At 39.5% G+C, this 144,179-nt stretch overlaps 2 protein-coding genes across 6 annotated transcripts; both read left to right on the forward strand.

Annotated features, from left to right (window-relative positions):
* The first annotated feature begins 20,425 nt into the window (after positions 1-20,425).
* ANO5 (anoctamin 5) lies at positions 20,426-78,843 on the forward strand. Of its 5 annotated transcripts, XM_051622058.1 has the most exons (23): positions 20,426-20,577; positions 33,621-33,665; positions 36,307-36,377; positions 42,946-42,993; positions 47,424-47,465; positions 48,611-48,724; positions 54,074-54,142; positions 55,298-55,582; positions 55,927-56,040; positions 58,552-58,667; positions 59,559-59,693; positions 60,788-60,893; positions 60,983-61,043; positions 62,162-62,313; positions 64,962-65,036; positions 65,696-65,918; positions 68,396-68,565; positions 69,536-69,633; positions 69,894-70,024; positions 71,635-71,840; positions 72,912-73,093; positions 74,169-74,274; positions 75,123-78,843. In XM_051622058.1, exons 1-23 carry the CDS (start codon positions 20,517-20,519, stop codon positions 75,342-75,344), a joined length of 2,832 nt encoding a protein of 943 aa, XP_051478018.1. In that variant the 5' UTR covers positions 20,426-20,516; the 3' UTR covers positions 75,345-78,843. The 5 variants fall into 5 exon arrangements, with proteins under 5 accessions (XP_051478018.1, XP_051478020.1, XP_051478021.1 ...); XM_051622060.1 differs by lacking the exon at positions 47,424-47,465; XM_051622061.1 differs by lacking the exon at positions 33,621-33,665.
* An 18,644-nt stretch (positions 78,844-97,487) lies between these two features.
* SLC17A6 (solute carrier family 17 member 6) lies at positions 97,488-131,165 on the forward strand. The gene is made up of 12 exons (XM_051622064.1): positions 97,488-98,027; positions 100,946-101,198; positions 102,333-102,451; positions 118,601-118,715; positions 120,788-120,875; positions 120,971-121,057; positions 121,964-122,106; positions 124,252-124,401; positions 126,204-126,336; positions 127,036-127,146; positions 128,554-128,681; positions 129,034-131,165. The coding sequence occupies exons 1-12, from the start codon at positions 97,942-97,944 to the stop codon at positions 129,364-129,366; spliced, it is 1,746 nt and encodes a 581-aa protein (XP_051478024.1). The 5' UTR covers positions 97,488-97,941; the 3' UTR covers positions 129,367-131,165.
* Positions 131,166-144,179: the final 13,014 nt, after the last annotated feature.

The raw sequence follows: 144,179 nt of genomic DNA on the forward strand, positions 1-144,179 counted from the left end.
TGCTTTGCACAATAGGGGCCTAATTATATTAATGGTCCTTTGTCTTTAAAGTCTGCAACTTAAAAGGGTCGTTTCAGAGACTTAGGTATTTCCATCTGTGTCAAGACTGTCATTCTGAAAAAAAAAAATCCCCTACTGCATGACAACATCTAAGGATCTAGTTGAGACAATAATATAAATGTATCAACTCACAGAAACAACTCTGGATCTATGAATTCATATTTTGTTTCCAGACAATATTAGATTCCTTGTCTAAAAGAACTGCACTCATCTAACCTGCTGGTGATAAGCTTTTCCCATTCATATAACACATAGATTGTGATAAACCAGTACCAGCATTCATAACTGAATTGGGAAGATAGAAACTTAGGACACAATGCAAACTCAACAGGATCCCTCAAAGCACTAAGTTCCTCATGCTCAAAAATACACAAAAAAGGGATACTAAATAAATGTAAATAAATGTTCCTGAAAATAATATTCCTGAAAGCAAGTGTGAGAAAAATGCTTGTCAATAGTACATTTTAAATCAATGAGCTGCAGTAGCATTGCAAGTTAGTGATGCCTGTGCCCTTTCTGACATTACAGTGCCTGCCATGCCCGCTTTGTCTGATCACAGCCTGTAATCTTTGCTGTACTTCAAGCTGCTGATGAAACAGCCCTAGGAAGACTGCAAATACCTCTTTGAAATACACAGCAGGATTTCTCAAAAATGAACCAGCAAAACTCTGAGAAAACTCTGCTGCAGAACCAAAAGAGAAAACTATGAACATTACAAGTCTCAATCTGAGACATCTGAGAAATGCTCACATACAATTAAAATGGAGGGCAAATAATTGCCTAAAAAATCACACAGTATGAATGAGAGTCTGTACACAGATGTAAGATTCTTCCAACTAAACTTAAATATTTGTCCTTTATTATTTTTCCCCTTCATGTGTATCCAGCTTCTACAATGGCAGAAAAACTAACCCTGATTCATTGCTGTGCTCTGTGTTGGGACGTACAGGGGTCATTCTAAATTTCAGTTGCAGAAAATCACTTGGTTGAATGTACACACCAACATTTTTCTGTCTCTGATGAAAGGCTGGAGGCTGAGGGAACAGAAATTGATTATGATCTCCAACTGATGACTTCACAAGAAGGTGACAAATAAAAAGCCTTCTGTAGCATCATGCTACCAGAAAATTAGGACATTTTTTCTCACAAAGTTTTGCTGATATTTTATTATTGGTGGCATTTCTGTGAGTACCCCATGTGCAAAAGATGGAGCATGGCACTACAAAGCCTGTCAGGAAAAGCAATCCCAACCAATGTTGATTTCATTTAAAGGTAACAACATAGGAACAAAAAATGAGCAGAAACTCACCACTCTCCTTTGTTATATTCAGAGTTTTCACCATGAAACTTTCTTGCTAAGAACGGTGCCCTAGAAATTTTTTCCCCTCTTTCTGTTTTTGCCACACCTGTACAAGAAGATGACTGGCAGCAGGCAGCAATCAGTACCACTTTGTAAAAAAGATGATCAAACAAACCTTCTTGCAACAGCAGACAGATGGAACCAATGATGGGGACTTTGCTCCAACGCTGCATTCCTACAGATGGTCCTAAAGTATTTTAAAAGGAAGCCTTAGTCAGTTTTACCTATTTTTATATATACTTCACACAGAAGAAGTTTGAAGTTTCAAGCAATGGTAATGGCTTCAAGCTAGAGAAGGGTAGACTTAGGGTGGACATTAGGAAAAAGTTCTTGAATATGAGGGTGGTGGATCACTGGAAGAGGTTGCCTGGAGAGCTGGTGGGGGCCCCATCCCTGGAGACATTGAAGGTCAGGCTTGATGGGGCTCTGAGCAACCTGATCTAGTGTGAGATGTCCCTGCTTATTGTACGGGGGTTGGACTAGATGACCTTTAGAGGTCCCTTCCAACCCAAGACGTTCTATGATTCTAAGTGTTTTGACCCTCATCAAGAAAAACTTCAATAAACCAGGAAAAGAACTTGCACATCCCGAATGACATGCGTTGCTGGCAGATTAAATTACAATTCAGCACCTCAGAATAGTATGCTGCAAAGGCAATAGTCACTGCCACCTACAGATGAACTGAACTACAGAGCACTCAGGACAGTACCTGCAAGACCCTCCTCGTGAGCAGCTGGTCACTACCCCAGGACACAGCCTGCTTGGCACGCTGACACTTGTGAGCTCTGCAACAGACAGAATTCTGGACTTCTGTGCATTTTTATTATGCAGCCCTGAGCAGAAAGGCAGCCTCACTTCGCCCCTTGAGGCTCTGGGATCCTCCGGTGCAAATGCAAACAAACCAGCCCAGCGAGCAGCGCTGCACACAGCTCCGAGCGCGCTTTTCATGGCCTCTTCTGGAAACGGAGCCTGCTCGGGATGTGACGGGCAGTGCTCGCTCTTCCTCACCCTTTCCCTTCTCGCTCTGAGAAGCGGGGCAGGATTAGAGGGTTTCTCTTGCTATCAGAATCATTCATCCTCCTTGAGCCCCCTCAGGCCCGTGAAAGCGTTAAAACAAAGGGGGGTGTTTCGTTTTACCCCGCGAAGCGGGTGGGGGGGGGTGGGCGCGGAGGGCAGCGCGCAGCGTGCGCGGCCAGCACCCCCTGCCGGCGCGAGCCGCGCAGCCGCCGCGGGGGCCGAACCTGCGCGCTCCGCGGGGCAGCGCGGGGACGCGCGGCGGGGCAGGGGGGAGCAAAATAAAGTAAAGCAAAAAACAACCCCAAACCAACAAAAGAAAAGCTGCAGCCCCCCCCCGCCCCCCCCCCCCCCCCCTCCACGCACACCTCCGTGCTCAGGGTCACCTGCCGCAAAGCCCGTTACAACTTCACCCGTGCGCGTTTGCGCTGCGCTCGTGCCCGGCCCCGTGTGCCTGTGCCTAACTGGGAGTCGCTCACCCAGACAGCTTGCCTGGCACCGGGTGCTGCCAGCAGATGCCCGTGCTAACCATGACAGATGATCTGTGGCAACAGTGACCTTCATCCCTACCCCGGAGACCCGTGTCGGCATCCGGCTCTGCCGGGGCTCATGCAGATGGACGGCGTTGTCTTGCTCCAGCTTTCTGCCTGCGAGGAGAGGATTTCAAGTCGTGCAGGCTTTGTCCACACGGCTACACAAGGGGAACGTGATGGAGGCCCCAGAGGACCTGCAGGGTCCACCTCCAGCTGGCCCGATGCCACCGCCCCAGCCAGGAGCAGGGCAGCCGGGGGGCACTGGAGCAGCCCCAGCCCAGGGCATCGGGCACCGTCCTGGGGATGGGATGAGGCCAGGTTGGGGCATCTGCCAGGCTCATCTTGGTAGGGCCCATGGCCAAGGATTGTGCCCTCAGGTCCCTCACAAGGTTTGTCTTTTGTCTTCCAGGTCCTCCTGCTTCAACGTTCCTCTGAACTCCCCACGTTTCTCTTCTTTTCTGCATTTATAAGGGAAAGGGAAGGAAGTGCACTGATCTGGCAAGGCAGGGGAGGTGGGCTCCTGTGCAACATGGAGGGCAGGTCTGTGTCTGCGGTGAGGGCAGGGTTTGTTCTTGAGTATTAAAGCTGATGAATAAAGACTATTAGGTCTCCTTGCCTGCCCAGTACGCAAATTGAAAACTTTCCTATCCCACCCACAAAGAGCTTAAGCAAACCCTGAGGTGAATTAAGCAGCTAAGAAAAGGAAAGTTAAGTAAATTTAGCAGGATGGAATAAATAAAATAGTTTTAAAAATATATTAATAAGAATCTCAAAGCAGCTACATAGGTCCTTAGCTGTACCATCTCTAGACTGCTCTGGTGCCCAACCAAAGCCCAGAATTAACATCTGATAATCAGAAGTTTTTAGCACTTGTTATCTCCTGTCACAATATTTTACTAGTCATTCTTAAAGCTGCTGTTTTGTTTCCACTGCAGACACAAAATTTTAAAAAATATTAAAAAATAAAAGAGTAAGGAGTAAGGATACAATTGGGACTTTGAAAATAGCCCCTTAATTAGTTCCCTCAAGAGGACATCAAGTAGCTAAGAAATAACCTGACAAAATAGAAATGTAAGTCACTGAAGGTTTACATTCTGGCAGGGCTGCTTTCACTTGTTATAAAAAGAATAGAACAAATTTCTCAAAATGTTTAATGTCAGTACTTGCAGTTCTCCTTTCACAACAGCAGGAGAAAAAAAAAAAAAAAAAAAATTGTCTAATGCCCAAAAATGACATCTGTGAGAAAAATCTGTGCTGAAAAGGATGAAAAGAACATCTAGCACAATTTATTCACAGAAATGCCCTTAGTAGACTAAATTTACACCACAAACCCCTTTTCTTAGCCAGTTTGTATAATAAAGAATATTATGTTATTGATGGTTAACCCAGCTTTGTGTGGTACAGTAAATCAGACTCAAGCTATACTAAGTAGATGGACACATTTCTACAGCACACTAGGGACTGTAGCAGTTGGCCACCCGAGCAGGTTTTATCAGCACATTTACCCATCATCTTACTTTCATTTAAGGGCATCACTAAACCAGAAGCTGAGATTTAAAAGGTTGAGAAGGCAGCCAGATCACCAGAACACTTTTGTTACACAGCCCATCTCAGTTAGCACTTTGCCACAGATTTGAAACTGGTGCTGCAAGCAGAGAGCAACAGAGTGAATCCAAGTCACAGCCATCTTCCCAGAACAGCATTTGACATTTCACTTGAGGAGACACATAGTAGAGTGAACCAAATGAACATTTTCACCATTATTGACACTGCAAGATTTATTACTCCCTGTTCAATTTGAAAAGATTCCTCGGGGAAATTTTTAAGGGGTGCTTGCTTTATTGGTTGATATTGAGTTGGACCATTTGACAGCTTGTAGGGAATGTCTGAATAACAAAATCCTTGCTAGAAAGAGATCAAGAGACTCCTGGTGACTGATACGGATGACATTGATTTGATTTAAGCATGATGCATTTAGTTTCCATTGTTAAAAAGAATACAGTAGATTAATTTCTAGAATGAATAGTACCTATATGAACTGTACACACAAAGGAGTCTGACTAGGGCTGTGATAGAACCTGGGGCCAGCTCTCACTCCCCCAGTAAGCACCAAAATTCAACAAGATCAGTGAATAAAGCTGGATTGCTGGAGGGAGGAGGCACTAGGGCTGAACCCTACAACTTCTACACTTGATACTCACAGAATCGCTCCATGAATGCATTATAGTAGCTGTAAGGTGGAGAGAGAAGGAAAGATAAGAGAGGAAAACTTCTATATTCCTAAAGCTCAGGAATAATTTTCTTCCAGCATAAATATAAAGAAACCATGAAACACTCATTGTAAGGCAGGATGTCGAAACAATAGAACAGCTCCAACAAACACAAATGCAGAGTGAATTAGAGTCAGGCAGTCATGCAGTTTAAGAGGTATTCTTGGCATCAAAATACAAAACACAAGGCTAGCTAGCAAGTAACAAAACACAAAGTTAAGCACTGATAAGACTGGAACTATTTTTTTCTGAGGAATTATGTAAAAAACAGAGTCTAGGAAAGTGGAGACAGGAAAGACCATAAGTTTAAAGAATTCACCCAGACACTAGAGCATTTATAGAACTATGCACAAAGACACCAGCTTCCTCTAAGCTGATAAGAACTTTTAGAAAAGCAGGAGTGCATCGAGTTTACATGCTTACATCACCAGCATCATTTGCTAATTGCCATGACCCTTCAGTACCTCATTTTAGATTTAGTCAGTAGTCAAAAGTTGTATTTCTGCTGGCAAAATGGCTTTCACTTTCCAAAGAAAGGCTTGGTGAATATTCCTGTTACACCAAAACCAGTAGGTAGTGGAAGGACATAATGCACTCAGACATTGTTTAAATCAACTTATCTGAGGCTTAAAATAAAAGCCAAAGTTTTTTAAAAGGAATTAAAATATGTCCTTAAAAAATACCTCCAAAAGTATGAGGTGTTTCAGTTTTATGTAGGTCTCTGCTGGGTGGGCAGCAGCTAAACATATTCTAGACTGAGAACTGCACTAATATATCTTTCTGCCATGGTTCCATAAATTCCTTAGCCTCATGTATTTATTTTTCACCCCCTAGTTCCCCAGCAAATGTATACTTGTGGTTGATCATCTCTACAGTTCAAACCTGAAACCACAGACAGCCTGAAAAATGACCATGTGAAGGAAGCAAAGGGGTTTTCTTCAGTCTGCAAGCACCTGGGGGCATATCAGATCTGAATTGTCTAATCCTAGAGTTTATCTGAGGCTGAATATGAATTGATCATTTACCCTCATCTGTGCTATATACTGGGCTTTGACAAAAAAAGCATGCCAGTGAAATATCCAAATTATAGAAAGCAAAGGAAGCCTGGTAGCTGTTTCTCCAGGCACACAAAGGTTACTCCAAAAGAACAGCATTTGTCCTAGTGTTTTCCTGCTCATCTCTACATTGCTGTGTACAGTTACTGTAATTACACTTAACCCTCTCTGTGTTACATATGCTAATGTAATTTTCTGTACTGTGTTTTTGTCATGCATAATTCACTCCTGCCTTTCTAACAGAAAGCTTTATGCCTATGGGGCTGGAACACACGAGTTGGTTTTCCAGTACACCAGATGGGTGCCCAAACCAGTGGGTTACAATCAGTTTCCTTAACCTTCACTCTGTCGTCAACAAATCTATAGGACAAAAGAGTTTTAATAGCAAAAGATTCCATGGTGTAGGAGATAGAAACCAACAAGAGAGAGCTCGAAACTCACCATATCTGGTGATATGGCATTTCTCCTTTGCCAGCTTAATATCCTTGTAATTGACCTACACAATTATCTTGTGCTGTTTTTCTCTTGTTTTGTCCAGAATGAGAGAAATCCTTTCCAGGGAACAAAAAGAGTCTCAGGAATAGTAAACTTCTTATTAAAAGCACCAACTTCAATGATTAACATTAGCTCTTGCAAAACAACATTGGACTCTCAGTTTGAATGATAAATCTGTTGTTCTAGGTCTCAGACCAAAAAAGCCAATGACTAAATGGTGGCTAAAATAGATAGAAAAAAATATTGCCAGATGTTCCCCAAATGAGAGCTTTGCACATCTTTCTAACTAGTCTGCTTACAGGAGGAGCAATTCAGGGGAGCTCCGTGAGGTACCACAGTGTAATTCTACTCCTTACACTGTGAAAGCCAGAGGCAAGGCACAAACACTTCTTAAAAAGCATTTAACAATGAAGGAAAGGAAGAACACACTTCTCCACACTAAACCAAATCAAAATACCATGTTCAAGAACCTAGCCACAGATGACTAAACCTAGCAAATTGGATGATCATATTATGGTGAGCTACAGCCATGGGTATCATACAGCAAGAAGTAACCTGCAACCAGGAAGCAGCACATAAGATCAGCCTCACTGAAAGAATGATTGATTGCAAGCAGAGAAGAAAGCAATTACACAGGATAGCTTTTTCTGGGGACAGTATTCTTCTTTCTGCTCTTTAAACTCAAGAGAAAGCCTCTGGGAATGTAAGATGCTAATTCAAAAGAAATGAAAATTATTTCTAATATGTCATATCAAACCCTTATAGAAAAGCATTTCCATTCTCTGTGTAATGCCTGTAATGCCTAAAGATCTTCTCAATTATATTTGTTTTCTGGTTGAGTCTCCTCATCTGAGAGATACATTGCTATCTAAAAATTAATGCCTCTGACAAGCTTTTTCTCTTTTTCAATGACATTATAACAGTAAAAAACCATCTTGAGCCATTAAGTTTAGTGCAAATTTGGTATGAAAATGGACCAACTAAACATTTCAAGTTGAGGTTCATAGATTTCCAGCACCATTAGATTCAAATAGATAAATATTTATTCACCGCGAATGGTATCATAACACTTCCAAAGGGATCACCACACTGGGATCAGAGGATGGCAGTATCAGCAACAGCCCACATCAGTCTGGTGCCAAAACATTTTGTATAGTCAAACGTTAAATGTCAATACTTGCAGCCGAAGAGGCAGGGATGCATTCAGAGGTGATATAAAATACTTGCTGCTCACCAAGGGTAACTGCTGGACACCAGGAGACTACTGTGACAGCACCTGTTCCTCTCAGCAGCAACCTCTGTTTCAGACAGCAGGAAATCTAGCTTTGCTAGGAAGGAAAAGGGAGAATGTTTGGCTCTGCAGGAGAAGCAGGAGGCCAGCCATGGGAGCAGCAAAAAAAATCCTGGGCTGTTGCCATACCCTACATTCCATCTTAAGGCAAAAGCACTGAAACTCCAAGAAAGGAAAAAATACTCAGAGCTGGCTGGGAAAAGAATGATAAACAAACCTGAGGGTAGGAGGAGGGAAGGCTGATTAGGGGAGGAATGGAAAGGTTATAAGAATCAAGTGGAAAGGGAAGGGATCTGGAGGTGGGTAAGAAGAGCTGGTAGCACCAGCAGGATGAGAAGAGAGAACAGAGGTGAAGAATGCAAAGGCTCTGGGAATCTTAGTTACATGCCAGAGGAATCCTTGTTATTTGGGAATCACTGATATAAACCACCGTACATGATACAGCAGTAAACCTACATGAATTGTTATTCAGATTACACATAATTTTCACTCTGTGTAGAAGTGTGAGACTGTAACAAGAAAAGAGGAAATAAGAGATGCAAAGCAGGAAAAAAAGTAGAAATGGGAGAACTTATTTTTCTTGAGTTACATTTTTAACATACAGAAAGGAAAACATTTTCATTCTGAAACATGAAGAAAAACAATTTTACAAAATAGAAAGTCTCCATTAAAAATGGTATCTTCTGGATTATTATCTTGTTCTGTGGTTTATTCCAGCTGTTAACTTCTCCCAGTTACACTTTAAACATCTGAATCTGTATTTAGGTGTATATGCCTAATGATCCCTAGCTATTGGGTATACCTGTCTCTTATAAGAATCACCACTCTGCCAGCTCTGGTATCTCACTCAGGCTCTGTACTAGGAAATATCTACATAAGCCTCTTGCCATCAGAAAAAGGCCTTACTTCTAATGATGTCCAAAACACAGCAGAACAACTAGAAGGTGGTCTGGAAGCTCCTAAAGGATGAGGCTGACCAAGCCACATCAAAGCAGTGGCTTTTGAGTTTGCAAGAGTGAAATATCAGAAAAGAATTAGCAGGGGAATAGGTTAGGTTTTTATACCTGGGAACCATTGAATTTTACTTCAGGTAGTTTCAGGTTTTAGGGTAACCTCAATAGGTACAAGGTGGATGAGATCAAGGTACAAAGTGAGGTGGGAGAGAAAAACTAAGCTAAGGTCAGGATACTTTGGCAGAAGTTAAAAAAAATGCTATTATGAACTGCAACACTTAAGGCAATTGTGAATTCCCTACCTCTTTGTGACTCCTATTGGCTACTTTGCATTTCAAAACAGGAAAATGGAGCTCCAGCCAAGCTGTTTGCTTGGGTTTGGCTCAGATAGGTCTACATCCTACTGAACCAACCAATTTCACTAGCAAATTTATAGTCGCTTGAAACTTATCACCAGAAATGATTTGTTGCACAAAGCCAAACTCATTTGGCCAAGTTCACAACAGGTATAATAAAACTAAGGAAAGCATCTGGCACATTTTTCATACAACATACCCAGGACTCTGTTTCCTGACATAACCCTTATCTGCCAGCTAAGCAACTCCTGAGATGTGTAATGTAGAAACATGGAGCAATATTCCTGCTGTTCATAATTTTATCATTGACACTTGAGTTGATAGATTGTCACTGGAGTGTTTAGATCAAAAACAATGATGAGTAGTGACAAGGGGAGGTGTTCTGGAACAGCAGTTGATGACAATGTTTATCCCATCACTGTCTGGGCCTATTTTTTATCTGAATTCAAATCAGTGGTGAAAGGGTCAGTGTTAGGAAACCACACAGGGCAAGTTTCAAATCTAGCTCCTCATACAGTGTGCAGATGTGTCCGTTGCACTCAGAGCACCACATTATCATGATGGGGAACATAACTGTGTTTCAGAGTTCCTTGTGAGAGAAAAGCAACAGAAAGAATCACATCATTCCTTGTCCCAGCTCTAAAAACAGCCCATGACACCAACAAGGAAAATTTTCTGAAAGCTTGTAAGAGACATGTGAAAAGGGTTTCTCAAAACATAAAAGCAGGTCTCACAAAGTGTCTGATAACACTGCTAAAAAGATTAGTGTTAAGAAAGAATTATTAAAGCAAGTGCTGACAACATATGCAATTGTGCTGAATTGTGCATAGGAGTCCCAGTCTAGCAGCAAAGCATGATCTTGAAAATGAATTAAGAATAAAGGTTATCAGATGTCTGTTTAAAAGGCATTGTAGCAGAAGAAATTTTAATCATGAGTTCTGGAGCATGCAGATAGAAAAATAATGATGGACTCTTAGACAATTAGCATTTCTTAAGGGCTGTGTATGGAGATACTAAAAAATAAGCAGTCAGAAATAGTATTTTAAAATAGCATGGATGCTCATAAGTGCAAGGTAAAGAGAAATGCTCTGCCTGTTTCAGCTTTTGTGTGAGCATGATAGAAAACACATGGGAAGAATATCAATATTACAAACAGAAACAGAGGAATGAAGCTTAATAACTTCATTACTTTGTGAAAGTACAAAGGAAATGAAGAAAAAAGCTGCAGCAGGCCGAGGCAAAGTTAGCTGACACAGATGGTGCCTCATTGTCTAATGATTGATAAGAGCAGTGATTACTGACAGTTTTAAAAAACACCATTCTATTTTAATTCTCAATGTGTCAGAGCCAGGTAAATTAAATGACATCAGAAGCCACAGACCTATTACTGAAAGGCCAATTTTTATGAAACTTTTCCTCAGTAATTTTAACAGAGATATTAACTAAAGCTTACTCCCTTAAATTGAGTCAGACAAGTTTTAGGAGAACAGCAGGCAAAAATGGACTAAAAGTGTTGTATTTGCAGCTATTGCACAAGGCTTTGCTTCTGTTTCCAAAGATCACTTGGAAATCAAAGAGCAAATGACCTTCATATTCACAGTAGCAGTGTAATTCAAGACTTCTATCAAAACATGCAGATGTGCTTTGAACTGAAAAATGAAGTAGTAGCACTTGTCTTAATTAATGTAGGGATGGATCAGGAAAGCCAGTGTTACCTCTCCTATGTCAAGTCACATTTACTCATGCAATGCACCCATGAGAAGTGATGGGGCAGGGTATGAGGTGATACAGTCAGAGCACTACACCAGCACATTCTGATGCTGCAGCTTCTTCAGGAAAAACCATGGAATGGCATGAAGGAAAGTATCATGTTCACTGAGTCCTTGTGCAATTGACTGGTTTTAGAAGCCAAGCCAAGAAGTGCTGTGCGTTCTATATCAGCTCAGTTCTTCATTCATGCACAATTTAAAAAGCATGGACTATGTTTCTGAGAAGATGAGTATGACTGTGCTAGAAAACTGTGAGAAAACTGAGGACCAAATTTGACCCAAGAAAGGTTATTTTAGACTTAAAGGTCTAGCTTGAAAAAAAAACCATAAAAGGGAGTTCTTGAAAAACAGACTAACTAATACATTTGCAGTACCAGAGTTTAGGTACCAGATCACACAAATATCACCTCTCTCCTTTACAATACAGAGGGCTATCAATGAATGTCTCTGTGTTCATCTTTTTATGAGAAGGGTAAGCCCAGTAATTTCAGACATTAGATGAGTATGTTGTTACCAGCTTACCTGAAAATTTAACTTAAAGAGAATCACCCAAAACTATATCTCATTAATAGGAGAAGTAATGGATTAAACCATTAGGAAAAATGTTCGCAATTAATACAGTGAGAATTGAGAGTTTCAGAAATCATGCAATTAGTAATTACTGGATAAGTAACTACCGTGCTATCTTCTTGCCTCTTTTCACAGGAGAACTGAAGTGAAACAGTAAACTTTTAAAATTAGGGAAACAAGAAATGACAAATGAGACTCTTCCTCCTACATGATGCACTTGAATGGGTATCCAAGAGGGCACAGTTAGAAGGCACAATTAGTTTGTCTTCTGATAAACAATCCAATTTAAAATTCATAAGGACTATATTATAGACAATAGCAATGGTCTGAAGAAAAGATACTTGACTTCTATCACAGATGGTGTAGCTCCTCTTAGGAATTTAGAAGTTTGACAGGAAAGGAGAATTAACATTCTGAGAGGAAGCCACTGGAAAAGTATTTAAATGGCAGATTTGCTCTAGAGAAATTATAGAATTATGTGCGAGCCTATTTGTGTTACACTTTGGCTTTCCTACATGAAGCCAAAAGTAAAGAGCAAAAAAGGAAATTGTGTTGTTGACACTGGCAGGCCTCTTTGAAACCAGATGAAACAAAGTAGGACCTTGTATTCGGAGGGCTTTTTTCTATTCTTAAATTTTAAATATACTTCCCAGCCAATTAACTTTTTCATTTGACATTACATTTTTTTTTACTTATTGCTTCTATTATTTGGCACTCAGTTTCTCACAGGGTCTGTTTGTTTCTGGTTAGAAGGTGTACATAAATTATTAGATTATATTGATTTTATCCTACTACTCAAATTTCTTGTCTTACTTTTAAAGTACTTTTAGATATATCTTTTCTGCTTAAGTTTGTTGCTTTTATTTTTCACCTGATCCTGTTTGATCCTTGTTCTGCTTGATGTGGCTGAAGGTGCTCATGCGTTTCACAGCTCCTGCTGCTCCTGAATGCTTGTGGTGTTCACAGAGCTCACACAACTCATCTGTATGCCCGGCTGAAGCTTCAGCTGGGATGAACAGGCCAGCTAGGGCAGCCTTGACAACTGTGCACAAGGTTTCCCTTGGGTGGGGAGATAAGTGCTACATTATTCAGACAGGATCTGGGATAGGGATCAACCAGGGCTGGGGACTGGAGAAAGGCTGGAAACCGTACGGTCACTGTATCTCACACAGTTTGTGGAAAAGCTATGAACATGAGGAGGAAACAGAAGGGCTGCAACAACTAAGTGCTGCCAGCTCATGTATCAGTTTTATTAGAATTAAAAGCAAGATTGTATCAAGTAGCACTGCGTCAAGGCTGATGTCACCCCCTATTTAATTTATCTCTTCGGACAAAGGCTGCCTCCTAGCATACGTTCGTGTTACTACAGCCATCAGGGTACAGGCCAGCACAGACATGAGGGTATCAGCCAGTGAACAGCCCCAGGAATCTGGGAAAACCTGTGCCTGCTTGGGTAGGGTTGGTTATTACAGAAACTCCTCAGTTACCTTTCTCTCTGCCTCTGACCATCACACAGCCCTCCCTAAGGCAGGCAGCCCTACACACACCCCCTCATCTTGCTTGCTCCAACAAATGCTAATTTCTAACTTTTTCTCCTTCTGTCTGAGCTTTTCTGTCTCCATAAAAAACTTCACGTTGTTTCCTTTCCTGGCCCATCTATCCACACTCATTCCTGCTTAGAGGTGCTACCTGAAGCCCTTCACCTAGACCATTCTGTAAGAAAAGAGGCCTTTGCAGCTTCTCTCTGCTTTTGCAGGGAAGAAGAAGAATGGGAATGCTGGCAAAGAAGGGCAAAATAGGAAACTGCACGAGCTTGTGAAAGATGGACACCTTCAGCCAAGACACTGGAGATAGCCTGCAGAGCCTCACCAAGGAGCTGAGCTGAAAAGAGATCATGTAGTTTGATCATTTGGTGTCAGAGATGCCAACAGGGCAAGATGGTTCCTCTGTTTAAGTCATTTATAGGGCTGCTGTCCATGTGTCCTGAAATGAGTGGAAGCTTTGAAGACTAAGTGTAGTGCTACCAAATATGTAGAAGTTAAGAATAATTTTTAACAGTGAATATGAAACATTTCCTTAAGGCTGTAACTACTGTTACTCTTCATGGGGAATGTTATAAACAGCAGAGTCATTTGATATTGCCCATAGGATTAGACAATCATTTGTAGTATTATTTCTGTTATTCTCACCAGCCTGCCAGCTAAGTTGTACTTTAATATCTCACACAAAATAACTTGTGCTTGAACACCATGAAGAGCTTATATTTTTTTCTGGAATTTTTGAGAAAGCTGCTGATGTCTTGATATAGTTTTTATACACTTTCTTATAAAATACGTAATCAAGGGTGTTTTAAAATGTGCATATGTGAGAAATGCACAAGTAATGAAAAGGTGCATACAAAGACTTGTGGTTATTGAATTTATTTGTGATGACACACAATTTTGTGTGTAACTCATATGTAACTGCATTATTTTGTTCTCTTGTACTTTTATGGTGCCTTTATAATTCAGTTCTGGTTTACTGTCTAAGCTGATTCCTGCACACTGAGCTGAAACAATTTTTTTTTAATATTTCTGCTAGAGCTACTGAGCTCCCTGCATCCTTTCAGTGCTCCGGCTTTCACACATAAGCCCCATTTACTCGCTCCACAATCCTCTGAGTTAGAAAAAAAAAGGTATGTAATTGTATTTTAGTTTTTAATTTTTCATCCCTTAATAATCAACAGATGAATGTAAAACAAACAAACAAAACAACAAAAGGAAGCATGAGGTGTCAGCCTATCTAGTTTCACAGATAGACTATTACCACCAGAGGGCACTAAGCCTTGAGAAACTCAATTGTCTATAAAAGGACGAGAGAAAATGGATGGTTTCACCAGACGCACACAGGAATTCGCTAAGATGATGCAACTTCTTATCTTAGCATTATCATTTAAGTGCCAGAACTGATGAAGTGGCTTTATCCCAACCCTACCGCATTCAACAATCTTTTATGTGAGCGAACCTATCAGAGCAGAGCCCATCAGAATTAAATACTACACTTCATTCTGTTTAGGAGCAGTTCAGCAAAATCAATGGAACTGTATCCACGGAGACATAAGAGGGAAGAATCATGCTTTAGACCTTGTTAGCAAATAGACTGGGTACATATTCAAGTGTCTTTAAGAATGTCTCTACCAGCTGGAAAGAGATTAATTCTCTCAAGTCCTCAAAATGCACCAAAACTTATCTTTTTTTTTCTTTTTTTTTTTTTTTTTGGGGGGGTGTTTCTTTCTATTGTTTGGGGTTTTTTTGTTTGTTTGTTTTTTAGAATGCCTTGATGTCAGCTGTAAAGCAGTTATGGGAGTGTAACTGCAAGATTACAGAACTAAGAGGCCTGTTTGTGCTTGCAATGAGATACAGGCTTCTGCTAAGCTGACCCGTGTCTCTAGCAGCTCTCAGAGCCGCAGTTGCTGGGACGCAGCTGGCACAGCTGGGATCGCGCCCACCCTCTTCCCTTGCCCTGGGGAGGCTGCAAACCGGGCCGCTGGTTTCAGTTCTACTCTTGCAAACGTGTAGTAACCCTGGCCAATAAAAAGGTAGATAACAGTCTGTGAAGTCATTTGTTTAGACATCAGAGGTGTTATTACCCACGCTGCTTGCTGCGAACAGTAGGCGAAGTGAATAGTGATGGAGTGGGAATAACCGCAGTGAGTAATGATGAACTTTTACATACTATGTAAAACTTTTGACAGAAGCGTTTGCATTCTGCTGCCTCACACTCGGTTTCCACTTCCTGACGGCCTTAGGGCTCTGCGGCAGCACGAACAGGGAATCAGCTGCCTGAATATACAAATCCATGTGCCCATCCCATCAGCAAGTGTGGCTGTATTCCTTAGTGCCTGGCCCTGGAGTGTAATTCAAGCAGCCTTAGGAACCGCACACAGGGGGAGGGGAGAGGTGGATGCCAAATATAAGGAGAGGCTGAAAATCCTTCACTCACAGTAACTTGCCTATTATCTCCCACACTCCAGGCAAGTGTTGAAATTTCAACTGATTGTATTGCCTGAGATACACAAACTGTGCTCCCTTTCTGGTGCATTAAAAATATAAATATATATATATATAAAAAATATTTTTTTAAAAAAGCCTGTGATAACTGAATGACCATTTTGGGTATCATACTGCTGGGTTTGAGCATTTTACATTTCTAGCTCTTTTTGGTATTTGGCCCTACTGGTCTCTAAAACACTAATTTATTTCCAAATGACACTATTATTTTTATTCTAAAGGGCTAATTTAAAGTCAGGCAAAGATACAGGTTAGCTCTTCAACTAGAAAGCCTCAGTGGCCTTTAACTGGTCAACAAAAGCACACTCCTAAAGATGAGAGGCAGCATTTGTTTCTGGGATGCAACCTGCATGTGCTGAAACCTCACAGCAAAGCAACCATCCCTGGGGTTGTTCAGCCATTAGAGGGAAAGAGCAGGCTGAAGAGGTTGGGAAGGAGCTGCATCCCTTCCCTTTTGCTCCTTCATCTGCTTCAAAGTCTTGTTATTTCTAACTTGTGCACAGGGTCTGATTTGAAAACTTCCTAAACTCAGAATACGTATATATACATATATAAGGTTTTTTAAACAAACCTAGTGTACCCAATATACTTACCTTCAACAACAGAAAGTTGCTGTACCTTCTGATACTATGACATGGATACATGACATACATCTGGAATCCTGACAGCATACAACTTACAGGTTGGTCCCCAAGTGGTGCATGTAAAAGCTGTATATATTAGATTCCTTCCAGAGGACAGATCATAGAGAATTATTATTTTCAGAGCATCTAACTGATAGACACAAAAGCTCGATTTTCCATATGGTTTAGGACTCACAGTTATATTTTCAAATATGCTTTAGTGTCAAAAGATTTAGACAGTCCTCTAACAGGACTTTCAAAAATTGGCATCTCAGGTTGTAAGTTGTGAGTTGTTTTGAACCGGCCTTGGGGTACCTACCTGAGACAATGTAAATATTTTTTTTTTAAGAAAAATCTGTAAAGAATTAAATGTTTAAAAGTAAAAAATGCCTAAATATATTTTTTTAGAAATATGAAAGTCTGTTAATCAGTTCCATGCTTCTGAAAAAGCTATCACTGGAAAGCAAGGCTTTTTAAGGGCTACAAACTATCTGCTCTCCTTTAGCTCAACCAGAGGATTACACTTTGTTTCTGGACATCCTAAGTGTAATCACTGCTAGCAATTTTTGTGATGCTTGCAACCTACACCCACAGCTTTCTAGGTGCTTTTATTATTTTTTTGTTTATGTATATGCTGTATTAGAAGCAGTGTTTGAAGTCCAGACCAACAAAAGCAAAACGGCTATTGCATACCTGGTGACTGTACTGATATTTCAGGAATAAAACGGTCCTGCTGTTGTGTGGTTCCCCATTTCCTCCTTTGTTTTGGCTGTACTTGTTGCTTGCAGTGATTGAGGGAACTGAAAGCCCAGGGGAACAAACAAAAAAAAGATCAGTCAGTTTAATGACTCAGGTTGACTTGAGTCATCATGTCACCTTATGATTGATCAGTGGTGACAATGCAAGGTGGGAGGGAGGAAGGTCTGTGCCTTTTGAAGGAAGCATGGCCCTGGATTTCTTAGGCATACTGTGAAACCATGCAGTCAAGACAATGGCTGCTTAAATTCTGAATATACAAGAAACCTCAAAGCTGGGTATAGCATGGACGTCCTGTGTGCCTGCCATGGGCACAAGGCCTTCCATAGAGAGCTCCTTCTGGGAGAGCAGACTTCTGCTCCCTCCCAAACACAGACCACTATGTAATTTACACAAATACAGTGTCTCAACAAACCATGAGCCTGTCCAACTACAGACAGACAGAGCTGTCCAAAATCTTCTTTGGCATCCTGGACGTGGTACTTACACAGCTTTAGGTATGGTTGGCTTTGCCACCACACATGCTGGGTGGAGCTGGGCAGAACGAGTGTGTAATTAGAAGACCACTGCAATTCTTGCTGCTCCTGGCTCCTACTGAATGCTGGCTCTAATTGTATCTCTTATGGGCATAAAAGCATTTATCTGAGATGTATAATGCTGTGAGGAAATTAAAGGCTCAGAAAATACAGCTTTTAAAACAAACCTTACGACCTGGTGTGGTGTGTGCAGTTACAAGCTGTTTAAAGGTGTCCTCTGGTGCGCCATGCCTGTGCTCTTTGTTCCCACCATCCTCCATCATGAGATTAAAACCCAAACTAAACATTTCAGACTTTGGAAAGGAACCAGACACATTTTTAGGTCTTGCTCCTGACTAAAAATACACTTCTCAAAGCAGTAATGCCACACAGTACAAATAAAGTCCTACTACTCTATGTAGCCTGGAAAACAAGCCCAGCACCTTAACTGACTCACTTTACTTGATTAACTTTATGATTAAGAAATCCTGTCATGAAACCAGTGTGGTGCTACAGTTGCCCAAGTAACAAAACTCCCTACCAGTTTTGTGCATAAAAAGGTTATTAGGCAGTAAAAGCTGAATATGCAAATAGTTAACCAGAGTGAAGGCCTCAAGGTCTGCCCTGAGATGATATTAACAAAAACTATGTGAAATACATTAACTAAACAAACAGTGGATTGGAAAATACCTCATATTATTGAAGACAGCAACCAGGAGACGGGGCTGTTTGAGACACAGAAATGGCACCTGCTCCTGGAGAAGGCACTGCCGCTGTGCCTGTACTTTGGCACTGGTGAAACTGCACCTTTAATCCTGTGTTCAGTTTTGGGTCCCTCACTATAAGAAGGACATTGAGGTGCTAGAGCATGTCCAGTGAAGAGCAACAAAGCTGGTGAAGGGTCTAGAGTGCAAGCCCTATGAGGAGCATCTGAGGGAACTGTGGTTGTTTAGTCTGGAAAATAGAAGGCTGAGGGGAGACCTTCTTGCCCTCTGCAGTTACCTGAAAGGAGGCTGGCGGGAGGTGGAGTTAGATCTCTGCTGCCAACTAACAAGCGATAAGACAAGAGGAAATAGCCTCAAGTTGCATCAGGGGAGGTTTAGACTGGACATTGGGAAAAATTTCTTCACTAAAAGGCTTGTCAGGCACTGGAACAGGCTGCCCAGGGAAGTGGTTGTGCCACCATCCCTGGAGGTATTTAAAGGATGCACAGATGTGGTTTAGCGGTGGACTTGGCAGTGGTAGAGTTACAGTTGGACTTGATGATCTCAAAGGTCATTCCCAACCAAAACAATCCTGAGATTCTGTGGAGCCTCCGGTCTTCCATGGCACCATCAAGCTCTGATCCTACAAGATACCCTCTAGTTCAGAGATCATGTGGGATCCTAGACTAGAATCTGCCAACCTGAGGGACAAATCATGTCTTGATCCAACACCTGGGATGAAAGACCTACATTTCTTCTGTCACCTTTTCATGCCACATTTCCCCTTCCTTAGCCTTTATTCTTCCTTCTTTTTCTCTCCCAACTACCACTTAAAAATAAACCAGGATTATTAGCCAAAACATTTTTGCTAGCTCTGAATCTGTCACCATGACAGTGAAAAGCATTATCTGTTACTGTCTGACACCAGCATAAATGTGCCCTGTAGGTAGGAGAACTGCGTGCTCTTCTTGACATCCCTGCAGGATCGATAGAAAGAGTCAATTTATCCTTAGTAAGGAAGAATGACTGTACTGATTTCGGCTGGGATAGAGTTAAATTTCTTCACTGCAGCTTGCATGGTGCTGTGTTTTGAGTTTGTGATGGTAACAGTGCAGGTAACACAGGTTTGCTTTAATCACTCCCAAGCAGTGATCACAGTGTCCAGGCCTTTTCTGCTCCTCACACTGCCATGCCTGCAGTGAGCAGGCTGTGGGTGCACAAGAAGCTGGGACGTGACACAGAGGGGACAGCTGACCTCAACTGACTGAAGGGATATATACTGTGCAACATCACATCATGCTCAGAAATAAAACTGGTGGGGGGGTGGAGGTTTACAAGGGGCTGCCCTTGCCCAGGGCCTTGCTGGGCATTGATCAGTTGGAGGTGAGCAACTGTTTTCTTTCGTATCACTTGCTTTTCTTGATTTTTTTCCTCTGTTGCTGTTTTTTTAATATATATTTTTTTGTTATTATTAAACTGTGCTAATATCAGCACATGCATTTTCTTAGTTTTACTCTTCAGAATCTCCCCACCCCAATCCCACTGAGGGGGGAGTGAGCTGGGGACTCTGTGGGCCTGTTAAGCCAGTTAAACCAGACCACCGACCCACAAAGGGAGTATTACTTTACCCCACTTCTTTCCCCCCCCTCTTCTCTCCTCGAAGACCAACTACTATAAACATACAGCCAGGCCAAACAAATAAAAACCTCTTGCTGTCACCGAAAAGGGTTTGCTCTTCCAGAGCGCCCCTCAAGGAGAAACCCTCGAGACTTCATCCGTATTCACGTTTTGGATGTTTAACCAGTTTCGTCTGCGGTCATTTCTATTTACGTAGCGGAAAAGCAAAGGGTTTAATGGAGATCTGACAGAGGCAAAGACCTTCCCCGGGGCTAAAGTGACCGTCCCCGACCAGGCGCGGTTCCCGCCGGGGCGGCCGACGGGCGGATTCCCCGGTCGGGCACGGCCCCCCGGTTATCCCTCCCTCCTCGGGTGCCCCCCTCTCCGCGCTCCGCCTCTGCAGGCAGTGCGCATGCATGGGGCGGCCCCCCGGGAACTGACTCACCCCCTCTTCTCCCATCCGCTCCCGGGAGGCATCCCCCGAGCCGCGGGCGTGAAAGGAGAAGAAGAGAAAAAAGCGGCTACCATGAATCGTTTGGGGAAGAAAGGCAATGAGACCCTTATCGAGATGGCTCTGTCTGCGGATGGTAGGAGATGACGGGGAGGGAATGGGGGACGGGGACGGGAGATCGCTGCTTTGTTCCGCCTACCCGTCCGTCCCCCCCCCCCATCCCCGGCCCTGGGAGGAGGGTGCTCCGGGGACGGGCGCGGCCGGGGCTTCCTGCCCGGTGGTGACTCGGAGACCGGGTGGGAGGCAGGGCACACTCCAGGGGACACTCCCGGTAGCGAAGGGAGGGGGAGGCTACCCGGTGTTGGCCCGGGGGTCTGGGAGATGGGGTTGATACCGGCTAACTCCTGGTGTCCGGCTTCCGCTGGAAACACCGAGCACGTTTGCATGGCCGTGAGCATAGTTCGATTAGGTCTCTCTAAACCCCAAATAAACCTTGAAAAAAAAAGTTAAAATGGCTCCTACATCAGCACGCAGCTCAGAACAAAAACTGGAGATAACCCTTGGTTTTTGAGATGCAAAGGCTGCCTTTGCCCAAGAGCAAACTTGTAGCCTTTTTCAAAGCACCAGCTGGGTTCAGCCTGAGTTGAGCCTCGTCTACCCGTAGCCGAGACTGTCATTACGAGAAGGCTCAGAGCAGAGCAGGTCACCTCGCTTCGGAAGGTGGGAGCAGCCTCTCTCTCCTGCCTTGCTCCATCCCAGAGGCACGGCTACCTGGTCAGCTTTGGGCAAGGCCCCCCCACCAGTTGCATTGCAGCGGGTGGATGTTAGGGCCTTGCTTTCTTGCAGTTAACCAGCCTCCAGTTTCCAGTTTGAGTCAGTATGTGCTGTAATTACTTATAATAAATGTGGTAATAGTATGATTTTGCAAAATAACATGACGTAAGTGCTAAGTGTGTTATGTATCCATTCCTCACCTGGCAACATAAATCAACAGTCAGATGTAAGCTAGTACAATTATATTTTCAGAAAGATTCTAAGTTATTTAGTCCTAGAAGATCTTAAAAGTAGGGAAAAACCACTGAGAGCTTCTGGGTTGGCTGCTTGAGCTGTATGTTTTCCCTCACAGCTTGACTACACGATCTCATTTAGGAAAACAGAATGTCAGTTTAAAACACCTCAAGCACTAGAGCAAAATTATTTTCAAAATATTTGCCAGTCTTGTTTCAGAGAAGTGTGGCAGGAGCTAATGACTGTGAAAGTTATCCCAAAGAAGCTGTTTACAGGACAGCAAGGAGCGGTGTCCAGCTGTGGGGAGGCAGGCGGCCGCAGCAAGTGTCAGACCAACGTTTTCCCTCTCCCTGGAAGCCCGCTGGAGCTGGCAGGCTGGCTCAGGAACTGAAGCAGATGGGAGTTACAGCCTCTCAGCCAGCAATGCCTTTCCAAACTCTTGTGGGGAGACCTGAGTCATTGCCCGTCCCATCCCACTGCCTTTGAGCAGTGAAAAGTGCTTGAGACTGAGCTGATGTTATAACCAGTGGTTGTTCTTCTCAAGTAGCTTGAGACAAAAAAATATTTACAAAATATGCAATAATCATTTAGAGAATGATCTTAGAAGTCAGGTTTGGAAACTTAGTTCCACCGCGTTAAGTTTTCCTGGGAGCATCTTGTGGTTTTTTTTATAGTCATAAACATTTTTTAAATCAAACACTTTTCTAAACCAGAAACAAACTGAATAGGGGTAAAGTGAGTCTATGTTTTAAAGCGTATGTCAGCTTGTTGTCCAAAATTGTCTAAAAGATGAAAAAAATTAAAATTTTCTTTAAATTGTAGTTAAGAAAAATGAACAGTATGCATATATTGTCTGCCTCAGGGACTTCTTGTAGATCACAACATCTGCTTTGTGCTTTTAAGCAACAGATAGCCTATTTAGGAGGCTCCAAGCTATTGATCTCTGACATGTGCAAGCAGGGTCTGTGTGAGTTAGCAGGAACAAGGCAGGAGAAAAAAAACATCTGCTCCTTATTTTCCTTAAAGAGGAGTTTATATTTGGATAGTATGTGTGTATTTCATTCTGGTTTACTATTGCTTTTCATTAAACTTGAATGCTGAGAAACAGGTTGTGGGAGTGAAAAGCTACTAACCAGCAGCTGAAAGTTTAGCTTGCAGTCTGTGTAGAGACCATGTGCCAAAACTTCTACCTTGAAGGAAGTGTTCTGGCTTCCCGTGAAATTACACCCACATGAGGTAATAACTTCCAGATTTGTGTGTGTGATTTAGCTCTCTGTTGGAAGCTGTGTGCCTTTTACTTTCAATATTGAAAACTAAGGAAAGGGAACCTGGAAAATGGGGATGTAAATATTAGGGGAAGACCACAGTATGTTGTTAGGAAATCTTTTTTCTATGCTATCTTCCATATTTTTTTATGCTACAGTAGCTGTGTGTATATATATCCTGGAATATATCCTCAAGACTGCGGATCTTCTGGAAACTCAGAATTTGCTGTGTGCTGTGATTTGAAAAACACTGCCTTTATACGCATGGCTCCTTTGTCAAAACTTTTGTGAGTCTTGTTTGAACTCAAAATACTCTTTAAGACTCATCTAAATTCAAATGCTTACTTAGATTGGTTGTCACTGTGCTCATTTTCCCTGAATTTCCAGTAAACCATTGGGAAAAGCTCATGGTGTGACTTGCAAATGATTCTTGTGCCAGTGTGTTGGCTTGTCATAATGCCTCAGCATGCAGGGCCAAGTACTGCTGTCAGTTAATAGAATTATACTTCACTTATTTAATCAGAAAAATTATGATTCGTACTAGTAACATAACATACAGGCCTCTTCAAAACTACATCTGTCTCTAATTACTAGAGCAATGTATATAGTAATTTCTGATCTATTTGTGGAAACGCTGAATGGGATATCATGTTCTCACAGGGCTAAAGCAGAGGGTTTGTTAATGTGAAAGCTGTTTTTAAAGATTATTCCCAGGTAATAAAAGCTCAGAGGAGTTTAGACTTATTTCAGAATATATATGGCAGGGGAGAAAATACTCCCGTTAGACCAACCAACGTGCAGTTCCTGAGTGGAATTTCTTCACTGGCTGCGATGCGTCACTGCGGGGGCACAGTGTAAATACAGGTTGGTTATTGGAAGGTAAACCTCCTTTTAATGGAAAACTCCAGTTTGTAGTAGGAAAGCCTGCTTTTGGGAACTGATCCCAACAACCTGCATAACCTTGCCTTTTTTTGTGTGTGTAATGTGCTGTGGTGCTTTTAGTGAGAAAATTAAAACATGAAGCCCATCGCACTGCAGCTATTGAATACAGATTTGAATATATATTTTCCCCAGGGATTGAGTGAGTTTAAAAAAACCCAAACAAACAAAATTTCAAAATTGCCCTTGCACTGGTAACTGAGACTTATGAGAACCCCAAGTAGGAGGTTAAAGTCACTTTTATACCCTCTCTCTGCAGCCCGATGAGTGGCAAAGCAGAGCAGCTCCAGAGGAGGGATTTAGTCGCTGCCGTGCCACCTCAACCCAGTGGCAATTATGTGGTAAATTCAAGCCACGCTTCAGAGAGCTGGAAAATGCAGCTGAATTCCCTCAGGTAAAGAACTGAAGACTGTCCTGCCCATCCCAGGTGAATGCTGGTTAGCCTCTGTTTAAAAAAGGGGCCTGCAGGTTAATCTTTTTCCTCAGAGAATGAAAGAAAATGCTCTGCTGCGGTTTGTCCCTTGCAGGGGCTCCCAGAAGAAGGGCTTGGTTCCAGCTCTGGGCAGAGGTTCTGGGCTGGGAATGCCAAATAAACATGAAGGAAGCAACTGAAACCCAAGTGCAGTGTGAGGCAGAGGAATGTTTTCTCAGTGTTCCCCTCCCAGGCAGTTTCCAGCCAAGGTACTGTCTGATGTTGTGTTCCATTCTGACATACTTCATAGGATTAATGGAAAGGCAGGTTTCCAGTGTATGGGGAGTTGCTTTTTTTTTTTTTTTTTAAACTAAAAATTTGGCTTTGGATCTGAGTAAAATTCAAAGTTTTGTAAGTATACCTACAGCTGGGAAGTTTCCAGTCTTTGCTGCTGGTCAGTGAAATTGTACCCTTAAGTATTTTCTGTAAGTAATTCTTCTCAATGTGCAAAAAAATGTAATGCTGCTTTGCTTTTCAAGCTTTTACTTAACAGGTACTTTAGCAGCACGTGTTGAGAACTGAAAGCTGGTGTTGAAATATGAGTTTTTGCACTTTGGAAAAGTCCCTGTGGAAGTAACTGTGCCGTAAAACAGAAGGGCACTTCAGCATGTACAAATGATTAATAATTATTATGATGTAAGGAAAAACTAGGATAAGATACAAGGAACACTTGAAAATGTGCTTTTAAAACTGCTGTGAACTGTTTGCAGATATTTTGTAAAAAAACCCCAACAACAAAACAAACACCATTTTCTTCATGTTTAGTATCTGTAAACTAATTAATGAGTTGTATATATTCATAGGGGAGAAGTACTGTCACCTAATAGAAAGAGATAACTGAGAACTTATAGGTAATGTAAAAAAGTGGCAAGCATTGCTGTGTCAGATGTTAAGTGGTAAAGTAATAATGCAGTGAGCTTTTCCAGTATCTTTTTATTGTTATCTAGGGGGTGAATTGAAGAGCAATTGTACTTCATTATCTAGCAGTAATTTAATTATACTTGGTAGTAGCTTTTCACATGTGCATGTGATAAATGCACAAAGGGGAAGGTAGATCTTTATGTTGTGGTTCTAGCAATCTTCTGGTGCTAGAATAGATCAATTACAGATCTTGAAGGCTTTTGAGGTGTCAGCTATCTGCAGAAAGCTGAAAAGTATGTCAGGAATTATTTATAGATTAAACATAGGTGGGAGGAGTTGATTCTAAGTTGGGACTTGGTTACTTGGATTATACTATAGAGGTGTGTGTTTTTCAGGAAGTGCCTCCTGCAGGAACCTACACAGCTGTTAGACCTATGGTGTTCATTGTTCTAGGCTGAGGCATGCCAAGAAAAGGTGTGCTGGCAGGCTGCTTGGCTGCTGCTGATCAAAAGGTGCAGAATAAGGCAGGATGCCCTGAACCAGTGCTGGAGACTGCAAGTCCTATGCAACTGTGCTGACAAGCATTGCAAGCACTAATTATCTCTCTTAACGTATGATAATACAATACCAAATTTAACTGCCTGGGTAGGCTGAGGGGTGTAAAATGAAAATCTGTGTGTAAGTGTAGTTCTCCAGGACAGCTGAGAAAATACCTTAATTCCATACCTGCAATACTCATATTACAGTAACCCAGTAAAGGCTTCTGAATCTATTGCTGTGTATTCAGAATACATCCAAATGGAAATTTGGATCACTCTTTTCACACTGTACCAAGGCAGAACAAGCACGTATTCCCACATGTTTTATGCCTGCATTCACCCTCTCCCTTTAGCCCCTGCTTTCATCATTGGTTTATGCTAATGCAGGGTTTCTGCTTTTGTTGTAACTAGTGCCCAAGAAATGAGGAGATAGTTTGTCTTATGTCCTGTTTGCAGGGTTGTAATCTAGAATTTTCTGTAGATCTTTTAGATGAATGAGTTATGGCATTCACTACTACTTTTTTTTTTCATTTATAATATAGTAATCTTACAAATCTGTCCATTAAGAATAAATTAAGAATAAATCAACAATTTGTGTTATTTGTGTGAAAATAATTCATTCTAGGCTGTTGTTTCAAATCAGCCTTTTTCCAGTGTACATGGATCACACACTTGCACTTAACATTATAATCTTAGCACCTCATTATTTCTTCTTGTTTGGTTTGCCTGGGTCTTCTAGTGCAGTCAGAACCATTCTCCACTACTCAGAGAGGAGCAGTAGAGGTGCTGAAGTTCCAGGTGCTGTTTTTTAGCAAGTTAGAATGTCTTTGGGGGAAGTACAATTTTAAACTGGAAATCCCAAGTGATCCTCTTGTCTTACTTTGCAGGCTCACAAGGGTAAATGTGAAATTTGAGGCCTTTGGCAAGATAACAGAGCCGCAGCAAGCCATGTGGGCAGGGCTCGTGATGCAAATGGCTGGCCTTTAATTTTCTGCACTAGCCCTAAATTAGAAAGGGCCGCTGTGGTTTGTTATTCGAAGAGGTTTTCTTAACTATCAGGTAGGAAATCAGAGAGCCTATGTTTGTACAATTTATAGTGTGCTAGAAATATACCATGCTAAGGAGTAATGACTAGCAGATGTGATTTTGAGGCCATTGGCAAGTTGGATGCCTTTGCATACTTCAGTCCTGTTGATTGATTGGTACTTACCTAAAAAACTCCAGTGATGGGAGCCATGATCCATTGCCCTGCTCCTTTTCTTGATTGATAGGAACTTTCTCTCTGAGTTCAACATGTGACTTCCAGAGTTGGAAAGATGACTTCCATAGTCTTTAAAGTCGTTTGGACAGAAAACATTAAATCTTGTAAACTCATGCCTCTGAAAAAAACAAATAATAATAATAATGGGATTTGTTTGTAAAAATTCTTTTTATACTGATACATTTTATGTTGTTTAATGTGAGAAAATGAAATACTTGTCCTGGTGAGTACAGTAGCAGAATTTTCAATGACACATTTCAGTGGAAGCATAACCAAAAAATTATTGAACTAGGTAGAGCATGCAGAACAGAAGGGACAAACAATTGTGTGTGAACTTGGCCATCCGATGTTAAATGTCCAGGCAGCAGGAAAATGAGGAATACTCCCAGAGGACAGTAAACTCAAAGTGTAGTTTTTTATATATTGCTTTTTTCTTTCTTAATAAATGTATGTCCTGAATGGAACAGACAGCAGATGAGATATATATGCACTAATCAAAATGTATTGCATATGACGTTGGGGTTTCAACTCTTCAGAGTGCAAAGCACAAGTACAGCAAAAGTGTAGGGAGATCAGAACAGAAGTGCAGTTTGAATGCAAAGGGTTTCTTAGCAGTGAATTTCTCTACTTATAGTTAAATCAAACAATAAAGATTAACCATTAAAATGCTGGCAACTTACTATCAAATTCTATACTAGGCCTAGAATATTAATTATCACTCTTAAAGGATTCTACAGTCTTAAACTTAATGATGAAGGCTACTTAATGTTAATTTTACTAATAAAGACATTGAAAGAGTTTGTATTTCTCACCCTTGCCAGGCCACAGCTGGGTGTCCTTGGGTGGACTGTAATTCTCAAGAATCAGTCTCTCTGGCAGGCGTCCCTGCTGGAGGAGAGAAGGTCCATCAACCTCCAGGGAAAGTGTATGGAAGTCCTCCTGATCAAAAATGGGACTAGGCTTTTATAGAATAAAGTGGATTGACTGCTGTCATTTGACCACTAGCCGTACCTCCAGAATCTCTCATTGGAGAGTAAAACGAAAACAGCAGGAAAAATTCATGAAGGCCCAGTTCCCAACCAAGCAAACTCTTCTGTGTATCTGTTCGTTCTTACTTTATCTCTGTTTCAGGCCTAGTTGTGCCTGGGCTGAGCTCCATGTTCTTCAACATCAGAGAGCAGCAGGTGTTACGAACACCAGCTTGGCCTCTGTTTGTACCTTTCAAGGTTTTTACCAGCTCAGATTTTGCTAGGCCTTCTCCTTTCTCATGGGAACCTTTCCACTCCAGGCCTGGGCCTGTGAAGCTGAGAGACAAAAGCAGTTGAATAATAGAGTAAATCTGAGGCAGGCATATTGAGAGATGGAGCGTCCTGCTACAATGTACAAGTCATGTATGTTCCTAGTTCATGCAAAACTTATTCACACCCTTTTCACTATTTCCTCTCCTTAGTTCCCTGTTCATATATCACTTTTCTGTTACAGTACCCACAGAAGATGTCTCATACAAGGATGGGATGTGCCATATGCCCATAGAGTGAACTGGGCCCCCTCCTACTGTTGAAAACTCGTATACTTCAAATTCAAAAAGAAATCAGATATTGGATTGCTTCAGGGTTATGTTAGTGATTTCAATGGAAGTTGGAGAAGTGCATTAATTATGAATGGTAGAAGATTTTAAGTGTGCCTCTAGGAACACTAGGAAAGCGGGTCTGTACCTAACACTTTGTGAAGAACTTTTAATTCCCTCGGACTGTGATGAAAGGCAATACCACCATTCCCCTTCATCTTTTCTTAAAGGAGATGTGGGAGAACCTGGCACCTTCTTATATATATATGCAGGGCCATTACCCGAGCTGTTTGCCTGCCTCTGCAGTCACACTGTGCTGATGAAATCTGGCCCTGCACATATAAATAGTCTGAAGTGCAAACAAGCAGAGCTATAGTGCTGCTCGAGTTGTCGGGAATCCTGCAGTCTGGTGTCCCGTTCCCTTTACTAGCATGCATCTAAATGCTACACAACTTAAAAACACCGGACTTTATCCAGTTATTACTGGTCAGGACTTTCTTTTTTTCATTTTTTCATTGCAGATGAACCTCTTAATCAGTTTGCATGTGTCATTCTGCAAGAAGATGATAACTGGAAGGTGTAGGTGCTAACTTCAGTGCTCACAGCACGTTTCAAGTCTTGTCCATGCTGGTACCTACAGTATGGTGATGGTTATTGGCTTAACCACATTAAAATGCCATTTAATTCTGCAGCATAACACTATGTTTGTGGTTTTTTTGCAAAAAAATAGATTTAGCAAATTTATTTATTTATTTATTTTTAACTCTGTGCCTTTTATTCAACAGAATATTTTGTGGTCATTTAAAGGGAAGGCAGCTGAGGGTAAACCTCAGTTCTCATATAAATACCCTTTTACTTCACTGGAGATTAGAACTGAGGACTTCATGTCTTTTCAAAATGCTAAATGAGACTTTCCTACTGTTAGATTTTTTTTGTTTGTATATTTATGCTTATATAAAATACAGTTGGTTTTTTTTCTTTCTGTGTATTGATAAGTACCTGTTCTCTGGAATCGCTTTTTTAATAATAAAACACATGCTGAAAATTACAATGTCTATGAAGCAGACTATACTTGAATGCAATCTGGGTTTTTTTTAAGGAAATCATTAAGTTCTTTTAAAATGTTTTCAATAAATTTTCTTGGATTTGCTGAGAATTTAACATTTGCATTGTTAAGGAGTAGTTTTACATTGTAGGAGCAGCTCTGAGTGTGCATAAACCATCACTTCAAGCATAATTTGAAATGGAATCTTTGGGTTAGCAGTGCAGTTATTACTTTTTAGATTATGACAAGTGAAGCAATAACACTTATTTTACTTGTTCAGGAGCCAGCATACTAGATGGGTCCTCAGTTCCCCTAGGCAACCCAGTCATCCAGCTGTGGGAGGAGATGGTCAATATACACATAAATGTAGTTAATAAGTCATTTTAAAGGCATGTTTTTCTTAGATATGGAAGCACTTACAATAGTCATTATGAAGCTTCCTTGGAATGATCAACCTTATTCTGGAGAGGTCTTTTGTTCAGCGTGCATTTTGGTTAGTGACTCAGTGCTGAATCATTCCTTATCAAAGACGGAAATCTGTCAGGGTAGGTCCCACTACAGCAGGAATCCCCTGGTGATCTTTTGGGAGCAAAGGACACAGCACCATAAATAGCACATTGATTTAGTGATAAATAATCATGTTTTAAATTGAATTCTCTTTTCTGTCAGGCAGGCAAGGGTTTTGAATAATGGCAGGGCAATTTTCTTTCATTGCTTGATGAGGATGACTATTAGGAAGTGTCTTTGTTGTGCAAAGTAGCTACCTCATAACAACTGTGATGTAAATTTGGAGTTGTGTTGTTTTTTTTATTTTACCTGGACTATCAAAAATGTGTTCTAGGGATATGTATGTGTGTAAACTAACATGTTGAAGGCATCACATATATGCAGAACAGTATGACAGATCTGAAAGTTGCTCTTGTTTTTGGCAACTGAAAGGGATGCTGTTACTAAGAAAACTGTGGAAATAAATGGAAGTAGTATTCTGGAAACAGTGCTGAAAGTAGTAGCGATGCCAGTAGTAATGCTTTCCTGCTGCTGCTAAGCAATATTTTACGAGCATCTGCCTGAGAATCCTGGCTCTGATTTTGCCTTTGGAGTAGCTTTGTCAGAGGTCTTAGGTGTGCAAGTGCTGATGATTTTCTAGTTGTAGTGGAAGATGATTTTCTAGTTCAGTAGGAATCAAAATGAAAATTTTGATCTCTAAAACTGTTCAGCTGCCACTGGGCTTTAGAAGCATCTAATGTGTTAATGTTTTTACTGGTAGAAAGGTATCTACCAAGAGTTCTTCTTGGTGCAGATGAATCAGAGTGATAGAGTTGAAAGAAAGGAAAACTTGAATGTCTTTTCTGGCTCTGTTTTCTGTCGCAGAGTTGCTCTGAACTGTGCCAGACTGCAGCATCTACACACCAGCTGCTCAGTGCCCAGCTGGGTCTTGAGTGCAGCAGCATCAGCCAAGCTTTTTTCTTCCCATCTGCCAGCTTACTGAGGATGCTGAAGTGACATAGATCATCATCTTCCAGGGAGATTGCTGCTTAGGTACTGTTAAAAATGCTGGAGCATCCCAGGCTGTGCCTGTGCTAGTAAATAAAAAAGCCAAAGCTTTTTCATTGGCCTCAGAGGACAACTAGCACAGTCCAGCCACATCCATATGGCTAAAATTCCTTCTTCCCCAAGCAGGGCAGACTTCTCCGTACTCTTTTGAGGACCAGAGTTTGGCATGTGATGTCCTCCATGGTATTTTTCTGCTCTGCCTGGGAGAGTGGTGAAAGCCAAAAACCGTTCCACAAAGTGCACTAATAGTTAAGTCAAGCACACAGTCCAGTGGTTGTGTCTGTGTCCTGGACCTTTTATTTGCCTAGTTGAGTCACAGCTGTTGTGACCAGGATGTGGCCTGTGACAGGTTGCATTTTTCCCAGAGAACCTGCAGCTCATTTTTGGTGCAGAGAGACAAATCACTAGTCCTTTGGCATCTTGGAGCCTTGCTTCCTATCTTGCACCAGCCATCAGAAAATACAGGGCTCCAGGAGGCCTTGCTTTACAGTGGCATTATTACTTTTTTGCAACATCACTGAATGCATTTGCTTGTGTTCAATGAGATTTTATAAATTAAATTAAACAGCACTGGTCAAAATAAACAGTTTTATTTTGTGCTGCTTGTCTTCTTGCAGATGACTTTTAGTTTTAAAAAGTCTGTGTAGCTTGTGTGTGTGGTCTCCAATCCATTTATATGATTTTAAATGTGATGACTAGTTGTACTTGATTAGCTTGCATGCCAGTTCTGTAAGTTGCAGCTACAGTGGCATCTTGGAAGAACTGTGAGCATGTTGGTATCTAGACCACTAAGGGTTTTTGTCTTTCATCATAAAATCATAGAATCATAGAATGGTTTGGTTTGGAAGGGACCTTAAAGATCATCTAGTTGCAACCCACTTGCATGGGCAGGTCAACTCCCACTAGACCAGATTACTCAAAGTCTGTCCAGCCTGCCCTCGAATGCTTCCAGGGAGAGGGCATCCCAAACTTCCCTGGGCAACCTGTTCCAGTGTCTCACCACCCTCACAGGAAAGAATTTCCTCCTAATTTCTAATCTAAATCTACTCTCTTCCAATTTAAAATGTATGTTGAGTTTTATGTCAACTAACACATGCAAGTCCTTCTCCTCAGGGCTGTTCTCAATCCGTTCTCTGTCCAGCCTGTATTTTTATGTCTGGGATTGCCCTGACCCAGTTCAGAACCTTGTACTTGGCCTTGTTGAACTTCATGTCGTTTTCACAAGCTCACCTCTCAAGCCCATCAGGGTCCCTCTGGATGGCATCTCTTCCCTCCAGCGAGTCAACCGCACCACACCGCTTGGTGTGGCCAGCGAACTTGTTCATGTCACCAAGAAAGTTGTTAAACATCTCTGGTCCCAGTAAAAAAGGTTTTGAAGAACAACTTAAGAGTCTTAGAATCATGGAACTTTTTGATTCCTGAATTATGAATCATATCAAAGCACTTATTTTAACCAATATGTCCACTTTTGAAATGACATCCTTTTATCTTTTCCTAAATTGTTAGTTTTACCATGTAGGTGACTCAGGCACTGTGAACAAAGTTAAACTCTTGTGGAACAACTAATCATTACATCACACAAGAAGCTGTTTTTGATGCTCGTTAGAGAAATTATAAGATTGCACTAATAAAAGTACCTTTTTGTGGGGTAAACTACATATATATTTTAAGAAACAAAATCACTCTTCGTTATAGTCTCCATCTTCAGTTTTGAATGTTGATTTCTGTGAGCTGTTCTGGATTACTGTTGATCTGATCATTTGGGTCTGTAATTGAAACAGAAGTGGTCTGTAATTCTGAAGGGTGGCAGACTGAAGTTTCTAAGTAGGTTTCCCAGCAATAGGGTGTAGTTCAGGGCAGCAGATGTGAATACTGCAAAATTACAGGCCACGTGAAGCTCACTTATTTGTGCAAACTCCCAAAACATGTGTCTAAGGAGTTAAAAATAGTTGTGTTCAGAACTCTTAAGACTGTTGGAGACAGTGGTGACTTGGGGAAGGGGATATTTCTTTCAACTAGGACATGTGTGCATGGCCAAGAGATGCCAACAATTTGAATAAATATTCAAATATATAAGTCTGAAACAATATGAATGGGTTCTGATAGTCAGACTGTGTTTCTGGGATTGAATTTTGAATTTGTAAGGAGTGACTGCAATTTGTACAAAAATATTTTGTGTTGAAGGGCCACTTCTGTTTAGTAGATGTCCTCATTTCTTCTTCTTCATGTGCAGAGGTTTCTAGATCTCTTTATGTACACTAGAGCATGAAGTGTTGAAGAACAAGCCTGTTCCCTCAAATACAGTGGTTTTAATAGAGTATTATTGGTTTACTCCTGTCTTTACATATGAAGTTGTAATTTTTTGAGGAATTTTAAAGGTATTTTCTTGGCTAGCAGAAACTCTTATCATCGTCCCTGCTTCAGATACAGGAAGGTGGTATCCTTGTTTGTGTTGCTGAATAAGGTCCCTGGATGACCTTATGGTGAATGTTGGTGTTTCAAGAGGAACCTGCTCCATCCTTTCAGTCTAGGTCACAGTCTCAGGTTTATTCTTCTGTTGGATAATAATTGGCTGTATTGTAAAGGATAGAGGAGAATTATTAAATGGGTTCATGTTAAAAGAGGATTTTTCTTCTGGCTCTTACTGAAGTGTTTTTTCCTTTTAAAGATGACATTGCTGTTCTCACCAAGTTCAAGCCATCATGGTCAAAAGGTATTGTACTGCCCAGCATCACACCTGCCCCCCTTCTCTGTGTGTCTTCTGTCCTTTGTTTTTTTTTCTGCTGAGAGCCTCTTGGAAATCAGATGGACGTGTAACTTTCAAGTCAATTCTTAGCCCATCCATGGGCAACTTTCTTGATTAAGAACTATCTGGGCATCTCCATTCCTGGTGCTTGTTGGAGTTGTGGGTTGTGGATCCTTTATACCTTCCTACATGACTTGGATGTGCATTTCTTGTACTGTCCCTGCTCAGGAACCTGCTTACATGTTTTTCAAGGAGTTAATGTATTAAGTAGGTTGTACTTCTCACCTAATACATGTTTTGCTTTCTCTTTTTGCCACCCTGTGTTCTACTCTAGGGTTATTGGGTTTTATTCCTCTGGATCAGATATACCAAGAGGATTTGGACTAGATGATCTTTCGAGGTCCCTTCCAACCCCTAGGATTCTGTGACTGCCTTCCACAAGTTGCCTAACTAATCATCTGTGGTACTGGAAGAGCATTTAAATTTAGAACTCCTGAATTGTGCTTGTTCCTGAGGTTAGACTATCACAACAACAGAAAGCTTAATAAAAAAAAAAACAACAGATGCCAAGACTCTTGTAGGAATCAGTGCAAGTCCTCTCAGCAGCCTAGGCAAATTGAACGTTACCGCTCCAGGGACAAGGTGCCAAGTTGCTCCTGCCATTGCTTTGGTTGTGTGACCAAATGGTTGGGCTTTTTGCTCTTGGGCCCTGGGCTCCATACCTTTGGCCAAAGCTGCAACAGCCACCTGCTTTCCAGGGCTGTAGGCAGCAGAGCATGCTGGTGATCTTCCCTTTCTTCCATCAGGCAGCCATCTAGTGTCCTGGGAAGCTGCCAAATTGGCATATGCTGAGAGCCAGCCCTGTATTGAGGTAGAACATCTACTTAGGAATATTCGTGTAGAAGCAGTTTTTCAAGCAACTTAATGTGACTATTTTGATAGTTGTTTTTGAGTCAAGACTTCTGTGTTTGTATAATATTCTCCCATGATGTGCCATTTGTTTCTCGTCCATGTTGAACGCTTGTGCTATGTTGGGAGGTGAAGTGAATTCAGTTCTGTGCTGAAGCTGCTCCTGCAAACCTTTTCTGTGTTTGGTGGCCTGTCTTCGAGCGTAGTCCCTCTAGCATGTTATGATATACTTAGGTAGGAAGAATGATCCCAAATTATTTACTTTAATACTAAATTTTTAGAGGTGGCTTAACACTATTTTCCAAATTTATATCAGCATATACACACATCTTTCTAGAACCTAAGTGTTCAAATTGTATCATCTAATACAGATTTTGCAGGCATAACTTGCTTTAGCAAAATAACATGCAACAACTCTGAATGTCTTAGCATTCAGAAACTTATTAGTTATATGTTAAATACTGTTAATACCATTGCCTGGTTTCTCATCACATCGTACATACAGTTATAAATTACAGAGACTGCTTTATGTAAGTGAACTTAGACAAAGAAAACAATTACAGGACTCTCAAGCTATATCTAAGTAGCTTATTAGAGATTTCCGAAGAGCCAGTTTATATCCTGCCGTTTTGATATCAAATATTTGCAGGTTATGGAAAAAAGTTATGGAAAAATAACCTGTTTGGTTTACTGGTAGGAATAATCTAACTGTAGTTGTTAGTCAGCCTGTCCTGTCTGAGCTCTGCACAGCAACACTCTGCTGTTTGGTGGAGAAAGAAGTATAATCAATTTTATATATATTTTTTTTTCAGAAGAAAGAGGCAACTTTATTAGATGCCTGCTATAAGCTGTGATGGGCTGTTTTCTAAGCTGCTTATCCTTTTCCACCAGTGGTGGAGTTATTTAGATGCCTGATTTAGGAGACTGGTCTCTGTCTCATCAGCAGAGATTGTTTACAAGATCTTCTTGGAGCAGGGGCCTAGCTGATGGCCTTTGTATTGCTCTCCAGAGGTAACTGGTGACAGCCAACATCTCTATGATTTAGGGATCTAAACATTGTAAATGTGGTTTTTTCCTGTAATGCTAACATTTAAATAAAAATGTCCTTGGTGGACTGACTATATTTGTGGGAAGGTCATCTCAGAGTTCAAAACTGTTGTTAAAATGAATGAATTTTTTTTTTTAAATAACAAGAAGCTTGGTAATTTAAGGTGATATTGCTATTCTTGATCTTGTCATCATATCCCCATTATGTGGGCATCTGTAATTTTGGAGCTATGCACCATTAATCTCTTTGCAACAGAAAAACTAATTCATTTCCTAGCAAACGACCCCAGAGATAATTGAACTTGCATAACTAAGGCTGCAAAGCTCTGAGTGTGAGACCCTCATAGCCAGTAAGCTAGCAGACATTTGAGACAAGGAAAATACGTGATGCTGACTTCGTTCGTCACAGTTAAAAATGTGTTTCTGTGACTTCAAGGTTACAACCAGGTAATGCAGACTGAGTATGTTGTATCTCCCAGCATTTCTTCCCCTTCAGAGAATCATTCTTTAAGATTTTATGTAGCTGAGCATTATTTTCCAGCTTTTCCTTGTTCATAGTTTCATGCCTTCAAGGTTCGTTTCATTTTCAGATACAATCATATTTTAAAAAAAGGAATGTATTTATGTGCATCTTTTTTTCAATGTTCCTTAGGGGAAGAACTCAATGGACCTTTATGTGAAACTATTTCAGCATCAGGATCAGAAGCCCCAAGCAGCTCTGAGGTAAGGTCCAGCACAAGTGGTGTTTACATATTATTGGTTGTTGTGAAAGATGGAATTAGATTTGTAAATAATATTTCTTTTAGGTTGTTTTATACCTCCTTTTTTTATCCATGTAAACATCCTGTTCATCTAGTGTTCTGAAGGACCAAAACCATGATAGTAACACTGGTACTCATGGAGTCTTGTAAGAGTGACAAGTGTCAGCACTACAACACAGTAGTAGTAGAAAACAGCATGGACTTAACAGTGTTTGCAGGATCAGTCTGGAAATGGGAATCACACCATCATTCAATGTTTTGGCAATTGGAAAAACATAATGCTTCTGCACAAACCCAACACTTTGTTTTATGCTGTGTATTATGTTGCTGGCTCAATAGGGAAATGGAGGCACTCTGGCTTTCCTCTGCTCTAGGAACATTTTGACAGCAAGATTTATGAGAAAGTCAGTGAAGATTTGAGTTATAAGAATGCCTCTTCCTTGCAACACGTGCAATCCAAATAGCACCATCTAATATTAATTTTTCCACCCTACCTCATTGCTAAATGTGTACAGTACACAATAGCTCATGGTTAGCATTCAGTTAAGAAACAGATTAAAAAAGAATAATGAAAATATACATTCTTGAAATGGGTATTTTATTTTAATTTCTATGGTCTTATTTCTTTATTATGGTTATTATATCCTTAAAGGGAGGTAGGAAGAGTTTCACAGAGGAAAATAAATAAATGCTCTGTCAAAGCAGAGTCTCCTACTGGCCATGAGCACTGATCAGAAAGTATATACGTTGAATTGAGTGTTGGAAAACAAGTTGTTCTTCTGAACTTCTTAAGAGTGAAACATGTCCTCACCTATGTCTCAGTGACAAATTTGGAGATGGTCTTGTGAAGGCAGAACTCAGAACTGCTTCCTATATGACACAGATCTTTATCTTGCTAGCACATGCAGCCTTGTAATCTAAATGTTTTCATAAATCTACTTGTTCCATCTTAAGAAAGGAGGGTATGTTAACCCTTCTGCTTTCTTAATCTGTTCTGTAGGTTGTAGTAATCCTTTCCTCCAGGAACATTTTCATTGAACAGCCATATCAAAAACCTCACTGAACCATGGGCAGATGCAATCTTAAATGATAGCATATGAATCATCATATTGTGATAAGCATCAGAGTCTGAAGCAGATTCTGAGTTCCTTTTGAGTGTCTCTGAAAAAGTGGAGATGACTGATTTCACCAAAGCCTGGAAGAATTCACATCATGACTTAGGACATAGGAAAAGGAAGGGAACATGAGAGAAAGGGTGCAAAGTGTGTGTCATGTATGTAGAGACATCAGATTTGAATTTTGAAGGGTGAAAGATTCATAGTGGGATAGAAATGGAGGCTTTGATCTTCAGCACTTTCATGTCTCGGAGGTTGTCTTATGAAAAATTTATCTGGCTACCCTCTCAAAAATGTTCTTGGTAACTTCATGCTGTAACTTCATGCTGCCTTTTCTCTTGTTTTCTACTTATGCATTTTCCTTACATAATTATTTTTCTTCATAGTTTGTTCTTAAATAGCATGAAGTATTGCCATATTAGCAATATCAATCCATAGTTAACTTGATGACTCAGGTTGTTTCATTATTTTCCTCTCTCCCTCTAAGCACAGATGGCTTATTTGGCTTTAGGTGCTTTATTTCTCCAGGTCAAACAGTTATCTGATGCAAGCTGCCATTCAACTTAGTATTTTTCTGTGCTTTGTGTTATCCTACTCCATGTGTCCTAATAGTGTCATGTGTCTAATTTTTGCTTTCTATGCATTAGACAGACATAAAGTTACGGAGTTAATCTTCTTGCCCTGTTTCACACTCTTACCAGCCATGACAGGCTTAGTTCTTGATGATTAATGTTCTAGATATTCAGGTTAAGTCGATCCTTTACATTTTTCCATTAATTCATTCCAACAGTAAGATAGCTCTGATTTTTTTATTTTTTTTTTTTTTCATATCATGCTAATCCTTTAACTTCATGTGTTGTCAGAACTTCAGTTTTCTTATAAGCTGGAAGGATTTATTTTCCTTCAGTTCATTGCTAGGCTGCCTTTTGACATCCTTGATACGTTCCCATAGGAATTAAACAGACTCATCCATCCCAGGACGAAAGAAAGTCAAGCCATGGTTTCTCCTTTTTTCACCAAGACCCTTTTGAGCACAGGTCAACATGATTTGGTTTGGGTTTTTTTTTTGACAGACAGCACTTTTCTCTATTTTATCATTTTACTCTGGTGATATGCTGGTAATTTTCTTGTTACTTAACCACGTACTTCTCTTCTTTGTTCCTGCAATTGGACAATACTTGGAAGTCTTAAGACAAGTTAAGTCAGATAATTTTAGAACAGAAATGGAATTCATTCATAAAAAGACCATTGGGAAGGAGTTAAATGAATTTACATTCAGGTCACAACTTCATTATCCTCAGGCTGTCTTATTGTGGAAGAGAAGAAATGTAACTTACAGTAATATTGTCCTGTTCAACAGCAGGGACAAAAAGCTGAGGCCTTATCATTGATTTAGCAACAGAGGAGGGTACAGAAGAAATCTAGATTCAAATATGGAGACACTTCCTATCCCATAATTCAGTGGTAGTTTTTTTCTTTTGTAATCTGTAAAGGAATATGTCAGTTAGACATAAGGAATGATGCAAGTAAAACAAAAGGTGAAAAACAGTCTGTAGTGAAGCCTGCCAGTATATATATAGAAGTCAGATGAAGTCCAATTCTCAAAAAGCAATTGAGTCTCCAATGAATGGTGCATTTGATCCTTCCTTATGATTTTCTTTGTGCCCTTATCTGCTGCATCTTGTCTGTTTCACCCTGTTCTTTTTTCTTTTTTTTTTTTATCTGCTTCTTTTTGAGTTTCCTTGTTTTTATTTTTATCTCCCACAAGAACAAAAGAAACAAGATTGCTTGAAGTTCAACACCTTTTCATATTAAAAGCCTTATAATATGAATCATTTCTAGATACTTTGTCATGCAGAGAGGCAAGATGATGTTTTCAGCAAGTTAAAAGAGAGAGACTTCAGAGAGTTAGACAAAAAGCATATGATAAAAATATTTTCAGGCAGGCATTGCAATGGGGACTGCTTCAAATTATGTCATTGTTAAATTAGTAATTCACAGACAACCCCTTCTGTTAGGGACAGGCAACTGTCCTAACAGTGTATAGACAGTATGTTTTGTCTATATATATATATGAATATATATATTCATATTATATAATACATAATGTCATATGATAATAGATATATACTCTGTAGCATCTACCTGAATCAGCCTTTATGGTGTTTCTGTTCCAAGAAATACATAAATGCCTGTGAAAGTCTTTTCAGGCAAATTGGAAAATTAATTAAATTAAACCTGAGAATCTTTTTCCTCTGTGCTTTAGGTCTGTGCTTCCTCTGTGCAGAGAGAGCACTAGAAAAATAGATGATGGCACAGTTCTGTTTTGGTAGTCCAGTGCATCTCTGTTCAGGCATTATCATTAGCTGTTCAAGTTACAAAGTAAATGACCCTGAGACCTACTAACAAATAGGGTTCTTATCCTTACGAGGAAAGAAGGTCAGTTCAATAATTCAAGACTGGAAGGCTACAAAATTAAATTTGTATCAAATTTTCTGACACTAAAAGTGGGAGAATCTTAACATCAGTACAGAGTTTGTGGAAGATTGAGTCACTAGTTTGTAGTTCAGTGACATTTGTAAGAGGTGTATGTAGCAGACTGCCTGCTATTGCAGTTAAGAAATACAAAGTAACTGAAAATATTTGCTTTGTATGTATGGGGACCCTGAGATTCTCACCCTCATAAAAGGCAGGTGGCTGCACTGCTCTCAGAGTAAAGCTGCAGGGTTCTGCCCCATCCTACCTTCCTGAGAAGGTAGGAAATGATTTTGCACATTTCTTTATGAAATTTTCACCTTTCCTGCTAATTTCACACTAGTGAAATGCTCACTAAAAACTGTTAATCAGGATTTTTCATATTGTAACTTGATCGTGAGAAAATCTGAGAACAGCCTGTGTTTTACTGAAGCCAGGTTAGCAGAAGTGAGTTGGCAGAGCTCCATCAAATGTTTTAAAGCAATGCATTTTACAAAAATTAGTGAGATGATACAAATTATTTTTTCTGAGAGCAGCAGGTACTGCAGGTGTTTCAAATGATTTTTTTTTTTTTTTTTTCCTGAAGAAACACCTTCATAATGTCCATTATTTTTCATTCTTGTTCATTTTTCAAGTCAGACCGGTGGGTTTTCAAGTAGAGAGAAACATAAAATAACATTATTAATACTGTGAAGACAGATCAAATCACTTTCAAAGTCTAGAAGGAAACACAGAAAGAGTTCTTTAAAGTGTAACTGCAAAACACAGTCTAAGGGATGTTTTGGGCAGAGAGAGAGCACATGAAAATTACTTAGGAGAGTGGATTCCCAAGTATGAAGGACCACCCTAACCCCACTGCCAACCTTCTTTATTCTTGCTGTTCATCTCAACAAAGTTGGACTATTTGAGCGTTCCTGAAAGCACTGGTTGGTTCTTATTATGGGGGCCATGTGTCATCAAGATTGGAGCCCCTTTATGCTGTACATAGATTTTGGCATATAATGAGAAAGTGTGTCTCTCTACAAGAGTTCTTCCACTTCAAATGTGCAGGAGAAAGTTTAATCACCAGTTCTACAGTAGTTAACCCCCATGAGTTCAACTAATGAATCTCAGACAGTTGTATTGAGAGCAGGATGCATTCCCAAGATTAACAGGAAGGCATTTCACAAAATGCATAGGAATGTAGAAGGGACTCTTGCCAGCTGTGTGCCCCTTCATCTCACAGCTTAGTGTTTCACTAAACGTATTAACAATTTTATCTTGGAGAGAAGCAGTGTGGGCTGCATGTGAGGACCAGTGGGTGGGTGGCTAAAATCCAGATTTACATCTAATCATGGAGCAGTGTTTCAGTGCAAATTTGGAGAAAAACTTTCCACCTCAGTCTCAGCCCTTAGTTCTCTACAAATAGTGCAGGTTTTTCCAGTAGCATCAGTGCTGTGAGGATTAGACTTCTAAAGCCAGTTCATGCCATCTTAGGGTAAGAGCAGAAGTGCAGCTGGTCAGAGTTGTGCTGTTTCTCATGTGGCTTTTTTTGTCAAAAACTGGATTGATCTTTGAGAGTTTCTTTGACTGAATTCTGAAAAGCAGATTTTTATCTTGTTTAGATAAGCAAGTACTCAGAGATAGCATCATGAAGAAAGGATGTATAGATGTGTGTATGTATTACTTGAGTTTAAGCAGGTACAAAAATAGCACATTTGTTTCACAGAATCACAGGAACAGACCTGTGCAGTTTCTCCAAAGTAAAATAGTAATAAAAGTGAAAAATATTAATTTCTAATTTCAAAAAACATTGACATTACTCTATGAAAATTAGATTTTGGGGAATATCCTTTCTGAAATATTAGAACTCTAAACAAATAAATGATACAATAATGAAATGAAGTTACTTTTCTGCTTCTGTTGAAAGTTAATGTAATTCCACTGAGAACTGTCATGTTTTCATAATGCACTCACACCATTTAAACCTGCCTGTGATTTGATTTCAAAAGCAAAACACGAGTATAAGGAATTATAGACTAACAGAATTAGATACTGCAAAACAGCTTAGGTATTGCAAACCATTATTCATTCCAACAGCGAAGCCTGGTCTCAAAATCCCTTGCTCATGCAATCCCACGGTTGTGAGCCAGGACCCCCAGATAGCTTAGGGACACATCTTTGTAGGGTAGCTGATCTTTGCAGAGTCCTCTGCTGTCAGTGTTGCTGTCAGCCCTTTGTGGAATTTGACCCGAGGACATTTCAGTGTCCTCCAGGCCGACGTCCAGGAGAAGAAGGAGCACCTAGATCTTGTACAATAAAAATCAGGGTAGGGCCTCACCAGGCGTGGATCAGAACTGGAAGCTGGGAAGCCTTCACTAGTCTCATTAGGCAGAACAACTACAATTACTGACACCAATTTGCCTTGTCTACACTATGAGATTAATGATTTGTTTCCTTGTATTTGTTTTTTGTTCAGTGCACATGATATAATTTCAGTTTGCATCGAGAAAATAACTGAGGGGCATCACGTTTGTTCTGAATGCAAGCACAGCCTTCCCTGTGCTCTCTTATGTTTTCTCTCTTTGATATTAAAATAAAAAAAACTACTATTAAAAGTTGTTCTTTATCAGCTTGTAAACGGAAATCTGGGCTGTTGTTTATTTTTTTATAATGGAAGTGCTGAAGAATACTGTATAGCTTTTAATAAAAGTTGTTAATACTTAAAAATCAATGTGTGACATGTAAAATCAGTGGTGCAGGCTAGAGATCCAGCTCACCTGAGGAAGCAGAGGTTGGTTTAAACTCTGTGTGGACTGAAAATCCAGCCATCACTCAAAATAGCTTTTCAGCAACTTAAACCAGAAGCTACTCTGTTTCTTCTGAAATAGCCTTTTATTTTAAAGCATCCTTTGCATCATCGCTAACAACATTATGTTTTTCCCGTGATGCCACTGGCAGGGCCTAAACAGCACTGAGACTACTTTACTCATCCCCGAACATCAAGTGGTAAGCAGTGACCAATATTCATGCTTCCTTGCATGAATTTGTGTGGCGTCTTCTACTACCATATGCCAAAATGTCCCTCACCAAAAAATTTTCCAGTTTCAAGGAAGCCATCCTTTAAAAAGTAGTTTTTTCCTAGCATGTAAAAATGAATGTTTTGTTGTGTTTATTTCTAATGATGGCTTAAATTATAATTTCAAGGAAATCAAAAGGGTAATAGACAAAATTGAAAAGTATTGGTGGAGTAAACTGGAAAGTTTGCTTTTTTATCATTGTTTTGGTTTGATGGGATGTAGGTTATATTCTGACTATGGTGTTATAACAAACTTGGGATTCCTTTTTATCATGGTATCTGAGGGCTCTGTGAGTCAGCATGGTACTTTAAAATGTTCCAAAAAGCAAGAAACAAACACTGACAGCATTTGAAATGCGTTGCTTTTTTTTTTTTTTTCTTATTGTAGCAAATACTAAGGAAAAGCTCAAAACATCCTTGTATTGAAATTCACAGACAAGATAATTGTATAAATTGTCAAATATATTAGAAAACCTACAAAAGCCATCATTCTTTTATGGAGATAAAATTACAGAAATGAATTTAAGATAACTAAAGTACATGCTGAGGTGTATTAAAACTGTCTGCTTGCTTATGTTGGGCTTTGGTGTCTTACATTAACACATATGCTGTCTTAGCATATTTTTTATTTCCCTTGGTTCTGTTCTGTTTAACATGTTCTTTTATCCAGAGAGGCTTCTCCTGCGCATTTAGATTGTAGTGCAACTATCTCGGTGTCTTAAACTGCTTTGAAATGCATGTTTTCAAGCTTTCATATTTTAATCTGGTTCGAAACGAGTGTGGTAAAGGTGCAAAAAGTAGCTTGCAAGTTTTAGCTAAATTACATGGGGCTTTGTGTTTCTTTGAATGGGAAAGGTTATATTTGTATGCAAGTTGTGTAGCCTGCATGAAGCATAATTGGAAATTTGGATGTGTGGTGCTAAGAGTGTTTTAATACACTTCTTTGAAGTGGGTAAGCACTTCAGTTGCGTGGATTCCTCCAAGGAAAAATATTGGAGAACTTCATGCAAGGGGGGTCTCTGGTATAGTGGGAATTGAGATTATTCTGCAGAAACCAGGAATTTGCCTTTTTTTTTTTTATTTTCAGTAGGGTGCGTGTAAGTTTTTGTGTTGTGGAAATGCATTTCCAGGAGCTTTTTGCATTTGGAAATTAATTTCATCAAATGTTTACGTGTTAGGTGGATGACCAGAAATAGAAATTGCTCTGAGCCCTTTGAAAATATACAGGATTAAATCGTTCAGATATAACCTGCAAAACGCGTTTCCTTTTCCAGCGTGATACCCTTAGCCCTCCGAGGGCTCACAGATTGTCCTGAGCATGGTCAGGCATCTGCCTGCTTTGGTGGGTGAGCAGGGCCAGGAGATGTTTACCACAGACTCGTCAGCTTCCATACAAAGTAATTTATCTGAAGCAGTTTCTGTTACAGTGTTTAGTGGCTGATGCCACATCCAGCAGCTTGCTTTCCCCCCTCCTGTTTGTGGTGGCAGCCTTGTTTGCTTTGGACCTGGAGAAGTGTATCTGAGGCACCTGAGGGAGCCCAGTGGCCATGGCCTGCTCAGCAAGTATTTAGCAGTGCTGGAGAGTGTTGATGGATTTGGACATAGTGTGTGACCACCAGCCAGCATTTACAGGCTTCACCCAGGCCAGTTTGGGCAGAACTGAACATGAGGTGTTACAACCTTCATCTTGAGCTGTGCCTTGTACATTTTCATGCTGACATTTTGGTCTGTCCTGTAACCTGTCCTGTTTGAGTCACAGTTTCCTACTGCAGGGCTTTAGTTCATGTCTAAGGTGAGGATCACAAGTCCAGGGATTTGGAGGGTTGTTCGGTTGCACATGGTCCAATACCCTGACCTCCACTGGATGGCTAGACAGAAATTATTGATTATGGGGTATCTAGAAATATTAATATAATTCTGTATTAATCCAGTTAGTTTGAATTTAAGCAACCATATGGAAATTTACCTCTTCATGGTAGATCATTACAGTGTTTAATTAGCACACCTGTCCGCAGACTATAAAATCCCTCAGTTCTTATTAAGATAATTAGACTATTCAAACATGGAAGTTGCTACAGGAGAACAACTGGGCAGTATTTGGTTTTGAAAAAGTGGGGTTTTTTACTTTTTTATCTAATGGATTTATTAAACTTTTTGGAAGCACTGGTAAATGCTGAACACTTGTAGTAACACCATTTCATAGAATCATGCAGTGACCTGGATTGTAAGGGTCCTCTGGAGGTTCCCTTGGCCAAGGATGACTTCCAACTCAGATCAGGTTGTGCAGTCAAGGTCTTGTTTGGTCAATCTCTGAGGATGGAGATTACACAGTCTCTCTGAGGAACCTGTTGTACCTGTTCAACCACACCCTCACATCCAGTAGGAATTTTCGTTATTGCAACTTGTGGCTGTTGCCTCTTGAGTTTTCACCAAATGCCTCTGGGCCCCATCACTTCTGTAATGTCTCATGGGGTATTACTCAGTTTTTCAAAATCTTCTGCTCACTATCTGTGCTGCACTGGGAAATTTTAATTTGGTTACTTGTAATCCAGAAGATACACCATGGAATGTCTGCTCTGATGAGATGTAACTTCATTTAATAACTGCAGGTTATCTAAGATCAATTAATTTGAATACAGTTCTGGAAAAAGCTATTAAGAAATCATATGTACTAAGCCATAATGTTCTATGTTTCACTGATGCAATCAATACAAATTCTAACACTTTATATATTTTAAACCTGTAAAGTCACATGTATGCACAGAATTGAACGAATATGCAAGACTGATCTTGTTCTTCTTGTGAAATCCAAATGCAGCAAAATGGAAAGGAATAATTTATGGGTTTAATAAGGATGTCTGTCTCTATCCATGATGAATAGTCCTATGTACAGAAGGAGAGGGAAGTGATAAGTATTTTCTTTCTCCAAGCTGATCCAGCGATGACTGCTGCATCATCTTAAATTGATAGTCAGACCCTTCAACGGCTGAGCAGGATTCTGCTTAGAAAATTAGCATACTTTGATGGCACTAAAGATAAGGTATTACTTCAATTGTACGGAATAATCTAGTTAGAACTACACAACCCAAATAATTTGGGATACTCCTTTGGCAGAAGCTTTTTTTCAAGTAAATATTATTTATTGATTTTTTTTTTTTTCCCACGTATGGATATGGGTTTTGTTAGTTCACTAAGACAATGTGTGTGCTGCAGTCTCTGTTTTTTTAAATTAATGGTTGGGATGGCCTGTTTTTAGGCTGATTCCCAGCAATGTAAGTTATTAGAATTCACTTTGGGGTTCACTCACAGTAATGCTGAATAATTACAATACTGTTGGTGCTATGGAATGTTGGTGTGGTTGTCTGCACTGTGTTAGTTTTATGAAATGAACATCTAAACAGTCACAATTTGCCTGTAGCCACAATTATTTTTACAAGAAAAAACAACCTGTAAGCACAGAGTACAATAGGAAAATGTGGTTTCTTTTCTTCTATTGGATTCGTGATTTTTATGAGACTCTAAACTTGCATGATTATGTACTGCATTTGGAAGCAAAAGCATTTTCTAAGGTAGCTATCCTGGTTTCAGTCTTACAAAGTTGTCTGCTTTAATTGATCTGCTGTAAATATTTCTTAAGAAGAAAAATAACAAAAAAACCCAAACACAAACACTAACAAAACACAACAGAATTGCCAAAGAGGGAAGGCAAAGAGAGGATTGCAGCATTTTCAGGAAATAATTTATTTTAGCCTTTTGGTGTTAACTTTTATTTGCAACAGTGTCTTGTAGCTCCCCAAAGGCTTTAGGAATACAGGAGTTCTCCATAATGGTCCAACTAGGCTGGTACCTGGTTTCAGTTACCTGTGTGTCTAATGAAGACACATAAAGATATATTATTGTTTATAATTTGTCAGCTCAGGAATGGCGTGGTTGCCCTTCATCTTTTTATGTCCCAGTAAGTCCAACCAGTAACAGAAATATGCCTGCACTATTCATTAGCCAGTGCTTGGTTTGTTACCTTTACATTACATTCAAACATACTTTCTTATTGTTCATTTTAAAAATCTGCTTAAGTATCCAAATGGCATAAATTAGCATTATAGGAGTAATTCTTTTAAATCACCCAAGTTTATTATCAAAATGGATGCCAGCAGAGCTCTGCCTTTAGTACAAAAAAGATACCATAGTCATAAAGTTAGTGGGTGCTCGTGTTTTTCAAATAGTTGGAGGCTTCTCTTGGCTTGTTTAAGGACATGTATTTTTTGCTAACTTTAGATGGGGGGTACGTGCTTGAAGGATTTGGTTTGGGTCTTGGAGAGGAGCAGTGGGTTTGCTAACTACTTGTTGCTTATTCCGGCAGCGTGGAAGGAGATATAATCTGTTCCTGAAGCGACGTCTCAGGGTAAAACAGTGATGAATGATATTGCAAGTGGCTTGGATGGCTGCAGTAATAACATGCTTCACTGTGTGATGCCTTTTGTTAACTGGGAGCAAGGTTCACAGTTATAAAGTTCTCTGAGAAGGCACAGAATATTTTTCACCAGCATCCTTGCATGGCTTAAGAGGGAGAAGACAGAGGCATATCCCTCTGAGTTACTCTTTTTTGTTCCTACTCTAATAAAATGAAAACCCAGTTCAGTCCTATGTAGATACAATTTTGCTGATGAGTGTGGTTAAAAAGCAAACACCAGCCTTCCTTACTGTGGAGTTAGACTTAGGCCAGGGTATTAGCTTCTGTGGAGAGCACATTGCTGTATGAACCTCTGTCTTCTAAACAATTTAGTAGAGCTGAATATTGATCTGATAATAAATAATATCAACTTCCCTAGGAGAGTGAGGTAATAGTCTTTATTTGCTTAAATTAATTAGCCTAATAAGTGAAAAAGATTAATGTTGTTACTACAACATTCTGGCATGCTGATAAGTAAAAATATGACCTTTAATAGATCAATTAGAATACTAATTGCCCTGTTGCATTCATATGTTACATTATATTTTTCCTTCCCCAAGAGAGTAAATACTCAATTTTGAAATGTAACCCCTGTATTGTTTGTGTGCATTTTTGTATGTAGTCATTGCTGGGATATATTTCTCTGTGGTGATTGGTTTAGTGAATCTTGTTATGGAGAAAAACATGCATGGAATTTACTTTTTGCAGCCTGCTTCAAGGCAGTGAACTGTGCCCTACTGGCTTCTGACTAACTGCAGGAAAACAACATGCTGTCAAATAGCACTGGTCTTCATTGTTTATGACACCCTGTATAGACTGTGAAAGAATAAATGGTATCATTGTTCACAAGTATTGCTACACTAACATGTATTTTCTCTTCATATACCAATTATTTTGTTATGTAGTGTTTGCATATATAAGCAGTTAATTTTGAAATTACTGTAGCTGGATATAGCCCTTGCTTTAACTTGTGCAAGTGTGTCTTTAGCTATGAAGAAACTGAGGAATTGAGGCAATTTTGGGGAACTTCTTTGTCTTCTGTTATATTTTAGGACATCAATGCTTGGTTTTTGATCGTATGCCTGTGTCTTCCACAGATTGATAAAAGACATCAGAGCAAAGATTCTATTTTCTTCAGGGATGGTGTCAGGAGAATTGATTTTGTTCTCTCCTATGTGGATGATCTTAATAAGGAATGGGAAAAAAAGTTGGTAAGTTTGTCTTTTCAAGGTCCATTTAATTTTTGTGTATGATAGGCTGACCACCAATGACTAAGCCTTTCAAATCACTACCTTCAACTGGAGTTGGATTTAGCTAAAAATTCAATAGCTGTGTAAAAAACCATTCCATATACTGAAATGTCTGTGTAATTTACTGTTGTGCATTAGGACCCAATTTTACTAGATTCTTGGGGCTTTATTTATTGAATTGGTCGCTCTCCATTATTAAGGCCAGTCAATATATTATACAATCAGTGCTGAGTAATCCAGATTATTTTGCTTTCTTCATTTACCAGTCTTATAGTTATCTGTGGCTCTGGTGAAATTGTATCTGTAAATACTTTAATGAAGGTGGTTTCTTCAAAATAAGCAAAGCGTTATCCAAATGAGATTTAAGAGTAACTTTTTTTTCCAGCCTTTGACTTCAGTTAGAGCAGAAATGGACCCTTAGATCCAGGCTTTCAAGGCTTTTTTTTTTTTTTCTTGATACCTTAAATCTCTGTCATCATCTCCCATGCTTTTCTCAGTGTAAGCATCTCACAGTCTGCTTTCCCCAGCTAGCCACCTTCAGGAGACTTGCTTGGGAGACCAGGGTTAGGTTAATAGCTGTGGTACCACAGGTATATTTGAAGGCATATTTTTTCAAACCTGCACCAACTCTGTCAGGCTGCAATCCTAGCTAGATTCCTCCTTCTACAATAAAGCAAAATGCATTTAAAACAGGAGGGAGGCCAATCAGAGTAGATGGAAGAAAAAGATATGCAAAATATGTGAAAGCAACTCTTAAAAGAAACTTTTCCATAGAAGAAATGGAGGCAATATTTCAAGTGGGAAGGAAAATGAGCCAGGTGCCAGGGCTAGTCCCTCACTATATTGTGTGCAGCAGTTTCCTTCTCCTTGGTTCTATAGATCATTAGGGGGTAGCAGGAATCTTTGCCAGACCAGAGGCCATGTCCATGGATGTGATGATTGACAAGGATTCACATGGGGAAGAACACAAGATCTAGTACCTAATATTGAAGTTCCTCTTAGAGGAAAATATGCACTTAGGAAGAAATGTCTCTTGCTTGCAAAAGACTAGAACATCTGCATCAAGTTTGGTTTCTGCCTGTGCCTGTTACCTGCAAAAGAGTTTACGGCCCTGCAGAAGAAGGTGTTTGGTCTGTGGCCCTGTAGGTTGGCTCTGCAGTTGCAGAATAGGCATGAAGATATCAGTGTGATGGCATGTGAGTTTTTACACAGTTCTTGGGCAATCTGCTAAGAAAATTAAATTTGTGCTGTATTTATGTCCAGCATAGACCTTTATATAATGAACATGCCTGTAAATTAATGCAGACTTCTTAGCACAGAAGTTGGCACATAACACAGTTGACATAGTGATGCTCTGCAGCTTTTGGAGTTTGTCTGGCATCCTGTGCTTGCTATGGTACAGTAATCACAGGAGAGAGATGTGGTTTTCTTTTACTGGAGTACAATGATACAGCAAAATACACAAATGAGAATAGAAATGTTCACAGGAAGAGAATAACAGTTGTGACAAACGGTTTTGTTTCCTTGTCTCAAGGAAACAGCTTTATTCTGCATTTTGAGGAAAGGGGTGAATAACTTCTTTGTGTTTCAACATAGCCCTGATAGAGATGTAAGAGACAGTCTGTTCAACTTCTCCTTTAGCTTCATGCAGAACAGATGCATTCAATTCTTTGATGTTCCCCAGAAACCTTCCATCTTAAACTGTTTTGAACTTGCCTTCTATAAAATACATTAATTAAATGCTAACCACAAAGTCTCTCTAAACAAAAATTAGGCTTACATTTTTGTGAGAGAGTACTTTGTATTTTTCCTCAAAGCCTCTAGCAGATAAGTAGGGATATTCTACTCATATATGGGATTAATGTGTATATGGAAAAATAAATACAAATTTTAAAAGTATGTAACAGATTATTCATGCATGACCAGGACATAATCCTTATTGTCAATAAGTGTACTTCTTCACAGGAAACTCCAGAGCATTAGAACTTGTTCCTATGTGTACTGGAAGCAAAGACCTCCTGTCCTCAGCGGGGCACTGAGAAATCTTACCTAGTCCTTGCCCACTTTTCATTATCTCAGACAGAAACTGCTGCTTTCTCACAGGCAACAGAGAGGCCAAAGTTAGGGAGCCAGGGACAGCAAAATATCAGGTGCTTGTTGTTCTGCTGCACCCTGTTAGGCTGCTGACTGGAAGAAGCTGTGTCCCCAGCTCTGCTGGAGCAGCTGGAGATTGGGCTTGAGCCAAGGTGGGCACCTCTCCATGCTGCTTTCCAGCAGTCGGGCTGGTACTTGCAGAAGGAAGGTGTTGGGTGTCCCTTGCACTTTCGAGGGCACACAGAGCACCCCAAGCCTTGTGAGCAGATCCTGCAGCACTGCAGTGGGGCCAGTTACCGCATCAGTCTCCTCAGCCTCCTGCTCTGGTGGCTGCAGGCAGGTGTCATGACAAGGAGCCTCTCCTAAAAGGCTCCATCTCACCTGAAACGTTCTTGCCAGGGAGCTCAAACTTGCCTGAGCTCAAACTGAGCCCATCTGTGTTAGTCCTATGAAGTGCATTGTGTTTTCTCAGGGTACAGCTAAGAGCAGAGCTCTTGTATGCTTCACAGTAGGATGTGATTGTTCCAAAAGGCCGTATTCGTTTCCCAGTATCCCACACATGACTGCAGTTAGAATAAGCCTGAGTATCCTGATAGTTAAAAAGCTTTTGTAAGCTTGGTGCTGCCTGCCTGAAGGAAGGGGAAGAGTGAAGAAGAGGAACTTTATTAAGGAATAGTGTGTTGTAAACTTAGAATTATTTTATTATCCTGTTTATTTATTGTTGTCACTAGCAGTAACAGCATTGTTATCAAGAAACAGGTTTACAGCAGTTGTCTATCTTCCTTAGATACCTAATCATGCAGAGTTGCATCTGCATTGGGCATATTAGTACTGCTGGACTTTGGATCTTGCTTTGTTAATCTTATCAGGATGGTTCATTAGAGCCAAGCAGACGTTAGATGGTCAAGTTACTCTGTATCAGTGTGGGATAACCTAACTTTGGAGAGAGGAATCCTCTGCTGGCCTCTCTCCTATATAGGCCACAGTGGTCTCAAAAATGTGATTTCAGTCTTCTACAGATGCTTTGGAGAGGCTTAAGAACTGTACTTAAAATGTTAGGGTGGATATTAGCCCACTATTACTGGTCTTCACTACTGTGATTAATTATATTGCTTCCCTGTTCCCTCTTTGACTGCAGAGTGGCACCTACAGTGGAGTCACAAATACATGTACCAGGTTATGTCTTAGGTTAGGGACAGGAACCGAACATTCTTAAAAGTACATATTAAAAGAAAATAGCACTGCTTAAGGGATACATTTTGTCCATTTTAAACCTTTATAGCAACATCAAGAAATCCAGTATTTGGCAAGAAAAGGGAAAGCATTGTTGTTTTTTTGCAGCAGATTGATTGCCTTTTAAAGATGGTTGTTTCAAGTGACTGGAAAGTACAGTACATTCACAGGAGTTTCAGAGAAGATGGCTTATGGGGAGAGAGCAAGGTGGTAAAAAAGAGCATAACTTCTATTAGAGCCCTGTAGTTTATCTCACTAAGGGCATAATGTGGAAAAAATCAGTAAGATGAGGCCAGACCCTTTGGCTCTGTCTGTTAGGAAGTTGCACAGAGGGAGCAGGAGCTGGCTGGTGGCTCTGTGGGCAGAGAACCCTCTGAGCTGACTTGCTTGGCTCTCCTCCAGCCTTTGCTGGGGAAAGCACGCACGTCCTGCGTGCTTTGTTTGGAGAAAATGTAATCCAGAATAGCACATAGATTTGGATACTGGTCTTGAATGTCAGCTTTTATATAGCACGTTCAAATGTAATCATAAATCACCTTTTAGTTATATTGTTCTCTATTAGATCAGCAGGTCAGCAGACAGGAGATCTCAGGTATGTTTGTACAGGTGCATGTAGGCAGGTTTGTGGGATAGGTGAGTTAAAAGATGCATGGAATTGCATTTGCCCCAGCATGTGCTAGTACTCTGGATTTGTCGTATTTGGAAGTTTATCTAGGCCAGTGTCTAATTTAAAATCTAATCTTTAGCAAAATCAGATGTGAGAGGTGAAAGTGCAAGGCCACTAGCACAGGAAAATTTGTAAATGCATCTTAGCATAGATTGGAGAGCCATTAAAGCTGTTCTTTGCTCATCTGAGTAGTTTATGCAAACTGAAATGCAAATAATGCAGCCCGTTCCTCACAGACACACAGGAAAAGGAAATTAGCTGAAAATTATGAAGTGGATTTTTTTAACTAGGTGATCTTTAAGGTTCCTTCCAACCCAGATCATTCTGTGATACCATGATTCTGTGAAAAATGTCATTTTGAGACCTTTCATTAGAGAACACATAGTCTAGCTAGTGTTTTCTAAAGAGGTTGGCTCTCAATATTTAGTTAACTTGTGGTTATTCTGGCAGTTCTTCAGCAATTTTCATATAATTAAAAGGAAATTAATTCAGCAAAAATTCTGCAGAGAAGGAGGGGAAGAAGATGGCCCTGCCTTAAGACACCACCTGGGAATTAGTCGGCAAAATACAGAGGTCAAGAAGAGTAATAAGCCCACAGAGGTCATGCAAAATAGTTCAAGAAGAGTCAGAAGCCTACAGAGGTCGTGCAGCCATCATGCACTGCCACAGGCAGGTTTATCTAGCTCTGTGTGAAGTCCACACCAACCTGATGCAAGCTAAGCACATGTAAGCTCACTTGTGGTGATTTGTTGTTCGTATCTAGTTTTATAGTTGTGTTGACTGTGACGCATAGTGTTTGAATTGTCTGTAATCTGTACCTGAACATCTGTGTCAGGCATGATTGTTAAACTGGTGAGTAGATGTTACTATAGGTGACCACTCTTCCACACACTCCCAGAATTTTTCTTGTCATCTAGTTTCAACATTCTCTTAGAAATACATCTAAACTTGAACAATAGCACAGCACACACCTCACCCTCCCAAAGAGTCAGAGATGCTTGGGACACGTGACTTCATTGGCTTCTCTTGTTAACAAGACTGCACAGTTTATGAGCCTTTTCCTACCAAATAGATTTCCTGTTGCTAGTCAATGCAATTTCTGATGTGTTGCCATCCCTAGGCTGGCTATGACTTAGAAGTGGCCTGGTATGCATCAGCGGGTTTGATTCTGTTCTGCTTTCTTTTACAAAGGTCACACGGCACTAAGGGGTTGTCATCAGGGCAGTGAGGAGGAGTGAAACTTGGTCAAGTCATCAGTAAGTGATCAATTAGTTGCTAACTTTATCAGTTAATAAAGTATGTTTATTTCTCTACAGGAAAGAAGAAAAGAATTTGAGAGCAATCTGCAAAAGGCTGGTTTGGAACTAGAAACAGAAGATAAGAAGGTAAAAAAAAAAAGAGAGAAATTAAGACCAAAAAAATAGACCTGCAAATTACTAATGAATGTGTTACCACTTGGTTTCTTCGAGACAAATTGTAATTTTTTTTCTAGCAGATTCCAGTGAAGTACAGCTAATTTAAGTGAAACAAACTTAATGTTGTCTACTTGAGTTATGCTATGTTAATAAGAATTGTGGGAAGTCATTTTAATTCAGGAGGAAGTGATGGCTTTGGGTTTCCTAACAGAAAGAAAGCAGTTCCAAAATAGCTGTGACCTCATTTAAACCCATATAAACCGGAAGTATGCTGACAGCTACATTTCATCTCATGTAACAACTAGTAACATGTTTGGAAGTCAGTGAATAGTTTAGCATATGTCTGCTCGATGCTTACATTTTGATGAGGAAGGACTCTGGTGTAACATGTGAGGATGTTTGATTAGTGTTACTGTTTTATTTGATAACTGGAGAACACAGGATGCAGACTTCTTCAGTCAGCACACTTTTTTTTTCTGCCAAAGATGCAAAATAACTCTTGATAAAGTTTAGACTCTGTAACATCCATTAGGATTAATTGAGCAATATGTTAAAAAACCCCTTCCGATTGCCGTGTTCTTCTGTGTCTGCAGAGGAACACTAGAAGAGCATGTACTGTGGGGTGTGGCCTGTGATAAGATTATTCCTAACCATAACTGCAAGGCTGTAACGGATCTGAGCTCTGGTTGAGAACTGCTTTTTGTGAGGACTCTTGTGCACTCTGCTGTATGAAAGCTGCCCTCTTCAGGAAAAAGGAGAGCTCTGCAGTCCAGCACGGTGGCCTGCGGGGTGCCAGCCCTGCACAGCAACCCCTTGTGCTTCCAGTGCACTCAGAGTGTAATGAGGGTTTTCAGGCCTCTGTGTACTAGATTAATGTATTTTGAAAAGCCTTTGTGAGCTTTTATTAGTGCAAAGATTATCTTTATATACCGTCAACCACTCAGATAAGCTTTTCAGTTAAAAACAAATATCTGTGTATACAAAAAATCTCCCTATTTCCCTCTTCTTTTTTTTTTTAAGCTTTCACAAATATGTAAAAGGCAATAAATTCTGTATAACAGCTCTTCTCATACATCTTTTAGTGGAACACAGTTTACTCTACCTGATTTAACTTTCTTGGATTAGGAGTCTGAGGATGGCAAGATTTTTTTTGTGAAGATCCATGCCCCATGGGAGGTTCTGATCACATATGCTGAAGTGCTGAATATTAAAGTTCCCATCAAGGAAAATGACATTCCCTCCATGGTGGAGAACCCCCTAGACTGTATGCTGGCCCCACTCAGGCTTCCCGAGAAGGTGATGCATCCTGAACCAGATTACTTCACAGCACCATTCAGCAAGGACAAGCAGGAGCTGTACCTCATTAATGACGAGAGCACTTTCTTCTCACCATCCATGAGAAACAGAATAGTACGTATGTGAATTTGTCAACTTTTATTTACATGGTCCCACAGGAATATGCATGCAAGGAAGGAGTATATAAACTGTGATATCTTTGAGTAAATACAGGGAAGCTGAGGTGCCTGTGCATCTTTCTCAGAAATCTGGAATAGTGTTTGTTGGAATGGATCTTCTGGATGTCTACAAGGCAAGTGTGCCCTCACCAATCTCACATGCAGTAGGGCCTTCTGAAAAAACACTTTTTGCTTTTGCATATGGTTCTTGCAGATGATACACAGTGCACAACCATTATTGGTTTCTGTCAAATGGCCTTGAAGCAGGAAAGGTCTGAAATCCTTGTGTTTGAATCTCAGGTTAATTATATCCTTACACGTTGCCCATATGGAACAGAAGAAGGGAAGAAAAAGTTTGGGATTAAGAGACTGCTAAATAATGGCACCTATTCAGCTGCATATCCTCTTCATGATGTAAGTGTTTTAGCTTTCTGCTCCCTTGAGCATTTCCCAGTGTTTCTACTCTTCTGCCTACTGTGACATTTGCTGTTTTTAGCAGAAATGAAAATGTACTCAAACCCTTCCATTTGTCCCAGTAATTGATTGTGCTTTATAATACAGAAGACGTCTTCCAGCCCTACTATTTGCCTCCTATCTGCTGAAATGTTTCTTCCTGTGAATGAGTGTGTCAGTTACATAGTTTGTGAGAGACTTACTCCATAATATATTTCTATGTATATTCCTGTAATGTCTATGATACAGATTATGCAGGAGTACATGAGACTGTAACCAGGAATGAATACCTGCTGTAGATGTGTGTAGGGTATGTACATACATATGCTGTAGTTACATAAATATTCTTGGGATCATACCACGTTAGGACTGAAGTCAAATGAGTTGCACGAGCCCTACAGTTCAGTGTAGGGTGGTTGCTTGTCCATCTCCCAGAGAGCTTTGGTGAACAACTACTGGAAGTGTGGTAAAGACTGTAAATATTACTCTTTAGTTTTGCTGTAGGGTCAAATTTTAATACAGCGTATGTGAATTTAGCCCTGAAATGCCTTGGAGAAAACAAGAGAGAGATGGGTTACTAGATTTTATGGATTTTTAAAATTTTTTTAACTTCTTTTTTTCTTCTTCTGAATGTTGCTTAAATCTTAAATTCTCTCCTTGTTATTTTAGATTTGTCACAATGCTTTAGTGAACTTAAATAGCTTATTTATCTCTGCATTCTACCACAAGTTATTTTTAAATACTTTATATAGATTTATATTTTAAAAAATATTTTTAAATATTTACTTCTCCCTTAGGAAAGGAAAATAAATGGATGAATGGGTATTCTTTAGGTTTTCAGGGCAAAGTTTAGCTGATTGGAGTCTGGGCTGCAGAAGACTTAATTCAGGCTGGGAATTTCTTTATACTGTTGGGAACACCAAAACCAAGGATAATAAAATGCCGTTGTAGAAGAATTTCTTCTAAACAAGTACAATGACCCTTAAATGCCAAGAAATTGTATGGAAAGATTCCAAAAATCACAGACAGACTCAAAAATCATTGTCTAAAGAATAAATATTTAACCTTCTAAAATATTTTTAAAATGCAAACTTTAGGTTGTTTAAATGTCTTGACTTCTTTTAGAAAAGACTTTAGAAAGTATTTTCCATGTTTTTCTTTGTGGTTGAGAGACATTCAGGGGAAAAAGAAAAAAAGAAAACCAAGATCACGAACTGAATGTTTGATGTAGCCAAATAGTTCTGAAGGGCTGGAGCACCTCTCTTATGGAGACAGGCTGAGACAGCTGGACTTGTTCAGGCTGGAGAATTCTCTGGGGAGACCTTTATAGCATCCTTATAGCCAGTATCTGAAACGGCTACAGGAAGGCTGAGGAGGGACTTTTTACAAGGGCTTGTAGTGGGAGGACAGGGCGTAAGGGATTAAAGCTGGAAGAGAGGAGATTTAAGTTAGACATTAGGAAGAAATTCTTTACTGTGAGGGTGGTGAGACACTGGAACAGGTTGCCCAGGGAAGTTGTGGATGCCCCATCCTTGGAAGTGTTCAAGGCGAGATGGGATGGGGCCCTGAGCAACGTGGTCTAGTGGAGGTGTCTCTGCCTATGCAGGGGGGTTGGAACTAGGTGATCCTCAAGGTCCCTTCCAACCTTAACCATTCTATGATTCTATGATCTTTAAGGTCCCTTCCAGCACAAACCGTTCTGTGATTCTATGCTAAAGACAGAGTTCTACAATACAAAATTAAATTTACAAGATTTGTCAGAAACTGCTGTTATTTTGTGCTGTTTAATTTCTAGGAAACAGATCAAGTTCCAAAATGTTCTTAATATTTGGCAGGTAGCTACATGATAGTGATGAACACCAGTGAAGTTAATTAGTGTCAGAATTTCATTTTGCACGTCCTTGCCTTGCAGCTCGAGAAGCCACAGCACAGAGAACATGATAGTGCAGTGGCTGCAGGCAGGAAACAAGTGTAAGGTCTGTCCTCTAGTTTACATCTCTCACTGAAATGCTTTTGGCTGTGCCGTTTACAATGAGACTCAAGTACAGAGAAAAGGATTTAAATTTGCATTTTAAGAATGTTGGGTAAAATAGTGGTTTTCTGGAAGCTTGAACTTACATAATTGCATGTGCTACACCGGTGTACAAACCATTCACCTCAGTGATCTCCCAGTGCAAATGAGTGTGTTGTACCAACACAACACGGCTATCACGTAACTTGATGTGGTTACAATACAGGCTGACTTAATATCTAAGACTCACAGATGTTCTCTGAAAATGTGTATTATCTTAAAACATTACTTTTAGAAAAGGGGGTCCACTTAAAGAAAGTGATGGAGTCCCAAGTTTGAGTTTCAGATTAGTTTAATGGGCACAATCTAAGAGGGGGTGTATCATCAGTAATGGTTGTTCCTTTCAATTTAGTATTTGAGTGTCACTGAGGTGTTTTGCCTGTGCTCTGATTTGCTCACAGTGCCAATACTGGAAGAAGGCAAATGATCCCAACTGTGACAACGAGAGATACACGTTGTACATGGAGTGGGCCCGATTCTTGAGGTTCTACAAAGAACAGCCTTTGGACCTCATCAGGTAACATACTGGTAGAGATGTGTTGTTTTTACTTGGTTTGCACTGCAGTATGAATATGTATTCATTTGTAGCTTGATCCTGATGGGAAATTTTTGCTACTTTTAAGATCCGATGAGAATTGGATGCTTAATTCAGCACTTGGTCCTTGGAGGACACGACCCAGGTTTTTACTAGCAACTGGAAAATTGCTTTATATCAAATTAAGCCTCTTTCAGTCTAGCCAGTACTCCCAGGGCCAAGTGTATTACAGGTAATTCAGCTGTAGAGGAACACATATGAAGAATACCTTGCATTTTATAATCAATATCTGCCACCACTTTTAAAGATTGCTTTGAAATTTTGAAATTTCAAGACAGACTTGAAAAAACACTGTTTCTGAAGCTTGACTCTTAATTTAGTACTAAACCCAAATTTAAACTAGCCTTAGGTAAGATGTCTTTGATTCGTTTCATCTGCTATAACAAAAGCATTACTTTATTCACAGGTTACCATTGCTGCATTTGTAACACAACCAGTTGTAAATCTATGAATTACTCATTCTAACCACGTACCCAGATTCATTTTGTATAACTCCTTGGAAAATAAACAAAAAAAAGAAATCTTCATGTATATTATTTTGTGGGAAGAGGAAAGAGTGATTTTAAAGCTAGAGCTTCTGCTAGGAGAAATAATTTTAAAAAGGGTCTAAAGAGACTTTGTATTTTGTTCATTCAGCTTGTGTAACTTCTCACAGTCAACCTCAAGTCCCAGTTTTCCAGTGCACATCAAATCATATACTCTTCTGTTAAATGAGAATTTTGCAAGTGTTTCATTTTGACTCTGGCCAGTTTGCTCCATGGCAGTTTTAAACTTTGCTTTGTGTTCCTGTTAATCCCATTTTTTTGTGTTCAGGAAGTACTATGGTGAGAAGATCGGAATCTATTTTGCCTGGCTAGGATTTTACACCGAGATGCTATTCCTTGCAGCAGTTGTTGGCTTATTCTGTTTTCTTTATGGCTTGTTTACAATGGATGAAAATATGAGCAGGTGAGTGTCATGTTGAAAATCTCCTGAGCTTATAATGGAAAAGCTAAGCAATGTGAAAACTCTGTTATTGCAAAAAAAGAACAGATAACAATCTCTGAAAGCTTGTTAGAGCAGACAGATTTGTTCTTCAGCTATCACTATGGACAGAAATGGTGCTGGACAGCTAATCCAGAACTTGGAACTATTAATTAGTAAGACTCCATTTGTAGGTGAAAAGCAATATTTTATTGCCATTTGGAGTTCCTGCAGTACCTAGTCCTAAGAATACCACTGACATCTCTCAAAATTGTTTGTTCCAAGTGTTTATTGTTGCCTTAAGCTTTTGTATTTTAATCTGTGTTACAGGGTATTCATTGCCCTTTTTGTGTAAGTCATCATTTGTATTAACTACCAAAAGCATGAGTACAGGACAGATCAGCATCAAAGACGGATCCAGTATCTTGGAAGGCAGAATTTGCTTATTTTTAAACAAGCATTGTACTGGTTTCCTCGAGAGTCTTAAGATTTTTTTTCCAGAAAATGTTGAGCTTTAACCAATAAAGATGAGTAACATTCTCAACCATTAAATTCTCAACCATTGTATTGAATTGTATAATTTTAAGATTTACATTTTAGCTAGGCACAGAATTCACCTGGAAATACTGCTGTGCTTGTTCAGATTTCTCTGGATACTGAAGGAGTATCATAGGAACGTAAATATTGCCCACTAGTAGTAGTAAATGGATAGATGGCAAAGCTGAATGGCTGCCTCTGCTTTTAGAAAAGGTGTTTCAAACACATTACTAACCTGGTGAGAAACAACATGGTTAATATCTCACATGAAAGCAGTGCATGAGCAGTTCAGCTTCTTACAGACTTCTGATTCATTACTGATAGATGAGAAAGCCCAGGCCAAGTAAATTGCTAGTTCTTCTTGAAAAGGAGACAGGTTACCACTAGTGAGTGTGACCAGACATGGCATCTTCTCTGTGAAACTGTGAATGTTGAGCTTTGAACAAATGAAGCTCTTCATGTGTGTTTTTAAAAAGTAAATTTCATATAGCATCTCTTAAGAGGCTATGAAAACAGATATAGCACAATGACTTTCTCCTCAGCAAGGAAATCTGTGACCCTGAAATTGGAGGAGAGATCATCATGTGCCCTCTTTGTGACCGAGAGTGTGACTACTGGAGACTAAACACCACCTGTGAGTCCTCACAGGTCTGTATCTGCTGCTTCAGCCACTAGCCATTTTTGTTGATACTGAGATGTGTTTTGGTACTGACCTATTCCTGTCTATTGTGTTGCAGTATTCCCATCTGTTTGACAATGTGGCAACTCTCTTTTTTGCCATTTTCATGGGCATATGGGGTGAGTGCATTTCAAAAGTTTTCTGTCAAAGCAATAAGGAGATTTTGGCCAAAATGCTGAGGGACACTGGAGGTGGGAAGAAGGGGAATAATGGCTTCACTTGAATATCCTGCCTCAGAGGCAAAAGTGATAAAGGAATTAAAAGAATTTAGAGCTACAGAGGGACTGAACTTAACCAAAACCAAACAAAATCCAGCGGATATCAAGGGTATCATAAGCATCGTTTACTCTTAACTGCTAATATTTGCTTCTTTCCTTAGTAACCTAAGACTTTTTCACAGATAATTCTAAAAAAAAAAATTGAATAATATGATGTTGTACATCTGTCTTCCTAAACTTTTCTTGGTTTTAAGCACTAGCCTTTGAGTGACAAGGATCAGTCATTCAGGAAGTACCAGCATGAGGTTTTAGAACTGCAGAAGATAAATTTTGCTATATTTGTGTAAACCATAAAGCCTTTCCACTTCAAAGAAGAACAGTCAGATTATCAAAGGTTTACATTTTTAAGTAGTTTATAGAGGGCTTTTAAAATGTTATAGAATGTTGTAACTTTTATAGTTGTTTATTTTATATGGGAAGTCAGTTCCCTCTAGAGTCATAAAAAATTTCTTAAGCCAGCCTCACTCTTGAGTGTATGAAAAGCATCAGATATTCACTGTCTTTAAAATTACCATGATAGCAAATAATAATTTAAAAGCTACAGAAATCTTGGAACATACTACTTGAAAACAGTTTTGCTTATTCGTAATAGTTGTTCACATGTTACAGGTTTATACACAAGCAATTAGTTGAAGTATCACATTCCTTTATTGTTCCATATTGCTATTTGCAAATGAAAACTGGTTAAACTACAACTGAGCATGGCTGTCATAAGTGTGGAAATACCCATATCCTGCCCGGGCATCTTCCTTGCCACCCACTTCTGGAATTCAGTTAGCTAATAAATTACTTATTCCCTGTTATGGTCTTAGCTGTGATCTTCAGTGAAAACAGATGGGCTGCATTGTGAGGGTGAACAATAGACCACAGGAGAGGAGCCACCACAGAAACTAGTTTAACTTTGTTCATAAACTTGGTCATTTCTCCCTTAACTATATTTTAACATTTCCAAATTGCAGTTACACTTTTCCTGGAGTTCTGGAAGAGACGGCAAGCTAGACTGAAATATGAGTGGGATTTGGTTGATTTTGAAGAGGAGCAGCAACAGCTCCAGCTGAGGCCTGAGTATGAAGCTAAATGTACCCAAAAGAAGAAGAACCCCGTAACTCAGGTAATGATCCTGCTGGGTTAACATGCATGCAGGTTCAGTTGTGTGCTGAAAGGTACTTTGGTGACGTGCGAGTTCTGCCTCAGGAACAACTCTATCTCATTGCTAGTTCAAGGTTTGTGTGACACACATAAGCAGAGCCACATATATACTGGAGCAGGGCAGGCCCTCAGATATTCCATCACCCCTGAGCAGGTGTTCATGGTAGCAGTGAGCTTGGCTTAAGTAGGTAGAATGTGATGCCAACCATGCCCTCACTGAACACAGTAGAGGGCATTGAATAGCAAAGCAGAACATGGCAGCACATTGTTTTCTCACTGCAGACAATCAGTTGATGAGGGCTGAAGTTTGCACTCTTTGATTGACTAATGTGAGAGAGACACTCTTCACCTGCTGACAGCAGCATAGCTGAGTTGGGAACAGTCAGGTCTGGAGCTGACAGCCCTGCCTTGCCAGGGTCTTTTTGCCCTGGGCAAAGCCATTGCTGTGTGGCCATCCTGCTTTCCAGTCTGAAGGTACCAGTAACAAGGTGCTCAGCACTTCAGCCTCCTCTTGCAAGTGACAGGCATGTCCCATCTCATGGACCATGGCTGTCTCCTGCAGACGTCTTATATTATTTAGGCTTTTGACACAGTGTGAATGAGAACATGGGTGTTTTTTTGCCTCTGGAGTGTGCATAACCATAATGTATTTTTCTTATCTCAGGGTGAGATCCTACACTGTTCTGTGCTTTCTAAGTGTGCATTAACATTTACCATAAAAATTAACTGACTGCACAATCCTTTATTTTATGACACATCAATTAATTGCCTTGGTGGATTTTCAGAAGCTTTTGTGTGGCAAGGTTTAGCAGTGATCCTTATCACTGCCCAGTTACAGCAAACCATACAGGTTAACCATGCTGCAGTGTAATTTCCTTTTTTTAGATAATGTGCAATACTGAACACATGAAAGGACAATTATTTCACATAAGGTAATTCTGCAGGCTGATGAGGTAATATGGATACAGGTCACTGAATTTCTTGCATCCCAAGGCTGGCTTGGCTTTGCTCAGAAAATGCTTTCCTCATTATTTCTGATCATGATTCAGAGTTCTAGGTGCAGTGTAACAGAACTTGCTCATCCTGAGGCTTTAATTAACACCTCATTTGTCATGATAGTAAACTGTTTAGCTGGATCATAGCTGAAATCTGTTTTTGCTGATTACAGCAGAATCTTAATTTCCATAAATAATGAAGCATTCCATTCCAACCTAGGTTCTATCATTACGCATTGCCTACATCCCGTTCTAAAGTAGGAACCCTGTTGAATGGCTTAAAATGTGCAAAACATTTGTTCTTAGTAGAGATTATACATATTATTTACTAACATATAATGGATTTAAAATGTTATGACTCTCTCTAAATCCACCTGATATCTGTGCTTGTATCTTATCTTCAGCTGATTTTTATAGTTCTTTTAATAGAGCCTCTAGCTGTTATACCATCAAACAGCTTGTTGTAACTCGAGACTACAGTATTGACACTTGTGTTTAGGAAGTGTACTTAGGCAGATACAGGCAGTATATCTCTTCTCAGAGAGCAGCACACTGTCCTTCAAACAAAATCACGTTGGTATGAGCCTGCTGATTTACACAAGATCTTGCCATCGAGAGGCAACACTTGGAACACACCTGCTACTACCTGGTGTCAGGGAGAAACGTGCAGCTCAGTTGCAGCCTTTGGTTTCAATGTAATTATAATTACACAGGTTCCTTGGGCACATTCTGGGCTTTTGTGCAACAGGAAAGAAATTCCTTTCAATAATATTTTACAAGTTGAATATCTAATGTCAAAACAAGCATTTTCTGGTTCAGTATACTTATTGGTAATTTATACTCACATGTAGTTTGTCAGTGCCTCTTTGTCCAACGCCTTGTCCCAAAGATTTATCAAATTTAAGTATTTTTTAGTAAATCTTCTTCCACTGGCATTAGTTCTTAAATGATCCTTTCTTAATACATGTAATCTGATATTTTAGGAGTTAGAATTGGTTGCAAAAAAGAGAACTTTACAGGAACATGGAAAATTGTTCATGTGCTACATGGGGATACTTGCTTGGGTAAGACCCAGCAGCCTGATGCTGCAGCAGGGATTGGCAACTAATGAATGTAGCCATTGCTTCAATTAAAAAATAAATACATCAAAGGAGTGGAGGAAAATACTCTCTGGCTGTGTGGAAAAACATGGCATGCCCAAGTAAATAACCATTTTAAGAATCCTTGACATGAAGAATTTCTTAAAATTCAGTCCAGTTTTGGACTTAGAGGTGTATGACAACTGACCTAGCATTACAGTAATAGTTGTGTCCTGTTTGTCTAATGAAGGAGGTGGTCTTTTTCCTTCAGCTACTGAATCATTTTTGTGAAGGTTTAGCCATTCTTTCCAAGTACTGTCTTTGTAGTTTTATGGCCACTTCTGTCCTGATCTTCCTCTCCCTCCTCCAGCACATTCAAAATCATGTCCTCTCTGCCCATTTCGAAAGGGGGGTTCTGAATTGTTTTCCTTGGATTTGGGCACTTTCACACAGCTGATGAGAGCTCTCTCTGCTGCTTGATGTTGGAATAAGGTTATGGATTTGTGAACTGTGCTCTGCTTGCTTGATTGTTTCAGGAGATGGAGCCTTATTTGCCTATAACTAGCCAGGCTGTGCGGTTCTGCATCTCAGGAACTACAGTGTTGTTCTGGGTGAGCATCTTTTTGAATCATCCCTTTAACATACATCAGAGTTGCTGGTTGTCACTAATCATGACATTGACACAAACTGGTTTTAATCATGACATTAACACATGCAGATTTCCCACTGCCATGCAAAATGCACTTCTGTTCAGATTAAAAAAACAAAAAACACCTTGGAAATCTGACATTGATTGGTAATTTCCTTGGACATTTTAGTATAGGGATATTTTTTTCTCTAACTTATGGTCTGTTAACAGACCATACTGAAAGATTTGTTGTAAAGGCAAAACCCCCCCCAAAACTTGGTCACTACAGTGAAGTATATACATACTTCTCTGTGGAAATAATCTGCAGAGTGAATTCAATCTAACTTCTTTCCATCTCCATTTCTAGGAGACCGTATCTTTCTGCACTATTTATTTTTTAATCTTGTCATTACATTGTCTGCCTTTCTTGTGTTAACAAAATAGTTCTGTTAGGTTTAATGTATCTAATATAAAAAAAAATGCTGCCTGTGTACTTTGCATTTGAGTGCTGCTGAACCCATCCCCATAAAGAATGAGATTGGGAAAGTATAATGCATGATGGTTTACATCTTCTTTCAAAAGTTGCATGCAGAGAGCTGGACAGAGCTATGGGTGTATTTGAGATCTCTGTCCTTCCCTTAGGTGTCCCTGATCATAGCCAGCATGATAGCTGTGATCGTGTATCGCCTGGCAGTCTATGCCGCCTTCGCCAGCCTGATGGAGAACACTCAGACTTTACAGCCCATCCGAGGTTTGCTGACCCCTCAGCTGGCCACTTCAGTCACAGCCTCGTGCCTGAATTTTGTCATCATCATGATCCTGAATTTCTTGTATGAGAGAATAGCCATCTGGATTACTGATATGGGTAAGCAGTCTCCTCAAAGACAAAACTTCCAAGGAGTCACTAAAGGTAGAACTGATCTTGAGGTGCTCAATGTATTTTTTCTCACCTTGGCACAGTGGGAGCACTAGGATGTTAGTCTGTAGCTTGAAGCAGTTACTCAGTTGTATCCGTGGCCTTACTGAACATTTTCCCTGTATTTTAATAGTTACCATAAGCTGGTTTCTCTTAGTATAATGTTTGTTTATATTCAGACTAGTCTATGGAGACAATCATAGTTCTGAACATAATTAAAAATGAACATGTGTTATATTAGAGTCACCAAAGCAACATCAAACTGTCTCAAGTTAGCAGTATTTCAATTAGAAATCCTGAAGATGTATTATTCAAATAGGTCACAGCTTTCACAGACATTTTTACAAGAAGAAAGACTAAATAATAATGTTTCTCTCTTCAGAGAAAAGGTAAGAGGCTGGGGGACAGGACAGTGTATTTTCCAGAGTTTTCTCTTGGCAGTTTCCTTTAGCTATGGATTACAGGTTCAGTTTAAATAAAGACTGATGGCAGAGATTGAGCAGGTTGAGAAGTCTGGGGCAAGATGTGGTGGTGTGGCTGTAGCTGTTGGTAGTGTTACCTGCAGAGAACTCACTCCAGAGCTGGGGGAGCCAGCAGGCAGGCCCAGAATCATCTATTACTTTTGTAGCAGATTTTGTGTTAGACTGTTGCTTGCTTGCTGGAAATAGCCTTCTCTAGAGCTCTTATGTCTTTTTCTTTGCTTGCCCTTAATGATTTAGATGTACAGGTCCCTGCAAGTGCTTTATAGAAAGTAGTAATTGCAGAATATTCAGCTGGAGTGGGAAGAGCTGAAAGTATTAGGTATGTGTAGTTTGTACAGCTGTCATAAAACCACGCAGATGATCTTTTTTATGAGGTCTTAAAAGTGGAATCAGGAATTGAAAGGTATTTCTTGCAGAAACATAATGGGATGTTGCCTCTGGTTTCTTTTGACTTATTGTGGACGATCTCTTGTCTCAGAGATCTGTATTGCTTATCTGATTTGGCAAATTTAGACCAAAGAAAGACAGAACAAATCATAAGTAAAACTGCCCCTAGCAAAAAAAGCCAAAATAACAAACAAAACCACAACAAACAAACAAACAAAAACAACAGAAAATAATATTTTCTTTTAATCTTTCTTTCCTGAAGGTTAAGAATTATAAGCATGAAGGCTCAGCGATGTTATTTTGCTGCTTGCAAGTGTGGAGGATTAATTTCTTAAGTGTCAGCAGTACCTGGGGTGATGTTAGGGAGGGAAAATCAGTGTTTCCTTCTGGGGACTGCTGCCCTCCTCTGGCGGCCGCGGTAGCTGCGCTGAGCCCAGCCATAGAGTCACGGTTGGGTCCACGGTATGAATGATGGCTGTGGCTGTCAGGATTGTCTTTTCTAACTTTTCACACTTGAATTCCTTAAAAACTTGAGGCCAGGTTCTGTTTTCAGGCTGGTGTTCTGAACGGTACAGTATCTGATGTAAAGACTTGAATAGCTCAGTGCCAATAAAAATACTTCCATGAGCTACAGCCTAGGCAGACTGCCTCACCTGAGACCCACCTCCTTTGTACTGCAGGTTTCCAGTAAATACGTTCAGTCAAGAAATCTTATGCCAAGCTCAGAAACGTTGATTTACTCAGATATATAAAATAACTTTGTCACAGGGCCACTGAGTATAACATGTCTACTAGTTCCTGACCAATTCAGAGGGATGTGGGTGCTGGTGGTGTATTTTCTTCCACTTTCTCCCAGATTGAATTGATAATATATGATTATTTAGTACTGATAATGTACGTAGGGCTTCCTGCTACCTTTAACAATGTAAACATGATGGGGAATGTGATTATGAAGGCAGCAAAATCTAAGCAAAGGGTTCGTGATGTTCAGTACCACCAAGATGCTTGTCTCCTTCCCTGTTCTTCCCTTCACTATGAGTTTCATCTTCCAGAGGCACAGGATCCCATCCAGTTTCTGCTGATTTCAGTATAAGTTACACACATTAAGCATATTGAAAAAAACCAATACTGTAACATGCTTCTCTACCACAAAGCAGAAGCAAAGTCTTTATAGTGTGTGTTGTCAAGAGTGAAATTTTCATAATGTAGAAAACCCTGTTAGTCAATGTTTGAGATTCATCTTGGATCTCCTAAAAACTGTAAGATTTTTGGGAGGAACAAGTGCTAGTGGGCAGTACAAAGAAGAGGAAACAGAAGCTTATAAATATTTCAAGAATGAATTTCACTTTCCTGTCTACTCAGAACATTGCATTGTAAATTAAGGGCAAGGTGACTGAGAGCAGGAATTCCATCTGATTATCTGTTTGTAGGTGGGTTTCCTTTTTTATTTTTTCCCCTCTTTGGGTTGTAAATGCATTGTGGGTGATGGATATTTATGAATCTATATCCTTTCAAAGAGATTAAGGAAAATAAAATGACTCTTTTCTGGTTTCACAGAGATTCCCAGAACTCATATGGAGTATGAGAACAGGCTCACTATGAAAATGTTTCTGTTCCAGTTTGTCAACTACTATTCATCTTGCTTCTACGTGGCCTTCTTCAAAGGGAAGTTTGTTGGTTACCCTGGTGCCTACACATACATGTTTAATCGTTGGCGAAATGAAGAGGTAGGACTTTCTTGACTTAAGGTATTGAATAATAATATAGGAGTTTAAACTCTTCCTGCTGTTGCTAGTCAGGGGAGAACTAAAAGTGAAAATTTGTGCCTCTTGGTCACAGGAGTGAAAAATCAAAAAGCTTTTCTTGGCCTCAGTTCTCCTGACATACCAGTGGATCTCACTGCATGTCTTAACAGTGATCCTCTAGGTTGAAGGAAGATCGTATAAATGGAAACGGTCTCTGGCTTTTGGGCCTCTTTATAAGCTTTTTGTGGCACTACATTTTCAGAGAAACCATTTGGGAAGAGGCACATCTGTAAACTGTTGCTTATTTCATTGCTAATTATGCTGTTTGTAGAGAGATGAAATACAATCTTTAATGTGAAGTCAATAGTGGAGGAAAAACTTCACACAAAACACAATGAAGTGATGCAGTGCACTTACTGATAGAGTATCTCCTAACTCTGCTTTGCCTGCTAAATTCTTAGGAAGGCTGCAACAAAGGGCTGAAACTTTAAAACTAGTGTTCTCAGCAAATGACAGAGGCCAGATACTGGCAGGTATTCACGTAACTCTGGTGTAGAGCTATGAGGAGAAAATGCAGGTGCTTGCTAGGTCAGGGTTGGCCTGAGCACCATGGATTCACCTTCCTGGGGCTGTGGGGTGGCTGTTGCATCTGGATCCTGCAGCCCCATCTTTGTGTATCAGCACAGTCGTCAGCTGGAAGCATCTCTGAATTACTCTGGCTTTAAAAGGTCATTCTGTTTTGGTGTGTGTTTTATCAAGCACATTGAGCATTGAAAGCCCTTCTGTAACAGCTTTCTGAAAAGGCATCTTAGCTGGCAGTCCAGGTATAAATTAAGTATTGTCCTAACAAGTTTTAAGAACTCCTTTATTTGATTTATACAGTAGCAGAGTATAGTTTATCTGGATAATGTCCATTGTTCATGTCCATTAACCCCCAGTTTGTTTCTGGCAGTGTGATCCTGCAGGCTGTTTGATAGAACTGACGACCCAGCTGACCATAGTCATGGCTGGCAAGCAGATCTGGGGCAATATCCAGGAGGCCATTGTACCGTAAGTTCTCTCTGACACTGAGATGCCCATGCTATAGGCAGAGGGAATCCTTGGAGAGAGTGATAACAACTATTGCCATAGAGCAGAAGCTGAGAAAAATTCTGCAACTTAAGCACAAATTCTGCGTAGACTCATTTCATTGCGGCTTTTGCCCTCTTCTTGTGAAAACCATGCTTATAAAAGCCTGTTGCAACAAGAGCTTCCTTAGAGAAAGGGATACTTGATCTGCTCTCATTGTTAACTTTTTTATGCATATACAGCTGGATTTGTAACTGGTGGGGTCGCCGGAAAGCCAGAAATAATCCAGAGAATTTATACAGTCGCTGGGAGCAAGACCATGATCTGCAGACATTTGGAGCCTTAGGCTTGTTCTATGAATACCTAGAAATGGGTGAGTTTAAAAATATGCATTTGGAATTGAGGACAAGACACCTTGTACTGACAGTTTAGAAAAAAAAACAACAGCTTCTCAATCAATTGTTAATGCCACCACTTTCATCTGGTAAACAGTAGATGATTAACTGCTGGAAATCATTAAATAGGTCAGCCCAATTAAAGAAAAAAAGCTGCCTTTGCATCTTGGACTGCAGGGAGTTACACAGAAATGCTGCAAAGACTGTTTGTTTCCCTCATTTGAATGGGAAGCATTATTCTGGGTGCAGCTATAGCTGTCTGGGTGTCTGTTCTGTTCTTGTTCCCAAGCATCTTCTCAGCTGATGTCAGTGGAAGTTGTAAGTATGGGATGAGTGCCAAACATGCTGTAAGGATGGTACTGCAGATATGAGATCTACCAGCTGCATTAAGGAGAATCCGTTTCCTGTTGGGTTTGCAGTGATTAGTGCTTCAGTCCAGTCCAGCAGAGGGAGCTTGGGTAACAGAGCAGGGTTTTCCAAAGGTAACACAGACAGGCCAGCATATGAAATTAGTTTACACAACTAGAAATTGAAGCCAGACTAAAGATAAAAGACACTAAAAAAAAGAAAAAGTTAGATTTATCTATTATAAGAACAAAATTTGTTGAAAAGTGGACCTTTGTATTGTTTCTACAGAAAAAAATTTAAGTCTTCTAGATTCCCTAGAGATGTCTAGCCTTATTATTGTCACTTCATATTTCCTGCAGAGCTGTGATCATGTGAAATGAACATACTCAGTGTGGCCACCCATGCCTGTTAACAGATAATTTTGCTCTTCCTGAACCAGAACTGAACCAGCACACTTCAGCATTTTCCTAAGCTAGTAGGAATTTTGTTGCTTGTTTAAGATGAAGAAATCATCACTAAAATCATGGAAGAGGTGATGACTGGTATATGGGCTTTTTTTTTATCCGCTGCCTAAACCAGACAAGATGTTCTATTTCCTAGCTTAAACCAGGACAAAAATACAGTATTTTCTCTACACTGAGGACTGTCACATGCTGTACCAAGACAGATTGCATTTTGGTCATGAATAAAGGGATCATTTTTGTATCTGATCTACAATTCTTAAACTAATGTTAAGACTCCCCAGTGGAACTAATACATATAGAATTGGTATTAATATCTTGACTGAAACAATAACAATAGTTGGAGTTAAGGTTGTGGTAAAAGGTTTTCCTCTTTCTCATTTAAGAGTGTGGCTGATAAGTAAAAGGGGAACAGGCTTGCTCTGTACAAACTGCTGGAGGTGAAAACTAGCCTGGGTTTGTTCCCTTCTTGTGATTCAGAAATTTGATGTATGAGTTACATTTCACTCATGAGACAACTGCAGCACCAAGAAAGAATTTACACCCAGCACTGCTGGCAGCATGACTGGACAGGGCCTGCTTGCCCTGTTCTGTTGAGTGCTGCTCAGGGCTGGGACAGGCTGTCATTTTGCTCAGGCCATGGCTGGAGATGAGTTGTTGTGCAGCCTGGCAGAAGTTTGCCATTTGTCTGCAAGTGACAACTTGCACGTTTCCTTGTCACAGTGAGGGTACTTTTGTAGGGGCAGATTTTGGCACTTTTTTTCTTTTCTCTCTTGCAGTCATTCAGTTTGGATTCATTACCCTCTTTGTGGCATCCTTTCCCTTGGCTCCCCTTCTTGCTCTGATGAATAATATCCTGGAGATTCGAGTAGACTCCTGGAAATTAACCACTCAGTACAGGAGACCTGTGGCTGCAAAAGCACATAGCATAGGAGTTTGGCAAGAAATCCTGAACGCAATGGCCATCTTGTCTGTTGTCACTAACGTAAGTACATTAACTGTGCGACATCGACTGTTTCTTTCATGTACTCAGAATGTGCAGATTTAAAAATCAGCTGATACTTTTTTCTCCTTCATCAAAAGTATTTGCTTTTACCATATGTTGCCCTACAGAGATATGGTCAAACCATCTGGGTGGTATGGCTTGTCCACACCTCGATGACGTGCAGCTCCCAATCCACATTCCATTGGACCATAATCTTTAATTCACTTGTCTATGTTTTCCAGCATTTTGGAATGGCATAAGCCAGTCTGAAGCTTAGTGTGATGAAGCACACTGATTCCCCAGAGGGGACCGTAGGGGACAGGCAAGGTGGATTAATTCTGTTGGCCAGATGACATTTTCTGTCTTGTCGTTTTGAGACCTATTCTGTTGGAGTTCTGCTCGTTGAACTGCTTCTGGATGCCCCTCTGGGGCAGTGGCTCAGAGTACTTTTTATAAAGTGGAAACTAAATGCTATGCCAGTATTTAATCTTAAGTGCAGTGTAAAGCAGACTGATGAGCAAAGAGTTGCCTCTTTTTAATGTAGAATATTAAATAGTATCAGATCTGCAAGTGTCATAAGCAACAAACCCACTTGCAGGTATCCCAAGGTAGCTGAGCATCTTAAGCATCCCAGGCTTCCAGGCAAAATGTGCTGGTAGCCATTGTTTCCTTTTTAAATACAGCTGGAGACAATGGCTCCCCTTCTTTCATAAAGTGGTTTCACACTGGATTCGAGTTCATCCCTTCTCGCAAGGATTCAAAAACCTCATCTCCTCTTTCACTAAGAAGTGCCATTTTACTGCAGGCAGAAGATGGTTTGGTGTGAGAAGATACTTGAGATTTGGTGCCTCTTGTAAGGGCTGTTCCCGTGTTTTGTTCACTGGGTGCTGGTCTTTGCAGCAGAGGCTGCAAAACACCTTTACCAAGGTTAAGTACCCAAATGGTGCTCCCCCTTGCATAAAAGAGCCTGGGTTACGCCACAGAGTCACAGTACCAGGACCCCTTTATCAGTCTGCTCACAACCTGTGTGTGTGTCCCTTCCTTAATTTTGTTTTCCATTTTCTTTTTCAGGCTTTTATTGTTGCATTCACGTCAGATATGATTCCTCGTTTAGTTTATTACTATGCTTATTCGGAAAGTGAAGACTCACCCATGTCTGGATACATAAACAATAGTTTGTCAGTGTTTCTGATCTCAGATTTTCCTGACAGAAACAAGCCCAAAATAAATCCTGAAAACTTTTCTGTATGCAGGTTGGTGCTGGTGTAATAATAAATCTTTTATCACTTTGTTTAGAATACAACATAAAAAATCAATGCAGATCTAAGTGGTCCACTAGAAATTAAATGATGTCATTCTCCTAATTCAAAAGTGTGAGAGGGCATATTTCAGCTAATAACAAGGCAGTGCTTGAGATGGTAAGAAATTGTGCCAGTCATGAAAAAAGTCACCTTTTTGTTGTTTAAGAGAGTCTCCTTGCTAATGGTTTTTTCATTTAGTTTTGCTTTCTTACTTAATTAAACCATTGATTTTTGAGTGATGAAGGACATTTATGCCCCTAAAGTTGCAAACTTCAGCCTGTATTTTCAAAGGTTTTTAGGCTGCAGTGCCTAAGTGGACAAGGAAGTATCATTAAGTGGATGTTTAGATTCCAAAGCTGAAAATGAGATATGGTTTTTGAAGTTGGTTGTTATTGTGCTAAAAACCACCAAGGATCTGGGCCATCCTGCTTTCATTTAAAAAACAGTCCTTTCTTGCTAAAAGAAGCACTGGACGTTCTAGAAAGAGAAAGAACTTTGGTGAAGTCCATGGTAAAAGAAAAGTATTGATTTGATGAAAAAAAAGAAGCCAAAACCAATGAACCAAATGAAAAAAGCCCAGCACTTTAAGAAGCAGCTACATTTGTATGATGTTTTAGCTTTAAAGCCCCAGCAGTCTCTGTCCCACTTACACATGTGAGTGTAGATCATGTACTCAAGACTGTCCTTCCGTTAAACCCTGCATCTCTCTAGTCCACAGCCTCTCAACATCTATCACATTCCATCCCTCTGCCCTGTTTTATTTGATCATTGCCTGAAAAAAAGTGACCTATGTTTAAAATTCCACTTCTCACACATCTCTACTCGGTTGCTGTGAATGTGAGGGTGTTTAAGCAAACATAAGATAGAAACAAATTGAGAGGCAACCTTTTTCTGCAACAGACCATTTAAAACAAGATGAAGAGGTTGCTTAAGTGACAGCTGTATTTGCCTGTAAGTGTCACTGAGCTTGTAGTCTGTCTTTGTCTGAATATGACATTTCACCTTTGCATGTCTTTCTATCCAACAGATACAGAGACTATCGATATCCTCCAGATCATGAGAGGAGATATTTGCACTCTATGCAGTTCTGGCACATTCTTGCTGCAAAACTGGCCTTTATCATTATTATGGAGGTATGTTCCCTACAAAATTGCTTTTCAAAAGTGGTACCTTACAGGTTCTCTAGGTAGTTACTAATGTAACAGAAAATAGAACTACTGAGAGTATAAAAGAGTTTCTTCCCTAAGTAGTACTAAATACTCATGTTCTGAATGATTAATAGAACTAGGCCTTTTAACTCCAGGAATTTAACCTCAGAGTAAGAACCTTGAAAGCAGCTGAGGAGGCTGCTAGATGTGAACCAAACAAAACAGAAGAATTTAAAAGATCTTTATGAAGACAGAAGAAACATGAACCAGCAGGAGTAGCATTTCCACTCCTACTGGTTTCATTAAAGAGCTGTATATGAGATGACTATTCAAAATACAAAAAGCATTTTAAACTATTTTATGTTAGCTAAAACTAGCTAAATCAATAATTTGAATAACTGACACCAGTATTAAGCCATAGCCTTGCAAGTTCTGAAGGGAAAGGGGAGTTGTTAGGGTGTTCTTCTCATCACTTTTCCTACTGGATCTTACCAGTTCTCAATACCTGAGTGTATCAGCACAGCCATGTGAATTTTCTGAGAAACCACACAGAGTTATTAGAAAGTGATGGTAGGGATTTAGAACCTGACACTTTCCTCTTGGGTCTGCTAATTCATGAATGGTTTGGATTTAAAGTTTCTACATAACAATAAACATTTTGATCTTTGTGCACATCTCAGATACACAATAGTTTATGTATTGTTCCAGGAAACCCAAACTAAATGTATTCTGTCTGTGAATAAAAAGTGACCTATTTGGTATTAAATAAAATAGGTATTTCATTTGGTAATGTGTTGTTACATTTTTCCTGACTTTGTTTTGGTTTTTTTCAGCATGTTGTGTTCATCGTCAAGTTCTTTGTAGCATGGATGATTCCTGATGTCCCTTCAGATGTGAAAGCCAAAATAAAACGTGAAAAATACTTGACACAGAAAATCCTACATGAGTATGAACTTGAAAAGCTGAAGGAGAGGCTGTGTCAAGGTGATAAAGGAGCCACGGAGAAGGAGTTCATCGCCACAGAAGGGAGAATGGAGTTATCCAGAGCAATGTAGTTGGAAAAACAACTGTTTGGAATTTAGCTCATTTCAGCTTTTTATCTGTGGTTTGCTCAGTATGCAGCATCTTGAAAGCTATAGGACAGTTTCAACCCTTTGCTTTCAGTCCAAAGATTTGAGACTTCGAAAGGAAAGTCTTACTGAGCATTCTGTGTTTAGTAAATCTACTTAACTGTATGACTTCAGCACTGTTTTCTATCTACCCATCACTTTAAATAATACGTGTAATCTTGCAATCCTAGAATTTGGATTCCCACTATAGGGAATGTTACCCTTGAAGGGCTCACAGGATATGATAAGGTCATTACCACCAAGCTCCCCCCCTGTTGCTAAATGCAATGTTCCAGGCTGTATCCCAATTGAATCAAAAGGATGTCATAGAGGAGTCCTATTGTGGAAAATGCTGAGAATTATTATTATTTTTAGGACATGATAGGAGAACACTCCTGATAAAAGGGTTAGGGTTGGGGCTTTTTTTGTATCCACTATGTCTTATGAAACATTTGTTTCAGCTTTGAACTTCTATACACCTTTTAGAAGGAATTGATTTTTAAAGATGTATTGGCTGAATTCCACTTGGAATTATTTATAGGCACAGAATTCAGTTAATCCATATTAATGAAGGAAAAAAACCCAGAATTTATTTTCATAAGGATATCATCTGCAAAAGAGTTTGCTCTTTAAATGCAAATAGTGTAGAACCATCTAATTACAGTGGTTTTTGAAAAGATGTGTATGATTTGGAGAAATACAGCTTATTTATTCCTCAGTCTCTAAAACTGCCATTGGAGGATAGTGCTGGACGTTAGTTTTGGCCAAAGCTGCTCCTTTGTTTGGAGTCTTTGTTTGGGTTCTCTGTGAATGCCAGCAAAGGGCTAAAGGTGTGTTTCTGTACTTGATGCATACCATGGGGTATGGCTGCTCAGCACAGGGGTTTGGGAGCTGGACTGTCACACTGAGTGTTCTAGCTGGTTTGCACCTGCTTTGTATTCAAAAGATGTTAATAAGCATGCCATATAATCTATGTTTACATTGTTGTTGTCTGTATACATAGGAGCCTGGGTTTTGGTTTTGTTGGGTTTTTTTACAATTAAGAAGGAATTTTTTTCCTGTTTTGTCATGGGGCTTTTCTACAAAGTTACATTTATAAATATATAATAATTACTTGTGCAAAGTGGCTACTAGCTGCTGATGAATGTGCCCTCATTTTATAATTTGAAGCAGTTAGGCATTGTTATGGTTTTGCTGTATATTTAAACATATCAACACTTCCATGCTTAGTGCCTTGTTTATTTGCATTTGGCAAAAGATGTGAAAATGATTACTATGGGGAAATGCCCATTTCCCCAGTGTGCTTGCAGGCGTGATCCTATGAACCTGCACACAGAGCTGTACAGTGTTAGCCAAACCATGCCTGCCTTGGCACACCTCTGTCTTAGTGCTATACCAACTGTTCCCAGGGAGCAGTTCATACCTAGACTGTTTAAAGTAGCACCAAACTGTTGAGTTCTCTCACGCTGAAGTACACTAGTTAGAGAGATTAGGAATTTTACTATATTTGCACTTTGAAAGCTATACTTCCTTGCAAGTATACACAAAAAAATAGAGATTTGTATTCCATATCAGCCAACCAATGTACTGTTTACTAGAGCCATAACTTAAGGTTTGCATATTTTGTTTTAGCAAACCAAGCCTCCATCTTGGAATACTTGGCTAGTAACCTAAATGGTGTAAGAGTTTTAAATCAATGCCTTGTGTAGAATCATTGTTATCAGCAGAAGTTTTAATGTTGAAGTGCCTACCTCGAATAAACATCCCATGGTTTGGCTGCCAGTCAAGGAGGTGAAGCAGATGTACATTTCTTGTGACTCTTAAGTTAATTCAGCTTCATTCTGTAAGTTTGTTTGGTAAATCAAGCATGTTGGCACATCATGTTTGTGATGAACTGACCATGTTCTTGAATATTCAGCTATATTTGAAGTAAAGGATTTATTGGAGAAATGCATGTATAAATAAATTAGCTCTGCTGCTTAATGTATAAGCCAAAGAAGATTTATCAATCACCAGAATGATTTATGTGGCACCAGAATTCACACCATGCAAGCACTTTACTGCTTCTTAGATGGATATTGTTAACTAAACTGCTGGATTTAGCTGTCACATCTTGTTACTGGTAGCAACCCAAACAGTGGCTTCTAAGGGTCAGGTGAAGAGATGCAAACCCATATTTCTATGCAAAGCATGCAGTCTGATTGAAGCTGAAAACAATGGGGAAATTCAGCATTAGATGCACTATTCCTGCTTTGAAACATTCATGTCTTCGGGTCCTTTAAGTGTCCTCATATACTACCACTTGAAAAGGTGTCAGCAAAATAGATGTATTGTGAGTGAATAATGCCATTTAAAAGCAAGATGGAGGAAAAGAAGGAAATACCTTAGTCTGGGATACAGCATTAATAAGTAGAAGCCCTGTATGCAGACCCTGAATTGGAACTGGTGTTTCGACCCCTACTTCTTGCTTCTTCCAAACTTATTTCTTGAGACCACTTCCTATTTACTGCTATACAAACATGTTTTGCATAGATTGCATCATAAACTAGAAAGTGGAAAAAATATGGGATAATTTTATTTAAAAAGAAATATATATCTTAAAACTGTATCATTACACTTCATAGCATTTCTTCATATATAGAAACTGTTGAAAAGAGAATGCGTTGTCATAGTAAGAGCTAATGTCACATAATAATCTAACAACTCTTTACATAATAGTTTTTATTTTCTTGTCATTAAGCAGTATTTTGACAAAAGATTATTAGAATGATTAGAATTATAATGGTTCACCTACACACATGCACATACACATTTCCTAAAGTGTTCTTTAAAAGTGACAAAAAGAAGAAAAATGGACTGGTCCGTTTGGGAATATGCTTATTCTTACTGTTGGAATACTTGATTTTGATGTGTTTAATACAAGTATTTAGAAGTGTCCTTTAACCAAAGTGAAGGTAGTTCTGTGTTGGAACTACTGTAATATAAGCAACAGTGGATTGCTTCATTAGAATTAGTTAGAAAATTGGCCTTTCAAGTGTAATGCAATCAGGGATTATTTTTTTTTCCAATTAAAATTTAGTCTTTTTACCTTGGAAAGATTTTATGTGGTATGTTCTAAGCAAATGACTGCAAAGAGTGCTACTTTAAGACACTATACTGTTTTTTTTCTAGTAGTTGTTGTTATTATGCTTTTAATGTAATATTGTCAGCTTGAAACAACAGAAGGGAGTGAAAATAGATGGACTATCCTACTGTTCTATGTGTACTGCCTGTTATGACTTGTACTGTCATATAATCTGAGTGGCATTTTTGTCTGCTAAGTGTGTTGCTGTTATGTATGATACACTAATGTTGGAATAATTTTTTAAGCATTGCATTCAGCTAACTTACGTATGGACATTGAATAAGATCTACATCTGGCAAATAAAGCAGCGTTTATTTTTAATGTGCTGTCAACTTGTTGTTGAAAACTCCAAGAATTCAGAGAGGAGCTGAAGTGTTAAATACCCAAAGAGCCTCATGGAGATAAGTGTTCACAGAGATTTCTGCAACTCACTGCAGGATATTTGGGTGCTGTATGTAGATTTCCTGCAGCTGTAACTTCACACGTTTCTTACTCAGATTCCCGAAGAAAGCCTCCATCTGATTGCCATCTTATCATAGAATCATAGAATGGTTTGAGTTGGAAGGGACCTTGAAGTTCATCTAGTTCCAACTCCCCTGCATGGGCAGGGACACCTCCCACTAGATCAGGTTGCTCAGAGCCCCATCTAGCCTGCCCTTGAACACTTCCAGGGATGGGGCTTCCACAGCTTCCCTGGGCAACCTGTTCCAGTGCCTAAGTGGGTCCTGTGGTCTATGTAACCGAAGCCCTGACTATGGCATCACTCCTGTAACCAATTGATGATCATATTGTGTAACTGTCTTCTCTGTCTTTATGCATTTTCTTAAGAATGAATTACTAGGGAAAACTTGTATTAAGTTCTGTGTGGATTGGAGGCACTGCCCATGGACTGAGATGGCAGGAGTGTGTGGTGGCCCATGACTGAATTAGCTTTGCAAATTCCTTACATTAGAAAACCACAGTTCAGCAAAAAACACTTCCATCTCACTCCAGGTAGGGTACAAACAGCATGTTAACACACATTCATTTTCAGCCAGCCTGCTTTTCCCTTCATTCTCTGGATATAGTTTTTATTCTTGTGATGCCAGGACCTGAGGTGACTTCTCAAGTTCACACAGTTTTCACACGCAGCGTGTGAGTGGTTCACATTCCTGCATTGAAATAGCTTTGAGCACAGACACTGGAAAATATGGCAGAGCTAAAGCTTTTCCAAGGGACTGGTAAAGTCTTAGCTGTTCATTGATACCTCTACATATTTTCATCTTTCTTAAAACTCATTTCTGGCACCACTGCAGACCTTTGGATTAAATCACAGAGAATCTGGATTCAAGTTTATGACTTGCTCTCGGTAGATGACATCAGCATGTGTTACCACTCCTGTTATACCACACTATCACAGACACAGAATCACAGAATCATCATGTTTGGAAAAGACCTCTAAGATCACCAAGGCCAACCATCCACCCAGTGGAAAGCAAAAAAACCCCACACCCAACACAAAACCATAACCATACAACCCACAAACCGAACAATAACACACAACCCACAAAAAACCCACAACACCCATTAAAGCATGCCCTCAAATGCCACATGTACACCATTCTTGAATACCTCCAGGGTGACTCCACCACCTCCCTGGGCAGCCTGTTCCAGTGCCTGACTACTTTTTTGGAAAATAAATTCTTAGTCTAAACTTCCCCTGGCGCAACTCTGGGAACTGCCTCACCTGCCAGACTCAGTAGGTCATTTCCTGTCTAACTTTGAAATGGTAAATTAAGAGAGATGCAATAGCAGTAATGAAATGAAAGGGATGTATGAGATTAATAAAACAATCTTGCCTATATTAAAAAACAACAACAACACAACCAACCAACAAACAAACCAAAACCCGAAACAAACAAGGCGTAATTATGTATGATGCTGCTACCACTGTGCTGGTTGCTGAGGTGCAATAGGTTACTTAATTAGGTATCAAAAGGAAAAAAAAAAGTGTTAGGAAAGATGGAGAAGAAGGTGGTAGCAAAAGGAAAGTGAGAAAGGAAGGGGGAAAAAGACAAAGGAAGGTGCTGTTGCTATGCAGGATATAGGGGATATTTATGTATTATGAAAGTGCTAAATGTTTCCAGGTGCATTTAAGCTTTGCTCTTGGAGGTTAAACCTCACCTCCATTGAGGCCTGTTGTAAATGTGTTATGAAGTTTAATTTGGGGTACAATTTCATCCAAAGCCAATTATATTTTATTAGAAGGAGTAGCATAATAACTTGACAGACATTCACAGATCCTGGAACATACCTGGCTCTCCCCACGGTCAGAAATTCTAACTACCTTTCAAAAGACTTAATTCCTTCATTTATCTTGTGCAGTAAAGGAAAAGAATTTTGGTGGTTGTGCTTTTTGCATCAGAAAAGCAGGTAAGGCATCTAATTTGCTCAGTGTCTTCATCTATCCAGATTGAAGAAGTCTCTTTCTAAAATTAAGTCTGTGATTATTCTGTGCAAAAAAATCGTAGGGAGGACTGAAATAGAAGAAATGTGTTGAACACGTGCATCTCAGTCAAGCTGGTGTAAAATACATTGTCTTACAGGAGTAGAAAAATATCTAACTCATTTACTAGTAGTTGAGTGGAAAATAATGGCAAGATGCGGAAGGAATGATATCCCAACATCTGAAGTCTGCACATTTCATGTCTGTTTCAGATGTGTGGGCTCTGCAGCACCTAAAATCTTGCCTAACGTTCCTCAAAATGTTGAAAATGAAAAGAAGACCAATGCTTCTGAAAACAGCATCTTAAACACGGCACTGAAAATACACTGAGGGCAGCACAACTGTCCCAATGGCAGCTCCTGTGAGGCGAGAGCATGGCTTGGAGCTGGAAGAAGACAGAGAACTACACTCGTTGGCTGCAGCAAAGAGATTGTGTCAAGGGAGGGCAAAGGCAGCCCACTCAGAGGACTCATTTAGACATGAAAATCCTTCCCTAAACAGATGGAAAGGGGTAAAGGGAAAAAAAAATAAAAATCAATACCATACGAACAATAACCAAATAACATCCAGAATATCTGAATTACTTCATAACCTCATTAAGCCACAGCTACTATTTCTTGCCTGTCTTCCTGAGTGCTTGGGGTGGTCACAACAACCCTGCAGCATAGTCTTGGCATTCCTAAAAAGGAATAGCTAAGTTAAATCTTGTTCTGGTTTTAAATAATCAGTTGTCTCTTTCCAACACTTACATCATTCAGATGCAGCTCAGGAAGTTTTTTTCATGTAAGCATGTGTACCAAGAAGTCTGCTAGGAGATGAGTAGGACATGAAATTCAGCAGCCATATCAATTTTGGGAAGGTGCATATGCACATCCCCCTACAATGATTAGTGACTATGCTTTCACAGTCAGAAATGAGTCAGTTTGAAACATTTAGTAAGGACATGATTCTTTTTAGTTCTTTTTTTTTTCAACTCCTCAACAAGCCAGTGCTACAAGCTAGTCGGAAACATTGAATTCCTGCCTGACCAACCTTGGCTGTTCTAAACCATTCCAACTCCATACAGCATTTCACTTTTGGCACTGAAAGATGCAGGGGACATTGTGACTACTTCTGTAGTAGCAGAGGCATTAAATAAATGAGTCATTTCAAACCACAGCAGGTTTGAAATGCTTGGTGTTGCTAGCATGTCTGAACCATACATACCATCCTCAGCAGTGAAAAGCCATGGTGGAGAAGTTCTGTCTCTGATGGTCTCTAGGTCCATGCACCTCCCATGCTGATGGCTTTTACTAAACATGCCTCAGCTAGGGCTTGGTGCAATGCTCATGTACTGCATGCTTGCTGGCTCTTTCAGTAAGTTTTCAAAAAGGAATAGAGATACTCCAGGCAGAAGGTTTTGGCAGGAAAACCTGATAGGAAACCTGGATTTTCTGCCATGTTACAACCTTATCCCAACAGACAGTTTTGCTGTTGGATTCTCTTGAATAAACATTTCAGTTGACACTAGCCCATTAGCAGAGTGTCAGCAAACAGTCATGCTACAGCTAAGCCTGTTTTCTGCTTGTGGCATCTATATTATTCGTCAGAGAAAATCCTGGCTCTGTCTATACTGACAGAAGTTGTACTATAACTTTCAGATGTGTCCAAGATTTCAACATTTCTCTAACAAAGATCAAGGTAAAACAAAACGAGACAAAGCCAAATCAAAACCAGCTGAAAAAGGTGCACCAAGAGATTACCAGACAGCTCATCATGTGATGGTAATCTGATCATTTTAACGTGTCTTGACTTCATGCTGGTCTAAGCAAGCTGCTAGTGCAGCGTAGTCAGGAAGGATTCCCTGCTTTCCCCTTTCACATAGGATTGCCTCTGCGTCCGGACAGTTTTTCTGGCTTCCTCAGAAGCAGTGCAGGAGACAACGTGGCAGGAATACCAAGCACCAAATCTCAAGTGCCAGATCATGCTTCCAGTCATCTGCCAGCAGCTGTTCCCTTGCGTGGGTTTCAGCTTCTCAGCTGGAAGTGAGATTCTTGTGCCTCCAGAACAGCCTCCCAGGACACTGCAGTGTGAGGGGCACGTGTCATGGATACAAGAAACTGTCCTGGGGAGAAGGATGTTCATGTTGATGCCATACTGCATGAACATTTCAAGAAACATTCCTTGTATACCAGCTGAGAACCCAGAGCATCCTTGGTCAATGATGGTTCCTGCCAGCTGAGCTCCACTGAAGTAGGTTCAGGCCAGAGAAATGACAAGATGATCCTGTGGGCTGTGACAGGGGTATTTCCTTGGGAAAAGACAAACATTCTAGCTCTCTACATTTATTTTTTTCATATTTATTTTTTTTTTATGAGACAGTCTGATGTATCACCACAAAGGCATTTTTTTCCACAAAGATTTCTAAGCAAAAAGGTCTCATGGTTTGAACGACGGGAAAAGATCATGCATGTTTCATGGTAAGCAATAAATGTCTTGATATGTTTTCATTATATTTTTGTTGTTGTGCACTTCTGTGAAAATAAAAAATGATTCTGTGGTTACAACCATCCTGTCACGATGATCCGTGTTTTAATTAGAAGATGCCAAAATACGCCAAGTCACATGTGCCAAGGAGCAGCATTCAACTTTTTCATCAAAATACTCTCTCTGGGAGTGGTAAAAAGACGATGATCTAGTTAATAGGGTCACTACTGTAACTAGAGCTGAAGGAGGTGACGTGGATAGAGGAAATCAATGCAGAATGAAACCTGCTTTGTACTATTCTTGTGAGTTCAAAGTGCCAAGGTTACCTGCCAGACATGTGGAGGGAACTGAATTTAGCAAGGAACTGTGAAGCTCTTGATATAATGACTTTACCTGCAAAAGGGGCAGGGTGAATAAATCAAAGTGTAACAGCTCATGAACTGGAGAAGACAGAAAAACTGAGGCACCAGACGAGATTGAAGCCAGATCCCATAGAGAAACTGCTACGAGGACTTGCTAATATTCAGATGTGTAGAGGAAGCCTTTAGATGTAAATGCCAGTCTGTCAGCAAGGCTCCCCTGCCTGAAGAGAGGAGCGCATTTTATTAGCAGTTAATACAGGAACAGAAATGGGGCATCCAGGAGGTTTATTCTGTGGCAAAGAGAAAAACAGGAATTCCTCTGCTTTTGCACCTGGAAGAAATTAAATGCAAAGCAAACATTTGGAGCATTTGCTTCTCCTTCAGTGCTAGGATAAACTCTACTTCAAATGTCTGCCCACTGTGAGCAGACACCTCCCTGTGCACAGAGCAGCTTCCCCTTCTCCTGCACACACCCCACCACGCAGCGGTGAGTTATTCCTGCATCTGCCATGGATGAGTCAACAACCTGACTCATTCCTGGGCACAGAGACAGTCGCAGGAGCAAGAGCTTTTGCCAAAGAGCTCAGGGTGTCCGATGAGGATGGGGCAAATGCTGAGCAAGGTAACTTCAGTTTATTTCATGGAGAGAACAATTACAACTTCCTTTAAGTCTGCCTTGGGGGGTTTCTTAATTCTGCAATAAATACCAATTATTTGGCATACATTTGGCACACAAAGGCACAAAATTCTCAGTCATACTGAAACTTTATAATTAAACATGTATCCTGCAACAGGGTTGATATTATTTAGCATAAGAAAAGCAAGGGATATGGGTTCATTGTCTTCAAAAAAGCATGCTCCTTGTTTTTTAAAGTGTGCTATAAAAGCAGCTGGGCCTGGAGGCATTTTGATATGGTCAATCCAAGGCAGTAGGTAGGATTTTTTTTAATGCTTTTGATCAGACCATAGTGATTTGTCAAACACCTAAAAAAAATGAAGATGGTCCCACCATAAATCACTTCGCAGAGCCACAATAATGATACAGGCAATCACAAGATGTTCATGTTAGCTGTAATGCAGAGAGGAGCTGTGTGTCATGTAAAGTGGAAGCATTGTGCTTTGTGTCACTGCACTTGGAGTGAAAACAGAGACAGATTTCTGTGGAAACACAGCTACCATCTTGGACATTGCTCACAGGACTCTCCTTCCAGGGACTTTTTCTTCATTCCATCTGTGGGGCTGACTGATCATTTCTGTTACCCAGATTTTCATCTTCCAGAGGAAGACAGCAGGATTTTCCCTTGCAGCCTGGTCTTAGCTGAACCCATGCTGCTCCTGACCTTCCCCTTTCTGATTGTCTGCCATTTGAGGCAGCTGCACTGTATCTTTTGAGATTTTTTTGCATGATAACCGGTTCACTATGGTTGGAACTACAGTAACATCTATTCTGCCACATGTCAGAGTGTGGGTCACTGTTACATTCACTGAAAACCTTAAAAGCATTAAACAGTGGTGGGTTCTGATGTGCCTCCCAGTATGGACAATGGCTACCCTGACCAGTATGCCAGCCACCTCTGTTGTCAGTGCTCAGACGTGTCCAAACAGCAACACTATTTGTTGAAACCTACAGCTTCACCTCTCCCAACACTCTTCCTTTCCTTGAGCTGTGCAGTTTCTGGCTGCTTTTCTGCCTTTTGTTGGTATTTGCAGCAGTTAAGAGCAGCAGCATCAGGACAGTGACAAATGGAGCCCTCATTCCCTTTTCTTAGCAGGAATCAACTCACCAAGCTTAGATTTTCCACTCTGATCATTTTTGCCTTCCTTTATTTCCCTTAACCCTTGAGAAGAGAAGCTTGCATATCTTTGAGAACATGATGGCCCACTGCCAGGAGCCCTGAGGGGTGGGTGGATACTCTCTGGATACTGCAGCATGCAGCCTAAATCCTTCTGTCAATCCTTCTGCTACTTATCTGGTGGGGATTTTTGAGTACAGGTTGCTACCAGAGCAGCCTCCACATTTTGTAACAGCACAATCCAGAAAAATCAGGACGATAGGGCATCTGTATAACCAGTATAACTCCAGCATCTCACTATTTTAGCTGAAAAGGCCAAAACTTTTCTGCCATTGAAACCAACAGCAAAGCATCATCAGCTTTCCAACCTGGAATTACACCATATACGTAGGACACATATGGACACTCCTGCTTATTTTCTAAAAACTGCTAATTTAAGCAATTTCAGAGATCACACAAAATGGCCTCACGCATTGAAACTGTCAGTCCCCAACTCTGAATATTCTGTGATTTAGAATGAAGTATGCAATGAACAGAGCTGGCAGAAAAACTGAAAAGCCTGAAAAAAATTATGCTTTCAAAATTTCCTTTTCAAGACTCACAACTGATCCTTTCTTCCAGATTTGTTTATTTCTGTTCTTGCTCTCATATGTCCCATGTACTGTTAAAAATGCCAGTGAAGTGAGTTAGCACATTTTGACCCATCATTTTTGACAAATGAAATTATTCCCTTAGCTCTGTTTCCTGGTTGTTAAGGGTATCAGAATTGGGCCTAAATGTACAGCAAGAACTGTTGAGAATTATTTTGATTTTGCAAACTATCTACTTATATCCCTCAAACCTTTCATGAAATAGCAAGGAGTGAGTTAAGGAAAAGCTTGGGGATGAAGGTGATTCAGCTGTCCTGTACATTTGCCATCCCATTTCTGCAGATAAAGAGACATTCAACTAGATGATCTTTAAGGTCCCCTCCAACCCAAACCATTCAATGAGCCTATGATTCATCCAAACTCTGAGAACCACTGGATCTGTACGTTGCTCATTATCCTGCTACAGGGAAATGGGGTAGATGAGGCATCAGATGATGAGGCAAAGAGTATTTGAAAATAAAAGAATATATAATATGAAACAGAGACCTTCTTCACCCCCACAAAAGGCCTAGTTATGGTCTGCTTTCAGGCTGATAACCTGCCTGTGGTATGGGAAAGCAATTCCAGAACTTGAGTCACTGTCAGATTTCCTGCAAAAATGCACTGCTGTGAAAGTCCTATTGAATTTTAGGTCATATTCCTTGAGACTGAGTTCGAGTAGAGAAATTTGGGCTGGTTTTCATAGTACCTGACCTCTCCTGTGCCCACATGGACTTATGAGAGAATCCTGACCTCTTTCCCTCACTGGTCTTATATTCCCATCTCCTTCAGGCTGTATGATGGGTCACCCATCCTTTTAGCGAAGAAGGATTAATGAGGATAATTTTGAAGTCTATTAGAAGTGCTGGAGAGTACAGAGCAGCTTTTGAAAGACAAGCAATCAATTTATGAAGCCTTTTGGAGAATACTAGTCAAGGTAGAAGACATGAGCAAAGGAAAGATGCCCAGGTAGCCTGGGAAAGCAGGTGCTGTGTGAAGCCCTTAGGTGTAATGTTAACCAGATGCAAAATTACCTCTCAATGATTTATGATGTGCACTGATGATGGAGCACGCACTATTCAGAGAGTGATTAATATTCTTGTCATAAACAGAAAGAAATGGGCAGCCTGCCAAGGAAATTTGTCTGTGAAAGCAGAAGACCAACTCAATTCACCAAGAGTGACTCAGTAATATGAGACTGATTGAACTCATGGATTCAGTGGAGATTGTTATTAAAGATAAGCTACCTCCAGGGAAAGGTGTTTCCATAAGTCATGGGGGCCTCGTACTAAAGGAGAATTTGGAAGTGAAGATGACGTGACTGACAGAATGGATTTTTAGGGACCACTTGCTTTCCAGCCATTTGGTTAGGGGAGATGTAGTTATTTCAGAGCTTTGGTTATTTAAAGATTATTCCTAATAGAAAGTCAAAGCAGTCTGTTGTTCCAAAGGCCACCAAATCCAGCCTTTGTAATGCTCCTGATGTGTTCAGCCCTTCAGAAAGCAGAAGACATCCAGAAGGAAAAGGAACATATAACAGTGTGACTGGTGTGAATGCACTGACAGTCTCAGACCAGTTACTGGGCACATGCATCACTCCAAAGCAAAACAAAAATGGGCACAACTAGTACCTTCCTTATTGAGTTAAAAGTCAGTCTATCATGATTAGAGGAAAAAAAATGAGCTGCACAGAAAACATATGGCACGATTCAGATCACTGGAAGAAAATTTAGATCGTTTGCTCTGGAAATAGCCCCAGTGATTTTATTGGAGTTATGTACAAAGTAAAACCTACAGTTTGGAACTGTAAGAAAATATTAAGTGAGAGAGAACAAGAAAACAAACAACTAAATTTAACAAGTTATGTGTTGCAGAAATTAATTACCTAGCTGCAGCCCCCAGGGTGTGATCTCAGGACATCTGGCAAACAGCAATAGAGCTGTGCTTGTAACCTGCCTTTTCTTACATATTTATACACAGCTCAGTCTTGAGCTTTGCTTGGCTGAAGTGTAACATATATTTTTCATGGATAAAGCAGGCTTAGTATCTAAGAAATCAGCAGGGCTTTAGAACAACCAAATGGTAACACAATTTTTGAGGAACTGGCACCACTTGTGAAAGGAGACTGTAGAGGATGTGAAACTGGGTATGGAAGGGTTCTCACCTAAAGATAGAACCTTGGTGGAATGCAATGTGCACAGTAAAGTTAGTTCCATACAGAAGGCCAAATCCTGAATTCTTCTCTTGCTATTCTGCAGAGACATGCCTCCTGCTGGCTTAGGTAGGAATACAGCCCAAGGAGAAACTTGGACATTTTTTTTCTTCCTCCTCTAAGTTATTATTTTTCCAATGGATTGAGGAGTTTCTGTAGCACTAAACCAGACAGTAAGTAGCACTGCCTTACAGGAGATTTCTATCTACACTTTAGGATTTGGCTTTGGCAAACAGAGTGGGATTCCCAGCTCCCACACCACAGCAGTCAGTGACAGCACTAATGGGGACACGGATCACTTCCCCAGCTGGGAGAAAAAAAGCCAGTTAAGAACTGCTGTAAAACAGTGCTTTTTGGGTAGGAAAGGGAAGCAGCCAGAAAATCTTTGCCACAAGAGGAGACAGAAAGTGCCTCAACTACAGATTGAGTTGTAATTCTGTAATGTAATGAGTTCTGTGATTCTGTAATGATCAGACATAACACAGCAAAAATCCATGATGAAGGCCCAGTAGATGTGGGCTGTTAAGCTGAGGACTGTTGGGCTGAAACCCAAAAGACAGAAAAGCTTGCCTGACTTTCATGCTGAAAATGCCAGCTTAAGAGACAAGCAAACCCTGAGCCTGGTAAGGGCTGAAGGTTGAGCTTAAGTCTTCTGAACTGTTTGAACTTCCAAGTCTTATTACAGATTCCTAAATATGTAATTAAAATTCACCTCCGATGTAAGAGAAGCCCCAAAATAGCTAAAGACATCAGAACTGGTCACACACTGAGTCACACAGGAATCAGTGGGCTCAGTTTCACCCAGATGGAACTGAATAAGCCAGAGGCATTCCTTGAAATATCTGAATTTCTGGCTAACTACATCCAGAGGAACCTGGGAAGGAAAAGGAAGAATAAACTTGGAAAGGAATCAGGACCATGCTCTTAAATGTGTGGATGTGCTTGTACTTTATCTGCTACATCTATACATAAAACTAAGGTGCTAAAGAAGGGCCCAGAAGCACTTCACCCATTTCAGTGTGTGCCTGTAGAGCCTGACGATGCCAGACCAGTGCCATTGTAGTGGAGCTGTCAAAGCTAATATCACCCCAGGGCACTACACAACACGTCTGGAGCCACAGCTTCCTTTAGTGGAATCAAGTAGTTAATCCACCAGCTCTGTCATGATCTATTTATAACAAACAAGAAGTCAAAATAGATAGAAAATATTTACTGTTTACATTTAGAAAAGGAATCTGACCTAAGAACTTGGTATTTTTAGTTATACTTAGAGATCACAGGAGTTTTGAAATGGATGGGTCAAGTGATGTGGCCTGAAGGTATGTGATGCCCCAATCTGGCCCCCTGAACTGTGGAACATCATGTAATCACCACTGAGCTCATTAGCAGTACCCCAAAATAAAGCAGAGGTTTTCCTGTCATCTTGAATCATGTGCTGCTCTAATGTTTCCAAGAGATGAGAAGCAATTAATGTATTCAACAAACCAACAGGAATCCTGTGCTCAGATTAACTCAAAAGCTCCTAACTTTTTTTGGTTTTCCTTTCTGTCTTGGGGTAAGAAAAAGAACATTTGCACTTTTATGTCTTCAGACCCATGGACATGTAATCCAAAGAAGGGATCTAGCACTTCTTAGATATTTATTGTATAAAAGAGGTGAGACCTTTGTGGTTTATACAAAGCAGAGGAATTGTTTTTCAAAATAAAGAGTAATATCAAAGATAATTTTTACTATAAATGAAATATGAGATCAGCAAAACCAACACCTAAAGCTGATTGCTTCAGTCCAGCTTTCTAATTAAATGAGACTTACAGATTGTTTTTGTTCTCCCTCATAATCACTTTTTAACCTAGTTCAGCCATATTTGCCAGAAACTTAAAAGTCCCAAAGCTAAGAGTTCCCTTCAATTTTCAGAAAAAACAAGTTACCAAAATGGCTTTGTAAAGAAAAATAAGAATCATGATGAGGGAGAGGGAAAAGACATGCTGATGACATGACTAATGATGGAACTAATGATGCTGACAGGAAAACATTAGGGACCATGGAGAGGAGGACTGGAGTTCTCACAGATACTGAGCAGGACCTGGTGTGAGGGGGGGTAGCAGGAAGCTGGAGTTACTGAAGACAGGAAGCCCCAGGGGGCCAGATGCATTTGTGCTGATGCTCACAGAACAAGCAGGTTTTGGGTTTATATTCTAAATAAAATATGGGAATAATTTGATTAAAATACTAGTAATTTGAGGATATGCGAGCATTGTTAGCTTGGATTACTGTTATCTGATGCAGGTGCAAACATCTGACATAAGAAACCCCTCCAGATTCCTCGTTTTCCCATTTTGGATCCAGACTGAAGACAATTATGTTAGGCTTATTCCAAGAAAATTTAAGAGATTAAATGTGATCACATTCAGGCCTGAATTCACGTGATGGTTGTCAGCTTGCTGAGAAATAAAACTAAAGAAGGAAACAGGGGTTGAGTGGAAGACTCCCTCAGTGAAAAACATGGCTTGTTCTTGGGAAAGCATGAGAATCACTGATACCTTTCTACAGACTCCATTAACCCTGAACATAAACTAAAGACACTTGTTTCCTCCTTATGCATTTTCTGTTACAGTTGTACACACTGTCTCAATATCATTCTACACAGAAAAGCTATGATGTAGCAGTTGAAAATATACGTGTCCTTACATCACTGGAACCTGTTCTGGCAGAGTTTAGAGGTAAAGGTGAAATGTGTTGGCTGCTTGTATCACTAGCAAATGATACTTTGTGGATAAAGATTATTAACTGCAGTTTTATGTACGTGTCTCTCCTTAGAAAAACTGCTTTGCATGTAATAGAATCTCCACACACTCTTCCTACAGAGCATTTTGTGTACTTTGGTTTAATGTAGTCTATTGACAAATCAACATTTGTCCTAAAGAAGGATTATTCTCCCTCTTTGATAGCCAAAAATACCTAAGGCATAGAAAAAATGAGTAATGAATTCAGGCTGTAATATCAATCACAGACCTAACACTGTCCAAGGGTCTGTCCACAAGATGTCAGTCCCCTGTTGTACAAAGCACGGTTATTTTCCAAATATCTATTATGAGTTATGTTGGGTTATTTTTCCCCACCATGAGTAGTTTTCTGATCAAATTATACATCTGAAGTTATCCTTGGTGTTGCTTTAACAGTTCTCCTAGCAGATGAATGTCTATAATGGATTCAAGCCCTGTTCAAATCAGTGTGATCTGAATCAACAGAAATTCCTCCCCAAACTTCCCTTAAGACATGCTAAAATAATGTTAAGAGACAAGTCAACAGAAGAGAAAGGACAACTGCAGCCCTTAGAAAAGATGGTTCTGGTTTTCTGATTCTAGCAATAAAGGCACCATAATACATTCTTCAATTTGTACATTTCCCTCAGATTTCCCCACATGGTGACAAGAGCCCTCACTGCCACTAAGACCAAACTGTCTCCTGTGAAACAGCCTTGCCCAAGCTGTTCAACTGGCCAACGATGGACACCATGGAACAATGAAACAATGATAGATTAATGATGTAAAAGGCCATTAATTAGCATATGAAGAAAATTCAGGATAATATGGCTACATTTCATAGTGGGTGCTTGCATCCCACTCCCCAGGTGCTGCACAGCTTTCTTGGGTAGGAAGAGAACTGCTCCTCTGGCTCACCCCAGGGGAAGGTGCATGTCTGTCTGTGCAGCATGACAGATGGCTTGAGGTCCTTCGGGACCCTTTGCATTTAACTCATCGAGCAGTACAGGAATTCAAAGGGACAGATGTTCCTGCAATATCTGGGAAGAAAATAAGCACACCCATTTACTTTTAAGATAAACATATTTGATACTGTCAAATTTCTCCACAGCTATAAACAAAAGAAATGACTACAAATACCATTGCTTTTGTGATTTAGAAGGCATTTGGGATTATGTGGGTTTTTCTTAGGTTTTGTTTTTTTTTTTTTCATCTAGTTGATATTATAAAAACAAACTAGATTTTAGACAGGGAAAGGAGGACGGAGGAAATAAATGTATTTTTATGCAATGCAAGGGGAAAATTTCCAGCTATGGAGTAGTCATATACGGTAACTGCAAAACACCTAGTAGCTTTTTTCCGCTCTACTGGCAGAACCTAAACATTGGTTCCACTTCTAGTGCCTTCATGGCTTTTACCACTAGAGGGCTGAGGCAACAGCTTCAACGAGATAAAGAACCTGCCCTGAAACACAAGCCAAATGCATTTACCTTGGATTATCTGCACATTGCTATTAGATTTAACACTATGAATTTATATTCTTAAAACCAAGATATTTCTTAATACAAAGACGTGCAGCTTTCAGATACATTTATTCCTTTTTTTTTTTTTTCATTTTTTACTCCCCCCCCCCCTTTTTTTTTTTAATGACTGTTGTTACCTTCTAAGAAAGCAAGAACAACTTTCCCAAATACTGAGTCATATAGTAAATCATTATAAACATCTATGCTAGTGCAGAGATGTCTGGGCAAAGAACTTCCAGTTTGGCTTAAAAGTAGAACCCACCCTGAAAAAACAGTGTGCAACTTCTGTCCTTTATCTTGTGCAGTTTCTTGTGCTTATTGGGCTAGTGGGAAAACAATGTAACAATATTCTAGCAACTGAATGTGGGCAACTGAAAGACAGTAAACCCAATTTGCAAGCTCTAAGCTGGTATATATCACACTTAGCTGAAGTAGTAGAAAACCTACACAGCTTTGCTTGACAGAATCCAGAGCCAAGGTTCATCTTGGCCCTGCCCCCAGCTTCCTGGTAGATTTTTCTATTTTTCCCTGTGATCTTGCCCCAAAGTTCCAGATTGAAAGTTGAGAGTGACCTTCCATGTGGATGTCCTGCCCAGACACATGCCTTCTTTAGCACAGTTCAGCTCAAGCCCGTTCCCTTTGGGACACAAAATGAGAAAGACAGAGTCTTTGATCTGTTGTAGAGATACAGAGACAAGATCTGATCCAACAGTTCAACTCATGTTATGCTTATTTTATGGCATATAAATTACCTATCCAGCCATAGCTCAGGAAATTAAATATCATTCAACATGAAAGTAACACACATCAGGAGGAAACAGAAAGAGATTCTGTGAACTTGGAGCATTATGGCACATTACAGCTACTCCTTTCAACACAGTTGTGTCATACACTTCTCAACAGGACATAATAACCACACTGTGCACATAACCTAGGTCTGGAGTTACATGCACAAAAAAAGAACAAGACCATGTCATGAACTACATGTTTAGCCACTGGTGGGTGTATCTCTAAAAGGCAAAATCATCTATAAAGTATTGTCAACCCAACTCCATCTAGTTTTAGCTGGGATATGGGGCTCTTTATGAGCTGGATTGCAGGATTCAGCATAGATATGTCTTTAATGTGCCAATACTTGGACACTGCATCTAAATTCTCAAATTGCCCAGTTGTGTGTGATTTTTCAAAAGATTTATGCAGTTGATGCTGTGAATCATCCATCATGACACTGGAGGATCAAACAGAAGCCAACCTAAGTTGGTCCAGACAGTGACTCTCACAAACTTTCAGGGAGAATGAGGAAGACCCTGGTTTAAAATAATCTCTTTGTCCCCTTTTTCTGCCTCTTCGGTCAAGGGCTTGGCACAATATTTTATTTCAGTAATTTTCTGAAATATTTAATATTTTAAATAAAGAATTTACTGAAAAAGAGTTTACAAAGCTGTTGCTTCTTCCAGAAAACCTTCTTTCTCGTGGCCTGATAAGCAAAATCATTGTTTTGGCATTGCTTTGGGATTTTGCAGTTCCATGGTCCCAAAGAAGGTAAAAAATTTCATTATTCTTTAGGTGACATCAAATTCCTTTGAATTCAATGGACAGCTACTATAAACAGGAGTGAGAGCTGGATAGTAATTTTTGAGGCAAGTTGAAGCCATCTTCAGTCCCAAATGGCTCTGTATTACAGACATGTATTTAATGGCATAACTAAGATTTTAAGCACATAATATATTTCTGAAGATGATCCAGTATAATTATTAACAGTATTTTGTCACCTTTTAGTAGGTGGGGAAAATGACATCTCTTAGATTTAATCTACATGATCATATGAATTTAAAGTAACATATATGATTCTTTTTCAAAATGGACCATAAAATACATATCCATTTATAAGCATTGCATGCATGGCACTTGGGAAAGAGCAAATCCATATTGCAGCGTGTCAGCAGCGAAGACAGGTCAGAAATGAAATTGTAAAAAATTGCATTTTTAAATCACTGGTATGTATCACTGATGAGAATTGTAGCTGAGTGTAGTTTGCTTATGCAAGACTAAAACATACAGAATAGAATTGTATATTGTTATGCTGACTTTGTAGTCTCCTAAAAGGATTATACTATATTTAGACACTATTCTGAGGGTTATTGTGGAAAATTTTGATATTAGATATACAGTTATGAGAAAAACTGAGCTAAGAACCACACCTGTAATTTTTCATCTTTTCCCTTCAACTTGTTGACATAGCTCAGTCTGAAACTTCTATAAAGACACTATTTATAGAAACAAAGGGGAGGTAAGGACTTGGTCCTTTAGGCTTCACACAAGCAAAAGCAAAAGAAAATCTTACCAGGTTAAGAGAATTGTATTTAAAGACAAGATTTCAGGATTAAGCAATAAGCTTTCTGCTCTATGGGAAAACCTGCAGGCATCTGCAGCCTCCTGCATCATCCCACATCATCCCACAGATATTTTTAAGGCTTTCTCAGCACTGCAGTTTTACTGGGTGACTTCTTCCTGAATCTCTCTCCTTCTGGTCAATACATGACCATTTAGCAGTGATATCTGGACTTGAATATAATCATATAATAATGCTGCATCGTGTTTCTTCTAGAAATGGCTTATTCTGTCAAGGTTAAATAACTAACATATAATATTAAAAAAGCTGACAAGTCTGTACATATTTTGTAACACTAATGGCATCAGCTTTCTGCTGGTTTTATTAGTGCCTCATGTGAAACCAAAACAGCTGAGCCTCAGTAGTATCTGTATATAACATGTGATAGACATCACACCTCTACTTCAGATGGCTCCAGCAGCAGCTCAGTCACTATAGCATTTTATTACCCCAGGGCTGTTTTCTATTTTGCATATTTTGTCCAATAACAGACTAACTAATTATTCTCTAGTAAGCATCTATACCCATCTCATCCGGCCTTTAAATTATTATTTGCATGACAGGATAAATTGCTGATCTTTCCCAAATCAGTCATCACTTCCTTATTAAATTTTACTAATAATTATTGCTGCTACTTAGTAGCTGTAGCACCAAAAACATGCCAGTGCTGAGCTTTCTAAAAAAAAGGGCCAGAACCGCTTGTGCACAGTGTGCAAATGAACAAAGCACCTTTGCCCCACAGACTTTAGAGTCTCAAATTCCAGCTTAGAAAAGCGCTCAACCCTTTTTCCAAAAGGCTTGTGTTACGGAATCCAATCCCACTTCATCATTGCCAAACAATTTCCTGTTCCTGTTGCCCCTCAGAAAAAAAAAATAATAAAAAAAAATCTATTCATCCAGGTTTCCTCTCAGCATCTGCAATGGCACACTGGAGCTGTGGAACACCAGGAAGATTTGCTTATATAACTGTGCAGCTTGGCATGTACAGGGAAAAATCCTTTTGGCAGCCTAACGGTCATGAAGGTGCTGGACTGAAAACAATGCTGAAAACCATATCCAGTGCCCACCAGCATTTAGAAATCAGCATTTGTGTTATAATGCTAATCAGCAACATTTCCATTACATACATTTTTAATGTATTTTCTACTCTACTTTGGAGTTCTTTAACAAGTTTGAAAATAAATACTGGACTAATCTATGTGGATTAGTCATCACGGAAATTTCAATATTAAAATACTTGGTCTTTCTTGTATAAACAAGCTTTGCTGCTGTAAAACTTCATTCACCCTCCACCAGAGGGCAACATCAGTAAAAAATACTTCTCTAAATCTAAGGAGTTGCTTTTAGGATATTAGAGCTACAACACACGTTTTCATCAGGGAATTTTACTTCCAAAAGACACTGTTTACATTTTGTCACCAACTAGGCTTAATATTTTTAGAAGAATTTGTTTAGAGCAACATTTACACATTTATTATTTATATTAATTAGCAAATACACATAATCATCAAGATTAACACGAAGCCTAAGAGAAATACAATAGTTATGATTTAGAAAGAAATACTAACTTTTGCATCTTCAATCTGCTTCAAAGTTTTTAAAGTCAGAAAATTACTGCTGAATTCTGGAAAGAAAAGGAATTCTGTTCAGAATGTGTCCAGCCCATTCCAGTGCTGTAAGAACCACAACTCAAGTCTAAATGCTATGTTGGCCTGCTAATGGTTGTCTAATAGGATAGAAGCTGTGAGAGTAAACGTGGATGAAGAGATAAATGTACCTTCAGAATAGATGTTCTCTATTTATAGCATGAGAGGCATTATTTGCAGTTAATGCCCTGTTTCCCCAGAAGTGCCACCGGCTGCACAAAGGCCACGTCCTTTCTCCTCACGGACAGCACAAATGGGTCAGCGACACTCGCCCCGACGTGCGGCCAACCCCGCGGTGCGGTGCTGCGCCCGGCCTAGAGCTGCCCGGGAAGAAAGGGGCGACCGTGGCCCCCAAGACCCCCGCCTTGCCCGGCGCCCTTCCCGCTGCCGCGGGCGGGGGCAGCTCGCCCCGCGCGGGCGGAGTGGGCGCGGCGCTGTCCGCGGTGCTGAAGGGTCGCGGCGCTGTCCGCGGTGCTGAACGAGGAGAGGCGCCCTGAGGCTGCCGCTCGCCTCCGTCGCCGCCTCGGGGCGAGACTTGCGCGGCCGCGCTAGAAGCAGCGCTGGTGCGGGGGCGGGCGGGGACAGCGCGGACGCGCCAGGGCTACTCGCCGCCCCAGGAATTCAGGCAACGGCTCCGGGGCGCGGGGACTTCGCAGCTGTCTGCCTAGGGCGGCCAATCGCACCCCTCCCCTGGCAGCTCTACAGCCGGGGACACCGCCAGCGTCAAACCGAGATTGCTTTGAAACGCTCCCGCAAAGGGATCTCCGTCCCCTCCCAGCCGGGCATGGCACTGCCTCCACCCGTCACCACTGAACCCTGCAAGGCCGAGAAGACTTTCTGACCGTGCCTGGCAACTCCGCGCTGCTGGGAAACCCGGGGGCTGCCTGCAGCGCCCTCAGACTCCCCGCTCGCTGCCGCACACAGGCGCGCTCCCGCGCCCTCTCCCCCCCCGGCTCCGCACGCCGTCTCTCCCTCTCTCACACACACACAGGCGCGCACGCCTTCCCTCACTCTCCCTTTACCCGGAGGTGCACTCATAGCCATTTAATGAGGGGGGAAAGTTAAGAGATTAAACCACTATGAACCATCGTTGCTCGTAGCAGTGCCCTATCCAAAGCAGAGCAGAATCCAGCGAGCACCCCTGCAGGAATGGAGTCGGTAAAACAAAGGATTTTGACCCCTGGTAAAGAGGGATTGAAGAATTTTGCTGGAAAATCGCTTGGTCAACTCTACAGGTAAGACTGCCATCTCTTACAGACTCTGCTTCCTAGATATAATTTGAAGCTTTCAACCGCCAGCTGCTGAAGGGAGGTCGAATGCTTGGGGGAGGCTGGCGGCGGAGGGGCTGGGAGCTGTTGAGATACTGCTGATATAATCTGGATCCTGGAAACTAGTGCTGGAGCCTCTCAATATGGCACCTTCGTAACTTCTCTATCTGATTCGTAGACAGTGTCAGTCAATGTGTCGTGAAAGATTACCCCATCTTTCTCCCACAAAACCAGGATCCCATCTTGAAATCATAATCAAGAAAGAGCAGCTTCCTGTATTTTTGTTGTGTTAATTTTGCAATGCAGACACAGATTTTTCCCTTTGCCTTTACCAATCATTAAATAATAATAATAATAATCTTTCCTGGTTTCGATTAGTCTTGTCCCTTGTGTAATCCGTCGTTAGAGGAAGACAAATATGGAGAAGTATAAATAATTGATATCTGAACGATTTATTTTTTTTTCTCTCCTGAAGCTGAAACATATAGAGGGATGTGTTTAATTATTTATCTGCCTGCATTGAGAAGCATCCGCTTGTCTTATAGGTAACACACAACTGCAATTGCTAAACTCAACAGCATCACTGAACAGCGTGTTTCTGTGTGTAGAGAACATTTCTACCCTCTTAGAGCCCTGTACACACAGATAAACAAGCCAAATTCTCGCATACCTAAAAAGTGCATGCACTAAAGTTGACACGTCGTGCTCCATCCAATCTGGCGACTTCAGTGACCTCCAGGACGTCTGTGAAATTCCAATGTATTTTCGATTGTCCCCTCTGCTGGAAACCACCCTGAATTTTGTTTTGGTTTCTTTTTGTTTGTTTGTTTTTCGAGTTACAGACTAAAGGTAACTGAGGATTTAGCTGCCCAGGGTAGGTCACGTAAAAGTCTTTTCCATACCTATGCGGCAGTGTTGGGCACAGGCACAAGGCTGTTCCACAGCATGAGTCACAACTTCTGCTGCCATTTTCAGGGAAGGGGACATATCAATGGAGTCGTAACTTCTGCTGCCATTTTCAGGGAAGGGGACATATCAGTGAAGTCGTAAAGACAAAATTAAGATTTCCATTTCAGTAGGCAAAGCACAATTTGGAAAAGCCAGGAGCAAAACCAAAGCTATCAGCAATGCAGTGAATATCCTACAGTTTTTGGTCCTAGTCAAGTGATTTTCAATAGTGAAAAAAAAAGAAATACTAACAATCCAGAGCAACTGCTTAAAAATAATTCAGAAAACAAACCTCTCTTTCGCCCTGTACAACATATAAATAAAACGGTCATGCTTTTTATATAGTCACACAGTGAATAATAGCGAAACAGTGTTTGTATTTCCCTGCAAAACTCCGTTTGAACTGCCTCTGTGATTAACAAATCCAAATTTTCAATGCACGGGACTGAACTATATTATTTTCGACTCTCAGAATTACAATAGCTTTCCTGTTCCTTATACCTCAGTGTCTTCCCGAAGAGAAGAAGCTCATTCAGGGAGAAGACACATCTACATAATTCTTTATTCTCACGAACGAATTTTTTAATATAAAAACATGGTGGTTTATTTTATTCACAGCTTTAAGCCATTTCTTAATGCTGCGGTCTTTAAGGGTGGAAATAATTCTCTCAGCAAAGAAAAATCGGGAGGATTTTAACGGAGCAACTGTCGGAGAAAATCCCTGCATTTTTTCCAAAACACGGAGAAACTTTTGAGCCTTATTCTGCTAATTGTTACTGCCCCATTAGCCGGATGAGTTAACTTCAAAGAGATGCTCCTCTGAGGAGAATTTCTGACTTAAGAAAACAGTTCTAGAGCAGGGATGAGGGCAGCGGCAGGAGAGTCCAGAGTGCCAAGTAATGGTCACATATTCGATCCTCAAGACGATGGAGGTAGGATGGAAGCGGTTATTTTCTCTGTCTTTTAAATATCTCAGTGACTAAAAAGAAAATTAAGAGCCTCAGCATCGGACACTTGTTCGAGAAACTCGGTTTTTCTTACTACCGACACGGCATTTTTAAAGCTTTTCCAGCAAAGAAGAAATAAAACGAAACGTTGTAGGTCACTTCTCGTGGACGGCGAAGGGGAGAGGGGGTCGGTATTTTTCTGTTGATTCTACACGGCTGCAAATAACCATTGCCTTTCAGGTTCCTGCACATTGTTTTCTGGGAGAGAGGGTTCTCATGTAAAAACAGGGGACTTGGGGCAATGAGATCGAGCTTAAAGCCTATCTAGGAAGGTTAAAAACGTGCTAAGTGATCACATGCTCCCATCCTGTAGCTGAGCAGGTGAGATCTTTTGGAAAGACTTCTCCGGAACTGCCAGTTGTAAAGACGGTCGTGTTTGCTTCCACTGCATGTGACAGCCATTTTGCAAATCTAAAATAAGTAGCAATATCGCCCCACTTCCCCTTCTGTCAACATTTCTATTGTTCCCAGACCAGAAGCGAGATGCACACCAAGATCATCCCCTCTAGTATTTCTAATGCAGGAAAGGAGGGAATAAAACCTTCTCCGAAAGACTGTTTCGGTTTCCATCCTATGCCTCTTGGGCTACTCAACATGGCGCCTCTGCAGTGGTTACAGATGATGTCTTCTTAAAGCATCCTACATATTTAAGCAGAAGTCTTTAATGATAGATGAGCAATTCTCAGCTGGAGCTCCTCCCTGGGCTTCTGCGGCGGGGTGGCGGGGGGAGTTGGGGATGACTAATCGTGACTCCCACAGGTCATTGCTAAAGAACAGATGAAGGTGAACGGAAAACAAGGAATAAATTCTCAAAATAATCCAAACCGAGCCAAAGGGGAGGGGGGAGCGGTGAACTTAAGCCTTCAGCTACCCGGAGGGACTGTGCGTTTAGGCGGACGGGGCTTGACTTTCCCTTCTTGTGTCGGGCAGAGTCCTAGAGAAGAGGCAGAAGCCCGGGGACACCATCGAGCTGACAGAAGATGGGAAGCCCATGGAAGTGCCCGAGAAGAAAGCCCCGCTTTGCGACTGTACCTGCTTCGGGCTGCCCCGGAGGTACATCATTGCCATCATGAGTGGACTAGGATTCTGCATTTCCTTCGGGATTCGATGTAATTTGGGAGTGGCCATAGTGGATATGGTCAATAACAGCACCATACACCGAGGAGGAAAAATTATTAAAGAGGTGGGAACCTTTCCCTCGTAAATTCCGTGTCCTCCTAGTACAGTTCCCAGGTCAAGCACCTTTAGCGCAGGCTTTAGCGGACAGTTCTTCAGCTTCTCCCCCCTCTCCAGCCCGCGATGCTCCTCGGCCCGGGGCGGGCGGTCCCCTCCCCCTACCCGGCCCCCCACGGAAACCCAGTCACTGAAGGAGAAAACATTTATACCAATTATTCCTATTTTTTTTTCCGGTTCCCAGCCTAAAGCCATTTGGCGGTGTTAATTTGGGGGAGATTTTTTTTTTTTTTTTTTTTTTTTTCTCCCTTTGCACACAGTCTTGAAAAACGCTGATATCTGGTAAAGTAAATGTAGGAGCTGGGGGAAGGAGAGCATCGAATAAGAGACTGCCAGAGGATGCACCGCCCTGTAACGGAGACAGGAAGGTTGTGCAGGAATGTTCGAAAACACCAGGATAAAATAATTTGCGTTGATAACAAGAGTGAAATTATAAGACCCGTTTTAAAGCGGGTGATGGTGCAGTGAGAAAGAGGTGAAAGCTAAATACTGATGAGTGCTAAATACACAAATTCGGAGACAAAGCCCTGTAGCTTAGTCCTTACACAGGGAAGAGGCAGGTGCTTACAGCCAGGGCCGTGCGGGCAGTGAGGGCAGGCGACGCCTTCGCCCCCCGATAGCACAGGATTGTATTCCGAAGCCCAGGAGAGACGGCCCCGAGGCGGGGCAGAAGCAGCCGGGAGGTCCCCTTGGTCCCCGCGGCTCCCGGGGGCCGCGTTGTCCCGGCCTGGCTCCGCGGTCCCCGCCCGGCCGAGCGGCTCAGAGCACGCGGGGCTCTGAGTGCTCCGGAGCCATCCTGCCCCTCCAGTGCCCCACAGTATTTGTTGCTGTTACCGAATTTGTTTTGCTGCGTACTGATGCGGCGGGCAGCTGCGCCGGGCTCAGGCGGAGCGAGCGGCTCCGGGCGCCCGGCGCCCTGTGTCCTTGTCCCTGTTCCCCAGCCGCCAAGTGCCACCGCGCCGGCGTTAGAAGCCCCCCTCGACTCCCCGGTATGAAGCTACTGAGGGTGAATGCTTTAATTTGGCACGATTACAGCCTTCCTCTTCTCTTTCTCTCCTTCTCTTCCGGTCCCTTGCGTTGGAAGAAAGCGAAGTTCAATTGGGATCCTGAAACAGTCGGCATGATCCACGGCTCTTTTTTCTGGGGATACATAATCACCCAGATCCCCGGCGGGTATATCTCGTCTCGGCTGGCAGCGAACAGGTAACGGTGGCCCAAACAACCCCTGGGTCCTGTGCAAGGCAGCGGGGGAGCGGGGGGTGGTGGCGGGAGGGGCCGCAGCCACGGGCCCCCCGCAGCCGGGGCTCCCCTGCAGCAAACCCGCCCCCGGTACAAAGGCAGTGGCGTTAAATAAGAAAGAAACACTTGCATGACATCTGGAAACGCGGGTGTGATGGTGCACTGATCACCCCTCTTCAGCCTACCTGCTGGTTTTGCGGGGGTTATCTCGTGTTGGTTTCTCACTCCTTTAAAAAGTCATTTAAGGAGGTTGTGGCAATGATATTCAAGCAACCCCTATTCGAAAGCAAATTCATTATTTCATTCAAGCTTGTGATTTATTTTATTTTTCCATCATTGGACGAAAGGATTTTATGATTTTTGTTTTAATGAAAAGGAAAAAGCATCAGCAGGAATTTTCCATTAACGCACAAATGAATTTAGAATGGTCGAAAAAACATGTTTCAATGCGACTTTCACAATGAAAAGGAAGTGCAGATGGTGCAGGGACTTAAGGACTGGTTTCTATGGTGTCTGGCAATTTTTCAAGCACCCTGGGTGCGATTCTACCTGTTAATTAGATCCACTGAGTATTCAAGACACATGAGGCTTTCACATCCCCGCTTAATGCCATAGGCTCATCGCAAGCAGAAGTAGCCAAGGTCCTAGTGCCACTCTTCAAAAGGATAACGAATTAGGTGCAAATGGCTAATAAAACAAGCAATATATACCTTTAACTCTTCTCAGGAGTGTGCAACATCAAAAGTAGGCCTGGAGAGGCAGAGATACTTTTCCTAGCGGGTGTTTGTTTGAGAAACAGGGGGAGGAAAGAGAAGGGAGCTACGGCAAAAATGCACTCTCCAAGGTAAATACCTTTAAGGCAGAGACCTACATTAAAAATAATTAGTATTTATTACTGGTGAGATGTTCTGTAACTGAGATAACCCAAACATCCCTCATTTTAAAGCAAATGAAACAAAACACAACCTTATTAAACTGAGGTACCCATTGCCTGCCTGTTTACAAGGGCCATCTTTCTGCTAATGGTTAAGAAATGTAAAAGACCATTTCAAATAACAATTAACAGCCAGTTAAAGGATTCTTTTCCTTTTCTTCTTCCGAGTATTTTTGCTCTTTACGAAGTCTGTAACTCCTCAGGATTAATTGGAGTTAACCAGATTGAAAGTGGTTCAAGTACAAAGATTTGCAAGACAATGGCAGGGACATTCCCAGGAAAACTCAGTAGTAGAAACACACAACCTGCCATCTGTGAATCAGTTTCCCCCCCCCCCCTTCGCAAACATTCACGTCTATAACAGTAAATGAAGATTATTTCCAGCTAGGAACCTGGGTGTATTTTAACTCAGCAGTTTTCACAGACTAGTGGTTTGTTATTACTATTGTGAAAGCCTCAGAGACAACTCCAACACGAGGCTATGTAGATCACATCCTTAATTAAGGAATTAGTTACAACATATATGGCAGTAACTACAAATAGTAAACTATGGGTAGTGGCTGTGATTTTTATTTAGTTTGTAGACCAAAAAGGCAGAGAATAGAGTGCTGTGTGGTTAGATGTAGTGGTTGGAATAATAATAATAAGGTACTGAGGAGGTGAAAATACCAGTTAGTTTCTGAATGCCACAAAGAGGTTTTGACATCTACACATTCAACTAGAAGTGAACAGGATGAAATGGGGTGCAAGTCCTGATGTCCATATCCCTGCCAAGAAACTGCATGAGATAAGTGACCATGCAGGCCTAGAGGTTGACAGCACCTCATAGACTATGAGCTACTACCAAAGTCTCTGCTGATTTATGTGTCTCATGCAAAAGCCACAACTGGTACCTTCACACTGTTGTCAAGTAACTGTTTTGTTTGGTTTTTACAAACCTCACCGAATATCAGTGGTTTCCTTTGCATTCAGAGCATGTCTGAATTTATACAGAAAACCAGGATTCAGATGTACTCTACATAAAAAATAATAGACTCTAGAATAGCATCATCATGTTCAAGATCCGTGAGAAACTCAGTCTTGAGCTCAGGAAAACAGGAGATTTTTAAGAGATTAATTCCCTAGACAGAAAGAAGGTAATGAATACATGGAAAAGATAGCAGGGATGATAAACTACAGATGCTAAGAAGGAAACTGGGAGGATCCTTAAGGTGTGCTCTGGGATCTTAATTTGTTATTGACAGGGAGTTGCTGAGTGTATAGCACTGAGTGTGCTTGACATTAAGCTTCACTCTAGCAACCAACTATAGAGATTTGGTTGACATAATTTGAAGGTTTCTCTAAGGTGTAACACATGGACAAAATTACCCTCCCCTGGCAGAAAGAAAACCTTTGCACACACAAAGCAGTAATTAAACCTGTGATCTACACAGTCATTTGCCTTCTGTTGGAGTTCTGAGCTGGGTTGAAACCCTTTATTTTGATTCTGCCACTGTTTTGAAATGCTTAGTGCCAATCAAGAATTAGTAACCCTGAGCTCTGAACTCTCTAACATTTTCTTCAACTGAGTCTGTCAATGGGTAGCATTTTACCGAGATCTTTGTAGAACTCAAGGCTGCTGCTGCTGCCTGGTTATCCTGTTTTGCCTTGACCCACTGCTCTGATCATGCATAGCTCCCCATTATTTCTGACAGATGGGATTCAGTGATTTACAGATTTATAAGTAATAAACGGAGTTTCTCAGAAATTTGCACTTGGTAACTTGGGTCTCAATTTACCTCATGTTGCATAACTGAGAATTTTCTGCTGTAGAGTATTTTCAGCCTAACACTGCAAAAATGCTTAATTTAAAGAGGTTTATTTACTCTGCTGTAGTACCAACAAGGTCAAACAAAGCTGTGCTCAAAAATTCCGGAGAACATTCAGAAACAAAACACCTCCTGAGCACTTATCTTGCAGGTGGGCAACAGAAGTTGGACTAGTATGTGATAAAGTCAGTGCTCCTGAACATATTCAACCTCTATTGACCTCTGTAGCAATAGGGAACCCTCAGAACATTGCAAGGCAATATAATTTTTCAAAAGACACAGACTGGGCCTCAGGTGCCCCCTCATTTGCAAGCAGTGAAATTTTAAACTTGCATCCCTTGAGTTGTGTGTGAAAATAGGATTCCCTCTTGTCACAAGAGGCTGGAGACCACTTCTCCCAGAGGATAATCTATCTCTGGAAGAAGCTGGTATGAAACCATTGTGCAACCATCCACAGCAGACTAGGGGAACAAAGGAAGAACAATACAGAGTCCCAAGGGTAGGGTCTATTACACTTATACCTTTTTTCAGGGCTAAGTTCTTAATGAACAATGAACAATTAACCCTGTTACCAATTAAGCATAACATGATGATAGCAGAGAGTATTGAGCAGGCTCCAGTAGTTTAGAGAAGGCATCTTGTCACATGGACATCTAGTTTTGCAAACAATCTGGGTTACTTCTCCCATTTGAATGATGTACAGTCTGTATATACAGTACCAAAAAAAGTCCCCATCTCCCCAGGCTGCAGTACATTGGAAGAATTCATGGTTCCTGCAGAGAGTTTTATGTAACTATCTTTATCCAGAGAAAATCGACTATGATTCAAAGCTTCTGAGATGGCAGGGGCAAGAACAGACAAGTAGATCCCAGAGACAAACACAAAATAATATACATGTTCACTGGTTAGAACCCTTTCTGATTAGTAATAGCAAAGCTTTCTCCCCAAAAAGTGAATGAAGAGTGAGACTTCCTTTTGGAGATTTTTGGGAATTCAACGATATGTTTTTCACAAAGTCACAGCAGATTTTGATTAGCTCAAGCAGGGTTTTCAGGAAGAAGGAATTGAGTTAATGCCATTTAAAAACACATAAATCACATCTGAATTCATTTAAACTACAGTTTTAAATGCAGAGGCTCCTAGCAGAAGGGTTGTCAAGTGATATGAACAGAAAGGGGATGAAATGCTGACAGTCCTCCAATGCCATCTAATTTCTACTTAGTCCATGAATAAAACTTGGGTTAGAGTTAATAAGAATTCATCTCATCTTGACAAGTTTTGAAAAACAATCATCATTCTCAGGGACTGAAATCTTACTAAAAGAAAGAAAAAGAAATTTCTGGTTTGGTGGTTTTCCAACTCTTACCTTTAAAAATTTTATTTAAATGGAATGCAATGGCCAAAGTGTTGAAATGTTCTAAAGCAAGGCAAGGAATGCAATATTCTTATATGAAGTTCAGAAATGTCATTTAGGAATTCCATTCTTTTGTAGCATCTTAACAACTATATTACAAACATTTTGCTTTAAAAAGAACAAACTAGAAAGTGATGCAGTTTTTTTTGACTCTGAGCTCCTCCAGGGAGATTTATAGCGTTTCACTAAGTGAGTGAGTTAACAAAGCACTTCAGACCTCAGGTGTTCTGTGTCACTCCCAGAACATGTAGATCTGCCTGTCTACTGTGTGAGGACTCCAGATTACTTGGGGTATTTGTGTGGGTCACCACATGCTGTGATGAAACCCCTTCTTTCTGTGTTTGCACAACCAAGTAAGTGCCTGTAACTGGCCTAGTGATATTTATCACACTGGGAGACTCATGATTAACTGTTTACGAACCTTTCAAAGATATGATACTTCTGAATAGTCATTAAACAAGATCTGCTGTGATCTTCACATTCCATCAGCCACTTTGGAAAGATGCATAAATGAAGGACCAGATCAAATGATAAATGAAATGCCATTTGGTAACTGGGTTCTGTTCAATATATATAGCACTCAAGTGCAAAGTAACATCAGGGAGTGGGGAACCACCCTCTAAAGCAGTTCCACTTGAGCGGGATTTTAAGCTTTGTTGAATTAAAAACCAATAATGAATTTCCAACATGATGCTCAAATGAGGAAGTTGGTGTAATATGGGATATTTCTTTTTCTGGTTGTAGTGGAGTAGGTATATTTAGGTTGCTGACACCCACCTTTCATTGCTGTGGGTAATTTGAGTGTTGAAAAATTTGAGGTTTTTTAAAGAGATATTTAATTACTTTAAAGATTATCATTCTAGATAGTGAAAGAAATAGCTAGAACTATGTATTCAGTGTATTGATGTATTAAAAAAAAAAACATTGGGATGTGATTTGATTGCAAAGTAGGCATGTAGCTCCACTGGAAAAAAATGCTGGGTATAAATGTGTGCTTTAGTTCTATAGAAAGATACAACAAGAATCAGTAAATTAAAGCCAGATAAATTAAAAAAGCATAAATACTACCAATAAAGACTGTCACCACTGGTCCAAACAGAGTAATTACATGCAGATTCTTCATCTGTGGGTGTTTAGTTCCCATACTAGAAGTTATATTCTAGCTATTATAAAACATTTTCAGTACAGGGATAATTAAGCTAAATATAAGGGATAATCAAGTGAAAGATAAGGATTAATACCATAGGGAATGTCAGGCTAGATGGGCCTTAAAACTATGCAATTATTTTTTTTTCTTTAATCTAGAAATAGAATAATTTTATTTAAACTGATTCTTTCCTATTCCACCTTAATACTATTGCAAAGCTGCAGCTGTCTGTGCTCTCACACATCTAGGGGAGGTGTGAAACTGTACTGGTTTTTACCACCTCATCTCAGGATAATTTAAATATTGGTTTATTTTAACTTCTGACACACTCTTCAAAAATTCTTTAAAAAACCATGCTGGAAATCTGTAATAAACATCTTGCCCAATCAAAAGCATTACCAAAATGCTGTGGCAGTGTTTCCTCCCTGATTTCCTAAATGAAAAGTTTAAGCATTTACTGTAAATCAGGCAAGATTCTCAGAAATTAGCGGATCATTGTTAGATTATGTAAGACAGGAATTTCGTTCCTCTGTTATATATTTAAAATAGAAATGCAGATTTTGACTGTATGTACCAAGTACTGTTTCAAAAATAAATCTGCAATAATCACATATTTTTTTTGGTAAAACAAAGCTGAGTGACCATTTTAACTGATTTGTGCATACTCAAATATTACACCCCTCTTACACAAAGAAATACAAATAACATAATAGAATGAAAATTAAAAAAAAAAAAAGAAAATCACCTTATAATTCTATGATAATTACATAATTACCTGTTAAACAGCAAATCCTGGCACTATTCATATTAAGAATTCTTGCTACATAACTATGCCAAATTTATCTATAATGCAATTATCTCTCATCTATGTTGAACTTGTCACCATTGTTGCACTCTAACCTGATTGGAATGATATAAATCAACCTCTCATTTCAAATTCATCTTGGTTTTTAAAGTGCCATTCACCTTGTTATTAAGGGCTAAATCCTTCTTCCCAGCAAGTAATCCAACAGGATTCTTTACATGAATAAACTGAAAGATATCTCAGACAACTGTATGTCAGTGCCTCTCACCTCAGTCCCACAGACTTTCACTGAAACTGTGTCACTAGCATGTCAGTGAAATCAGTTTATTTCTCTCTAAATCAGCCTTAATGACAAGCATCAAAAATGCAAGGCAGATGATTGGTTTAGAAATATACGTCCAAAGATTTCCCAGAACTTTACATCTTTATATTTTGCTGGTTGTACCAGATAAATTATTCACTCTCTTAGCAGGTAGACATATTGTGTGTCTTTCTGCTTTGCAAATTGATGTATAATTCATAGCACGGCCAGGGGATTTGTAGATGGTGAGACAAGAGCCAACTTCTGAAGGCATAAACTGACCTTGCACTGTAAGACAGAAACCCTGAAGGTGTTCTTGCCAACCCCACCTTTCAAGTTCAGTTCAAAATCTTGCAGATTAAACTGGGCTCCAATCCCAGGCACCACTGTTGGGTTCATCTTCCAGGCAAAGCAGCCAATATTGCACCAAAACCCCAAGATGATTTTGTCACCCTTCTGCATTTGCAGGGTCTTTTAAGCACCAGTCCCTGCAAGAAGGGGACTGGGGAAACATCTACGAGTGGCTGGTACCACTGCTCCCTCTGCCATATGGCTCAGGGTCCTTCCATTTTTCTGTCATGAATGATGAAGCTGTTTTCACAATTTAATGATGCAACAAGGGATTTGAATGGGGGTTTTGGTTGATAAAAGGGGGCCTCAGATGTGTGACAAAAATTAATAATGTATCCAAGCCCTTATTATACCAGATTAGATGGCGGGAGGTCGGCTTTTACATATTAATGCTTCATGGAGGGCTTATAATAGGATTTAGTATGAAGGGCACACAGACACATCCCCCTCCTCCCTTCCACACATATGAATGAAAATAACCTGGTTTATCATGTTTCTTTAAAAAAAGCCAAATAAAGCTGCCATACTACAGCTTCTGGCCACAGATTGTTATTAAAGAGGATCAGGTTTAAGTGATTCTGTCACAAAGCACAGCGAACCCAAGACTGGCACTTGGGAATACATGTTCCTCTCTAATGTCAAAGGTAGCTTCTTCTATCTGGTTTGCTGGACAGCTGAGTTCATCATCCCCTCTAATATTCATGGCATAATCTCAGCTTTGTTACCTTTATGTCATTTTATGCAAACTAAAGGCCCGATTCAGAAAAAAATCCACTTCATTCTGTCTATCATTTATGAAGCCATAAAATGTCAGGGTGGGCATTTCACTTGAAAATGTCTACAGTGAAGGGGTCAACAAAGCCATCAGGAAATTAGCCTATGCTAAAGTCAGAATGGTGATATATGTTGCAGAACAGATAAACAGTGTCTCCCCATACAGGAGTCATTTTCCCTTAGTCCATTTCAGATACATAAACATAAATAGAAGTTGTTCCAGGAAGGATAATCAACATGATTACAAACTGAAAAGATAACTAGAGGAGGAGAAATGATCAGGATCATTTAGATTGCAAAGGTGATGATCAGGTGACATAACAGGTACATCATTAATAAACATCAGTGCAGGTAACTTAAATATTCCAAATAAGTGGGTACTCACAGCTTGCAGTCCAGGAGGGAACCACTGATGCTCACAGAAGAAGCTGAAAAAAATGCCAGAATGTATTACCATTTTCAGAAGTCAGTAAGAGCACAGTTTAAGTTTAAATAAATTGAAAGCAAGTAAAATATAACTAATGCTGTCAAGTGTATAGCTTCCAAAGAAACCTCAAGCTCGTACATTACAGGCTAAAATACTGTTTGCTGTCATACAGAGAAGCACCTGTACTAAACTCAGCTGACTAGTAGAAGTCCACAGTGTGGACTTTTGGAACTACTTGGATACAGGATGGTAGTGAACCTCAAGATACTTAATTCTGGGAACTACATTTATTCTTGATGAGTTATTTCAGGGCTAAATATTAAAAATTCAGAATTTTATCCTGCTTCTTCAGATAGAAGTAACAAAAGTAGAATTATGGTTGAAATTTGGACATATTTTTGCTTTCCATCTTCCATTGGTCCAAATAATTTGAAATCAGTATCAGTAGAAACTGTGCCATGCAGTTTTCAGAAAATTACACCAGATGCTTTCATACCAAGCTGATAAAGAAGCTTAATATTTTATAGTATTATATCATCCAAATTTGTCAAAACTGTCAAATAACTTTGCTCCTAGCTCTCTCCCAGGTCCTGAGCCTCATGAATCCCTACTGCATGTATGATGCCTCAACCAGTGTCCCTTTCAGGGGGGAACAAACTAATTTTCTCTGAAACAAAACCCATGTGTGCTTCTGGCATACTTAATTCTAGGCTCTCTTTCCAACAGGCATCCTTAGTCACCCCTACCTGCTTTGGTACTTCACCCCAACACAATATGTACCCTGGGTTTCATGCAACCAAATGCTGTTTATGTTGGTTGCATAAAAGCACTAATGTCACAGTCACTTTGGTCTAAAGGAATCTACATTGAGCAGTCCAGATACAATCAGCTGTAACATGTGGCCCATATATGAGAAAACACCCCACAAAGAAGTACAGATGCAGCTTTTGAGTCCAACACGTAGCAGTTACCCTCCCAACCAGCTCCACAAAACATTTTCAAGTTAAAAACAGATTATTTCTTTGATAACTGTATTATATATCTCTAAATTAACAGAAACAGTTGAATCACAGCCTAAGCCCTGGAACTCAGTAAGGTAATTTGAATGAGATGGTCTTGGTTTGAAATACAATCTGGTGGATTATGTATTTAAAGAGCAAGCCAGCCCAAAGCTAATGAGCTAAAAGGAATGAGTCAGAGTTTTATCTAGACATGTACGGATATAATGAGTTGTAAAACGAAACCACAGGTTTGAGAGGTTTCCCAGAAGAATTCTAACAGGAGAGAGATAGTTGGAAAGGTGATCAAATGAATGAAGAATAAAGAAGCTGAGGTGAAGGGAGCCTGGCTTGCTTAGCAATGGAAAAGACAGAAGATAGGATTGCTGTTGGGCTAAACTGCAGAGATGAAACCCTCTAAAATAAAATAACATAGGTACAAGATATCTAGTGGATGTAGGGAGTAGCAAGCTGCAAAGGCCTCCAAAATAATCAGGGCAATGCTAATTACTTCTGAGATGGAATCTGATCTGCTTATGAAAGGATGATGTAATGCACTTGCTGGTAAGAGCAACATCAGAATTTAATGACCCAGGAGTCTTTTACATTCAGCATAATTTGCAATGGTGCTGTCATCCAACAGTGCCCAAGTTCTTCACAAAATACACCCTGACATAGCAAAAACAGGCAATGGCAGGCACAGCCTGAAAAATGTTTAGGCTGTTGGCTTGACTTGTATGAGTCCGTGGCATTAGTGGGACTTGGAGAAGGCAGAAGGCTAAAGAGCTTCAGGCTACTGGTACATATTGAATTAGTCTCTGCTTGGTATTTCACTGTGCTGCTTGATCCAGACCTTGCATGGTCCATTTTGCTAAAAGACTTGTGAATATGTTGGGATTTATTTATTTAATAAATAAATTCAGTAATGGCAGATCAAACCACAGCAAATACAGTTCCTCAAAATGTTCATGTTCTGTATCAAAGTCTTAGAAGACCCTCATCATACCCAGTATGGGTAGATATATGCTATGTAAGAAGGGAAGCCTTGACTGCCAGCGAAACATCTAAAATTTCTATGTATTCAGCCACTGCATAACTCAGAGAAAAATCAGTTTAAAAGGATGATCACAAATTGTCATTGCTAGCAGCATTTGCAGAAGGAAGGATTTTGAAAAACTGCTGCATGCATTCCAGCTAACTCTTGTCCTGTTTCTCTCTAGACATTATGTTTAAATGGAAAAATTAAGCATTCAATCCAGCATTCAGCCTTGCAGTTCCTCTCAGACAATAAATTCTCTGCCTTGTATAAATAAAATAAAGTAATCAATTCTATGTTGTGTCGTTGGCCTTTTGCAGGAGGAGATGTGTCAAAGATGAATGATAATAGGCAGAGTCAAAGACAAGGAATTTTAGAAATCTTGAGCTGACAAAATAGTCTCAAAAGCCACTTTGGTTAATACATGTTTATCCACCCAGAGCTGCTCCTGCACTGGGACTTCCCCAAACAAGCACAGCTCAAGAAATAACATCAAAGGATAATCATGACCCAGTTTATTTTTTATATATGTTTGATAAAATAAGTCCTTGTTTCACATAAGTGATTTCTGTAAGAAAAACTAATGGCAATAACCAGCTCTATAACTTGAATCCGAACAAATGTCATTTTTAAAAGACATACTTTGCATCTCATCTTTTGACTAGGTTGGAAAGACTTTGCAAGGAAAATGTATTTTTTCATTCTTGTTTAGTTTTTACCTTCCCCTAAACAAGGACTAGTAAAAACGTTTTATATTTGTTTACAAATTAAGTATTTGTTCAATTCAGATGCTGCACCCACTGAAAATAATATTCTCTATATTATGATCAGTATTACAGTAAAATGGTCAAGTGCAGAGGTTTTATGTCCTAGAAATGAACATGGGCTACATTTTCCATAGATTCCTCTTTACAGTCAGAATAAAACACCATGTAATATTTGGGTTGAATTTATTGTAGCAGTGTGCAATGCTTCCACACATGTTCCCCATGATTCCCTAGGAAAACTAATAAAAAAAATCAAACTTTCCCATTCAGTAGAAAAGCCTTCCACAAAATTATGATCAGTGGCTTTTTGGAGGTAAAAACTATTTAGTTATAACGCTGAAAGAATTTTCTAACAAAGCTACTGAAAACTTCTTTAGTTTATCATGGAGTCATGTGAAATGATCTTTTGTTTCATAGATCTCAGTGTACATCCATTAAAAGATCTGCAATCTTGTTCTGTAGTTGTCAGTGACCAATACTTCCTATTCATCAATTATTTTGGAATGTAATGAAAGGGAATTCATCATTCATTGCTACAGCACATATTTAATCAACTTAAACCTACAGTATTTCATCCCTTAAATAAATATTAAAAGGTGCTATTTTGAACATATAGAGTTACTCTGTGATTTTAATTTTTTTTTAATGATAAACTTTAGTGAAGGCAATTCTTATGTTTTAGAGCAGACAGGCTTGTTTTCCATAACAGTTTTGTTCTCACAGAGTTGGACCACTTATTCTGAGAATAAAGAGAGATGGATAATTGTGGGCTTTGCCAGTTATATTAAAAAATGGCAAAAATAGAAAAAGATGGGATTCAAACATCTAAGGAACTGACTCCTCACGCATGTGAAAGGGATTTTAGCTTTACTTTCACTCCCTGTCATTGGGGCAAAAAGATGCTTCCAATCAGGACCCTTTAGTTTCAGATATCATATGTGTAACCCAGTATGTCACCCATCTGGCACTGAGCATTTGGCATGTGTCTGTGCTCCCACTGTTCTCAGCTCACTTTTGGAGCTGGCACTTCTTCCAGCTGAGCAGCAAAATCTATAACACACTTCTGTGCAAAATGAGCATGGAATATGAATTGCCTGGAAAAGGTAGATGTGGGGCTGAGCAGATGCAGAGATGAGAAATCCAGAGAAGGAAATACATACATTTCTTTCTCTTCAGTATTTCCCCAAAGATAAAAATGAGCCAACTGGCTTGAAACCCAAACAGATGAATTCCCTCTGCAACCTCATTGAATACTAAGAATCTTTCCTGAATTGCCAGAGTAATTTCCTTCCTCAGCTCCATCTCTTAGTCAAATGTGATTTTGCTGTTATTACTACTTGTATTACAGAAGGACCAAATCACAGCTCATGACCTTCATATTATGCCAATGTCAGTAAAACACCGAGGATCAATGTTAGATTCTGTCTTTTGGGACGGAGTCTGCTGGGTCTAGAAATAGAAACAGATAAACAAAGCATAATTCTTTGTTTCAGCGCTTATTCTGGTCACTTACGAGACCAAGATTTACCTTTTTTTCCTCTCCTTGACATACTGCTACAGTATGTATTAATTTTTCTTCTGTATATGGTTATTTTCTTCTCTCCATAGTTATACAGTTCTGATTTCAGATCAGAAATGGATTTTCCCCCAAGTCTAGGGATTGCTGAAGACATGTCAGGGCATTTTAACTCCCTGCTAATGCCAGGCTTGAGAATGCTGGCAATGTCATTGGCCTCTCCTGCCTATGTCTCTTTGGTATACTGTAGTTTTTCCAGAGTTTACTTTCAATACTCTAAAACTCTGCATTTGTGCCATGGCATTAAAATATGTTTTGGAGTGTGCCCAGCATGAAATGGGTATTCACAGATATGTCGGAATGAAAATTCAACAGCACAGCTACATGGGTTTTGTAGGCTGAGCTCAACCCAAGGGACACCATGCAGCAAGGCTTGGCTCACTCTGTAGGAGACATGAGCTCTAGTGGTGTTTGTGCTGGAGGTATGAAGCCTTCTCCAGAAGCCCATGCCACTGCACAAAGTGTGACTGGAGAAATGCACAACAGGACACAGCAGCTCTAAGACTGTGGTGCTATAAGGGCCACACCTATTGGTTCAAGATGATATTGGAATATCAAGAGAACAAACACACATGTATAAAAAATGTAATGGGGTGTGGGTTAAGAATGAGCACTCTTACTCAGGCTGAAAGTTTCATTTGAAATAGGGAAATAAGTCTGTCTGAGAATGACCTTCATCCATCTTCAATTGCAAAAAATGACTCTGGGATGCCACATTCTGTCCATTTGCCATGGAAATGGAAGGATCTTAAGGAAAAACCGGGTTTCAAGCCCAGGTCTGGAGTTAACATTGCAGCAAAATGGAGCAAATGAGGATTATTTGAGAAGCAGAAATGAAACTAAAGAGCATAACAAATCATAAAATCATTAGCTTAGTAAACATAACAAAAAGATAAGCACAAGAAAAAAGAACCTAAGTCTGGGGTTTGATGTGTGGGTCAGTAAAACACCTTAGAAATGCCTTAGAAACAGTCAGAATGTTCAGTTTCCCAATTAAGTAGAGTAGAATGTGAGCAGCATTAAAATATGTTTATATTTGTTGTAGCCGAAAATTATTCTTATTCTATCTACACAATACATTTAGTTGGATGAGATATTTAAAACAATAAACCAGGAAGTTTGTACATAAACCAGAATTAAATCACAGTACTCTTTTAGGAAGAGGAATTCAGTATTTATGGAGGTAAAATGAATGTAACAAAACCAAAAAGCATGAAGGAGAAATACTGAATGTATTTGTGGATGTGCATCGAGAGATGCAATGCAAATGCAGGAAGATGTATTTGCTCTTAACTAAGAGTTATGGAGGAAACAGACTCACTAACATAGGCATGCACTAAATTCATGGATATGAATTCTGAATATGCATTCAGAAAAAGGAAAATAAGGCAATTTCTGAGAAGAACCATAATTTAAATCTAACTTATTCTACACTTAAATCCAAGGACTTTTTCTGGGGGAAAAATTTAAATGTTTTCGAAAAAAGTTGTCCCAACAAAGCATAGTTCTGAGAGAGAACTGATTTACAAGTGACACTGTGGAATTATTTCATTATTTTCTCCTTGATTTAACTAAATATTTACTGGTAGTTGCATGTCTAAAGACAGTCAAGGCTTTCATCTAGAAGATGCATTTCTCTGATCATTCCCTAAATCTAGTTTTTCTTTTCTCTTCTGGAGGGAATATATCAAAGGAAACAGTTTGTCTTTAGTGGCCATGAGAACACAGGCAATTCTGGGAAACACAGCTTTCAGCTGTGGCAAAAAGAACTGAAAAAACTAGAATAAATTTCCTCAAAGACACAGTGACCTACCATCACAATTTTGTAAATCTCATCGTTGGAAATGGATGGTCATTTCAAATATTCTATCTTGGCATGATTTTAACAGGAATAGTGATTTAGAAAGACTTACACTGATCCACAAATGTAAAACTGTATTGCTAGATGAGGCATTTAGCTAGACTGTGATTTAGAGAGAGAACAGGAAAAACTACAACCGGAACAGTCCTTTCTTCCTGCCTCCAAGCAAACAAGGATTTTCTCTACAAACCTTTAGAATGGTTACAGTCTGTTTCTCTTCAAAAATTGGTAACAGGAACATTTAATTTTTACAAAGAATTGGTAAAAATCACAAGCAAGGCTTCTATGCATCCCAAACTTTTCCATTAATCAATAAAGCAAAAAAGTAAATGTAAACCAAGACACCATTGTGGTTTATGTGAACATATGGGGGGTATTATAATGTAAGGAAATGAACTGCACAGGACTTTGGAATATAAACTTGCATACAAAGAGATTAAGAATAAAGACAGAATTCAAGTTAAAATAGTCCACACAGTGCAACACAAACACGTGCACCAGTCAGTCCCAGTAAAGGTATTGGAAAGGCTGCCACACAAAGCCAGAAATGTGCTGCTCAGTCAGCTAGAACTTGTTTAACATGAGATGGGGATCACCGGGAACAGAATGAAGAGACCAGATTGAGAGCTATTTAACAAAGCTTCCTGGCTGTGCCAAGAAGCTTTTTTTTAAGCTGCCCTTTAATATTTGTCAAATAGAAGTGAAGTATGCTCAGCTTGCTATTTAAAGATTCGTATCCAGCTGCAACTCTAAATAGAGAATGTGAAACATAGATGTCTTTGGGAAGAATTTTCATCTTGAAACTTAGCACTGCTTCCTGCTTCTTTAGCCCACAGTCCTGTTTCTCACTAACTTATGGCACTGCACCAATTTCTGAAGAACACAGGCCAAGGTTAAAGGTTTCTGTCAAATCAGTTCCACATCAGATACCATGATGCTGTCTGCTCAGACATCTCCAGGATTTATCTTAGCACTACATAATGTTGTACAGAGAAAGTGGCCAGTCATTGCTACTGGCTTCATCCCTTTGCATAGTTCCACTGGAAGGAAAACGGGGGGGAAGGGATTATTTCCACAACAAAGGAATGCATGAACATGAAAAAATGATATAATAATAATAATAATGCTGGAGAAGAGGCTTCCTCCTACCAGGGACAGATATTAATTTAATAAAAATTCAGTCAAAGCCGTGGAATTCTGAAAATGAATCATTGCTTCATACATTTATTTGGACCTTGCAATGTGCCTTATTTGAAGAAATTTCTTGGATGTTGATGGAGCAAAAATCAGCAATATTCAAAAAGTAACCTCTGAAAAACCAGCAGAAAGAAGTATCTGTTTTCTATGGATATGTGTTTCCAGATTGATTAATTCTTGTGTCTAAGAAAATCCCAGCTCTGTTTGAAATTCTCCCTGTGTCTTTGGTATTTATAAAAGTGGATTCTTCTCTGCTTTGTAAGCAGTGAATTCATGGTGCCACTTTCTTACCAACAAAGCACTACCAAGAATCCCTCTTTTACCTGGGAACCTGGTTTAGCAAACCATTTGGAGACCTAATTTCTCTAGAGGGTGGCAAATTCAATCAGATTTGGTTGAAATAGATGTGAAAATATACTAAAGGGAAAAGTAGGGATATATATAGGGAGAGTAAGATCTATACCTGTGATGGCATAAGATGTATTTCCTCAGGAAATTATGCTAAATAGATGTATATATCCAGGTTTGGTCTGGGTTTTATCAGATGGGTTATTTCACTGGATGGAAGTAGACATTAATCCAGTCCAGCAGGCAGTCTAGTCCCTATGTAAAGAACATGTTTAAATACACCTGTGTTGATATGTGAGCACATGTGGAATAAGTCAGTTGGAACAACACTGAAGTTCCTTCCTTTCCTTCTTTTTTCCCCCTTTGCAGAGTATTTGGTGCTGCTATACTGCTGACATCCTCCCTCAACATGTTAATACCGTCTGCAGCCAGGGTGCACTATGGGTGTGTCATCTTTGTTAGGATCTTGCAGGGCCTTGTAGAGGTATGGAAAAAATTATGAAATAACCACTAAGCGGGAGAGTTACTCGTTAGCTTCTAATCAGCAATTGGAACTTTTCAGGGGAAATAAGAATTGCTTTCAGTTTACCAATGCTTTTTGGTTTAATGGATGTCAGTGGATGAATTACAGCTATTTGATATTCCTTCATCTCTGAAATTACATAGCAAAGGTTTCCCTTGCTGAGAAGCCAGTTAGATATGCATTTAGCATTGATGTTTCACTGAAATCCTGTACTGGATAGGGCTTATACTGGTGCAATTCTCAACAGTTATTTGTTGACCAGTCTCACATATTAAATCTATAAAAAGAAATTAAGTTTCTATCACAGGCCCTGACCATGCTCTTGTTAGTATGAATGAGAGATTTACCATGATTTAAGGTGGAAAAAAATGGATCCTGCCTTCTAAATCTGTTTTCTTGTTTGTTTCTTTACCGAAATACAGATTTTTAAGCTTGTGATCACTGGTTCTTTGTTCCTCAGGGCTACACACTTCTGTGTGTATCAACACACACTGTGTGTATCACTATAGGCAGGAACTGATTTAACTCATGCACTTTACTGCATAAAAAGTCTCTAAGAGAGGTGCAGAAAGTGCCTGAAAGTTAGGTAACCATCAATTAAGTTCTTAAACTGTACATTTGTAAATATGCATTGATGTTTTACCACTGTGAGGGTGGTGAGACACTCGCACAGGTTGCCCAGGGAAGTTGTGGCTGCCTCATTCCTGGAAGTGTTCAAGGGCAGGTTGGATGGGGCTTGGAGCAACCTGGTCTAGTGGGAGGTGTCCCTGCTCAGGCAGGGGGATTGAAACTAGGTGATCTTTAAGGTCCCTTCCAACTCAAACCATTCTGTGATTCTATGAAAAGTGATCTGTGTGTCCAGAGGTGTGCCTGACTGCACAGAGGAGAGGAACTGAAACAAGTGGGTAACTACAAAATAAATAATGTATTTTCAACCCACTCATTTCTGTGATATATTTCAAAGCAGTTGTGAATGCAAAACATCTCAAACAGGATCATCTGAAAGCTTAAAATAAATCATGACAATCTGATGCTTTTGTCACTGTTTTCTTCTTGAAAAATTAACAAAAGTCTGAAATGAACACTAAATAGTTTATAGAATCTTCTTTCAAAGAAGAATGTATTTTACAACCTTTTTTATTTATTGACACTGATAATCTGAATATTTATGATAATCTCAATGTTTGACAAAAGTTATTGTTTCTACTTCTTGAATAGGAAATAAAACATCAAATTAAAAATTACTCTATATAACTATGTACACATCATAATAATTTTACGCATTAATTTTGTGGAAAATTAATGTATATTTAATATTAAATTTTCTATAATTTCAACACTGCAAGATGTCATGATCTCTGTGTAGTTTTCCTGTCATGCCAGAGCTGATTTTGAAGGGAGACCTAAAAATAACTGGTTTAATATCAAACCAACTAATACGAGCCAATGATTTGCTTTAAGTGCTCAAGAAAGTTCATTAAAGACAAAGGCAGTGAAAAAATTCTCTCTTCACATGACATTTTTAAGCTCTTCTTGATCTTGTTTTCTAATTTTAGAGCAGTGGAACAGTAATCTGTATTTCCTAAATTATACTTTAAATGTTAGATCAAAGAATGTTAGAAGGCCACCAAAACTGAGGGTTGAAGAAATGAGCCCAGCATTAGAAAGACTCCAGAGGGTCTGTATTTCCATCCTTCCTTTGACTCTGGTACTTGTGCATTAAGATGCATTCTTTTGAATTCTTTGCAAATTTTTTTTTTCCTGGAAAGGGGAGGGGGAACAAAAAGAAAGAATTATGCTTTATATCTGTCTCATAAGGCTTCTTTAAGGATTGGGAGTGAGATGCAAAACCCATTTCAACTTTAATAGAAATGGGAGTTTTTCTATGGCTGTGCTCAGACCTGACTATAGAAATGTAAAACGTTCTCAGCTTCTGGTTTGTAATAATGAAAAAAACAACAAAACATCATGCAAAGACAATGAAGTGAGTGATTGATCAGCATTAGCTAACTTGTGGCACACCCATTCCCCAGGGTGTCACCTACCCTGCCTGCCATGGTATTTGGAGCAAGTGGGCCCCCCCATTAGAGAGAAGTAGGTTAGCAACCACTTCCTTTTGTGGTAAGTAACTTTCTACTTTTCTCTTCAGTTTGCAACATAGAAGTATTTTGAGGTTGAACTTTTCTTCCCTTTCATCCACACATCTTGTTTTCTAGGTTCCTATGCAGGAGCTGTTATTGCAATGCCTTTAGCTGGAATTCTAGTGCAATATACTGGGTGGTCTTCAGTGTTCTATGTGTATGGTACGGATTTTTGCTCATCTCACTCCAGTATTGTCTGACCTTACTCTACCCTTTCTAAAAGTGTCAAAGCTACTGTTAAGAGGCCAAGAAAAAAAGAGAAGCAGGTCTGTAAAGCTAAAAATAGAGCCTAGAGAAAAGGACAATGAAAGAACTGAATTTAAAGGAGAAAATAGGAAAGCAACATTATTAAATAAGAGAAACTAATCCATGGTGAAACTTGCACTTCTAGTACAAGTAGTGCAAACTGCTACATGTATTTATAGAACCTCAACTCATGTAATGTCACTCCATTTATACAACTAGAACTTTAGAGTACCTGCCTTGACTAAGATGTCCTGATTTCTATCTGAGGACCAACATAACTTCATTCATGCTAGTTGTGTGACCTTAACTTACACCGATGGAAAAAAAAGGCCCAAAGGATTTCATTCTGCAGGGTAAAACTGATGTGAATTAGGGGGAAACCATAGAGAAATTTAAGAAACTACTCTGGAAGTGCACTGCTATGTTGAAAACAATGCCCCAATCTTGTATTTTACAGGTAAAAAATTTAGTGCACTAATCAAACTACAGTCACTTAAAGCAGAATGGAACTTCATTTACAGTCTGGTGACATTGACTAGAGCTGTTTCATTGCACTGCATTGTACAAATTGATGTTAAAATATCAGTGAATATTCACTTCCAGTGAAATCATTCTGTAAATGAAACAAAGGAAACTCCACTGTGCTTTAACTGTAAAAGTATTTTGTACAAATGTTTTTTATAGGATCAGATTTGCTGTTAGAATGACTCAGTAGAACAGTAACAACTGCCACGTACATTTGTTATAATTATTCACAGACTTTTTCCTTGTTTGCTGCTTTACTGTGCATTTCTTTTTCAAGTCTTTCTTTCCATTCCAAAGGGAGTTTTGGTATAGTCTGGTACATGTTTTGGCTTTTGGTTTCATATGAGAGTCCTGCAAAGCATCCTACAATCACAGATGAAGAAAGAAGATACATAGAAGAAAGCATTGGAGAGAGTGCCAACCTCCTAGGTGCAATGGAAGTAAGAATATTACTCAGACACTTGTTTCCTATGAAATAGTAATAAAACCAACAAAAACCCCACCTACAAACCCAAATAGAAATGAAAAAAAATAATCAAACACACTATTTTTTAAAGACAGAAAAGCATGTTTTAAACAATTTAACTATTACGGGAGTGCAGGGATCTGAAATCTGCTGATGGATTTCTGGGTGGATATTGCTCTGCATGAAGAGATTACAGGTTCCAGTTCTTCTAGCAGATCACTCATGGAATTTAGGCCTCTTTTTCTACTCCCAAGTAAAAAAAAATAAAAATAAACCCTGCAGCTACTTTTGAAACTGCAGCTTTATTGAAACTTTCATAGTCACTGTAGTTCAAGTTCAAGCAGAGCATGCTGGGACAGCCATGGGAACATTCCCCACTGTCGTGGTAATGTTGCTGGAAACATGCTATCAAGCCTCTTAGAATCTGACTCAGTTCTGCCAGTTCTGGTTTGGTTCTCAGCAACTCCTAAAAACCCATGAACTCAGAGAATTTTCTAGCCACTTAATAGTCCTATAATACTAAATACTAATTTTCTTATTTCTTTAACTATTGAAAAACCTTAATGAAACTATCACCATGCTTACTAACTCCAGAAAGTAAAAAAAATTGGTTCTTAATCTCACTTCATCTGCTCAAATTTTTACACCATCCATAGTGAGCTGACCCTCACTACCACTCCTCATCATGTTTTCTAATTGGTCAGATCATTGGTTCTTGACTGAACTCAGGAATAAACCATTTTTCTTGTAGTAAAAAAATCTTTGATCCAGTTTAAATAGGGAACTGGAAATATTACAGAGTCAATTCATTAACAGGTGACATTTTTAGGTGCTCTTGAGATAATGTCTTGGTTGATACCGACTAGAATTCAGCAGTGATTATGGTTTCTTGTAAGTGCTTTGAAAATATTGTTTTAGGTTCAACATCAGGACGAAATTCTTCACCATTGGGGTCATAAGGTACTGGAATAGGTTGCCCAGGGAGGTTGTTGATGCCCCCTCCCTAGAGGTGTTCAAGGCCAGGTTGGGTGAGGCTTGTGCAGCCTGGTCTAGCGGGAGGTTTCCCTGCTCATAGCAGGGAGGTTGGAACTCAATCATCTTCAGGGTCTTTTCTAACCTTAACCATTCTATGATTCTATGGAATTAGGCATTTCAAAGGATGTCCACATAAATCTAACTCAGGTTGGATATTTTCTGTTTTATTGTTGCTTTTAAATTAAACATTTTTTGGAAGTGATTAATTTCTTCCCATAGTATCAAGTTTTCTGGTTGGCTTCTCCTGAGTTAAGTCACACTTAATCCTTATGTCTCACTCGAGTGTAATTTAACAGATATACAAGCTACTGCATATGTCTATCTGTGGACTCGTTTTCTTTGAAGAATAGCCAGTATTTAAATCAACAGTAGAGTAAATTCAACCTGAAACCTTGCTGAAGTGACTTTCAAATACTCATCTGGGTCTGGATCCTGTATTTGGATCAACACAGATGGGCAAAACCCTGGGCTCATGGAGAGGTGCTGGGACTCAGCAGGATTGTAGTTCTGTCCATCTGCCCTTTTTGGATTTTTTCATTATGCAGTTCATTTTAAAAATACAATAAAACAAATAAAAAAAATACATTGACCAAGCAAGTCCAGCTGAGGCTTGATAAAAGAAATTATTCAGAATGCTGGGATTAAGATTTAAATGCTAAAAGACATGCCTAAAATCAGTCTGGGTGAAACAGTGCACCTACAGTGTACAACCTGACTGTTGCCTTAGAAACTGCAACATTGTCTTTTAAAGGCATAATCTTTTGGGCTTAGTATGTTCATGGTTACATGACTGATATCATGGTACCTGTACATGAGTGTCAGGATACAGCTATCACTGAGTTTCTCCACTTGTGCATTTTGTAGTAATTTTTACTGATTATGTTTTTAAATTAAACCTTGTTCATCCAAACGTGGATGCATGTACTTGCTGTTAACTAAAGTCATTGGAATTCTGATACAGAAGGCTGTGCATAAATGAGCTTGTTGGTAGAAGTAAAAATAACAGATGGAAAAAGGGAAGATAATGATAAAGGAAGTTTATAATGATCAAAATGGTGACTGGAGCCCCCTTTCTTTATTTCAGAAATATAAAACTCCATGGAGAAAATTTTTTACATCTATGCCAGTCTATGCAATAATTGTTGCAAACTTCTGTAGAAGCTGGACTTTTTACTTGCTGCTTATTAGTCAGCCTGCTTACTTTGAGGAAGTGTTTGGATTTGAAATAAGCAAGGTATGTAAAAATAATGTAAAGCTTTTATCTTAGCTAAGTAAATATCAGAGCTACACTTGTGTTATTTAAGGAGGAGGAGGAAGGAAAACTGTTCTGTATCTTTATCTTGGTTTTACAAGTCTCAAATCTTATCCCTTCTAGTTACTGCTCCCTTGACTGGCACATGTAAGTGAAGTAACAACAATAACAAAGGATTGGGCAGGGGAAGGTGAAGACAGCATGAGAGTTAGTGATTATCTCCTTAGGGTCATACTGCAAAAAGACCTTCAGTTAAGTGCTTGAAACCAGATCATGTATGGTAGTAGAAAGGTACCAAGAGATCTGTTACACTCTGTCCCTGACACCCCACGGGATGCTGGATCCCACCAAAGATGTAAAGAAAACATTGACAAGTGGTCCCTTTTTCCATGTGTGTTTTACAAAGGAGGACCACCTAGTTTTAGGAAGGTTGGCACAATTTATCAACTTCCTATATTTCCCTTTAATGTGGTGAGAACTGCTTCCCCTTGGCCACTTAAGAAGCAAAAGAGATAGTGGCAAAACATGAGACCTAGGGATGATCCAAGGTTCCACATAATTCACATGAATTTTGGATCAGACCTGTAATCTATATATGGATACATGTAAACAAGCCTCCAGGGTGTAAGTAAACTCTACTAGCACCAGTTTGCTTCTTATGAAAGTGACAGGGGCTTGTGCTTTTGAGTCATCTGTATTCTTTAGATAATGCTGCATGAGCTGTTGTCACACTAAATTGTCATGTAAGTGACAACTAGATGAGTAGCTTCTGAAGTGCTGCAATATTATGGAGTATTGTCACAATTCTGCAATGCCATCCTGCATTTAAAGATGGGATCCATCTTTAGCTGGAGGTATTTTACGAAGCTTTGCTTTGCTTGAAACATCTGTTACACATGCAGTAAGAATAGTCACATCCCACAGAATTAATCTGATCATTTTGCTCTAGAATATTTTTCTTAAGAGCGTATTCAAAGAAAAGCAGAGCTTTGGATCAATGTCAGCCAAGCTAGCTTTCATCTGCTGTGGATACGGATGCTCCTAAATGGATAGTTATCATTTAGTCAGGAAGACCTCAAAGCAATAACTGCAATACCACAGTTATCTCATAGTTAATATCTGGCTTATTGGGAGAAATATCTATTAACATGAAGGTAGCTGTCACAACATGGTTGGTGCATATATCAACTGCAGTGAAATACAACATTTCACAACTTTAGTTGAAGAGTAGAGAAAACCTCTACATAGAGAGTTTCTCAGGCATGTTTTTTGCCTTTGTGAAATTTGAAGCCTAAGGGATGGTCAGAAATCTAAAGCAAATGGCCTTTGTGCACAAGGATGGTCCACAGGGAATCTGTTGAAGCATGTCAGGTTTGCTGGGCAGTGCTTTGCCAAACAGGCCACCAACAAAAATGTAACAATTCAGTTCAATGCATTTGGTCATAAATTTTCTGAAAAGAAAGGGCAGTGGGGCTGTAAGTCAGGAAAACAAGACATTAGCTTATATATAAACTGTGAAACAATCTATAAACGAAAGTGTCGCAGCATCAGAGATTGGTAAAAACTCTGGCTGTCCTTCACAAAATAGTGACAAGTTAATGATCACCAGTGACAATGACAAGTTAAGTTCACCAGTTTTGTTCATTTAATAAACTGACTTAAGATTTTTAGTTTTAGCACGTAGCCTGGAATTCAAGTCAAATTAGTTGCTGAATGCTGCAGAAAAATGAAAAATCAATACTTTCTTATGCTTTGTACTCTGCTAATTGTAATTATTATTTTAGGTGGGTATCTTATCTGCTGTTCCACATTTAGTGATGACAATTATTGTTCCTATTGGGGGACAAATTGCAGACTTTTTAAGAAGCAGGCAGATTCTTTCAACCACTAATGTGAGAAAGATAATGAACTGTGGAGGTAAGCCTTCCTACTTTATAAAAAAGCTTCTTGCACAGACTCAATGCCCACATAGTATGCTGGATACAGCAAACAAGCTGCATGGTTTTATGTACTTACGCAGCAATACTTTGAGCATTTTTTTGTGTATTACAGATGTGGTTACTAAATAAATGTAAAGACAGTTGTTCATATTCCTGGTTTCAATATGGATGTTTGGTATTTGAAAATGCATTTAGACAGTTGAAGCAGCAATAAGTTTTTGGGGGTAATTTGACCTCTCAGCTATTTGCTGAAGTTTGGCTCCTCATCTAAACACCTTTCACACTAAGAGCCCAGAAAACTGCCTGAGATTTCAAATCTGACTTCTGAGAGGTAAAAGTCACACGAGCTGAATCCTGACTGTGATAACAACTGCAAAATTCCTAAGCGGGTTCGTGTACATTCCCACAATGGCTCGCTGGAAGGACTTAACCAAATCACAAGTATTTATTTTCATCTTAAAATTGACAGGAAGTAACAATAACTTAGCATATAAAGAATAAAATCAGGATTATCTGAGATAGCAAGAATATGTGTTTTAGGGATGAAAGAAATACCTGGTTATATTCTGCTCTGAGGTAATGTTTTGCCTCTGTCTTCCTATGAAATATTGCCATACCCTAAGGCCTGCAATATTTCGGAGGGAATTAAACCCAATTTTCCTTATGATTCCCCCAGGTTTTGGTATGGAAGCAACTCTTCTTCTCGTGGTGGGATATTCTCACAGTAAAGGAGTGGCTATTTCATTCTTAGTGCTTGCTGTAGGCTTTAGTGGATTCGCCATATCTGGTAAGATGTTTTGTTATTGGTAAATTAGTTTATCTTAAGAGATAGGATAACCCATTTGATTTTTATTAATTGACAGCAATTTAAACAAACCTCAGAACTGCAAGTGGCATTATTTATGATCATCACAAAGGAAAGGGCAATCAGCACATCTTTTATATTAGATTATTTTTGTTCAAATACTTCAATCTTTTCCACATTCATTGCAGTAAATGAGACTTTCTTTTCAGTGAGGTGCCAATGTACACCACAGCTTTTTCTTGACATTAATCATATAGCACAAATGGATTGATATAATATAATGATACCTAAGCTTGCACTATTTCTTTCCACTGTATATTAATGTTTTGATAGTGTTGCATTATTTATTACTTTGGAGCCTAAATCCTAGTGATTTTTTTCTGATTTAAAATCCAGCTCTTCCCCTTTCCTGCTGATATATCCCCCCTTTTGCCTTTGCCTTTCCCAAACACAAGTCACCTGATCTTCCCTTGTTTTCCCACTGTGATATTACTATCCTCTCCCATGCTGGTTCCTTATGTCTAAAAGAGGATTTCTTTCTTTTGTGCCAAACATTTAACCTTTCCTTAGTCAAATCTGGTTTTAATCCCACGTAATTTTTAAGGGATCATTCCTGTTTTGTACAACTGGAAAAGGGTATTGCACTGCCCCTAACAGTTATCCACATCCTACTGCCTCTCTTTTCTCTTTTATTATCTTCCTGCATCCAAAGATTTGCTTTCTGTTTTCACTTACTCAAGTGCTTATTTTGGGGACAATGAGTTCTATTGCTTCCGAGAAGCATATGTTTTTTCCTAAGCTTATTTAAATAGTTATTGCATAAATTTGAATAGAATCAGGCTGCTGGAAATGCAAGAGAACAAACAAATATTTATAAAAATGATTAATAAATAAATCCTAGACACTATCTTTTTACTCTCTTCATTTTAACACTTAAGAGCAGAAGAGAACTCCCTTCTGCTGGTCTGTGCAACAAAAAGAAAAATGTGAGCAACACGAAAGGAAAAGACAAGTTGAAAGGAGAAATGGCATGTTATTTACAGGGTTAAATGCTCATGAATGACCCTGCCAAAAAATGAGCTTTCTCTCTAGCCAAATATCTTCTGGGTTGTCTACTCCATACAATCTCCACTGGGATCTTTTTTTAACTGCAGTTTTGGGAAAAGGAAACATCAGTATCCTTTTATAATATAAAATAATTTTAAAAGAAAGTGAAAATTCAGAGTCTTTCTCGGATTATTTAACCATCATAAGCCTTTTAGAGGAAAAGAAATGTAATTAAACAGCCCAAATACGTCCTAGTAAAATTGTCAAGTGATAGCATTACTTTTCAGAACTGAAGTAATGCTCTGCTTTTGGTATTAATGTTTGCTGACCTTTGTATTGCAGGATTCAATGTCAACCATTTAGACATTGCCCCGAGGTATGCTAGCATCTTAATGGGGATTTCTAATGGAGTCGGGACCTTGTCTGGAATGGTTTGCCCTATAATTGTCGGAGCAATGACAAAGAACAAGGTAAATGGCAATACAGTTTTTAAATCTTCTTACCATTGGTCTGAAGAAAAAGACCTTTCCATAGTACAACTTGCCAGAATATCCATATTAAGAGTCTGGGACCTCCAGAGGATAGCATTCAGGAACTTGCAAATTGGAATCATGCTTCACTATATGCTCACTAGGTCAATGCTTTTGTAGGCTAATGAATAGTGATTTTTCAAAGAAAGATGGATATAAATAATCGGAAACCGGACACTTAGAGGTTTTAGCTGTGCTGGTTACTACAGCAATCCCTAATTTGAGTCTTTCAGCTCAGAGGAGTTAAAGAAGTCCATACACTAGTCTGATTTAGCAAATCTCTTCTTTACAGACACGTGAAGAGTGGCAGTATGTCTTCCTCATTGCTGCTTTAGTTCATTACGGAGGTGTTATCTTCTATGGCATATTTGCTTCAGGAGAGAAACAACCCTGGGCAGACCCTGAACAGACAAGTGAAGAGAAATGTGGCTTCATTCATGAAGACGAACTTGCTGAAGAGACAGGGGACATTACTCAGAATTATGTAAATTATGGTACCACCAAGTCTTATGGTGCTACAACCCAGGTCAACGGTGGCTGGCCTAATGGTTGGGAGAAAAAAGAGGAATTTGTACAAGAGGAAGTACAAGACTCATACAACTACAAGGGAGGAGATTATTCATAACAAACCTAAATATTGGGTATATTTTGTAGTGTTTGTGATTAAATACATTGTGATTGTTTGCACACAGAAATAAAATGTGGTATAAACATGTAAACACATATCAAACAGGAAGGTCTTACTGTAAAAAAATCCATTAAAGTGCAATCTGTATGAGTTGTGACGTCATCACTTTCATTAGGTTATATTTGTTCTAGAAACATTAGAGTTTTAAGGGTTTACTGGTCAAAACTGTAGAGGCAATTAGATACTTACAGTATACAAGAGCTAAAACTCGTAACTAAGGATTAAAGCACAACTAAGCAACCAAGTTGGCACATCTAATGCTCTTTTTAGAAAGCCAAAATTACTTGATCATTAAAAATGCACTTATATATTTGTTACACTGTATTGAAAGAGATTGTGTTAAATACACTTGTTTACTCAGTGCAATGTAGGAATTATGTATTTAGTCTAAGACAAGAGCTTTCTTCAAGAAGAAAGGTTGAGTCCTAGGCACTTACAGAGGATTGATCCAGTTCCTTCAATGGTAATTGTATCAAGCCTAAAGAACAAATAGGGCATATTGTATGTTTAGCATGATTACATGCTGCAGGCTACTCTGTGATGGATAAAGGAATTATTTAGGAGTTTTATACTGAATGTTTGGGCACAAATTCTTATTTCTATTCTTTACAGAATCTTATGAAATTATAGTTATTATCGTGTTCTTCCCTGCATTTGTAAACTAATATAAAACAATATATAATGCTAAGTCAGACTTGATGCAGACTGTCAAATCCCTTTATCAAAAAACAAGCTTTATTATTTTTTTCTTTGCAGTGTATTCCAACTTTCTACTGGTGTCGTTAGAGAAAAAAACCAATATAACCTAGAAAAATATATAGTCTTTTACAAAAGTCCAAAGAGAAATTTACTATGGGCAAGTACCCCTATGAAAAAGGATGTATTTGTTTTGCAGAATATTTTGAAGCCAATAGAAGAAACAGAGAATAATTTAACCCTTATTCTTCCCTTAATAGCTTTCATATTTTTACACATTGTGCCACAGTTGTATACATACATATATATAAGTTTATTGAAGATACTGTAATTATAGAAAATGTTGCTATTTTAGAGATCCCTGAAATTAAAAAAAAAAATAAAAATTGTCTTTCAATTAAACCTAATAATAATGGACACTGAATATGAGTAACATATGAACTCACAATAAACCAAAGTGGCAAATAACTAGTGTTGGGTTGAAAGAAGCCAACAAGCATCATGCTTGTTTTTTTAGCAGAACTCAACAGTGACTGCAACATTAGTGTACCAAGCAATAAGTGCAATGCATTATCAAGTGCATAATCTTCTAGACTATATATTAACCTTCGTTTAGCTTGTTGTATATATTTGGGGTTGCTGGGATTAAACCAAACTGAACCAAACTGAAGTTAGCAACACCAGACCACTTCTTAATACTCTAAAATGACAACAACAATCCATTTCTTAATTCAATCAAATGATTATTATTCTATGTAATAATCCATTCTGGATTCTTGGTCTGTTCATTGTATTGTGCTAGTGATTGGAAACCCTGCTACCGCAATATACAACTTGAGGATTGTTTCTTCTCCTTTTTCTTTTTTAAATGCAAATCATACCCTGACCTTAAGAAATAAAATATTTTGCTTTGTGCCTCAAAGTGATGTAAAATGTGACCATAGCTTTTGCTGTGTTTAATGAAAAAGATGTGGACTGTGTCACTTTTGTTGCTGCAAAAAGTGTTAATAAAATGCTCTATTTATCCTTTTATACAAAAAGGACCATTGTAGTTTCTTGTAATTTTTTTTAGCTGCCATGTAATATAGATTACTAACATTCTAGCCACTGCAGAACAAATTCTGCTGTCAACATGGAGATACTACCTGATGTCCCAGCTGGGAGGTATGTGCAATACCCCAAGTCCCACATTGTCTCATCTCTCCAAGCACGCACAGATGTGTGGTGGCAGAGGCACCTAACTCTCCATTGCTGTTCCTCCTCTCACAAGGATGGCTGGAGTAGGTGTGGAATAGAAAGGAGGAGAAGGATCAATGTGCCAGCCAGTGCGGCAAAACTGGGAGACAGAGTAATCTGTGTTAGCTAAAGAGCTGGATCAGAATTCTCTACAGAAAATGAAAAGCATCACAGACTGCTGTTCTTAGTCTTTCCTTCCTTCCTTCCTTCCTTCCTTCCTTCCTTCCTTCCTTCCTTCCTTCCTTCCTTCCTTCCTTCCTTCCTTCCTTCCTTCCTTCCTTCCTTCCTTCCTTCCTTCCTTCCTTCCTTCCTTCCTTCCTTCCTTCCTTCCTTCCTTCCTTCCTTCCTTCCTTCCTTCCTTCCTTCCTTCCTTCCTTCCTTCCTTCCTTCCTTCCTTCCTTCCTTCCTTCCTTCCTTCCTTCCTCCTGCAACAAGACTCCTTATCTGAAACATAATGTTACTTTCCATCTATCTTGGGAATCAGGAAAGTCAAGAAATCTTATATTACAAGTAAGTCTTTTTCTAAAAAAATTTTTACCCTTCAGTAATTTTCTTGCATCAAGCAGAAGAATGTAGAAACACCAAACTGAACAGCAGGCTGCAAAACACTAGGGAGAGCAGCAATGAGCCCAGTGTTTCTCACCAATAGGTTAGTTGTCACAGGATATTGAGTCAGGTAACACACCACGTTACTGCTAATTGTTGTGATGGACTGGTGTGATCTTGCCATGGAAAATTCCTGAAAGATTTGAAAGTGGGATAAATAGGGGTTGTAAAGGTACTGTTGCATTTATCCTGGTAAGTGGACAGCGCAGAAAATGAAAACTAATTAACAAAACTAAACCAAATTCTTCTTACTTTTCAGTCTAATCTTACCATTTCTCTGTAATTTGGAATGGTTTCAATCATGTCCTTTCATTAAGTATAGGTAATTTTTATTTTTCTTTATAACTTGACACCTTTAAATTACTTAGAACAAAGAAGAGTTTAATCCAGGCATCAGACACTGCCCCGTTCAGCCATGCATAACTCAGTAGGAACCCAACAACTGTCACTCTAAGATCCTTCCCATCCTCTTTCTGGCTCTCTGCTACTGCTTTGGCTCCTTTACTTTTTAAAAGGCACTGAAGAGGAATCCATTGCTCTGGTAAGGAAGAGGAGCATGACAGCTTTCAAGATTTTCACTTCTTCACAGTCTCCTTTTCGCAGAAAAATACAGGAACCATATGTCAGGAACATGACTGAGAATGAAGGGAAATGGAGAAAATAATTGGGTTCTTGCAAAGGATGATTAAGACAAGCAGCAACTGCTGGATCTGTTTGAGGGAACAGGACAGCTGAGGGGACATCATCTAAACTCCTGTATTTCTACTCAGTAAATATATTTGTTTCTCCCTTGCTACTTCCTTTTTGCTAGGTAGCATTGCTAAAATATAGCTCTTCAACCTCTTCTGAGCTGTGCCCCTTCCACCCAGGAATTATTTTCTCTTCTGCAGTCAAAGACCAGCACTGAGGACACATTGCACTTGTATAGAGCAACATTCCTCTTTTGGAAATCTTAGCAGGTCAACCTGTTTATCTATCAGACTGTCTTCACAATCACTTGATTGTTTTGTCCTGTCACCTATTTCTGTTCTGTTTCCTATCTTCTGCTCACTTATGATGTTTGTTTTTTTTTAAAAAAAGGAAAGGAATTATTACTCATTTTTATGTATCAGTTATTTATCTTTTCCGTGAAGAACAGGTAAGTAAAAAAGCAGGGGAAGAATCCAGGCTTCATCACAGTAGTTAGAAAAGCTTTGTGTTTAGATTGGCTAGAATCACCTCAAATGTTCACCTTTATGTCCTCAAATGACTTCATAAAGATATGTGACAACCAGTGACAACTTTTTAAATATTTGAACCTCCATTGATCAGATCCTCTCTGTTAACAGATACTCTTTGTTGCAGAGATAAAGCTGTCATAAAGTGCTCTTTGCTTTCAGAAGTGATCATGAAATTCAATGGACCAAATTTCATAAAAACACTTTTCTAGGGGGAAAAAGAAAGCCTCAAGGTAAAGGTCAAATAACAGTGACAAAAGAATATCTGCAAATATGAATGAAGTCAGTCTTTCAGCATGAAGCTAGGGACAGGAATGAATGTGGACGTCAGAATAAATGTCACTGTTCAAAGCTGCACTGTTCAAAAGATAACATCACAGCCTCAGTTGCTGCCTCTGAAAGATGAAATGTTTTGTTCCTTTCAGGATAAGCTCTGAAGAAATTTGAAGGCTAGTCAAAGTCTAGATTAACTACTTAACAGCAGCTGCTTTTATACTTATTTTGAATTTGTCCATGTTTTTGCTTGAATAATTTTCATTGTACTGGGAGATTTAAAAGTAAATAATCAAAGGACCTAGAGCTACAGTCAGATGTGTCAGATGTTGCTATTCTAGCTTTGCTTTACACTTTTTCACTCTGTTCAAACTCAAAGCATGGCAGAGAATGAAGTGTATTACATATTTGCATCTGCACAAGTACTGAAGCCTGTGGACTTAGCTACGCTGAGGTCAAGTGCTTAGACATTATCTTCCCTGTTTGAGAATTAATGTTACAAAAAGATGGTTGGCAAACGCCTCCCTCATAAGGCTTTTAACATTAGAAACATATAATCTTTCAATTTTTGCTTTAGGTCAAGCTGTGTTATTTCAAATGCCATGGGTGAGGCATTAGAAAAACAATACCAAATGAGATTTTGAGCAACAGTCCAACCTCTACTAGAGAATAATATGAAAGGCAGATATGAAAGACATAAAATATAGAGATAAATTAGAAATTACAGGAAATAAAATGTAGGAAATTTTAGGAAAAGCTTACAAAAGAGATGCCAAATTTCCTCACTTTTGCTCATGGCAATACTGAGAGAAGAAAGAACCCAATATGAAGTCCTAATTTTCTGGCCCATCCTATCCTGAGCTTATGATATGATCAAAAGTTGGCTCAGTCCCAGAAGAAGCAGAACTGTGCATTATAATCACATCATTATTTTAAAAAATACAAGGAAACATTACGAATGTGTTAGGCAGGAGATGTCACCTGTCAGATACCAGAGCATAGTGCTTCATTAGTACTAGGTTTGGGATTCCTAATTAAATGGTGCAAGTTTCCTTTTCCAGGAAGAGGTATGCTTCATTCATCTGTGTGTCTTGACAGAACTAAAACAAGTTGTTATTCTTGAACCCACTACAGGTTTCTTCACAGTGTCACAGTGTCCTGGTTTGAGCAGTTACACCGTGACAACAGGAAGCTGTTACTACCATCCCCAGTCCTTCTGCTAGAAGTGATTTGCCTGCACTTGAAGTAGTATCTTTACACTGCTTCTGGCTGGGCACTGTTGCACCATGGCACACTGTCTGCTCACAACAACAAGCAAGCAAATGTTGTTCTTGATCTTTGCGTTAGCTCGGGTCAACAGTTAAAACTGATGGGCTGCAAAATGTGATCAAGGCATTATGAAGAGTAACACAGCCTTGTAGAACTGACAAGGAGTTGATGACAAGGTGTGACTTGTACCCAGAGGATCAAATGGCAGGTTCTGTGCACAAAGAACAGTGAAGGAGATGAACACTTGACATGGACAAACAGTGCAGTTTATTTGGTTTAGCAAGATTCATACTAAGTAGTATGAATTCCGTCATGTACTCTGACTGTGACACACTGAACGCTTCATATATAATTTATACCTGTGCAAATTTGCTGCCTCTGCTGCTTCCAGAAAATACAGATTACACATAGCATTAGAAACATAACAAGACAAACTGGTGAACTTAATCAGCAGCAGGAAGAGTTTTATTTCAAATGGTAAACTTATCTTATATGAGAAAGATAGCAGCCATCCACAAAAAAAAAAAGATAGCTATTCAAATTATTCCAATTTTAAAACTTCACTTAAAATTTAACATGAACTACATTGGAGTGTTATTTTGGGTTTGTCTATGCATACACATACAGACAATATGCACATATATATATGTACATATTATACAGATACTGGAACAGTAATAGGAGAGAAATCTTAGTGTACAGAAAGATTTTAGTTCTCCTCTGACCTGATCAAAATCCTGATGTAACCTCATCAAGTTCAAATAGCACTTACATAAATCTCCTCTCAAAATCACTACAATCTGCAATTCCCATATACGTCAGGAACAAGTAACAGAAATTTTAAATTATACAAAAGAAGTTTGGTTGGTTTTCTCTCTGAGAAGATCTTGAAGCCTGATAGCTTGAGGGAACTTCAGAATAGCAACCTAAACAGGTCTGTAAAATCGGATGGGGAAATCAGCAGGAAACACTTTTGTATTGCTTTTCTTGACATTTCTAGCATTACATTATCCAGGTCACAGAATAATCCATTATTTATTTTCCCCATAGCAGGAACTTAGTATTTGGCACTTACTTAAGGTGATATAACAAAGGTGCATATTATTGCTAGAGGTATGAATAGCCCAGAAGTGTTGTCCAGTTTAAGGGATTGCCTTGAATTCAGAATGCACCCTTCCAGAGCATCTCTGTTCTCTCATGAAAAAGAAATATAAAAATCCTTTCCTAGAAGAAGGGAATTTCTCCCACTTATTCAAACAGTTGCATTCCTCCTGCCAGGGTTTTTAAGCTTCCTATGCATCACACTTACTGAAAAATCTGAACTGATTAAGTAGGACATTGCACAGTGAAAATGATAGCAGGAAATGTTGGACGTATTATTTCCATGCCATGGAAATGAATAGCACATGCACTGTAAAAATGTGTTAGGGTTCACACAAGCAGTGTCTGGTTTAAATCAGTGTTCAGAAGATGCAAATGGATGGCTGGATATTCAAGGATCCAGAGAGAGAGAAAAAAAGTCCTCATATATTGAAAAATACTTCTGTGTGATACAAGGAGTCTTATCTAGAAGAATCCAGATATATGTATTATAGCCCTACTCACTTAGTTACTTCTCCACCTTTCAGTAGCATCTGGGGAGATCAGCAAATCACAGAGAAAGGCCACTATTATGCCAACAACAGATGTAAAAAAAAAAAAAAGCAAAATTGATGCTTGAAAGCAGAAAATTAACTAGATAAGAAAGCATTTAAAAAATAAAGGATAGAGCTGTTAAAATTGGAAGATTGCCATTTAATTAGAGTTTGTCTTGTATAATCAATTAAATATGTCAATACTGGATAACTGTCAACAGTGGCCATGAATGAAATAAGTTTGTGAGGAGGGTATGATAATTTTCTTCAAGGTAAACCTCAGAACAGTCAACACACCTGCTTTCAGTTCTAAGCTGGAAAGTTACATTGTCATTTTCTTTTATGCAACTGTTGCTTTGTGAAATTGCAATAGAATCAAATAAACACAAGGTCAACCAAAGCTGAACTTCTTTTCTCAGCTGTTTCCCGTGCAGTTATGTCTGACCAGAGGATCAACAAAGCACAAACTGTTTACACTGTTCAGATGAAGCACCAAATTAAATATGATGCAGGAAAAGATGCTTGTCAGCATAGAGTCACAGAATCACAGAATTGTTCTGGTTGGAAAAAGACCTTTAAGATCATTGAGTCCAAACATTAATTTAACTCTACCAAGCCCAGTGCTAAACCATGTCCCTAAGCATCTTCACAGATTTAAACACCTCCAGGGATGGTGATTCAGCCACCTCCCTGGGCAGCCGGTTCCAATGTTTGAGAACCCTTTCAGTGAAGAATCTAAACATGCCCTGGCACAACTTGATTCTATTTTCTCTTTTCCTATTGCTTGTTTCTTGGGAGAAAAGACTGACCCCCATCTTGCTCCAACCTCCTTGCAGGTAGTTGTAGAGAGTGAGAAGGTTTCCCCTCAGCCTCCTGTTCTTCAGACTAACAACCCTAGTTCCCTCAGATGCTCCTTGTAAGACTTGAGCTCTAGACCCTTCACCAGCTTTGCTGTCCTCCTCTGGACTCGCTCAAGGACCTGGCACATCCAAGTCTTACACAGAAAATCACAAGGCAGCACTGTAGGACAAAAACTGACCATCTAGCTCTACTTTAGGAGTCTTGAAGACAATGGTCTACAGTTATTTCTTGACTGATAGTGTAATGGTATATAATAGGATGGGACTATGAAGAAGTGGCCTGGCTGTGAGTTAGTATTCTCCACTGCATCAATATGCAAATCTCAATTACTGTTGACATACACCCTTTAATAATAATAAAAAAAAGATAATAATAATCTCAGCCTAAAGTCGAAAAGACAAGCTGATTCATATGACACGTACGTGTGCATTCTCCAAAAACTTTCAGCTCATTTAAAGCAACTTAAAAACAAAATACATTAAAAATTAAATATATTTTTAAAGATGTCTTTGGGGAAACTTAATATTGATTTTTTCCCCCTATTTCTCTTATATCTCAATCACACCTACCCAATTAAAACAAGATCTCTTTTTCAGACATGGCCTGGGTCATGTTGAGAAGCTTAAAATTTTGCTTTTTCATAAATCAATACATCTTTCCTGTGAAATCAAATAATTTTTATATACTGAACACATTCAGTAACAAATGAGACAGAAATTAAAATCTAAGACATCAGAATAACCTCTTTAGACCAATTATTTCAAAGGAGAATTTTGTGTGTGTCTGTGTTTCATATGAGTAAAAAGAAAGGGTATATGTTTAAAAAGCATTTTCTGGTTAATTTATTTTCTTGTCTTAGAATATATTTATTAGCTTAGAAACTTGTTCATACAATGCCAGCCTTATTGCAATTGGCATTTACTGCTTATATTACTAAATGTAAATAGCCTATGTTTTATTTAGAATAATGCGCTTTGGGCCATCAGTGGTTTATTTGTTCTTGTGCAGTAATTTGATGTGAGAGGACACAAAAACTACTTAGCAGAAAACATGCAAGCTGAAATAATTGCTGTGGAGTTGGAATACCAGCACTATTTAGCATTTGACTATTGGCACGCATTTCAGATCTGTTCCCTAAACTGAGACTTCAAGGCATAGACCGTGAAACCTTGGAGAATTGGGCCCTGTCCTCTGTCAAAATACCCAGCTCTGCTCCCTATGGAGGTGATGTTTTCTGAAGACCTTGACTTCAATACAAGGAAGATACAATTTCACAAAATTGCCACTGTCACACCCGTGACTGGATAATGTGCTATTTAACAGCCACACTGCAAGCACTGAAATTCTATTCTGAAATAGCCACCACCAAGTAGGAGATAATCTGCAGTACCAGGGGAGATTAGATTGGATATTAGGAACGAAATCTTCACTGATAGCGTTGTCAGGCACTGGAACAAGCTGCCCAGGGAAGTGGTGGAGTCACCATCCTTGGAGGTATATAAAAGATGTGGTGCTTAGGGACATGGTTTAGCGGTGAACGTGGCAGTGACAGATTAATGGTTGGACTTGATCTTAAATGTATTTTCCAACTAAAGTAATTATATGATTCTTCTCACTAGATTTCAGTCTATCTTCCAATTTAATAGAATGGAAGAACTGAAACAGAAAGCCCTAACTATATTTTCTTTGAATTCAAAGCTCCTGGCATTTGTTAGCTCACTGTCAGAATGAAAGCTTTATCTTCACAGGACTTTGCAACAAAAGCAGATGAGCTCCAGAGCAGTCCTGGGCTAGGGGTGCTGCTGCAGTGAGCCAGCCTCAAACATAAGCCTTTTATATTCCAGGCAAATGTTCAAGTCCTTCTGTCACTACATTGATCATTTGTAATCTGATCTCCGATGTCTACTTAGCATGCGTTGGTAAGAATATTTGAAGCATTTCTCTTTGAGACCCAGAGAAGTGGGGAAGGGACACTGAGCAATGTACCCATGTCCACCTGCCACAGTGCCCAAAGGGCAGATGTTCCAGATGTTCTGAGCCAAGCATCAATTGCCTAACACGTCTTAACACACACATAAGCTTCTGTCAGTGTGACAATGGTAAATCACATGAGAAAGACAATCCCATAAAATAACAAATTAAAGCACTTTTTTGGTGGTATTATGTAAGCAGAAAAAACCAAACCCTTTGACTTCTAAGTGAACCTAGAAGCACTGCTTGGAAATGCTTATTTTCTCTTTCATTACTAATTAATTTAATCTTGTGAATCTATTACTTTCTGTAATAAAAATGAAACAGTGGATCATGTATAAGTTGATTAACAACAACTCATTGGTAGCATGACTTTATAATTTCCTGTGGGATTACTACTTAATTTATTTTTTCTTCATTTTAAGCAACTTTGGCTTTCTTCTGCAACAGAATCATAAATAATGTGATCTGTCCTGGAATAATCTCATAAAAACATTCAAAAAGCCATACAGAAAAAGGAAACTGCGAGAAAGAATGAGACAGAGAAGAATCCTCCAGCTGAATAAGGGGAGAGATTTAAAGGTCACCATCAAAACAGGCTGCAAAACCAAACATCAGAAAAGACAACAAAATCACTCAGCAAAATTGTAGTATTGATGTTTGAAAGTTAACTAGAGTACAGACACATGAGATATTCAAACACTTTTGGGAAATCTCAGTAACTTCCAAAATAAAAGGTCGATGTAAATTTTAATAGGAGCTAAAGTTTCTTTTAAAAACTCTTTTGATGTACATATATTAGAGTTCATATGGACAAGAAGGGTTTATAGAGCAGTTTGAAGCCTGACATCTTGTAAAGTCTGATTTTGCTTCTGTTGCCTGAATAGGCAGTGTAGGACTCACCAAGAGTCTGTGTCACCTGTAGTGAAATGGTGTTGACCTCCCAGAGAAACATGCTGGACTGTCATTTCATTTGCTCGGTGTGGCCATTAATTTAATTTGTGGTTACTAGCCAAGTACAGGAAGATATACACAGATGAATTATTGATCTGCTTTTGGGCACTAATTAGAGCAGGTTTACAGTTCATCTCTGAAACACTCTATCTTGTATGCAATAAAAACAAATTTAATTTGTCCTCTGCTGCTCTTGTGATTAATTGAATATATGAAAACAAATCAGCATTATATTCCTAATGAGGCATTTGCAAATGAAGATTTTGGTTTACAGAAATCATTCTCCTTATTCTGTATCTGCAGAAAGAATGTTGGTTGTCAGTAACAACACTGAGAGAAGGCAGGGCTTGGGGGAAATTTATCTATATGCTAATATTTTATTTGTAGCAGACAAAGTGCTTTACTAAGAAAATATAGTAAAAATGAAAAAAGCTGCAGTAGTGCTCCCTCCTTCACCTTGGCATGAGGAACAGAACTTTCAAAGAAGAACTTTGGCCATAGACAGTTTAAAACAAGAAGCCTGATAGCCCTGGCTGCCAGCACAAATTTCACAGTTTACCTAATGGATTTGATAATTAGATAATCCTAATTTCAGACTTTACAAAGTGTCACTTTTCATCAGGAAAATTTACAATTAATTTTTAATATAACTTAATTAATTTTTGTATTATTCTTATGGGCAACATTTTTTAGATGATCCTCCACTCTGATATGATGCAAAAAAGGGTGACATAATCTATATATTAATGGAAGAAATGAAGATGTCTGCATGAAATAACAATTCTAATTTGGTTTTATTTGCTACTTTTAAAACTCTACTAATGCTAATGAAATTCACATTATGATTTTTGCATCAACATGGTATCATTAGATTTATTATACCTTAAGGAACAGAAAATCAGAAAATCAACTCTTCTTTTCATCTTCAGGCTTAAAAGCAGGTTTAAGAAGAATAAACTTTCCTGATACCTTCTGCCACCTCCAGATAATGCTCAGGCATCAAACTAAGCATTTGCACCATAAACTTACTAAACATTCTGGTTGTTACAATGTTTGTTTATACAAATATACATGTGTGTGTGTGTTTAAGGGCTGCAAAGGCAAGCATTAACAGTTAGGAAACATCAGAATTAAAATATGTATGTACAACCCTAACTGGCTCCTTTCTCATATATATTCTGAAACAATGCATGATGAACTCATGTATTTTGCCATGAGACCTGTTCAATGTTGTCACCCCATTTAAATCCTGATTTGAAGACAGAATGATTAATTTCCTTGTTTACTCTTCAGTAACAGTCATCACTACAGTGTCCTAGTGCTTCAGAAATTGATCCATATTTCCTCAGCACCTGTGTAATATAAGAGGGTCTTCACTGCATGCTTAGGTAGAGAACTAGATCAAAAAAAGAAAATGGTAACTAATTTATAAGGCACGAATTTGAGAATTTTCAATCCCAATTTTTCAGGATAATTAGTGATGAATAAAATTACTTAAATTTATATTAGAGCTGCTCATACCAGCTACAGTTACAAATGTTCTAATGCTCAATCAGCTGTTTTATCTGACCATAACCAGACACTACCATCTCACCCTACCCTCCCAGAAATAAGAAATACAGTTGTTTAATATCTATGAGAAGATTGGTTTGTTTTGTTTAATAACTTGTTTGGTTTCAATCTAGATTACTTTGGACTAAGAAAAAAAGGAAATCAGTTCTTTGGGAGAACATTTAACAGTCTTAAATAAAATATAATCTCCTTTTGCTAGAAATTCTCTAGCAACCCTCTGCCTCCGTCACCACACATTTTTCAGCTGATGTGATGAAGCTTTTATCCACCTATAGAAACTGTTTCCTGTGTAATGAATTAGTCAATGATCTTAGGAGAACTGTAGTGCCCAAAGCCCAGCCCATGTTCCTGGCCTCACTCTCCATCAACCCAAATCTGCAAAGTGCAGTTCCCAGTCCCAATCTACAATCTCAATTTCATTTGATTCCTTGGTCCAGAGCACTATTTGCATAGGAAAATTGTTGTACCTATCTACCATGCAGTTGATAAGAGCAGCTGTGATGGTCTTGGCATGACCCATGAAATCATTTTCACAGGGATTCTCCATAAAACTTCTCCAAGAAAATTTATTACAGTGCATGCAGTGCATTTTCACAGGGATTCTCCATAAAACTTCTCCATGAAAATTTATTTCAGTGCATGCAGGGAAATATTTGTGCCCTTGAGTATGAAAAAGTGGTGCAGCTCTTCCTAAATTTCAGTGGACAAATCTAACAATTGTGCGTGCTACTCTGGAGCCCAAGTACTTGAAAGCAGGTTCACAAAAATTTCAAAGGTTAAAGTATTGCATATTGATTTAATTGTCTAAGTAATTAGCAGTTTCTGGAAGGTTTGTTTCTTACTCTGCAAAATGTTTACATTTTGTCGTGTATATTGAAGAAACAGACAGAAATGGATATGTTGCTAGTAACCAAGCAGAAGGGTTGCCAAGAGACAATCATGCCACTTTGGTAGAGTAACTCTACTGACTTCAGATGTTTCAAGCCAGGTCAGTAAGAGTAAGAGTGTTCTCCCTGCATCTACCATTTAAATTTTGGAAGATTTCACTATGTGCACTTTTTATGAGTTAACACATGCTGAAAGAAAAGTCAGGCAAAATTCCAAGAAGCTAATCAGTTTGAAAATGAAGATAATGAAACTGCTGAACTACTTTATAAAGGACTTATGTCTTCAAGTATCTGGGGTATTCTTCACAGCTATTTACTTAGGAATCAAAACCTTTTTGTACCTTAAAGGAAATGTAGAAAAAAAACCCTTCAGTGAATCCTATGCAGGAGTTCAGTCTACGAAAGGCAACTCCACAAGGAGCCACTAGAGTATAAGAAATTTCACTTATTTGTAAATTCATGAGATATAGTTATTCAAATCCAGACAATAAATTATGAATGGTTCTGAGCAAAGGGGGAAATTGTACATACTGTGCAACTGACAAAGAACATTTTGGCATCCAAATAGTGAGAAAGATACTGAATATAAAATAAATAGTAACTGACAATATGAAAATGTTTTTCTATCTCAAAGCTGCCTATCTAGTGATGAAGTGTAGAGTTTGAAAATGTTATCCGTTATTTACATAAAGAACGAAATGCTAGAGGCATGAATTATGTCATTTGACTCAGGTATTTCTGAGCTGTCTTCTAGTTGGTAATATCTGTATCTCTAAACAACTTGTTTTAAAGAGCAAAAATTGCCATTAGCTACTTTTTTATTATGATTTTTTTGATTATACAAAAACCAGCAGTGTAGCCACTATACTAGATAACAGCAAAAAAGAGCTGGCAACACAAAGTGCCAAAGGTCAGACTCTCCCAGTGCAGTTGCACATACCCAGCTACTCCTACCTACTTCTGACATACATCTCACATCCTTCATCTCTGATTCCTGGAAGCTGCCAGTCTACTCACTCTATGTCAGGTTGATTACAAATAGAATTATATACACTAAGGGCAGGAGTTTGACATGACAACTCTTAGGATTTTCCTTTAAGCAAGACTAATTCCTTTCAAGATTTTCAGGTAGAATACATTGGTATGAAGAGAAATAATTGTCTGATCCAAACTCTTAAACACAATTCAACATCAAATATAGCAAATGTGTGGAATTTCATTTGTACTCTCTCACAAGCACATGTTCCCCCTGTTTCCTAAAAGCTTATTAAACCAAATCTTCCATTTTGCCAATTCAAAATCTTACTGTCAGAACTCTGGCATCAAAAGATCTTGCAAATCCATAGCAACTTGATTTTTAAGCTGCACCACCAAAAATAAGTGTGCACGCATGGCTTCCCCTCCTCCTCCTGGTCATCTGCTCTGCTGACAAATTCAGCATTGGGAGGTGAAGGGATTAGTCACTGGAGCAGCAGGGGAGAACGAAGGATTCCTTACAAAAGAAGTACCTTCAAACTGTGTGTCTGCTACTCATCACTCCCTTCACGTGAGAATTCAAAAATACTTGGCATGTT

This window comes from Apus apus, chromosome 5 (assembly GCF_020740795.1).
Source record: "Apus apus isolate bApuApu2 chromosome 5, bApuApu2.pri.cur, whole genome shotgun sequence".
Lineage (NCBI taxonomy): Eukaryota > Metazoa > Chordata > Aves > Apodiformes > Apodidae > Apus > Apus apus.

Bases quoted from the DNA above. Each gene is read 5' to 3' on its own strand.
- SLC17A6 (XM_051622064.1), top strand. From the start codon at position 97,942: ATGGAGTCGGTAAAACAAAGGATTTTGACCCCTGGTAAAGAGGGATTG. The intron at 122,107-124,251 runs GTAAGAATATTA...TCTTTATTTCAG, and splicing joins ACCTCCTAGGTGCAATGGAA to AAATATAAAACTCCATGGAG. The intron at 127,147-128,553 runs GTAAGATGTTTT...TTTGTATTGCAG, and splicing joins TAGTGGATTCGCCATATCTG to GATTCAATGTCAACCATTTA.
- ANO5 (XM_051622058.1), top strand. From the start codon at position 20,517: ATGAATCGTTTGGGGAAGAAAGGCAATGAGACCCTTATCGAGATGGCT. The intron at 68,566-69,535 runs GTAGGACTTTCT...TGTTTCTGGCAG, and splicing joins ATCGTTGGCGAAATGAAGAG to TGTGATCCTGCAGGCTGTTT. The intron at 69,634-69,893 runs GTAAGTTCTCTC...ATGCATATACAG, and splicing joins ATCCAGGAGGCCATTGTACC to CTGGATTTGTAACTGGTGGG.